The sequence below is a fragment of the Silurus aristotelis genome, assembly GCF_946808225.1.
Source record: "Silurus aristotelis genome assembly, chromosome: 13".
Classification (NCBI taxonomy): Eukaryota; Metazoa; Chordata; class Actinopteri; order Siluriformes; family Siluridae; genus Silurus; species Silurus aristotelis.
In genome coordinates, this window is record NC_139586.1 from 24,159,072 (window position 1) to 24,280,967 (window position 121,896).

The 121,896-nt window shown below is 38.0% G+C and overlaps 7 protein-coding genes across 16 annotated transcripts in view; 4 read left to right on the forward strand and 3 right to left on the reverse strand.

Moving 5' to 3' along the window:
- The window catches only part of osbpl1a (oxysterol binding protein-like 1A), a 32,891-nt gene extending 4,695 nt beyond the window's left edge, over positions 1 to 28,196 (reverse strand). For all 3 annotated transcript variants that reach the window (XM_083559080.1, XM_083559079.1, XM_083559078.1), the window contains exons 1-22: positions 27,986 to 28,196; positions 23,331 to 23,456; positions 22,989 to 23,074; positions 22,836 to 22,910; positions 22,235 to 22,346; positions 21,027 to 21,112; positions 20,201 to 20,345; positions 19,314 to 19,381; positions 19,081 to 19,125; positions 18,295 to 18,368; positions 17,162 to 17,225; positions 13,814 to 13,909; positions 13,549 to 13,671; positions 12,478 to 12,559; positions 11,527 to 11,633; positions 8,686 to 8,851; positions 7,928 to 8,120; positions 4,398 to 4,473; positions 3,909 to 4,043; positions 2,631 to 2,728; positions 1,971 to 2,153; positions 768 to 875 (exon numbers count right to left, since the gene is read on the reverse strand). In XM_083559080.1, coding sequence (XP_083415206.1) covers positions 768 to 875; positions 1,971 to 2,153; positions 2,631 to 2,728; positions 3,909 to 4,043; positions 4,398 to 4,473; positions 7,928 to 8,120; positions 8,686 to 8,851; positions 11,527 to 11,633; positions 12,478 to 12,559; positions 13,549 to 13,671; positions 13,814 to 13,909; positions 17,162 to 17,225; positions 18,295 to 18,368; positions 19,081 to 19,125; positions 19,314 to 19,381; positions 20,201 to 20,345; positions 21,027 to 21,112; positions 22,235 to 22,346; positions 22,836 to 22,910; positions 22,989 to 23,074; positions 23,331 to 23,454 — 2,246 coding nt within the window. In that variant the 5' untranslated portion in view covers positions 23,455 to 23,456; positions 27,986 to 28,196. The remainder of the gene's footprint in view (positions 1 to 767; positions 876 to 1,970; positions 2,154 to 2,630; positions 2,729 to 3,908; positions 4,044 to 4,397; positions 4,474 to 7,927; positions 8,121 to 8,685; positions 8,852 to 11,526; positions 11,634 to 12,477; positions 12,560 to 13,548; positions 13,672 to 13,813; positions 13,910 to 17,161; positions 17,226 to 18,294; positions 18,369 to 19,080; positions 19,126 to 19,313; positions 19,382 to 20,200; positions 20,346 to 21,026; positions 21,113 to 22,234; positions 22,347 to 22,835; positions 22,911 to 22,988; positions 23,075 to 23,330; positions 23,457 to 27,985) is intronic.
- Positions 28,197 to 28,726: 530 nt separating this feature from the next.
- trmt13 (tRNA methyltransferase 13 homolog) lies at positions 28,727 to 34,828 on the forward strand. Its single transcript, XM_083557910.1, has 11 exons — positions 28,727 to 28,890; positions 29,049 to 29,098; positions 29,204 to 29,270; positions 30,245 to 30,307; positions 30,584 to 30,653; positions 30,873 to 30,979; positions 31,062 to 31,229; positions 32,101 to 32,173; positions 32,272 to 32,346; positions 32,425 to 32,830; positions 33,999 to 34,828. Exons 1-11 carry the CDS (start codon positions 28,753 to 28,755, stop codon positions 34,165 to 34,167), a joined length of 1,386 nt encoding a protein of 461 aa, XP_083414036.1. The 5' UTR covers positions 28,727 to 28,752; the 3' UTR covers positions 34,168 to 34,828.
- On the reverse strand, positions 34,341 to 38,312 carry lrrc39 (leucine rich repeat containing 39). Its single transcript, XM_083557911.1, has 9 exons — positions 38,174 to 38,312; positions 37,844 to 38,033; positions 36,960 to 37,065; positions 36,729 to 36,885; positions 36,442 to 36,578; positions 35,871 to 36,016; positions 35,543 to 35,695; positions 34,603 to 34,745; positions 34,341 to 34,468 (listed from the first exon to the last, which is right to left on the reverse strand). Exons 2-9 carry the CDS (start codon positions 37,969 to 37,971, stop codon positions 34,404 to 34,406), a joined length of 1,035 nt encoding a protein of 344 aa, XP_083414037.1. The 5' UTR covers positions 37,972 to 38,033; positions 38,174 to 38,312; the 3' UTR covers positions 34,341 to 34,403.
- Positions 38,313 to 39,296: 984 nt separating this feature from the next.
- Positions 39,297 to 42,965, forward strand: LOC310736211 (dynein light chain Tctex-type 5). Of its 2 annotated transcripts, XM_083559577.1 has the most exons (3): positions 39,297 to 40,469; positions 40,678 to 40,779; positions 42,496 to 42,965. In XM_083559577.1, exons 1-3 carry the CDS (start codon positions 40,464 to 40,466, stop codon positions 42,856 to 42,858), a joined length of 471 nt encoding a protein of 156 aa, XP_083415703.1. In that variant the 5' UTR covers positions 39,297 to 40,463; the 3' UTR covers positions 42,859 to 42,965. The 2 variants fall into 2 exon arrangements, with proteins under 2 accessions (XP_083415703.1, XP_083415702.1); XM_083559576.1 differs by lacking the exon at positions 39,297 to 40,469 and having other exon boundaries at positions 40,630 to 40,779.
- A 1,606-nt stretch (positions 42,966 to 44,571) lies between these two features.
- Positions 44,572 to 57,169, reverse strand: dbt (dihydrolipoamide branched chain transacylase E2). Its single transcript, XM_083558071.1, has 11 exons — positions 57,085 to 57,169; positions 51,730 to 51,853; positions 50,661 to 50,736; positions 50,357 to 50,538; positions 50,076 to 50,203; positions 48,098 to 48,341; positions 47,166 to 47,332; positions 46,998 to 47,075; positions 46,717 to 46,908; positions 45,567 to 45,638; positions 44,572 to 45,448 (listed from the first exon to the last, which is right to left on the reverse strand). The coding sequence occupies exons 1-11, from the start codon at positions 57,133 to 57,135 to the stop codon at positions 45,281 to 45,283; spliced, it is 1,482 nt and encodes a 493-aa protein (XP_083414197.1). The 5' UTR covers positions 57,136 to 57,169; the 3' UTR covers positions 44,572 to 45,280.
- A 2,646-nt stretch (positions 57,170 to 59,815) lies between these two features.
- rtca (RNA 3'-terminal phosphate cyclase) lies at positions 59,816 to 67,038 on the forward strand. The gene is made up of 11 exons (XM_083557970.1): positions 59,816 to 60,319; positions 60,473 to 60,573; positions 62,151 to 62,294; positions 62,666 to 62,789; positions 63,179 to 63,237; positions 63,376 to 63,517; positions 64,130 to 64,251; positions 64,343 to 64,401; positions 64,597 to 64,691; positions 65,251 to 65,355; positions 66,029 to 67,038. The coding sequence occupies exons 1-11, from the start codon at positions 60,275 to 60,277 to the stop codon at positions 66,125 to 66,127; spliced, it is 1,095 nt and encodes a 364-aa protein (XP_083414096.1). The 5' UTR covers positions 59,816 to 60,274; the 3' UTR covers positions 66,128 to 67,038.
- Positions 67,039 to 72,117: 5,079 nt separating this feature from the next.
- Positions 72,118 to 121,327, forward strand: cdc14ab (cell division cycle 14Ab). 7 transcript variants are annotated; one of them, XM_083559200.1, is made up of 17 exons: positions 72,118 to 72,334; positions 72,523 to 72,746; positions 73,052 to 73,142; positions 74,376 to 74,451; positions 76,529 to 76,576; positions 79,833 to 79,925; positions 86,987 to 87,066; positions 94,575 to 94,641; positions 96,907 to 96,969; positions 97,154 to 97,241; positions 98,473 to 98,703; positions 100,080 to 100,218; positions 102,709 to 102,862; positions 104,188 to 104,291; positions 112,806 to 112,952; positions 113,679 to 114,042; positions 121,079 to 121,327. In XM_083559200.1, the coding sequence occupies exons 2-17, from the start codon at positions 72,677 to 72,679 to the stop codon at positions 121,106 to 121,108; spliced, it is 1,845 nt and encodes a 614-aa protein (XP_083415326.1). In that variant the 5' UTR covers positions 72,118 to 72,334; positions 72,523 to 72,676; the 3' UTR covers positions 121,109 to 121,327. The 7 variants fall into 7 exon arrangements, with proteins under 7 accessions (XP_083415326.1, XP_083415325.1, XP_083415327.1 ...); XM_083559199.1 differs by lacking the exon at positions 72,118 to 72,334 and having other exon boundaries at positions 72,512 to 72,746; XM_083559201.1 differs by lacking the exon at positions 72,118 to 72,334 and having other exon boundaries at positions 72,512 to 72,746; positions 113,697 to 114,042.
- Positions 121,328 to 121,896: the final 569 nt, after the last annotated feature.

Sequence of the window (121,896 nt, forward strand, 5' to 3'; positions counted from 1 at the left end):
TAAAGCAGTTTTGTTTTTTTTTGCATTGTTAATGATTTAGCTTAAACCTACACAATGCCATCTCGGGGAAAAACTCCCCGAGATGGCATAAGGAAGAAACCTTGAGAGGAACCAGACTCAAGAGGGAACCCATCCTCATCTGGTTAATGATCATTGATACGCCACAAACTATGCTACAATTGATTTAGAGACAGTGGCATTGAGTAAAAGACAGGAGGCGGAGCTGGAGGTAGCAAAACTGAAGATGTTGAGATTTTCGTTGGGAGTGACGACGATGGACAGGATTAGAAACGAGTTTATTAGAGAGACAGCGCATGTAGGACATTTTGGTGACAAGGTGAGAGAGGCGAGATTGAGATGGTTTGGACATGTGCAGAGGAGGGACATGAGGTATATTGGTAGAAGAATGCTGAGGATGGAGCCACCAGGTAGGAGGAAAAGAGGAAGGCCAAGGAGGAGGTTCATGGATGTGGTGAGGGAAGACATGCAGGTAGTTGGTGTGAAAGAGGCAGATGTAGAGGACAGGGGGGTATGGAGACGGATGATCTGCTGTGGTGACCCCTAATGGGAGCAGCCGAAAGAAAAAAAAGAAGAAGAAGAGGGAGAAGAAGAAGAGGAGAAGAAGAAGAAACTATGCTACAACTGACTTTCACATTCACTCCCAAGTATTAATGTTGACCTAAAAGGAGTAGGTTTTTATTTTGAGTACTCTGAGAGTGATTAAACTCCACCTGCAAGAAAAAAAAGCCTTTGCCAAACTCACTCACTTGTGGTTGACCACCTCCACATTTCCATACTGTTCAATCCAAAGCTGCCCCACAATGATGTTGTGGACGCAGCATGTCGGGTTTGTCCACGTGTACGCCTCATTATACCTGGAAAGAGAAAATTATCAGGATCAGGATAAATGACGGCAAACACATTTACGAGAAATCTTAAGGTCCGATTCAGAATTATTGGCACCCTCATTAAAAGTATATTAGTGCAGCATATGAACAACCGAATGGATTCCACATATGAAATTCGGTACAAATCCGAGAATAATTTAAACTAACATTCCTTTAAGGATTATAATTTGTGTTCTACAGTACATGCATACTCTTTGCCTCTTGTGCTTAAGATGACATGATGTGTCACATTTCGGAGAAACGACAAAAGGTTTGGAATATATTCTTGTGAACATAATTTTGTCTTGTCATTTTGAATGTAACTTATGTAAGTAATTTCTATGACTGGGCCTAAACGTGTACCATTTTTATCCTTGTTTTTAAATACACTCTATTAAATGGTGCCAACATTTATGGCATTGCCTTATCAGGACCGCTCAAAATGTATACCCGTGTTCAATATTAGATATCAATAAAAGCGTACAAGTGGTTAAAACAAAGCACTGAAGGATTCTGAGCTCTGATCTCTCAGAAGGTGATGAACAATTTTCTTTAACAGCTGATCTGACAGGTGTAAATCACAGGGGTGTATTAATGCACTCATTTGTTATCATTTCTATATTAACCACTCATGGAAATCTAAGTAAACCGATTTTTATTTTTTAATGTGTGTAATTATTGATGTGAAGTTTTCTGTGTTTATTAAATATTTATAGGAGTCTCAAATGATGGGAACAGTCAGAGGTAAAGCTGTAACCAGGTTTTCTGAAATCCTAAAGACAAAGGCAGTACAATGAGAAAAAAATAGATGAAATCTTCAAAATAGATGAAATGGGTAATTATAAATAACAATAAATGAACAAAAGGTATTTTAAAATGCAGTAGGGAAGAAAAAGACTATGGATTGTGCTGTTGTGGGACAACAATCATCCAGGGCCAGTGAGGGCAGGTAGAACATCATACCACCGTGTCTCACCATCATTCTTCCAAACTGCACAGCTCGTCATGGTTTCGCAATAATAACCAATAATTATTTTATAACGTATATGACACACTAGGTTAATGACGTGTGTTTGGTCTTACTTAGGCAGCTCCAGAGTCATGATGCCTTTCGGCTCGGCCTCCACACTTTTTCCCCAGAACTTCAACTTGGGGTAGATTGAGCCGTGAAAAACAAAATCCTTCTGCAGACCCTCGGCATGAAAAGCACTGACTGGAGGATGGTGGCTCACCTGCTCCGAGACTACTCGGAAACCCAAATCCTCTCTGAGAAAAAAAAAGAATAGCAAAAAAATTAATTGAGGGACATTTTATAAAAATAAACCTGTGTTCCTACGGTCTGTATATGTTAACTACAATGGGGTCAGTACGGAAGTCCTTAGAGGCCGGGTATTCCAATATTTCTTCTTGTAATCCCGACAGGACAAAAGTTGTTTCTTTGTCTCGTCCACGTGTATGAATATACAGAAACATTCAGTACCGATCACAAGGAAACAATGTTTATGATAAAATCATGAGAAAACTAATTAATAATCGCGAGAAAACCACTTATGTCGAGATCATGAGAAAGACGAGAAAGAAGAAAATATTCTAATGTCTGGCCTCTTAGCACTTCTGTAGTTCAGAAAGTATTTCAGACCTTTCTAGTTTTTGCACAATGTAATGCTATAAGATGTTTTCGAGAAATAGTGTAATGTATTTAATGTTGTCGATACTTGAACACCCTCATCAGTCAGCACTTACCTGACGAGCTCATATGTCTCCCCCAGCAGGGGGTTAAAGGGTTTCCCAGTCCTTTCCCACTGAGACGCCACTGCAGACACTGCAAATGCTGCTACACACTGACACACAGAACAATCTGTTATTTTATATCACAGCCACTTTCCAGTACTTGGGTATTACACATTCATACTGTACATGTTGGATTTGAAAACACAGTAAAAGTGTCATGAAGAGTGATGGCAATTCAAACACAGCCCACATGGGTTAACATTTGTTTCTCTTATGATCTTATTCATAAAACAAGCGTTAAAACAAACATAGTTGTTTGTTTTCCAAATTATTATCAGAATTATAGCTTCAGCAATCTATAAATGGTCTTCTGTGCACTTGCATAATAAATGAGAAACAGTCTATTGCTATTGTTGTAGCTTTTTACTGTCCGACACTAGCATAAGAATTTAGCAACAATAAGAGACATTTACCCTCAGTTCATTCCTGTCTCTCTTACAATATCGCTGCTATAAACTCTTTTTTTCTCTCTCAACCTACACACTTTGGAAGTTGATACTATTGAAGCAATAATGTATAGAAAATAGGTCTGTTTAAACACTTAGGAAAATGCTTTGAATAAGTGAAACACAATCAAGGAGTTTTTCACTTTTTATATATTTTTTAATGATATATTTTAGATATATTATTTAGTGTTTTCACACATTATTCTGCCCTCGCATAAAAATTCAGCAACCGAAACAGAAATTTCTTTTTGTTTGCCTCTGCATTTAAGATTTGCAACAATTACACCAAATATTTGTGCAAACTGCGCATTTATTCAATAAATTACGAGTACTTATTGTATATTAGCACCATATTCTACATAAATCTGCAACAATGATGTTACTTTAATAGTAGTTTGATAAAATGTATAGAAATTCCTTGGATGACTTATTTCTAAATCTTCAATGAAAACCTTTCAGTTGAAAACTATTCATTTTTATTATTTTTTTTTTTACAAAATAGAACTCTTTTAGTCTTCAGTGTCAGCTTGTTATCACTGATGAAATTTTAATAACTTAACAATGGTGCCGTAACGATTATACAGTCACTTTCTCCGTCTTCTCTACGGTGGTTCCTGGTATCTGGTAAGGTGGTGGACAACAAATAAGAACCAAGCTTCTGCTTTGGATTCTATTTTAGCTCGTTCTTGCTTTTTCAGGGTGCCATAACAATAAAATAAAAAAACACCTTGTTTTTGTCAGTATTATGTTGTGTTTCGATTCCCATTGGATTTTTACGGTTTACCTTCATTCTCTCGATGGAGTCGGTGGAGTCGTTAGCCTGCTGGATGAGATAAGTGTGCTCCATGTACTCTGTGAGTCTCTGTAAAAAGCTGAGCGGCTCGTTAAATATGACTGGCATTGTGATCTTAGAGAGCTCCTAAAAGGACAGAGACAATGTTCAGGTTTGGGGTGAGAAGATAAAGTACTGCATTTGTATTTCACATTACAAACCCTAACCTGTAACTCCAACTTGTAAAACTACACAGGATTTGATATCTAAAACTGATTAAAGTCTTAATTTTGGCAACAAAAATACTAACAGAAATGCTTGTTCAGAACCAGGTTTGGAATTTCTTTTTTTTTTTAAGCTGAACATGTTACATATTCTGGATTGCGATGCTGTAACTATTCACTATTTACCAAAATCACTCTGTAAAGAGCCAAATCAAATCAATACTGTCAGCATTTGTTGTGTTTGAAATACAATGATCACTCATTTAGTTCGCTTTACCAATCCAATGCACTTTCTCAGTATGCTCCATATGCTGAAGTTGTTCCTGGAAAACATCGGTGCCGGCAAACTTGTCCTGAGAAAAAGAGACAAAAGAAAAACGTATAACAGAATGTTCTCTAAATAGATATTTATTTTCATACATAGATTTCATTATATGAAACAAATGACCCAAAGAAAGCAGACTGATATATCTGCAGAGTTTATTTTTTTGATTATTTAGAATGCTGACTGTATGAAAACAACTATATTTTTGAAATACTTTTTTTTTTTATATAAGCTAACATTATAAGCATCATAATTAAGTTAAGCTGATGTGTTAAATGCTGAACCACAACCACAAATCTGTGTATAAAAAAAATATTTTGACAAACCTTTAAATGGATGCCAGGACAGTATTTATTTATAAATCTATCTATATAATATATAGACTCTTATTCTGAATCAGTACCCTGAGCACAAGAGTATAAATATTTGCTGATACTTAACTTTCTTTTGGCTTCTCCTATTAGGGGTCGCCACAGCTGATCATCTGCATGTTTGATTTGGCACGTTTTTACGCTGTATGCCCTTCCTAACGCAACCCTCCCCATTTATCCCGGGCTTGGGACCGGCAATAAGAGTGGCTGGGGTTGGTTCCCTGACCGGGGATCGAACCCGGGCCGCAGCGGTGAAAGCGCCGCATCCTAACCACTAGACCACCAGGGGACCAGTATGAATATTTGCTGATAACTAAACAAAACCATTTTCACTACACAATACTCAAGAATTAAAAGTTAGTGATTCGTTAAATCGCTTAATAATTACTTTATGAAAACATTGCTTATTTTGCATTATAGTGTACTCATCATCTTCATTTCCCATCATACACTGCAGCATTCAAACACAGCCCACTGGTCTCCAACTCCCATCACACACACTTAATTTTTCACAATCGCCCTTGTGTTGATTAGTTACACCTGTTTCCAATTACACACTCACTCACAGCCACAGTTTTGAAGGACTATCATCCAGCTAACAACAGAGTATACGCTCAGCTAATTTAATCTCTGCTCTTGTTTTTCTTTTTGTTTTTGAAATTAGTTGTTTGTGTGACAATTTACCACATGACAGTCCAACTTTATTAATTATGATACGTTTGTCAGCTTACAAGAAAAAAATTAATCTTTCAAGCTGTTATACAGTCAGCATTCTAAACTATTTCTGTCATCACCTCTTTCTTTTCTCAGCAAAAATAAAAGGCAACCAAAATATGTAAAGAGTAAAACCAATTTATTTCTATTAAAAAGAAAAACAAAACTGGTATGTAAACTGGGTTAACTTGACCAACCATGAGTCTAAAACAAAGAATGTCTAAACAGGAAGTGCCAGTCGCACGATAAACGATTTATATCTTATTCAACCGGCATCTTGAGTTTCACTTGTGTGGCTTAAGGAAAGTTTATTATGTATTCAAGAGGAAAGTAAAAAAAGGCTTTACTAGGCAAGTAGATTCAAACTGGACCCAAAACAGTCCAAATGCTTACATGGAAGATGCAGAGGTGCCCAAACAATTACCTATAAAAGGGGAAATCTAACTTAATAAGTGCAGGGGATTAAAAGTAAATGTTCCATTACACCGAACTGTATTATATTAAAATATATATTATAATATTATAGTACTGTGAAACTATAGACATAATCATATTTATAGTACAATACCTAGTACAGCTATTTTTTTTTAGCTATGAGCAATACAGCCATGTTGTTATATCAACTTTAAAAAATTTTTTTTTTTATAGTTTTCCCAAATTGGGCTACAGCTGACTTGCTGAAAAAAATCAGAATATAATAGGTGAGTGTTAGGCGGTTTGCTTTTTAAGTTTACGCTTGTGGGTAGTGGTAACATAGTGGTTAAATCATTGGACCAAGCTGCCGTTCCTGGGCCCCTCAGCCAAGCCCATAATCCCATAGCTGCTCAGGTGTATGAATGTGATACATGTAAGTCACTCTGGATAAGAGTGCCTGCTAAATAGTGTAAATGTAAGTTAATCAGACCGGAAGCATGCTCACAGTGGTAGGTACTGCCAAGATTTTTGCAGCTTGATAATAATAAGAATTTTTTTAGTTATAAATGTCAAATTGGAAATGAAGAGCTGTATCAATGGAATTCCCCCTCTATTTACACATATGTATTACTAGATATACAATATCTTACTACTGCACCTTCTTTACATTGATCATTCTCACCTCTAACCCATACCCTCATTTAAAATATTGCTACTTATTGTAAATAAGCCACTTTATGTACTTCTGGTTGGATGCTAACTGCATTTCAATAGCTCTCTACATGTATTTTGCACAATGACAAATATAATATAAATATAATCGATTCGAATCAAATCTTATATGATATGGCTGGGTAAACTTTGGCCCAAGGGTCCTTGTATGGGCATCTCTGATTTACTGGATGCTTACTGTTTCACAAATTGGAGGTTGAATGAGGGGTTTTGCAAAATTCTTGATTAATACATTAAACCTTTTACCATAGCGTTAGAAGTGTTTTCAGATTCACATTAATTTCCAGTATTATTGAGCTAATTCATATTCAGATCAAATCGACTCATAGAGCCGATCCAGACTCAATTCAGACACTAAAGATCGGATGTAAATATGGCGGAAAAACCTCCTAATGTAGACATAACATCCTTTAATAATCAACAATAGGAGTCTGAGGTTCGAAAATAAATACTGCATGATTTCAAACTGTATTATATAAAAATTATTTTATAATTTCATAATATTAAGAAATAAATAAATACATAGAAAACAATACTCTGTAATCTACCGCATGTGTTCACTAATGAACTCTAGTTCAATTAAACTTATTGTACAATAATACTATAGAAATTTGGATCCGACTTGGGATCCGCGAGTTCAAATCGCTGCCACTTCTGGGCCCCTGAGCAAGGCCCTTAACCCTATAGCTGTTTAGTTGTATGAATTAGATAAATGTAAGTCGCTCTATATAAAGGCGTCTGCCAAATGCCATAAATAGAAAATGTAAAAGTAGAAAAAATCCCATTTCTCATTAAGTATATATATGTTTTTCTCCTTATTAGATTTGTTTTTTGCTCATTCTCCTAAAAGGTGGCAATAATTTTCGACTCAGGGGCAAAGAACTTCTTAGTAAACACAAACAAAGACATCTTGTCCTTGTAGCAGGGACTCTGTTAACGGCTTTATTGGTTTTCACAGATTAAGTGAAAAGTTCAAATTACGAGCCTGCTACGTTTGGCTGCTTCATCAATCTTTTACAGTTGTAAGCTCCTCCTCCTTCTCCTCTGGTGCACAGCAACTAAATTATTGATTTCAATACATGACCAAAACAAAACACAACACAGGGGAGACGATGGCAATAAAAAAAGCCACAGGTTTACAAGACTATAATAATAGTTACTGTAGGAATTGATCAGGAATTTCGGAGCAACTTGATTTTTGTCAATAAAATGGACACATTATGGACTTTGTTCACCATGTTGATCATTTACCTGTATCTTTTAGCGCCACTCGATTTGGCTCCTTTATCATCCTCCTCTTCATCACCACGCCAATCCTCCTGGGACATCCTCCCAGCGTTGAGACAACTCGGCACGTTGTTATAGAGCTCTGACCTGCCCTCGTCCTCTTCCTTGAACGACCCACTCAAGTCTAGGTAGCTCTGCGAATTCTCTGAGGTGGAAACTATAACACACACACACACACACACACGCACATATGCACGCACACATATGGGTCAAACGAAGGAAAGAAGCTGCCATCAAGCTACCTGATGAAACCAGAGTAGGGGATCGGGTGGCTTTTAAAGGAGCCGAAACACACCAGACATGCAAAACTATACGAAAATTATATTTATTCACTGCAAATATAAAAAAAGATATTTGGATCAAATCTATTGCTTTAATTCATAGTCAATTCATCATTGTTAAAACCAGAAACAATGGTGGTTGGGTCCTGAAAGTATTGATGCAGTATTTTAAGTATGTAATCACATCTGTAACACAAATGTTTCTTTTTACACTCAAGGTTCTATACGTTTCCTCAAGATGATAACTTGAAGCTATTTTAGACATATAAATCCTTATACTTGCATTGCACAGAGACTTTCAAGAATAACAAACATATGGTGTTCCCACCTCCATTCTGACCAGGATCTTCCTGAAGATTTTTTCAATATTCTCTCAAATAATTCTGACAGTATAGCACTTATCGGTAAATTAGTGCTTTAAGAAAAAGATGGTGTACTAACAGGAAAGGGCATCATAGAAGTCATCCTCGCTGAGAATGGCGCTGCGAGGAGACGAGCCTCGAACCACAGACTGCTCCAGCTCATGATGCTCTGTAGCTAAAATCTGGAGAGCCTCTGACAGAATTTTGCTCTTCTCAACTTCCTGTTCCAGCTTCAGACTGCATGCCTGCACACATATGTATACACATACTTTCAAATACTTCAAATTAAACATTTTCTACTATACATGAATCTGAAAAGGACAGCCTTTCCAAACCTACATTGTATGGAGAAAAGTATGTGGACAACTGACCATGCGCTTTGTGAACATCCTATAACACATTTCATCCCCATTTGCTGTTATAATAACCTCCACTGTTCTGGAAAAAAAAATTAAAGGCTGCATGACATTTGGATTAACACACATGGTATAATGATGCTAGTGCTTTAGTAGCTAATTTTTTTCTTTTTAAAGCACGTTTTGCACACTGTTTATGATATAAAGATATGATCCCCGAATTATCTGATAGAACAGAAGCGGACTGTCATGTTCCAGTGCACTCAATCGTGAAACACAATCCGTCGCGTATCGTGTAACTGGTCGGCCCTTTGCAAAAACATGCACTGACAGACCTGATGGAGTGCCATCACTGCTGGTGTCTCTTACACACAGGGTAAAACAGGGACAAAGATCCAAACATCAGTCACCTCCAGCACACACCCATTTTTTCAGTTTCAGTAAAATACTTTTTATAGTTTCATGTGAAGTTTCATGTGTTGGATTGTATAGGCCTGGTTATATATTGATCTGCTGAATTTATTGCTGAAACGATTTCTCAAGTAACTCGAGTGATTCGAATACAAAAATGCATTAAGACAAATTGTATTTTCTTCACTTCTCTAACACACTCTCCATTACTTTTGCACGATTGACCCCAGATACCTAAACTCTTCCAACTTCACCACCTCTTCTTCCTGTAACCGCATCACTCCACTGCCCTCCCTCTCATTCACACACATGTACTCTGTCTTACTCCTACTGACTTTCATTCCCCTTCTCTCCAGTGCATACCTCCACCTCTCCAGGCTCTTCTCAACCTGCTCCCTACTCTCACCACAAACAGCTATAATCATCCACAAACATCATAGTCCACGGAGACTCCTGTCTGACCTCGTCCGTCAACCTGTCCATCACCACTGCAAACAGGAAAGGGCTTAGAGCTGATCCTTGATGCAGTCCAACCTCCACCTTGAACCAGTCTGTTGTTCCTACTGCACACTTCATTGTTGTCACACTGTCCTGACTTCCTCATACAATACCACAACTCCTCTCTCAGCACCCTGTCGGGCGCTTTCTCTAAATATACTAACACACAATGCAACTTCTTTTGACCTTCTCTTTACTTCTCCATCAACATCCTCGAAGCAAATATTGCGTCCGTAGTGCTCTTCCTCGGCATGAAACCATACTCTTGCTCATAGATGGTCAACTTATCCCTCAGCATGGCTTCCACTACTCTTTCCCATAACTTCATGGTGTCACTGGTCAACTGGTCACTTGTCCCCTGAGGTTACTGCAGGTCTGCACATCTCCCTTATTCCTAAAAACCAGTACATCACACTCCTCCTCCTAAAAATGGATAAAAATTATGACTATGTCTTTAGTTAAAGAAAAATTCAAGGGGAGGTAAAACTTACATTCAGTGAGATATTGTCACCGATTATTATAGAATATTTTACACCCATAGAGTGTAATATATAGATTTCATTTTACATGCCTTTTTAGATTCAATGTAAAAAGTATATAAATAAATAAATAAATAAAAATAAAATAAAAAATAACCTAGAACCTACATGCCTTCTTAGATTCAATGTAAAACAACAAATAAATCAAATACATACATATTTTGTTAAACTGTCCAAAAAAAAAGCTCACTATTTAATGTTTTAATAATAAATAGTGACAAGAATTGTAACTACATTCATTTGTAGTAAATTAATTGTAATTTAAATTGTAATTATTTAATATTTGAATATCAAATAGTGACAAGAATTCTCACTACATTCATTTCTATTAAATTAATCATCAATGAATATTATATTTAAAAAATCTTCAAATTAGCTAGATATTGATTTAAACATTTACAAAACTGTAATACATCTGAAATTAAATCATGCAAGTTATAAATTTTTTTAATATTTAAAATAGTTGTATAAATATACAGTATTCATAAAATAAAGATCACAAATACATATCTTTAAGAGCAAAAAGAAAGATAGAAAATAAATAAACATTTAAAATAAAAAGCTAAATAAATGTACATTTGTATTATTAATGATATGAAATAATTCAATATGTTTAAGGTATTGTAAGCTAGATAAGCCAGATACTATCTAGATATGTTTTTATTTTATTGTTTATTAAGTTTTAATACAATTTTAATAAAATGTTTTAAACAGTTTTGTAATTATATAAAATATCATTCTAACCCTAATTCCTCTCTGGATATTATGTGCTACTTGATGTAGATTGATTAATAATCTGGTACTGTACAAACTGTGGAGACGTTCAAGGGAGGTGAAATGTTTTATTCTTTTAGCATAAAAACAAAGGAATGTCAGAAATCAGAATATAAAAAATAAATCTTAAATCTAGACCTCTTTTATGAATTAAGGCTTTATTTGGAAGGGTTGACATGTTCGCTTTACCAGGTCTTTACTATGAATGTCATTAGTTCTGAATCTATTAAGTTTCTAATTGTGCACAATTAAAACAGACATTAGTATTATAATAAACTGCCACTTTCTGATCAAGTCTTCTCTGCATTTTTTAGTGAATTAATTACAGTAATTGCTTCATACCCCTTCCTGTTTCGAGAACAAGTCGAGACACTGACGTAGAGTTGAACAGGTCTCGCTGGATGCCTCGCACACCTCTCTGAGCTTCTGCTGCACAGCCACCGAAATTCCTGGACCAATAGAACACAGACACACAGACAGAACAGACAGACACGGACAAACACGTACAGACACAGACAGACACACACAGACACACACAGACACACAGACAGAACAGACAGACACGGACAAACAGGGACAGACACACACAGACAGCACAGGGCTGAGAAATGTATTAACAGGGCTGAGCTTTTGGTACCAGAACTTTTTTCCCCATCCACTTTAATTTAAGCAAAACAAAAAAAGAAAGACAATGACATTTTTTAATAAAAAAAGAAAAACAATATACATTTTTACATCAAAAAACTCTATATAGTCAAATGTATCTATTAAAAGAATTAAATAAAGCAAATGTAAGATTATTACATTTTTACACACTTCAATTAAAATCTTATATTTGGTTACGATAGAAAATAATGATATAAATATTAAGAATTACGTCAGTAATTCCAGATAAATACTGGACTATATTTAAAATATTTTCAGTTGCTGTATATCATAATTTGAAATGCACACCAGGCTATTGACTCCAAACTCTCACACATCTTCAATCTGCAGTTACAGCAGAGGTCTGAGAAACAATATGATTCATTTGGGCATTGAATCCTTAGGTCGAGACTCAGCTCTAGGCATGCCGCTGTCTGCAAATAATCCAAACAGGACACCGCTAGGACAAGGTGAATATTTATTTTAACCCGTAAGTGGATACCTTTGTGGTAGGAGAGGAATAAATAAATAAGTAACGGAGGAAAGGTTTTGTTCCATTCTGAAACTTCCTGTCCTGACATAAGAGCCTTCTGTGCTTCCTGTATAATTAATAATAATAAGAGCAAATATGAATGAAACAGTTCTTACCTTTACTGAGTGCATCCTCTTTCACCATGGAGAAGAGTGAAAGCACCTCAGACTCTAACTTTCCATGACACGTCTCAGCTCGCTGAAAAAGCAATCAAAACATTTTGGACAAAAAGACTAAAATTTCAAAAACAATTTGGAGACTCTATAACTGTACACACAACCTAGACTGTAAACACAACCTAGTAGCATGGTGTGAGGACAATAACCTGGAACTCAACACCGAGAAGACGAAAGAGATCATTGTGGATTATAGACGAGCCGGCAATCACACTCACGCTCCCATTTACATCAATGGAGCTGCTGTTGAGTGTGTACCCAGCTTTAAGTTCCTTTGAGTTCCTCCACATTTTGGAGGATCTCACCTGGTCTCTGAACTCCTATATCCTGATCATGGAGGCACAACAGCGGCTGTTTTTTCTGAGGAGACTTAAAAAGTCCTGTCTGTGCTACAGGATACTGAAGAACCTTTACTGCTGTACTGCTTCAACGAATCATAGGCACTCAGCCTCCCACCTGGGAGGACATTTACAATAAACGCTGTCTTCAAAGGGCGAGGTGAATCATCTAAGATACTTCTCACCCCAACCATGGACTATTCACTCTTTTCCCATCGGGCAGATGCTACAGGTGTCTCAGAGCCGCACAAACAGACTAAAGAATAACTTTTTTTTCCTGTCGCTGTTACTGCTCTGAACAGCTGATTCTATACTGCACTGTTACTTCCTGTGTATTTTGCACTGCTTATCCACTACACATTTTTTTTGCACCATCCATAACTCACATTTGCACTACTGTATCAGACACACAGACTGATCACCTCCATGCCATGCTGAATTGAGGCAGTAATTAAATCAAAAGAAGCCGCCAGTAAATTAAGTACATATACAGTAAATGAACATACTTTCGCTTTAATCGAATTTATAACCTAACTGCATTCCTTAAAATAAGCAATGGTCCAATCAATGCTTCTACAATAAAAACATTTAGCTTTGAAGGGATGATACCTTTATTGTAATACATTTGTGAATTGTGAATGTCAGAATAAATAACAAACAATTTCCTTCCCACCAGTAGAGACTCCGTCAGCTCTCCCAGTGATATCACCTCATCCTCATCTTCCTCACTGCCCTGATCCTGTGAGCAGTAGTGAGTGCTGAATGCTGAGTGCGCCTCGATAGCTTCCAACCATTTCTGCATTACACACAAAACACACACTCTAAATATTTATACAATGAGCCTTAATGCAGAATTGAAACAATCCAGATTTGTTTTTTGTTTTTTTTATTAAAAAAAAAATAAGGCATATATAATAATAACCAAAACTTGTTCTCACTTTTCTGGTAGCTTCTGGGTTGCCTTTTGGTGAGACTTTAAAATAATGGACACTGTCATCGAAGCACTTGACTGTAAAATAGCAGCTGTCTTTAGTCTGTTAGAGCAGAACCACATATTACAATACTGACCACATTTAAAAAGAATGAGTGGATCTAATGATATAAAAATATATCATTAGTGATTGATCTTACACTAACCCAGCCATTAGGGGGGCACAAGCCAGTGTACTCTTAGTGCCGGTCCCAAGCCCGGGTAAATGGGGAGGGTTGCGTTAGGAAGGGCATCCAGCGTAAAACATGTGCCAAATCAAATATGCGGATCACAAATGAGAATTTCATACCGGATCGGTCGAGGCCCGGGTTAACAACGACCGCCACAGGTATCGTTAGCCGACAGGGTACCGGTGGAAATTGGGCTACTGTTGGCCGAAGGAGGAGAAGGAGAGGAGGAAGGCGTCTACAGAGACGGCAGGAAAAGGAGCAATGTAGGAGAGTAGAGATTCGGGTTGGTACTTTAAATGTTGGAACTATGACGGGTAAAGGGAGAGAGATAGCTGATATGATGGAGAGCAGAAAGGTAGATGTGTTGTGTGTTCAGGAGACCAAGTGGAAAGGGAGTAAGGCCAGGAACATTGGAGGTGGGTTTAAACTGTTTTATCATGGTGTGGATGGGAAGAGAAATGGTGTAGGGGTGATTCTGAAAGAAGAGTACAGTAAGAGTGTAGTGGAGGTGAAGAGAGTTTCTGATAGGGTGATGATCGTGAAGGTGGAAGTTGAAGGGATGATGATATATGTCATCAGTGCCTATGCTCCACAAGTTGGCTGTGAGATGGAGGAGAAAGAAAGATTCTGGAGTGAATTAGATGAAGTGGTAGATGTTGTGTACCTAGAAAAGAACGATTGGTGATTGGGGCAGACTTTAATGGGCATGTAGGTGAAGGGAACAGAGGTGATGAGGAGGTGATGGGTAGGTATGGTTTTAAGGAGAGGAATGTGGAAGGGCAGATGGTGGTAGATTTTGCTAAAAGAATGGAAATGGCAGTGGTGAACACGTATTTTAAGAAGAAGGAGGATCATAGGGTGACGTATAAGAGTGGAGGAAGGTGCACACAGGTGGATTATCTTCTGTGTAGGAGATGCAACCTGAAGGAGATTGGAGACTGTAAGGTGTTGGCGGGGGACAGTGTAGCTAGACAGCATCGGATGGTGGTCTGTAGGATGGTTTTGGAGGCGAAGAAGAAGAGGAGGAAAGTAAGGTTTGAAAGAAGAATAAGATGGTGGAAACTGAAGGAGGAAGAGTGTAGTGGGAGGTTCAGGGAAGAGGTCAGACAGGGGCTTGGTGGTGGTGAAGAGGTGCCGGATGATTGGGCAACTACTGCAGGAGTGATGAGGGAGGCAGCTAGAAAAGTACTTGGTGTGACATCTGGAAATAGAAAGCAAGACAAGGAGACGTGGTGGTGGAATGAGGATGTGCAGGAGAGCATTAGGGGAAAGAGATTGGCAAAACAGAAGTGGGATCGACAGAGTGATGAGAAAAGTAGGCAGGAGTACAAGGAGATGCGGCAGCAGGTTAAAAGGGATGTGGCGAAAGCCAAGGAAAAGGCATATGAGGAACTGTATAAGAGGTTGGACACTAAGGAAGGAGAAAAGGATTTATACCGATTGGCCAAGCAGAGGGACCGAGCTGGGAAGAATGTACTGCAAGTTAGAGCAATAAAGGATGGAGAGGGAAATGTGTTGACTAGTGAGGAGAGTGTGTTGAGAAGATGGAGGGAGTATTTTGAGCAGCTGATGAATGAGGAAAATCAGAGAGAGAGAAGGTTGGAGGAGGTGGAGTTGGTGAAGCAGGATGTAGATAGGATTAGTAAGGAGGAAGTGAGAGCAGCGATTAAGAGGATGAAGAATGGAAAGTCGGTTGGACCAGATGACATACCGGTAGAAGCGTGGAGATGTTTAGGAGAGATGGCAGTGGAGTTTTTAACCAGATTGTTTAACAGGATTCTGGAAGGGGAGAGGATGCCTGAGGAATGGAGAAGGAGTGTGCTGGTTCCGATCTTTAAGCATAAGGGAGATGTGCAGACCTGCAGTAACTACAGGGGAATTAAGTTGATCAGTCACACCATGAAGTTATGGGAAAGAGTAGTGGAAGCCAGGCTGAGAGAAGAGGTGACCATCTGTGAGCAACAGTATGGTTTCATGCCGAGGAAGAGCACCACAGATGCCTTATTTGCTTTGAGGATGTTGATGGAGAAGTATAGAGAAGGACAGAAGGAGCTGCATTGTGTATTTGTGGATTTAGAGAAAGCGTACGATAGGGTGCCGAGAGAGGAGTTGTGGTATTGTATGAGTAAGTCAGGTGTGTCAGAGAAGTATGTGAGGGTGGTGCAGGACATGTATGAGGACAGTGTGACGGCAGTAAAGTGTGCAGTAGGTACGACAGACTGGTTCAGGGTGAAGGTTGGACTGCATCAAGGATCGGCCCTGAGCCCTTTCCTGTTTGCAGTGGTGATGGACAGGTTGACGGACGAGGTCAGACAGGAGTCTCCCTGGACTATGATGTTTGCAGATGATATTGTGATTTGTGGTGAGAGTAGAGAGCAGGTTGAGAAGAGCCTGGAGAGGTGGAGATATGCGCTGGAGAGAAGGGGAATGAAAGTCAGTAGGAGTAAGACAGAGTACATGTGTGTGAATGAGAGGGAGGGCAGTGGAGTGATGCGGTTGCAGGGAGAAGAGGTGGAGGAGTTCAGGTACCTGGGGTCAACAGTGCAAAGTAATGGAGAGTGTGTTAGGGAAGTAAAGAAAAGAGTGCAGGCAGGGTGGAGTGGGTGGAGAAGAGTGACAGGAGTGATTTGTGATAGAAGAGTATCTGCAAGAATGAAAGGGAAAGTTTATAGGACTGTGGTGAGACCTGCGATGTTGTATGGATTAGAGACAGTGGCATTGAGTAAAAGACAGGAGGTGGAGCTGGAGGTAGCAGAGCTGAAGATGTTGAGGTTTTCGTTGGGAGTGACGAGGATGGACAAGATTAGAAATGAGTTTATTAGAGGGACAGCACATGTAGGATGTTTTGGTGACAAGGTGAGGGAGGCGAGATTGAGATGGTTTGGACATGTGCAGAGAAGGGACATGAATTATATTGGTAAAAAAATGCTGAAGATGGAGCCACCAGGTAGGAGGAAAAGAGGAAGGCCAAGGAGGAGGTTCATGGATGTGGTGAGGGAAGACATGCAGGTAGTTGGTGTAAAAGAGGCAGATATAGAGGACAGGGTGGTATGGAGACGGATGATCCGCTGTGGCGACCCCTAATGGGAGCAGCCGAAAGAAGAAGAAGAAGTGATTGATCTTACACTACACTGGGCCTGGGTCAGGGCTTTGCAGCCTTTACCCTGAATGTTGGATGCAGCATCAGACCTAAAACGAAGAAAAAATTGATTAAAGAAAAATCAATTAGAAATAAAAAAAATGATATGAATATACAATACCAAATCAAAATCACATACTAATATATATATATATATATATATATATATATATATATATATATATATATATATATAGAGAGAGAGAGAGAGAGAGAGAGAGAGAGAGAGAGAGAGAGAGAGAGAGAGAGAGAGAGAGAGAGAGAGAGAGAGAGAGAGATATCTGTGTGGAGGAGTGGGCCAAAATCCCTCCTACAAAACTACAGGAAATGTTTGACCTCTGTAATTGCAAACAAAGGCTACTGTACCAAATATTAACATTGACTTTCTCAGGTGTTCAAATACCTATTTGCAGCTGTATCATACAAATAAATAGTTAAAAAATCATACATTGTGATTTCTGGATTGTTTTTTTTAGATTATGTCTCTCACAGTGGACATGCACCTACGATGACAATTTCAGACCCCTCCATGATTTCTAAGTGGGAGAACTTGCAAAATAGCAGGGTGTTCAAATACTTATTTTCCTCACTGTATATATCTTTGTGCTGATGCTGATCAAATCTTTGTCACATATTTTTAAATTTTTTAATACATATTAAACCCTGCGGACAAATCTTTGTTTGGTGCAGGCCGGTGTGTGCTGGAGTTTGTCCACTTTTATATAAGAGGGTTCATGGAATATCCTGCCAGGCTAGTTTATGTAAATCTTACTGCCTAGTATATCCAGCTTAAAAACACACCCACTTATGGAACTCCAGACACACCAACTAACACTGAGGTGGTAACTCAGTGGTTAAGATGTTGGACTTTGGAGCCGAAGGTCATGAGTTCAAATTCCAGCCATACCAAGCTGCAACTCTTGGGCCCCTGAGCAAGGCCCCCAACCTAACAACTGCTCGGGTGTATGAATGAGATAGTTGCAAGTCACTCTGGATAAGGGCGTCTGCCAAATGTCAATGTCAATTATTATAATGTCTCTTTCTTTAGCTCTAAACTGACACATTTTTAAATCCAGCATGTCTGTACATGTGAAGCAGCAAACTTTTAAAACCACTCACTGTTTCGAATACCATGACAAAACTCCATCTTGAAGAACAACCCAGCAGGAACGCCAGCCAAAGAACCTGGTGCTCTGGAGGGACAGAAATCATTAGAGACATAGTTTATAAAGACAAGAGTGACTCAATCAAAAACTATTCATAAATGTGTTTGTTTTGCAGGTACACATTGTATTTATGTTTTTTAAAACACATGAATGTTCTGTTTGTTTATATGGAACAAATCAGGTAAAGGGAAAAACAGACATAAATTGAACCCTGACTAATTGGATGAAAATTCTGTGGACAGAGGAGTCCAAATTGGAAATTTTTTTCTCTAACAGAAGAACATATGGAAGACCGAGAACAGGATAGAGGATGTTAGCAGACTGCTTTAACCAACATGGCCGCCATTCCATACTTCAACACCAAGCAATTCCGTCTGGACTGCGGCTCGTTGGAACCGACTTTACCATACAACAAGACAATTAGCCGAAGCATACGTCCAAACTCTGTAAGTGCAAGTACAAGGAGTTTTTTATGTCCTGCCCAGTCACTGCACCTAATTTTTTTCAACTGCTCTGGAATAAACTGGTTTACAAGGTCAGAAACTAGTGAAGAACACTTTTGGGTATTTTTTTTTTTTTTTTACCATAAGCATGTATACAGCTAAATATTTGGAGAAAGGAACTGCCCGGATGCCAAGAGTGTGTAAAGCTGTTATTCATGCTTGCTTCAAAAACCACACTATGCACTATGTACATACTACATACAGAGGCAGAAAAGAAGAGCATATCTCTAAAATACCTTCCAAAGAGGACCATCAAACATCTGAACATAACGCCTCGGACCCTGTGAAGAAAAAACATTTGATGAATATGTGAAGCATTCACTGTACAAGTCCCAGTGAATGAGCAGTTACCATAAAGACAAAAGAAACTTAAAGCCAGCATATTAATATAAACCTGTAAAAAATTATCCCAAATGTAAAACAATTCTACAGTGTTTTTTTTTTTATTGCATCTGTGTGCTAAGCTTACTTTCATCAAACTGCCCTCCAGGATCTGCCTCATCTCTGTGTCCTTTGCAAGATCAAACACGGTCTGACCTGAAAACAGCCCATGGAGAAAATTAATCACAGCACCTTCATTTACAACAGGACAAACACGCTATTGTTATTACTACTAGTATTCAGTATTACTACTATTTCTGAGTCATAAAACTGGGTGGCGAAACGGTTTTACTTCCTTTCGAAATGGTATAAAACTCTGGTCTTAAAAATGATAAATTTACACAAATTACAGTTACAGAGTTACACCCCGTAACCTGAAAAATCTATATAATAGGCTACCTGTACTTCCAGCTCAACTCTGTTCATGTGAAAATTTATCTATTTTACTCATAATATTAATAAAATAATAGCTGAAATTTTGGATGGTCCATGCATTTATTTGTTTTTATTCAATACTGCAAGCACAAAAAGGGTTAAAAAGGCTAGTGTTTCTGAGCACACAGAGAATACGTATATAACTTGTATATTAATGTTCTGTATTAATTTAATCACACAAAGTGTAGTAACCAAAATCTCGCAACACCAAATATGATTAATGCCCTAAAGTACACAATATTTCCAATCAAACATTCTAACCTAGAAGTGCAAATGAACTGAATGTCAATGGCGGTCATTTCCATATATGTAAATGATAAATAATATTATTAATTAGAGCAAAATATTTAGAGATCGCAGACAATCTATTGGAACGTGTGGCGATGGGGGGTGTTGTTCAGGAATGTTCAGCAATGCATGTTTGTGCGGCACATAACACTGGAGAACTTTGGATGAAACCAGTGATGAATTATGCACTTTGATGGCATGCTTCGTTTTTAGTGTTTTGATAATAACTGATGGTTTTCAATTCTTTGTTACCGTTCCTATTCTTGATGTTGGGACTGGCTCTGTTCTGCAGCAGTTTGATTGCACACTGTTTCTGGCCTCTGTATGCAGCACAGTGTAATGGCGTGTTACCCAGCAGGTCCGTGCAGTTGATGTTTGGAGGTTTCTTCCTGTTCAGCTATGTTTCGAGAGAATGAACATGTAACACAGACTTGGCTGAACATTCATTAGATATTAACCAGATTGACTAGACCAGCACTTCTCAAATTCAGTCTAGTTTTAGGTTACTAGAACTAATTTCTTTACTTTATTACACCAGTGAATAAAACTATTTATACTTAGGAGGTGCAGCCTTATTTTCTATAACAGCAGCTTTGACAATAGTGTGTCTGGTTTATATTTAATGTGATTGTTCAATTCTTTAGACTGCAAGCTGTGGGGTCTTTTTTTTTCTTATTAACATAAAGAGGATGTTAAAAGAATCGAATTAGCCATATATTGATCAAAAAGTAATTTTATTTTCTATTTAACTGCATTCTATGGTATATCTTTTTGAATTTTATTATATTGTTTACTTTTAGGAAAATAAATCAGTCTGGGGTGCCTAAGGTTGCGAGCTTGTGGGGCCAAGTTCAAGTATTTCCAAACAGTAAATGAGGCCACATGAATGTATAGCAGGAGGACACAAAGGAAGTGGAAGGAGATTAACCACAAAAACAGCTTAAAGAGGCACTGGAATTATAATAACGTAACCTTCTCTCTGAATTTCAAAACTTCTCAGAGCAAAATGTTGTTCAACATGTTTATAACGCTGGTCATCACACATGATCATGCAGGTGATAAGATGTGGTGCTGGTACCAGTTTTAACAGGGTAGTTGTGGCTCCTTCTCGAGCTGCTTCTAACACCTGCTCCTCCAACTTCCTCTCCTCGGTTCGCTCAGCCGCTGACCGAACAAAAAATCAGAGAGAAAAAAAAACAGAAATCAGCATAAAAAAAAACAAACAAAGTCAGGATGCAAAGTCATGCTACTTTCAGTAAAAAATGTAAGCATACATTTCCTGTCATGCATCAAATCCATGTGAGGAATCACAGCTTTGTGATGTAAAACATTTCTTTTTGGAAATTACTTAACTTTAGTAGTAGTATAAAAAAATGTGCAAATCTTTAATGTTTTATATATATATATATATATATATATATATATATATATATATATATATATATATATATATATATATATATATATATATATACACACACATGCATACATACACAGCTTTTTTTTTAAACAGTTTTTTCTAATAATATGGGGCTGCTTTCACACAACCCATTATCCTCAATTACCAGGTTAACATGAAATCACAAATTCTAATCTAAATCTAAATTTCCAGCCTTCTGACCTGACTTACAAAAAAAAGCTGCAAACAATGAAAAAACCCTAAATTTTTCATTATTCTTCTTAGTTAATGTGCAGAAAACAAATGCACTCATGTGCATAGTTTTCTGTAATACACCTTTTAATGGTTGCTTGGTATGACCATGTCCACTCCACAATCTCAAATATACCCTCTTCACTTACACTTTCTTCACCCTAGCCCTTTTTAAAAAATATTGTGAGGAAAAACAATCAGAATTTCAGTTTAGATTATGTGCGGAGGGAGGTCTCAGGAGTAAGGGGGGTCTTTAGGATGTAACTAAACCACTAATGTGAGAGTGAATGAGGTGTGACTTTTCTTGTGGATGTGTGAAGAGATCTTTTTGGTGCTGGATGAATGACGTGTTTAAGACCTCCACCTTTGTTGAGAGAAGGATTTCCCACCTGGACATAGATTTTCATTCCTCTCTCAAACCATCTGTCTTCTCTGTCCAAGATACATATGTACCTTTTCATCCTCAAAACGATGTGTCCTTTGTATTTTAGAGGCAGATACATGCCTGACTACGATCCTGAAGTGTTGTTTCTTCTGTAAACCAAAACTAACTACTCCCAATCTCCCCCCGACAAATCCGACAAACTCCACTCCACCCTTCACCCCAGTTTTAAGTCACATAATAGAGAGTGTACCTTCCAGCATGCTCCTGATCTCCTCATCGTGCGTGACGTCTTTGGGAATCTGAGCCGAGCCGTTTATGACTGAAGGACAAGCATCGTACTGAAGCAGCAGCATCACCACCTCCTACACAGAGACACAGAACAGGAAAAATCTAAACATACGAAGATAATCCAAAATAATTACACACATGCTAAATAACAGCTGAGGAGATTTTTTTACTTGTATACTTTCATGCAAACTACAAAGAAAATATACCTAATATAGCACCTATTACTATACCATTGCTCTTTTCTGAGTGTCTCTGGTGTATCTTTCAGAAATTCCTACGCAAAATTTACTTTAAAGGTTAGATTTAAATATGGGAATCATTTATTTATATCATTTTACTTTTCAAACATAGAAAAGTGTAAATTCGTAGGACATTTTAAGGCCACAAAAAAACTAAATCCAGGTATGTTTTTTAAATGTCAAATTTCTCTGTATAATTTATTATATTTAACCTAAAATCAAAAATAACTGTTACCATGTTTACAGGTATGTGCACAAGTTTGCACTCGAAAATAAAAAATTAAATCCTTACTCATATAAAAAGCTAACATTAATATGATGTACCTTTCGTCCTGTGAATGCTGCTTTATGGAGTGGTGTGTCTCCTACGTTGTTGGTCAGATTGGCATCTACTCCGGCCTGAACAAGGGATTCAAGAAACCTATAGCCGTTTTGTTGTTTAATTAATGAAGAAAGTTTTTGCAAATTATATTTTACCTTTAGCAATTCCTCCACCACATCCCTGTGTCCAAAGTAGCAGGACAGATGAAGAGAAGTCCATCCAAAATTTGACCGGCTCTTTCCTGAGAGCAATAAATATTGTTACAGTCAGCATCAAAAATATATAAAAGAAACTAGAAAAAAGCACCACAGGGGGGAAAAAGGGTTGCTCTTTAAATGGGGAAAATTGAAGAAATGCCCTAAATGATGTTGCTATATGCAGGAAAACATGATGCCCTTTTTATAAGTGGTGCAGCACCCTACAAGACTGTTACAGGTTTTTAGATAAATCCAAGTCTTATGCAAAAAACAGTGAAAATCAAATTAAAATCACCATACCTTTACAGTCGATGTCAAATTTTGCCTCTTCTTTTATTTTAGACAGCAAAAGCCTTTGAATTCCTGGGAGGTTCCCATTTCTGGCATACCGAAGAAACTGCTCCTCTGTATCCAAGTCCTCCATTACTTAAAATGAAAACACACAATTTTTAGCAGCCCCAATACTAATCCCTGAGGAACACCAAATACTTTTTTTTAACAGAACTACAAGAAATCCATGTTTTTGAGACCATTGACCTACTAAGTGGACATATAGCAATGTGTACAAACTGAGTTAATAAACAGCAATCATTTTTGTTACATGTTGCAAAAACTATTTTTTTCTTTCTTTCTTTCTTTCTTTCTTTCTTTCTTTCTTTCTTTCTTTCTTTCTTTCTTTTTTTCTTTCTTTCTTTCTTTCTGACTGCAGTTCTGACTTACTGACTAACCAACTTAGTTACTGTAAGACTTACTAACTGCATTACTGACTTACTAACTGACTGACTTACTGAATGCATTTATGATAACTGACTGACTTATTCGTTGACTGCCTGACTTACTTATATTCTGACTGCAATAATGACTTACTAACTGACTGACTTACATACTCACTGACTGCATCACTAATAACTGACTTAATTACTGACTGCATTACTGATTTACTAACTGACTCACTTATGTACTGACTGACTTATTGATTAATTAACTTACATGCTGACTGACTTACTGACCAAATTACACACTTACTGACTAACTGACTGCATTACTGACTTAGTACGCACTCATATACTGACTATATTACTGACTTACTCATCGACTTATATATTGACTTATTTACTGGCTGCCTTACAGACTCACTTATGTACTGCCTTAGTGACTGCAATACTATTTTTGTGATTCTTATAGTGTTAAAACAAAACAATCTTACAGTATTTCAATTACATCAACAGCAACTGTATCAGGTTAACTTTGACATTTAATTAGAACTCCAGGGATTTCCTTACTGAGACATTTTGAAAGACTTCTTAATGCATATACTCTGAGTAAAGGTTTAGTAAACAACTCTCACCATACTTTAATCAAGACGGCTACCAAGCTGAACTACTAAACTGTAAGATTTCTTTCTTGTTATTAAACAACTTTTCTACACAACAGTTGCTTACATTGTGAATATAAAATATGAGGCATAAATCAACTCTAACAAACAAAAAAACCTGTCACTTTATACATTAAGATTTCCTATTTCTAAAATATATTCATTGTCTATATCCAATTTCAATCTGTGCACTTTGTTCTGGGATCTGATATCAATCCACCTTTCGTTTTCTTTCTTGCAGATTTCTGCCCAATTCCAATTCTGGGTAAAAGCAATACTACGACTGGTGTGATCTTTCTAACTCTTCAGTAAAATATTATAGTTAATTAATACCATATTATTTTCCCCTTTTGTTTGAACTTGTCTCTGGCATTCCATGGCCACTAAACTCACACTTACAAATCTCAATAAAATTAAAATGATTTTTATATATGTAAAATGCTACAATTCCTTTTTTAAAAAAAAAGGAAACACCGACACTGCAATGTTTATGGTATTTCCTAGTCCTTTTCCTTTCCTTATAGTGACAGCAAACTCATGCAAGAAGCAGAGAAACCACAGTCTTGTGACTTCTTTTCCCTGAACAGGAAATAAAAAGGCTGCTGCGAGCACATGATGCGGAGTTGATTTCACAAAAATGTTAAAAGGAGCTTATCTGAGTACAATGATTCCTTATAAAAAGAAAAGAGCTCTGAAATCCTACGACATGTCTGACTGTAATTATTGCAGTCAGTGACTGCAGCGTGCATTTTACTCCACTTACATTTTACTCCACCGCATTTACAATTAGCAATTTTATTAATAAACATATAAATACATATTACAAATTATGTGCAATATTTGCCTGAATCTTTTGCAATATTTGCCTGAATCTTTCCCTGTATCAAATCTGCACACAACAAAATAAAAAAAAAATAAACAATATACATATATACATACATACATAAACATACACACACACACACATATATATATATATATATATATATATATATATATATATATATATATATATATATATATATATATATATATAGACACTATAGTGACAAAAGTATTTGGACACCTGACTTTTCCAACTATTTGTGGTTCTTCCACAAACTGTTACCACAAAGTTGGAGGCACAAAATTGTATTGATGTTTATAAATGCAGTAGCATTAACTGTTCCCTTCACTTGAACTAGGAAACCCAAACCTGCTCCAGCATGATAATGCACCCGTGCTCAAAGCCATGAGTTTAAATAGACTGCAAGATCTTAGAGGATCTTGAGCAGCTTGCTGTAGCACTCTAACCTCAACCCTACAGAACACCTTTGGGATAAACACCTTTGGGATGAACACCTTTGGGATGACCCTTGTGGCTGATTGAGCACTAATCTCAATCTACAATCTAGTGAAACAACTTTCCAGAAATGTGGAGGGTATTATAAGAGCATATTTGACCAAATGTGGATGCTTAAAAAAGCTCATACAAATCTTATAATCAGGTGTCCACAAAGTTTTGTCCATATATAAACGTTTTGTGTACTTGTTTGGAGAAAGTTAGTTCCAGTTATCAAGTTTTGTTAAAGCAGCTATTCACAGATTCTTCTTCTCACCCCATCATAAAAATTTCTAATAGAAAATCACAAAGTACAAAAAACTGCTCTATCATTCCTGTAGCAAAACGACTGACTGACCGTTACACACCACAGCACACACAATACGGCTCTTAAATCTCTCAAACATTTCAGCCTTTCTTGCACATAGAGTTTGGTCAGATGAGAGCTTCAATGATGTGTAACTGCCCTGACAGATATGCACTGTGAAGTTACATGTATTGCTGTTACAATTTGGAACATGATTTGACTTGAGTAGAAATGCGGTACATGCAACGCAAGATTTTAGACTTGTTGTCCCTCTTCAGAACAGAAAACAAAAAATCTCAATTCTTAATACGAATCTTTTATTTTCTATAACAGCAGATCTGACAGCTGTTTCAGAACAAAAGTATTGTAACCGATAGTATTTGGTTGCATAGCCCTTGCTTCAATAACTGCACAAAGCGGACGACACAATTGTTTTTGTTTTTGTTTTCAGGTTCCTTCACCAACGACCATGCTAACGTTAAGATTATAGAGATCACAATTTCCCTGTTTTGATGTTGATGTCAAAATTAACTATTATGAATGTACCGTAAACAATGCAGTGGACAGTCACGAAGTAAATGTAATTCGTTACTGTGCTTAAGTGTTTGTTTCAAGTACCTGTACTTTTACTGAAAAATTTCAATTTCATTCTCACTTTCATTTAACTACATTTCAAAGTCAAATATTTGACTTTTTACTCAACTACATTTCGCAAAATCGGTCGTTCCTTTTTATTTATGAGCGGATAAAAAACTTAACTGGTCAATCACGCTGCAATCCACCAATCAGGGTCGAGCGCTCGCTCTGTTTTAAACTTGTTTTGATCGGCACTTGATGGTATCTACTCATCACCAACATACAGTACAGTTGTATATAAATATATATATAATTATAGATATATAATCTTCCCGTGGGCTCACCACCTGCAGGAGGGACCGTAAGAGACGGTGCTGTGAGGATTGGGCAGCAGTCGAAGGCGGGGGCCTGCTTAGACTGCTGCCCCCGCAACCCGAATTACAGATAAGCGGGAGAAAATGAATGAATGAATGAATAGATATATAATAGAGTATTATATCTTATACAATAATATATGAGAATAAAAAAAAATTCTTCCTTTTTTAAAGATGTCTTAATATACTCCATCGTTAAATAAAGGAGAACTATACCTGTATTACATTCCTGGAAATACAACAATTTGGACTGTAAGTCATATAAACAGTCTGCTACTGTGGTTTAGGATTATGTTTAGCTTGACCAGGTTCACAATCGAGTCTCCACATCAGTGAATCTCAGCAATGATGGAACAATAATGAATGAAAAGGGTGTAGGTCAGTGGTTAAGATGTTAAACTTCTAAGCAGAAGGTTGTGAGTTCAAATCCTGCTGCCACTGCTGGCCCTTGAGGAGGGGCCCTTAACCTGCAACTGCTCAGATGTGACAATAAGATCATTGTCAGTCGCCCTGGATAAGATGCATAAATACAAAACCTTCTCGGGGATTTTTATCTTGTTACTGTCTCCACCATTGACTCACTCATTAATAGTCAAATTATAGGAACCTGATTATGACGTCATACTCTGTATGAATAATTAGTCATTTCTGTACAGCTGCTTTGGGACAAAGTCTAATGTTAAAAAGGCTTTAGAAATAAAATGAAACTGGATTTAACAATAAAGTGTGAGTAAATATACATATTAATGAATATAAAATGAAATATTATTATATATAACATTTTTGCTCAAACGCATTATTAAATATAAATGTGATTATTATAAAATAAGTGCTAAAACCTTTTCATGTAATAGGTGTAGATACTGTACATTTAATTACAATCTACAGACTTTAGAGATTTTTATGATAATAATTATGATGATTGAAGTTATTGTGATATTATTATTATTATAGAGCTAAATTATATCAATGATTTCTAATTGGTGGCTGAACAGTACTCACCGCAGTATGAGGACTAACACATGGATTTACTTTCCGACCCAAACTGATGCATCATTATGAAGAATTAATAATAGTTATAATAAATAAATAAACTCTCCCAAAGTTTCTGGACCTCCACAGGAGCTGTTTTAAATTTCTTTCATCACTACATAAAATACACGGCATACAAACACTATTACAACTAGCACTTCAACAGCTGATCGCGGGATACATACCAAATCCATACTTACTCCATATAAAGTGTTCTATATAGGGTGTATAATATATTGTTTTGTACCCTAGATGGTGCGCTTACGTAGGAAGCAAACACTATTTTCGGCATGGCAGTAAAGGTTAATTTAAACTTCCGGGGTTTATGTGTAAACTTTAAAATAAAAGCAACAAACGCAGGTATTATAATATAAATTAATATAAAATATATATAGGAAATAAAATACACTTATAAATGTTAATTGAATTTGAATGAAATGTTTTTCTATTTTCTAAAATAATATTAACATTGGTAATGATTAGGCAGCTTGCAGAAATCGGTGTTTAAATTACACTTTTGAATATTTGTTTTAAAAAATTATCTAAATATTGCGATATTTTATTTTGCAATGTTTTATAATCGTTTTTGAGTCGTTTATGTTCGCCTTTTCTCGCATTTAATTCTTTTATTTTGACAATCGTTACTTCTCCTGCGGTGAAGTATGTAGTGCACATCGGTAGTGTGTCTTTTGTGCACTTCATAGGGCACTTGCTGCGTTAATTTGAATTCGGCCAAAATGGCGGCGGTGGTGCTACCGGATGGAGTTGCGGCTCCTCTACCTGGACGGTGCGCTTTTTACGTGGCGAAAAAGAAACGTTACTGCAAAATGGTGGTCGGAAAAGGGAAAAGATTTTGCGGCGAACATGGAAATGTGGTACGTTTCGTTATTTAAACATTAATTCTGGTCTGTTTTCCAGATTTCCGCTGAGTCTGCTAGCTGCATGCGCGTGCACAGAAGTGAAGGGACGAGGTATTGCATGAATCCTGTCACGTGCATCTTGTTTATTTGTTTGTTTGGGTGTTTGTTTGTAGGATTCAGACAGTGATAGAAAGCGGATCCCCTGCCCGCTGGACCCCAAACAGTAAGTATGAAGCACGTTTACACTCACTGTCAAGATTGTATTTTAACAAATTTTAATAATTTTATATTTATATCGACAATATGATCTACTTTTTTCTTTTGACAGCACTGTGTATGAGGACATCTTGAAAAAACACCTGGAAAAGTGCAATTCCAAGCAGAAGCCCAAACCTGTAAGCATTTCATCTCAAAGAGACTTTATTTCCTTTATAAATACTTCTTTCCTACTTGTATCACAATAAAGGTATTACATAATTCTTAGCCTGACTGTAGAAATAAAGCAGATTTCTATTGTAAAGCTTTCAGTGTTTTACAGAATTAAACTCCATGTTAATGCCTTGATCCTGCCTCATAATCGTAATAAAGACTAGGTCTTAGTTATAGCATCAATTCATAGGATACCTAAGATTATCTTCTATATATCTATAAATCATCTGTATATACACTGCATAATACACTAATAATACACTGTAATAATACACTAATAATACACTGCATATTGCATTTATGTATATGTTGAATTTCACAAATTGACAGTCCAGATACCAAGTAAACTTAATCAATCACTAACAACAGTAATAATATGTACTAAAGTAACAATAGGTTTTTATATTCCTCATTTGTGAAACATTTGTGTTAATAATTCTGACAGTCATCAACTGAGTTTTGAAACTGGATCGTTAATAAAAAAAAAAACAAAAAAAAAAACATGTAAAATAGTACTGAACTTTATTACCAAAAAAAAGGTCTGACTCATGAAAATGTGCTAAATGAAACAAATATGAATATATTAATTATATAAATAAATATTGAGGGACAAAAGACATGCATTTAAACCAAAAGGAAAAGTAACACCCCAAATATATAAAGAGTTGCATCCAAAAAGAAGAATAAAAAAAAGCCAATTCAAATAAGCAGCACGTAATGTCAGCGATTCTCCTCTAGAGGCCGCTCTCGTACTGTATAACGCATATATAAACTGTATAACAGAAAAACAGTACCAGCCAACAGACTTATTAAACACATGAATAATGAATGAATCATTTACTACAAAGTGCTTACTGTGGTTCTGAGTTGTGCATCTTATCTGAATTTTTTTTTTTTTTTTTTTTTTTTTTTTTTTTTTTTTTTTTTTTTTTTTATAAAGGTGTACTATGTGCAAGACATCAACGCTGGTCCTGGAACTGAAGATGATGATGCTGTCGATGAGGTGAAATCAATTATCACTCATTAACTCATAATTTAAAAATGCTCTTTAAACATTATCTTATCAGATGGTTAGACATAGTAATGTTTCCCTCTGTTTTTTTATTGATGAATAACAATTTTTGTTACTAAATTCTTAGAATTAATTAGTAGATAATTATTAAATAAAGATATACCTTTCATGAATCCCTCAGAAACCTTGCAGGGGGGATGAAAATGTTTGCATTCGTCAGTAATATTTGTAAAAAAAAAAAATTCTGAATGCTGATAATTGTTGTAGGTGTCCCTTGCTGAGAGATCGAAAGAGGAGCTGGATAGTCTAATTCAGAAACTGAAGACTGCAGTAAAAGGTGTGTGTGTGTGTGTGTGTGTGTGTGTGTGTGTGTGTGTGTGTGTGTATTTTTGTAAATTGAGACTTTAGCTATCTGATCTATATAGTATTTGTTTCGAATGGTTTGATTAAATGTTTATTTTACATTCAATTTTTTTCCTTTGTGAGAATTAAATGCAGGGCGTTTGTAGCTTTTTTTTTTACCCATCATCTATCATTCCATTTCCACACATTTTAGGATTAAACACAGAACCTGATGCCAGCCTTCTCTCTCATCCAGCTTTAAATGAAGCCCTCAATGATCCCAAGAATGGGAATTTTGCTTTTAAACATCTCAAGCAGCAGGTAATTATTCATCACCACTCGTTTCAAATAAAAATAAAAGTACATTTGTACTCTGCATGAACACGTGTTGTGTGTTTAACAGGCCTCGATTCTGGGGAATATGGAGGCTTTGGAGCTGCTCGGGCCTGAGAGATGTTATGTGGAGTTTGGTGCTGGAAAGGGTAAACTCTCCCACTGGATTCACGTCGCCCTCCAGGAAGCTGAGAATGTCCACTTCCTGTTAGTGGAGCGGTCTAGTACTCGCTTTAAGGTATGCATTTTCCAGCATTACTCTAAAACGCATGCATAAGACCATGCCCCTTTTCAAGAACAGTCACAGAGGAGACACCTCCCTCCTGAACAGTCACATAGCCCACGCCTCTCTCTTGAACTGTCACATAGACCACGCCTCCCCCTCAAACTGTCACATAGACCACGCCTCCCCCTCAAATTGTCACATAGACATGCCTCCTTCTAGTTAACAGTCACATCGACCACGCCTCCTTCTTGTTAACAGTCACAGATCACGCCTCCTCATTAAGTCACATAGACCACGCCTCCTCATTAAGTCACATAGACCACGCCTCCTTCTTGTTAAGTCACATAGACCACGCCTCCTACTTGTTAAGTCACATAGATCACGCCTCTTTCTCGTTAACAGTCACATAGATCACGCCTCTTTCTCGTTAACGGTCACATAGACCATGCCTCCTTCTCGTTAAGTCACATAGATCACGCCTCTTTCTCGTTAACAGTCACATAGACCACACCTTCTGTATAATGGTCACACAGACCATGCCTTCACCTCGAACTGTCACATTGACCACGGCTCCTACCCATTTATGGTCACATAGACCACACCTCCTTCTATATCGGTCTCACTTTCACTGCAGTATAAAAGTAATAAAGCATGTTATAGTGTTTGGTTATAATAATTAATTTTGTAGTGGTAGCACTGTGCTATGTCGCATCATTCAGTCATTTATTATTAAAATAGCTCAATGGTCTTAGTTTTAAACCTGATTCGTGAAAGAAATTCATGCACTGGTCGTGTTACATTAAATATCCACTCTTGTTTCTTTTTATTGTTTTAGTTTTTTTTGGTCTTTCTTTTCTAAAATGTGTTTATTTTATTTGTTAAGGTAGACGGTAAACACAAAAACACAGACTCGGCATTCGACAGGCTACAGGTTGACATTCAGCACCTCGACTTGAGTAAGTGGTGATTTTTTTTTTTTTTTACCTAAACTGGGAAATTAAGATCAAGATATTACATGTATAATAATTTTTTCACCACATTTGATGTCCTGTAGGCAGAGTGCCGTTTTTACAAGAAAAGCAGCTTCCTGTAATTGCAGTGGGCAAACATCTGTGTGGTGCAGCAACAGGTGAGTAAACTGCCTAATTAATTCACGTTTTTTATAATTATTGATTATAACCATTTTCTTCTGGCATGTTCTTCACAGATTTGGCTCTGAGGTGTTTATTTGAGTGTAGTGCAAAAGACAAAGACAGCGAACCTCCCAATAAACGGATAAAACTGCAAGATGATGTAGAAAGAGCCGCTGAGGTGATGCGTTCTTCTGAAAGCAGCGAAGAGGTCGCCGTGTCGGGGCTCGCCATCGCCCTCTGCTGCCATCATCGCTGTGAATGGAGGCATTATGTAGGAAAGGACTTTTTCCGAGAGCGAGGTCTCGGGGCAACTGAGTTTTCAGCTTTCCAGCGCATGTCCAGCTGGGCTACGTGTGGAATGAGAAGAGTTAAATCCATCTTAAATCCTGAGAAATCCTCACCGGAGAACGACAAAGATGACGAAGGACAAGAGGGTGAACATGAAGGGAGTCCTGATGACATTCCTGATCATCTTAATACGTGAGTGCCGGAGTGTTCTGTTTCAGTAGAAGAGATGGGCAGAGAGAGAAATGGCATAGAAAAGTTGTAGATAGTGGGAGAGAGAAAGAGAAAGAGAGAGATGTAGGAAAAGCTTGGGTAGATAGAGGAAGAAGGAAGATGGACAGAGAGAAATATGGATAAAGTGACAGTGGACATACAGACAGAGTGACATGGACAGAATTGAGAGATGCAAGAAGAGACAAGAAGAGATTGAAAGACTGCAAAACGGAGAGATTATGGATAGAAAGAAAGGGGAGATAGAGACAGATGGAGACGACTTTGACATAGGAAAGTTATATATAGTATTGGGGGGGGGCTGAGCATTAGGGAGATGGAAGCAGCACAAGAAGGGAGTGAGACACTGCAAATTTGAGAGATGGATGAAAAGAAATGTGGATGGAGAGAGTGGAAAAACCGACTGAGCTATAGAGAGACATGGAGACGCATGGTGAGACACAACAAACGAAAATTGTGTGGGAGAGGAAGGAAGAGACTTTGGAGATACAGACTGGGATATAAAGACATGGACGGAAAGAGAGACACGGCATAGAAAAGTTAGCGATAATGTGTGTGTGTGTGTGTGGGGGGGGGGGGTCATTGGGGAAATGGTGGAAAAGAGATGAGCAGATAAAAATATGGATAGAGAGATATAGAGAGACAATGTAGAAAAATTAAAGATTGTGTGTGTTAGATGGAGGAAAAGCCTGAGCTTTGGGGAGATGGAAGCAACACAACAAGGGGGTTAAAGTCTGCAAAAGGGAGAGAGGTGTGGTCAGATAGAAAGTTGGATGGAGAGACAGTGGAGATATAGACTGAGAAACAGAGAGAGAGCGCGACACTGCGTATCGAAGATCGAGATAGTGGCGATACAAAATGAGAGAGATGGACAGAGAGAAATAGGAAGATTTGAAAGAAAATGTAAGAGGAAATGGGGTGAGGGAAGAGAGATATAGAGAGACACAGGTGAGAGAAAGATGGAGAGAGTGCCTTTACTAGCTGCTGGTTTATTTCTCTTATTTCCCGAGTCAGCACTGATATTTCTTTGGCTCAGGAGAAAACTTTAACACCGTTTTGTGGATTGTTTCTACTGAATCAAGTGTTGTGCTCTTAGTGATGTGTGTGTGTGTGTGTGTTCTGTTACACATAGCGCTGTGTCAGCAGAAGAACGCGAGCATGTTGGACGCCTGTGCAAGATGCTGATTGATCACGGCAGGCTGCATTACCTCCAACAAAGAGGCTTCAAACCCAGTCTCAGAATCTACACAAGCCCAGATGTTTCTTTAGAGAACGTGCTTCTGACTGCACTTTCCAGCTAAACACACACACACACTCTCTTCCTGATTGAGACATACAGCAACAATGAACGATAAGCTCATTTTTAGTTGGTTTTTTTTTAGGTTCAGTTTTGTACACAGTGGCAGCAGCAAAAGAGAACAACACAGCCCTCAGTAGTCCTAGACTATAGAGACACAGGACAGACAGACAGACAGACAGGACAGGACGGGATCATCAGGACGGAAAGCACCAGTATCAGCCAGCATGCAGGAACGTGTCACGCCACTTCGTCTATCGAACCGTCCAGCGTCACATTTAGCACTGACATGTAAGTCTGTGATCCTGAAACACATTTTTAATGGACAGCAGGTCAATCACAGGTTTACAGGTTTCTTTTTATTTATATATCATTTTATTGAAAAAAAAAAAAATCTCTCAGCATTTGTAAGCACAGTGCATATTGAGTATGGCGTAACCTCTTTTGCGGGCTTCGTGGATATAATGGTGCATGAATTCTCGGCCGAACATCTCCCTATCGTTCTCCTCTTCGGCCATGTCCTCTTTAAGGTCAGGAAGAGTCACGTCGTATGTCAGAGGGTTGTCTCGGAAATTTACAAACCTGAAAAAAGAACCAGAAATATTATTAAAGGCTCTATCAATTATCAAATAAAAGGTAAAAAATTTACTATTTTTAGACATGAATGCTTGTATGTGGCACGTGTGTGTGTGTGTGTGTGTGTGTGTGTGTGTGTGTGTGTGTGTGTGTGTGTGTGTGTGTGTGTGTGTGTGTGTGTGTGTGTGTGTTGGGACACCTGATCTTTCCTGCTATATGTGGTTCTTTTCCAAACTGTTACCACAAATCTGGAGGCACTCAATTGTACAGGACGTCTTTGGATGCAGTATAATAAAATTTTGCATTCACTTGTACTTGGAAACCCAAACCTGTTCCAGCATGGCGATGCCCCTGTGCACAAAGTGACGACCTTGAAGATCTGGTTTACATGCTTTGGAGAGGAAGATGAATTGGAATGTTGACTGCACTCCAGGTCTCCTCACTTACATAAGTACCTTCCTTTCTTTATACCCTTGTGGCTGGTGACCATAAATATCCATAACCACACTCCAAAATCTAGTGGAACATCTTCCCATAAGAGTGGAGGGAATTATAAGAGCAAATTGGGATTAAATGTGGACTAAGATCTTCCTCTCCAACCTATGTAAAGCTTATCTTCATGCTTTGTGCCCAGGGGAAGTTTAAGCGAAGTAAAATTGAATGCTACCACATACAGAGACGTCCTGTACAATTGTGTAGTTTGTGGAAGAAACGCACATGACTGGAAAATCATGTAAATACTTTTGTCCATATAGAGTGTGTTCAAGATTTCTGTTTTATTTTATTATTTAAAAACTGTACACCTGAGGTTGGACATGCCCTCCATCAGTGGAGGAATGTCTCTGAGCTTGTTCTTGCTGAGCACCAGCGTGTCCAGGTTGTGCATGAGGCTGATGTTGTCTGGCAGATACTCCAAATCGTTTCTTTGGAGCCACAGTGTGTGCAGCTTCTCCATCCTTGAATTAAAAAGAGAATAGTGGATTTGTAGGGCATTTAAAATAATAATATTACATCAGTGACACCTTACAGCTTGAGCATAGCGAAGATGTTCACAGAGAGCTGCTCCATGATGAAATGACTGATAAACGATGCAGAAATAAGGACAAAAACAAGTGACGAGAGTTTGCGTACTTGTGAATATCATCTGGTAAGTGCTCCATTTGATTCCCGCCCATGTCCAACCACTCGAGAGCCGGAAGATTCATTACACACTCGGGAATTGTGCTGAACCGATTCATTGAGAGGTCCAGGTGGTGTAGTTTCTTCAAATTGCTGAACTGAGGAACCAGAAATGGAATTCTGTCATAACAGCTGATCTGAGAGCATCTGAGCTCTAAATAAACCTTCATATGAAAGACACATTCTGGATTCTGGTAACAGCATGGATTTTTGTTGATGGTAGCTGATGAACTGCTTTGTTATTCGGTTAAACATAAAGAAAAATGCAGGATGTAACACGCAATATTTTAAGCCACTTGTTACTACGACTTGTTCATTTTAAGAGACCCGTCTTATTTTCTTTTGTATTTTTGGTATTGCTCTTCAATAAAAAAAAAGAAAGTACTTCTTATTCGATTACTCGATTAATGGATGCAATAATTGGTAGAATAATTGATTACTAAAATAATCGATATTGAACTTATTATTAAACAGAGACCCTAACCTTATCTTGTATTAAAGCCACCAATCAAAATCCCACTACCTGTTGTGGAAGCTCATCCAAATCCCGGTTCATTGCCAGTTCCAGTCTCTCCAAACACTCGCAGCTGCACAACTCCTCCGGGACGACGTTCAGTCTGTTGTAACTTACAAGTAGCTCTCGTAGCCGGATTAGTTTACCTAATGAGAAGAGCATTATGGGAGCATATAAAGTCTGGAGAACCTTGCACGTTTTCTAGACATTTCCCTGGTTAAAATAATTAGAAAATGTTAAATCAGCAAAATACACAAAGCTCAGTTACTCCAAACCCAGAATTGGCTTCTACTGACCAATTTCTTTAGGAATTTCTGTGATTGCGTTGCGTGAAAGGTCCAGAACAATAAGACTCTGAAAGCTGGAGATAAAGCGAGGGACCTTCTGAAGCCCTGTTCGGTGAAGCTGCCATTCCTGAAGCTGAGAGAGCTGGACCAGAGCTGCAGGAAGAGTCTACAGATCCATATCTGTGAAACCATATGGTGAGGTAAAGAAAAAAGAATTTATTGCAGTGTTTCTAAAGGTACCTTCCACTCCTCGTTTTCGATGCGTAGGATGATCCTCCCATCCTCGGTCACAATTTTTTCTTTTAACTTAGCCAAGGTGATCCGATCCTCCCATGTCCCAGTCAATCTGCAGAACAGTAGGGTGGCCGAGAAGTGCAAAAGGCCATTAACAAATCAGAAAACAAATAACCAAACTAGTAAACACTTACAAATCCGAAAACAAAATAACAAATCCGAAAACACAACGACAATTCAAAACCGGGTTTATATTATATGAACCCAAATACAGTACATGAAATGCTGCATACACAGGATTAGGCCTACATAGTTATTCCTTAAATTGTACACATTTCATAAAAAACAAAATTAAATGCACTTGATATCAATAAATGCATCATGTAACCAAAATTGTGTGTTTTATGCATTTATTATGTCAAGCCATTCAAATTTAAGTTCACATACATGAATGTTTTTAACAACTGCTCTGACATAAAATGACATTAAAATGTAATCAAAAGTGAAAGTTTTTATTAAAATTCTAAGATAAATAGAACAGAAGGATAAAGTAGAATTTACAATATAATAAAATAGTATTTGCAACAAAAATATATATATATATGTATGTGTATATATGTGTATGTGTGTGTGTGTGTGTGTGTGTGTGTGTGTATATATATGTAGAGAGAGAGAGAGAGAGAGAGAGAGAGAGAGAGAGAGAGAGAGAGAAATGGACTATGGGGTATAAACATCATGTGGAGCAGCAATTTTTAGTCACGCACTTCCACAACAAACTTTGACTTTTGATTCTTTGTCAAAAAGAGAAGTGAGGGGTTTAACCGTTTCAATTCACATGAATTCATCCTACTAGTGTTTGCATTCATTTCCAAACAACAGTTTTCACCCACCTTCCCACAGTTGCTCTGTCCCTCTGCTCTTTATCTCTGTTCAACTCCTCCTTGTTCTTCTTTATCCTAGTTTCCCATAAAGCTTTGACTGAGTTCACCGTCCCAAAACACACAGTCACACCGGTCATGATGACCCTGTCTTATAACCTGTATGTCTCAGTGACTCTAACGGTGGGGGGAAAACACTTTCCTGTGGAACGGCAAATCAAAAAGAAGCCAGAAGATATAGCACAAGAAAAGGATCTAATCATTTCTACACAGTGTGATCTCATATATAACAGTGTGATACCACAATTTGGCTAGAAACCAATGAAAATAGATTGCACTTACCGCACTTAGCCATTAGAATTTTCTTTTTTCGCCCAATTCCCATGTGCTTAATAACACATTATCCTGATTGCATTTGTCACTGGCTTTCTCTCATGAAGTGTAAACTCTGGGAAGGAGCTAAAATTAGTCACAGAGCTGAGAACAGAAACGTCACATGGCAGAGTACAAGGGCAGCTGCCTGCTGACACTCATACGTGACCCTCAAACACTGTTCTCTACAATGAGGAGCAAAAGATCAGAATATAAAACCTACAAAAAGGAGACATTTTATACTACAATCAGTCTGTACACCTAAAAGGTTGCTGAATTAATGATCTTTCACATGCAGCTGTTCAGCTCTGTTTCTGTTCATTTCTTTCTCTGCACATGTGCATACAACTGATGGATATTTCAATGATTTAATGACGTAAATGATGTGACATAAAAAAAATGACAATATCGAATATGTACAATGTATGTACAAATGTTATACACAGTGCATATACAGATAATATACAGTATAGATATAAAGATCCCATTGCACATTTAGTTCCTATCTGCTGGTTTATTCGTCAAGTCAAGTTTATTTCTATAGCTCTTTTCACAACAGACATTGTCTCAAAGCAGCTTTACAGAAATCAACAGTGAAGGTGAATGGTGTGTATTTATCCCTGATGAGCAGCCATGGTGACTGTGGCAAGGAAAAACTCCCTTAGATGTTACAAGGAAGAAACCTTGAGAGGAACCGGACTCAAAAGGGGAACCCATCCTCATTTGGGTGACATCAAGAGTGTGATCATAAATCTTTCAACAATACAGAACACTGGAGAGTGAGAACTAACATGAGTACTGGAGTGTGTGATAAGTAATGTTCTTTCTACAGTCTTATACAGTCTTTATGGTTATAAAACTAGGAGCTACTGAGCAACTCATAAAATAGCTCAACATTTGTGATCATCACAGATCCAACACCAGCTTCTCCATGCCACAGCTTTTAAACACTCCAGGAGATCCAATGTCAAAACTTCACAATGAAGTGGGATCCAATTGGCACTAGTACGTCTCTAGATGGTACGGGACGTTTGCGAGTTCGGCATCTACTTCTTTAAAGGTCCGTAATCTTCATTAGGTGGAAGGATGAGGTGGGACGTTCAGCCTCAAGAGTGTGAGTAAAGTCAGGTACAGATGTAGATGAGGTGAGGAGACCTGGAGTGCAGTCAGTATTCCAATTCATCCCAAAGATGTCAGAGCTCTCAGGACACCTCTCAGGACACTCAAGATCTTTCACTCTAACCCATATAAAGCATATCTTCATGGAGTTTGCTTTGTGAAAAGGCGAATTGTCATGCTAGGACAGTTTGGCGTATCGAAGTTCAAGTGCTAATCTTATATAATTGTAAGAACCACACATGGAAGAACCGTTATTGCTTTTTAATAAAGAATTATTTTCCCAAACCGTTAAAAGTTGTGCCAGCGTCATTTGGATTCAACTTCATAAAGATTCCGGACATTTTTCTTTGAGGACAAAGTTTCTCCATCATTTAACATTTAAAGGCTTTGCGATGGAAGAGTTGGTGTTGAAGGTATAATGATCTCAGATGTTGAGAGAATTTATTGCTCAGTAGCTTCTGGTTCTCCAGTAACTCCAACTGACTGAATAAGACTATAGAAAGGACATTACTCATAATCACACACTCCGGTGCTCATGATATTTCTCACTCTACAGTGTTTTAATGATTTATAATCACACTCTTGGTGTCACTCTGATGAGGATGGGTTCCCTTTTGAGTCTGATTTCTCTTAAGGTTTCTTCCCATACCATCTGAGGGACATTTTACTTGCCACAGTCGTCCCAGACTTCCTCTTCAGGGTTAAGTACACACCAATAAAAATATAAGTGAACTTTGTTCTATAATTTTTTCATTCTGTTAAGCTGTTTTGAGACTTTGTCCACTGTCAAAGGCTCTATAGAAATGAAATTTAATTTAATAATTTTCACTTGACGACGACTTCATCATCTGTGACTTGGTTACTTTCACAGATTGTGTCAGAAAATTTGCCACGACAACTCCTGAGTCACCAATCGAATTAAACAAAACCAATATGTTTCACATTCCTGCTCCATTTTATTCCAGAGGGTTCAAGAATGCACCCGGCTTGTTAAAAAAAAGTCATGTGATCAGCTTGAACCAAGATTTTGTGCCCCGAATGTTTACACCCCTTTGTGCGGTGTCTGAGGAACGAGGTGGAGTTTACAACACTGCTTCTGTCTCATTGTGTGCAGAGGAACACATCTTTCACCTCAAAGAACATGATGGTAGGAGTTTCTTTGTTGCACTGTTGCAATACATGTAGGATTTGTATTTGATATATATATATATATATATATATATATATATATATAGTAGAATAGCATCTGCATTTATATTATTTTTTCATTCTTAAAGCATATAAGATGCAATTATTACACTTGGAAGGTAATGTGGGAAGGCGGTCTAACCTTTTTACTGACACTGTTTTATAAGCGAGAGATTTGTAAGCCGGGTGCGTCCACAAAAAAGCGCACCTCCAAACGAGCAGTGAAGAAAGAGGCATCATCGCTCAGCATAAGACCTCAACGGGAAGAGGTATGAGATGATGTTATGATTATATCTATATAATTCATCCAATTTATGCATTGAAATTTGTGTTAAGTGTTGGTTATGGTTCTTTATGACGATACTGATAAGTGCAGTTAAACAAATTGTAATTGGAACAACCTGCAATTAAACAAATTGCGGGTTGGTCAAAATTCAGCTGATGGGATTCTGACAAAGATCAGTTCTTGTGATATTTCTCCAGTTTCTGAGTCAATGCATTGACACACTTAGAATGTGGATTAATTTTATGCTGACCTATAACAATACAACTTTTAAGTGACTACACTCCAAGGTGTGATCTCTGCTGCTCTGATTCTGATCTTTTAGTTGTTCCCCACACCCGTTTACGTTCTATGAGTGATCTGGGTGAACCGCACCAAAACTGTGGAATTCTCTCCCCATTGAGATTAGACAGGCTAAATGTTTTAGGGTTTTAAAATCTACTCTTAATACCTACTTTGTCAGGATAGCTTTCAGGTGATTTTTTATTATTGATTTTCTTTATTATTTTATTTTTAGTTCCTATTTTTATGCTTGGAAAGCACTTTAAGATGTAACTTTTAAAAGGGCTAAATTAAAATAGATTATTATTATAATAATTATTATTATGGTTATGTGTTGTACCCAATAACGATCATGGTGGGCTCAGTTTTTTTATCATTTGTATTCCTACAGCCTATGATAAATTACTGCATGTTAAATACCGTTCTTTTACATTACGTCAATGTACTTTCATTTTGTCAGCACTTTCAGTCAGAAACACAAGCAGTTACTCTGTAAATGTATGAGAATAAAAGCAGAGGTGCTGATGATGGATCAGTGTAATACTACACTGACCAGGCACAACATTATGAGATTAAAACATTATGAAAGGTGAAGTGAATAACTGATTATCTCTAAATCATGACACCTGTTAGTGTGTGGGATTTATTAGGCAGCAAGTGAACATTTTGTCCTCAAAGCTGATGACAAGGACCAAATTGTGACGTCTAGACGACTGGGTCTGAGCATCTCCAAAACTGCAGCTCTTGTGGGATGTTCCTGATCTGCAGTAGTCAGTATCTATCAAAAGTGCTCCAATGAAGGAACAGTGGTGAACCTGCGACAGGGTCGTGGGCGGCCGAGGCCCAGTGATGCACGTGGGGAGTGAAGGCTGGTCCATGTGGTCCGATCCAGCAAATGAACTCCTGTAGCTCAAACTGCTGAAGGAGTTCATGCTGTTGATGCTCAACAGATCAGGACTGTTTTGGCAGCAAAAGGGGGACCAACACAATATTAGGCAGGTGGTCATAATGTTATGCCTGCTTGATACATCTGTGATAGAGCAATATAACAAATGTTTATTTATTTAATGAAAATTATAATGGCTATAAATTAAAATGGTGGTATAGATGGAATTATACACCTTAAAAGGATGTGCAGTAGGAACATATTCTGCTTCAGGGTGAAAAACCATAACTTTATTATTTACATTTACTCCTCGGATTATTAAAACATGGATTATTTTCCATAATAGCTGTACCTGAATTTCTAAATTATTATACCCATAGTTCAATTTACACTTTTTTATTACATAAATACTTTATAACAAGCCTTTTAATTAACCAATGTTTTTCAGAAATGCATTGATTTGACATGGTGCTTAATAATTTTTTCCCGTAAGCATGACTATTCCTCAGGTAACTGAATTTAACTTTTTTTAAGGACCATGTGAAAGAGCACCTTGTGCTTCACCAGTTTGTTCCACACCACCACTTCCCCAATGGTCTCCTTCTCTCCCTGATGAAGCGCCTGATGGATGAGAGACTCGGTGCCATGGAGTACAGCCCGGCATGTTCGTCTGTCGCCACTGAGCTGTCTGAATCCATTAAAGAGGCAGCGAAAGGCCTCTCCAATGGACGCTATAAACTCATCTGCTGCGTTGCCATAGGGCAGCTCCGCAACTCTGCCGTCTCCTCCTCGAGCCGAGGTGTCTGGAGTCCAGACACAGACACCTTCACAGAGTACCTGTTCAAAAACCAGCATCTGTTCTCCCTGTGCGTTCTCTTCGCCGTGTACCAGGAGTAGGATAAATGTCAATTGGTGAATTACTGAATTTAACACAGACATAATGTACAAATGTTCACATTTCTGTTCTAACATCTGATGAAAATTGCTTATACAATAATAATAAAAAAAATCTCTCGTTAGATTTATTTTTACAATTTCTAACATATTTTAACCCCATAAACCTGTTTGCCTTGGCACTCATACCTTTATCGAGTATCTCTTCAAATCCCAGCATCTGTCTTGTGCATTTCCTTCACTATATACATAGAGAAGGTGTGTACATTCTGCATTGAGAGTTCAAATCAGATAGCTGTTTAAACGCCTTTTTAAGCACTCAATTCAACTACATTTGCCACAGGGGCACTTCAGAAAAACTTAAAAATAAAAATAAAAGTAAACAAGATGCACCTGAGCTTCTTTCACAGTGCTTTATAGCATAATTCATATCTGTGTTTAGATAGAAATCCTTTGCCTATAAGTCCATTAACAATGGACATTGTTCCACAGCAGCTTTACAGAAATGACTGGTTTATGAATACACTGATAAGCAACAGAAATGATTCAGTTAAAGTTAAAAGGGGGTTTAATGCTATTTCATGCATTCTGAAATATTTACACTGTTAAAGAGTTGGATTCTTATAGATGTTTGCAGATGATGTTATTTGTGGTGAGAGTAGTGAGCAGGTTGAGAAGAGCCTGGAGAGGTGAAGGGACACGCTGGAGAAATAAGGGAATGAAAGTCAGTAGGAGTAAGACAGAGTACATGTGTGTGAATGAGAGTGAGGGCAGTGGAGTGGTGCGGTGCGGTTGCAGGAAGAAGAGGTGGAGAAGGTGGAGGAGTTCAGGTACCTGGGATCAACAGTGCAAAGTAATGGAGTGTGTGTTAGAGAAGTGAAGAAAAGAGTGCAGGCAGGGTGGAGTGGGTGGAGAAGAGTGACAGGAGTGATTTGTGATAGAAGGGTATCTGCTGGAGTGAAAGGGAAAGTTTATAGGACTGTGGTGAGACCTGCGATGTTGTATGGATTAAAGACAGTGGCATTGAGTAAAAGACAGGAGGCGGAGCTGGAGGTAGCAGAGCTGAAGATGTTGAGGTTTTCGTTGGGAGTGACGACGATGGACAGGATTGGAAATGAGTTTATTTGAGGGACAGCGCATGTAGGACGTTTTGGAGACAAGGGGAGAGAGAAATGGTTTAGACATGTGCAGAGGAGAGACATGGGGTACATCGGTAGGAGAATGCTGAGGATGGAGGAAAAGAGGAAGACCAAGAAGGAGGTTTATGGATGTTGTAAGGGAAAACATGCAGGTAGTTGGTTTGAAAGAGGCAGATGTAGAGGACAGAGTAGTATGGAGATGGATGACCCACTGTGGCGACCCCTAATGGAAGAAGCCGAAAGAAGAAGTGTAAGAAGACTGTTCACTGAATGACACAGGATTAAATCTGTTCATAGTAACTGCAGCCAGAAAGCTCTTTATATTATTTACAGTCCAAATCCATCTTCATGATTCTTGACTTTAACCTTTTCACAGCAATCTCATGGATCTTTGAAAGTCTTTACGCTTTAAGGGTCATTACGGATCATTTTGTGTAGTTTAAAGGCCAAAAAGGCAATTTAACCCAATTCAAATTAAATCAAACAATGTAATGTGCAAAAAGTAAAGCGGTCGGAATATTTTCTAAACCCACTGTAATATTACTACAGATATAATTAAATGATCGGCCAATTGCCATTTCAGAATGACATCATTTATTAAAACTTTTTCCTCCCTCACACAAAATTCACACAAAACAAACGGAAAAACCCTGTGCCTGCTTAGGTAACATCCATAAATGACCTGTTCTCCAACTACATACACCAATCAGAAAAATTTGTATATATATATATATTATATATATATATATATATAGTCAGTAAAATTCAAATGATTTTCTTCACCACCAAACATCCCATAATCAGAGCCAGGATGTAAGTATGTGTGTGTGTACACGCTCAACACTTATTTGTGCAATAATGCTTGTGTTTGGGGGTAAAAATATCTGCATTTATAGGTTTGGGGAAGTGTTAATAGTGTTTATGACAATCATAAGAGAATCAAAAGGAACTGCCATTTATATTTTTCACTGAGGCAGCAAAAGGATGACACACACACACACACACACACTAGATTACACGCAACACAACAGTCTGTAGGTTCTGTCTTGGGTGTGTGTATTTTAAAGGACAAAAACAATTGACACACACCATTGACGTAGCAGCTGTACATTTAACTCACATGTCTGAAATATTGTGAATGGACTTTACATGTGCAACTGCCCATGTTAGGAGAGAAAAGAGAGCGATCGTGGAAAGGGGGGGGGGGGGGGTTCAGAGTAGCTTAATACAGTAACTTAATCAGGTGTTCAAACACTAGTCCAGATATCTTCTAAAGGCAGGATGATCTACTTCAGATCCAGCACCATGGAGGATGGGTTCTCCAGATAAGACCTCCACAGGTTGGAGAAGCGACACATAGTGGCGCCGTCAATGATCCTGTGATCTGCAGACCAGCTCACGTACATGATGTGCGCTTTCACAACCTCGTCCTTGGCATTGAAGCGGGGCAAAACCTGCACGGAGCAGCGAGAGAAGCAAATTGAAAGAAAGCCGCGGTTCGTCATCTCCGTATTACGTTTTAAATGCGCAGGGATCGGAATGGACATTTACAAGTTTCAAAATATCACTGACCTGGATTTTCCCGAGAGCGCCGATCGCAACCTCGGGTGGCAGAATCACTGGCTTTGCATAAGTGCCTCCGATCTAAAACATTAACAGATTGTTGTGTGTAAAGAGTGGACCATGGGTTACCAATTAATAAAAAAAAAAAGAGCTGCTGTGTAAAGTGTAAAGGTGTAAACATGTATTCGTACTGAAATGTTTCTTAATAGGGCTTTTGGTTCGATGTACACGTGTACCGAATGCAATCCTTTTCACGTGTGGAACAGAGTTCAAATCGGAGTTCCCTCAGGAACATATTAAGTGGCGGACCGCAAGTATATTTAGTCTCGTCCTCGCACTGTCACCTTTTATTTTTTATTATTGCTTACTTAAAAACATACACAACAATGTCAGTTATAAAAAAGAAACTAGAGTTAGCGCAGTGTCACTGTGGCTACTCACTCTATACTCGAAATCCGATTTGTAGTGCGTTGTAAAATTTCGTTTTGTGCATGCGCAAAATTGTCACCACTTCCTGTCTGACTGTTTTTAACGACAGTCTAGCGCTACGGATTTTTTAGCGTTTCATGTCCTCTTGAAAGGAGAAGATCCTTACAATTCCGCATTTCAAAGGAGTGAATAAATGAAGACGTTTGTTACAGGATGCTAAAATAATTAGAACAGTTAAGTAGAAAATATTTTTGGAAAATTAAATATTAAATTTTAAAACACACACACACACACACACACACACACACACACACACACACACACACACACACACACACACATCTGTATTACGCAAATGGGGTCTAATAAAAATATATATATTTTTTTTATTTTTTTATTTAATCGGTATAATTTGTGCTAATTTAATTGAAAACTCAATTTAAATCAATACAAGTGTATTGCGTTAATTTTTTTGTACTATTTTTTTTTTTATATATTATTTAGCCAAAATGTTTTTTTATTTAAAATTGTTGACATTTTTTACATTTTGATCTTTACAAATGTTAATAATAATTAACTGCATTGATCAAAAATGACAAGCAATTTTATGGTTTGCAGTTCTTTCCCGCTAATTGAACTGAAACTGAACCGAACAGTGATTTAAAAAAACCGACGCACCGTGAATTGTGTGTACCGTTACACCCCTAGTGCTGTGGTATAAATCACTCACTGAGCCTATGTTGGAGATTGTGAACGTTCCTCCGGTTAGATCCGGCGTGCCAAGTTGCCCGGATACTCCCAAAGCCTGCAGTCGATTGAGCTCCATGGCGATTTCATACACACTGAGCATCTGTACATTCTTTACATTGGGCACCAGTAAGCCCTGAGGTGTATCCATGGCCAGACCGATGTTGTGTGAAGCCTGCGATCAAAATTCAAGGCGACGTATACAAACGCTTTATTCCCAGTCACCATTGAAACATCATTTATTAAAAAAAATTTTTATCTGACCTTATAGGTAATATTTTGGCACGCTTCGTCCAGGGAGGAGTTCAGGATCGGGTAATGGTGGAGAGCAAGTGAGGCTGCCTATAAACAATCCGAAACCAAACAATCCTCATTCAATTCATTTGTAATGCATTTCACTCGGATTAGTGCTCAGGGAACCAGTGGTGTTACCTTGATGAAGAACGGCATATAGCTAAGCTTTACTCCTCGAGACTCGGCCACGTTTCTCAGCTCGGAGCGCAGACGCACCAGCTGGCTCAGGTCCACTTCGTCCTTATAGCCGAAGTGTGGGATCTTCAGAGCTGCGGTCATCGTCTTCACCATGGCCTTGTGGAAACCTGGGTTAAAGTGATAGAACAGCATTTTATAATAATACTGATTCAAGCGACCTTCAACTAAGCAGTGGAGGGGCCTTCATAAGATGTGGATTAAGAAAAAAAAACGCCCTTCTATTACCTGTTGGCTATGTTTCATGTCTCTGTGACTCACAGTTTGATTGATTTAAAATTAGAAAAATAATCCCAACAGTTACAATAGGATTCCAGCACCTTTGATATATATAACATCTGCACTTTACTGAAGTATTTCCATTTGGAGAGCATTTACTTTAACTTTGTTTCATGGTCAAATATTTTAACTTTATACTCAACTACATTTAGTAAAATCAGTTGTTCCTTTTTATTTATTAGCAGATAAAAACTTAACTGGTCAATCACACAGGAATCCACCGATCAGTCTTGTGCCAAAACTTATAATAGAAGCATTATAGCCATAATAAATAATAGTACTTTGAATACAGTTAAAGGCAAATACTTTTGTACTTTTACTAAAGTAAAATTTTAAAGGGAGCACTTTCACTTTTATTGGAGTCATATTTTACCGAGTGTAACTCAAGTACATCGTTTGTGTACTTTGTCCACCACTGAAAACAAAAAAATCGATACAGATCAGTTCGAGTCAAAGATCATATTAGACCAAAAAGTGTTTAAGTGTGAGTTAAGGTTATATTATTATAATGTTAAAATTTTCTTAAACAGCACTGTGCTGATAGTAGTGCCAGCTACAGAGTAGATCACAGGTTCATGTACTACCTAGAAACATACCCTTAAGCGGCTCGGTGCGGTCTTTGCCTGTGAACACCGGCCTTGGGATGGCAGGTATCGGAGAGCTAAGAGGCTTCATCTCTTTAGGCTTGGCAGCTGGAGGAGGTGTTGGAGGAGGAGGCTGAATCTCATGGAAGGGGGTCGGGGGTAGAATGGCTCCTGTCTGCTTGGCTATGAAGTTCAGGATGTCCTCTTTGAGAATGCGCCCGTCCTTTCCGGTCCCGACTACTTCGACGAGCTTGATCTACCAGGATATGAGATTTTATAAAAATGAGATCAAATTCCAGGCTGATCTCAAATCTTTCAGTTCTCCCACCCACCACAAGTACAACAAAAGGTAACCATGGAAAGAAACCCCACTCCAGTGAACTATGCAAAGTTGTCAGGTTTAAAGGGATGCCTGGCTCTGGAACTGACAGAAACCCCCCACAAAGCAAACACTGTAACAAACGGTCATCACTCATGTCCCTGTTTTATTGTCTTTTATTGCAGCCGTTCAGTCCACCAGCTTTAGGACTTGGAGCACAGGCAGCATGCACACTAACACAATTCTCTCTTTACACTATGCTTGATTTGTAGCAAAAATCTTTGCTAAAGCTGACAATAATAATAATTTGTATTACCGATGTGTTAACCTGGAATAATTCCAAATTTAGATTACGCAAGCTCTTCAGGAAACACAGCCTATACATGACCCAGTCACAGCACTTACACACACCAAGCTGATCAACAACTTCATACTGCAGCAAGTTAATATTTGATATTTTATTTCCCTGTTTCCTAATGTGATATTATATTTCATACTTTTGTTATACAGTACTTGTCAGGCAATACAATGTCATGTTGGCACCGCTTTCATGCTTTTACACTGCAATGTTTTATTTTATTTTTTTTTTTTTATCAAAATGGACTCCCCCATCGGCTTTGTTAATTAATCGGCATTTATAGTAAATTGCTGAAACTATTGGCAAAAATCCAGACAAATTTTTGCTGATTTTCCGGCTTCTGGTCTGCTGTCATTACGAGAGCGGCCTCTAGAGGCGAATCACTGACACCACACGCTGTTAGTTTTTAGGAGTGAGACTGCGCACTGCACGGAGAGCGCTGCATTATATTTCTTATTTCTAATTTAAATATATAATTGTATTTATTAATTAATATATTCATATTTATTTCATTTAGCAAATTTTCATGATTCAGGAAGGGGTTTTTTTTGTATTGTTTTTTTACTTTTTTGTAATAAAGTTCAGCACTATTTTACACGGAGTGTTGTATTTGTTAGTATTTTTAACCAGTATCCATTTGAAAAACTTTCGGGTGATTAATAGGTTATTGGCAAGTACGATCCAACCTATCTATCGACATCAGTAAAATCCACTCTCGGTCGACCTCTACATCTAATACTGAATTTGTATTTGAATCAGATTTGGCGTAATTGTAGTCAATAAGATCAATCTGAAAGGACGGAAGGCAACAGCTGCTCATTTTTGGTTTAATGAGATGAGTGCATTCACTTTGTCTGGAAAAAGAAAATTTTGCGATGTCCAAGTCTAAGCAAAAATGTTAATAAAACTATTGGCAACCCAAAAGGTCCCACAGATATCACAGGCCTACAACATTACAATTGCGCTAAATATTAAATATATTAGATATATTACTATGATTTTTTTTAAACTTGCTTTTGACAGTTATACAAGGCTCAAATAAAAACTTTTAAAATAGTTAATTAATGTTGCCCTAAAATACATTTATATATTAGAATCCTACACTTATAAAGCATGTTAAAATCAAATGGAGATTATAAAGAAAAATGATTCACAAATAAATTATAAAAAAATATAAAAACTGTAGCATCACCATGCCATACACAGATCTGTGTAAATTAATTGGGGTGCAAATACTTTTATAGAGAGAAAAAAAAAACCAAAAACAATGATTCCTAGCCAAATATCTTGTAACCTGAATATTATTAACTCACATTGTTTTCCATGGCTATGCGTCTCACTGCAGGTGTGGCCTGTGTCTTGTGGCCTTTAATGTCCTGGTGAGTGTGTTCTTCCTGCGACACTGCTGGCGTTTCCATCACATCCTCCTCCGGAGCAACAGCTACAGGAGAAAAAGATGCTAAACTGACTGACATGAGAAGAGGATACATTTCAACACTGTGAATTTAAAATCAGATACACAATTAATTTAGTTTAGTGCTCATTAAATGCAAACACACCTTAAGGTGTGGTTTTTTTGTTGTTGGACTCTTACCATGTCCTCCGTCGGTTTCGATATCAACAAGAGGCGTGCCTACGATTGCAGTAGAATCGACATCATAATAAAGTTTGCGGACGACTCCGTCGTATCGGCTGGTGATGGTAACTGATGCTTTGTCGCTCTGCACCTCACAGATACTGTCAAACTGAGACACTCTGTCACCTTCCTTCACATACCTTACACAGAAGAAAAATAAAAAGATAAAAAAAAAAAAAAAAAAAAAAGATGACGATTTTATCATTGAGAATGCTGCCCCCTGTTGGTGGGTGTAGGTTTGACAGACATCAGCAAAACTTACCATTCTTTTACAGTCACCTCCATAATTCCTTCCCCAATATCCGAAAGCTTGAACGGTACAATTGGTCTTGCTGCAGCTAAATTAGGAAACAGAAATGCAGGTTAAAAAAAAAAATGCGACACGTGGAAAGTATTGACCAGAAACATGGAAAAAAAAAAAATTGCGAATTATGTCCTGTCAGTTTTTTCTCAGTTGCTTTGGAGCGTTTTTCAGATCAGAAATGAAATTCTCAAAACTACTTGTTCAGCCACATCATGGAGTCGCTTCTCATTGCAAATTGCAAATGCTTTGGTTCATTCATTTAATTTGATTGGGTATAATTTTCTGCTGTTTCCAAAGTTATCTATTGTCTGTCATGTCGATCAGAATATATCAAACTGAATAATCTTTTTGAAATTAATAAATCTTGAATTTCTTTAATGAAGGTGTGTGTGTGGCATCAAGATCAATCAACTAGTTCTCTAAAATGGGTCAAATGTAAATCACGCAATCAGAAACATGGATTTACAATTTCTGAAAATGGATGAATAAACAGGAAACGAACATACAGTAAAAGTGTGAATCCAGAAATCAATATCCCACATACAGTAATGTGTACATTTGTGCTGTTGAAAAAATTATAGATGTCATACAGAAGAAATTCAGCCTTGTAAATCCAAACCGTAGTTTACCTCAGGAAACACTGAAACCGTGCGCCATCATACTGACAAACCGACTGAACATTTTCACGATCTTGTTTGTGAACAATGACTCGTCATTCTGATGGGAATGATCTGTTCATTGACACAAATACTTACTTTTGAGAGATGAACTAAGGGTTTGAAGAAAAGTACAGACTTTTGCAAGAAATCTAATGTCATGCTGTTTGTACAAATTGTTTTGACAAATGCACTTACTGATCTACAAATATTAAAGGTGATTCGAGAAATTCTCCAAAGCAACTGAGAAAAACTAAGTGCTCTGGTAAATCTGTTCATCAGAACATGCAGGATTTTGGGGTAAAAAAAAAAAAACAAACAAAAAAAATACATATGTTATTTGGCTTAGAAGATTGAACTCTGAAACTTACCACAGCTGGTGCGGAAAAATCTGTGCTGATGCATAGTTTTGCTGGAGTACACATGGTGTGTGTGTGGTACAGAAAGTGCTTGGAGTCGTGAGTAACAGCACTTGTGCAGATGCTGGACAGTGACCTGAAACAGAAGAAACAGAAATATATATATACACTGTGTACTTGTACTAACTGCTGTGTATTTGCACTGGATATACAGTACAGACCAAAAGTTTGGACACACCTTCTCATTCAAAGAGTTTTCTTTATTTTCATGACTATGAAAATTGTAGAGTCACACTGAAGGCATCAAAACTATGAATCAACATGTGGAATTATATATGGAATTATATACATAACAGAAAAGTGTGAAACAACTGAAAATATGTCATATTGTAGGTTCTTCAAAGTAGCTACCTTTTGCTTTGATTACTGCTTTGCACATTCTCTTGATGAGCTTCGAAAGGTAGGAGCTTCACTTCACAGGTGTGCACTGTCAGGTTTAATAAGTGTGATTTCTTGCCTTATAAATGGGGTTGGAACCATCAGTTGTGTTGTGCAGAAGTCAGGTGGATACACAGCCGATAGTCCTACTGAATAGACTGTTAGAATTTGTATTATGGCAAGAAAAAAGCAGCTAAGTACAGAAAAACGAGTGGCCATCATTACTTTAAGAAATGAAGGTCGTCAGTCCGAAAAATTGGGAAAACTTTTAAAGTGTCCCCAAGTGCAGTCACAAAAACCATCAAGCGCTACAAAGAAACTGGCTTACATGCGGACTGCCCCAGGAAAGGAAGACCAAGAGTCACCTCTGCTGCGGAGGATAAGTTCATCCGAGTCACCAGCCTCAGAAATCGCAGGTTAACAGCAGCTCAGATTAGAGACCAGGTCAATGGCACACAGAGTTCTAGCAGCAGACACATCTCTACAACAACTGTTAAGAGGAGACTGTGTGAATCAGGCCTTCATGGTAGAATATCTGCTAGAAAACCACTGCTAAAGAAAGGCAACAAGCAGAAGAGACTTGTTTGGGCTAAAGAACACAAGGAATGGACATTAGACCAGTGAAAATCTGTGCTTTGGTCTGATGAGTCCAAATTTGAGATCTTTGGTTCCAACCACCGTGTCTTTGTGCGACACAGAAAAGGTGAACGGATGGACTCTACATGCCTGGTTCCCACCGTGAAGCATAGAGGAGGAGGTGTGATGGTGTGGGGGTCCTTTGCTGGTGACACTGTTGGGGATTTATTCAAAATTGAAGGCATACTGAACCAGCATGGCTACCACAGCATCTTGCAGCGGCAAGCTATTCCATCCGGTTTGCGTTTATTTGGACCATCATTTATTTTTCAACAGGACAATGACCCCAAACACACCTCCAGGCTGTGTAAGGGCTATTTGACCAAGAAGGAGAGTGATGGGGTGCTGCGCCAGATGACCTGGCCTCCACAGTCACCGGACCTGAACCCAATCGAGATGGTTTAGGGGTGAGCTGGCCAGCAGAGTAAAGGCAAAAGGGCCTTCACTCTGACCATTTCAGGTGACTACCTCTTGAAGTTCATCAAGAGAATGCCAAGAGTGTGCAAAGCAGTAATCAAAGCAAAAGGTAGCTACTTTGAAGAACCTACAATATGACATTTTTTCAGTTGTTTCACACTTTTTTGTCATGTATATAATTCCATATATAATTCCACGTGTTAATTCATAGTTTTGATGCCTTCAGTGTGACTCTACAATTTTCATAGTCATGAAAATAAAGAAACCTCTTTGAATGAGAAGGTGTGTCCAAACTTTTGGTCTGTACTGTATATGTATTGTGCTGCTGCACTGTTGTGTAGCACAAAGTTCCTGAAGAAACTGCAGATCATTCCACGCACCCAAGTAACAGGACAATGACCCCGGACACATCACTAGGTTAGAGGGATGGAGTGCTGCATCAGATGACCGAGCCTCCATGATCACCCAATCCAAATCCAGTTAAAATGGTTTGGAATGAGGTCAAGTCAAGTCAAGAGGCCTTTATTGTCATTTCTACTATACACAGTGGTACACAGTACACTGTGAAAATGAGACAACTTTCCTCCAGAACCCTGGTGCTACACTAAACAACATAGAGCTACAACACAACACAAAGCTACATAAAGTGCGTCGAATGCAACCCAGTGCAGACAAAAAACAGTACAGACAGACAACACAAGACAAGACAAAAAACCCATAAAGCGCTGACCAGTAAACCTAAAAACTATACCAGGGAGTGAATATAACCAGAACAATGTAGTGCAAAAAACAGCAGCAGTCAAGAGGTGCAAAAGACAGCATGTAAACAGTATAATAAAGTGAAAGGTGCAAAAAACAGCAGTAAGAGAGTGGTACAGTCAAGTATGAATAATAATAAATAAATAAATAAATAAATGGTGGTGGAATGGATTGAGATGGGTAATGAGTGTGTGTTAAGTGTTTAGTCCAGGTTGTACAGTTCGGTAACACACATTTGAGTGAGTGAGTGAGTGAGTGAGTGAGTGAGTGAGTGAGTGAGTGAGTGAGTGAGTGAGTGAGTGAGTGTGTGCGTGAGTGTGTGCGCGTGTGCGTGAGTGAGTGAGTGAGTGTGTGTGTGAGTGAGTGAGTGAGTGAGTTCCGTTTCAGTTCTGTGTGTTGAGAAGCCTGATGGCTTGAGGAAAGAAACTGTTGCACAGTCTTGATGTGGTGGCCCAAATGCTTCGGAACTCCTTCAGAACTTTTCCTGATGGCAGGAGAGTAAAAAGTGTGTGTGATTGGGGTGTGTGGTCGTCCACAATGCTGTTTGCTTTCCGGATGCAGCGTGTGGTGTAAATGTCCATGATAGAGGGGAGAGAGACTCCGATGATCTGGACTGGAGAATGGAAAAAAAAAAAGCAGCCAACAAGCACTCAACACCTCTGGGAACTACTTATGTAATTATGTAAAACTTAATCACACATTTGTTTTACATAATTATGTTATATTATTATATCATATAATATTAACTTAATGTAATTAATTATGGTGTATAAAAACACCTTAAATAATTACATTAAATTATTATTACATAAATCATCAGGACAACAAACGTAACTTTTGCTATGTTTTCACACGGACGGTTTTAATTGCTGGATGTGCACATCATGGCGGATCTTGGTGCTTGTTTTGTGACTTGTTTTTTTTTTTTTTTCCTTATTTTATTCTAGGGATGCACCGAATATTCGGCCACAGAAAATTTTCGGAAAGACTTTGATCACTGAAACAGTTTGTTGTGATGACGCAAACAGAACCCGTGGCCTGCACGTGCTTGTCTAAAGCAACATGTCTGCGGTGTGGACGTATTTCAGTATATCTGAGAAAGACCTACGGATAGCGATTTGCAAAACATGTAATGCCGAAATTTCGAAATGAGGTGCGTCTGCAAAGACTTTCTCCACGTCGGGTTTAATTTATCACCTGAAATCCAAACATCCCGATCGCTATGCTGAATATGAGAGGAACGCAAACGCACAGAAAAGCAAAACTCCGAGCACGCGCACTCCGTCTGTGGCGGACGTTTTTGAAAAGGCAGGAAGTTTCCCAGTGATATTGTTGTATTGTATCTTTAAGCAGTTGCACTTGTTCTGAATGCACTTTGTTTTTATGAAAGAACATATTTAATTTTACAACCTTTCAGCAGGCCCGAGGGCCTGTACATTATTATTTAATGTACACATGAGTGCATTTAAGTTAAACATTTAAGTTTAAATTTTAATTTAGTTTATTCTGTGCATTGTTGCAATGTGCTATAAATAAATATTTTCATAATTTGTGAATGATTTATTCTTTGAAACTTTAATATTGATTTATGCAATTGAAATGCCTTGATTTTAGTAAGGTTAGTACACGGTCATAGCCATAAATGCAATGGTAATAATAATTGGCACAATTTCTTTCGGTGTTTCGGTTTTCGGCCTTGCTTTTCTCTTTTTCGGTTTCGGCTAATAATTTTCATTTCGGTGCATCCCTATTTTATTCCTGTGTTTATGCTCTATGTGAAATACGTTTTCACTCATTATAAACATACATTTGCATAAAGCATCCATATTTGTCCATGCGCATGTTGATTACAGTATTAAAAACTTGAAAAAAGAACAGATAAAAATGTGTGATTAAGTTGCGATTGATCACAATAAAATATTTTAATCAATCGACAGCCCTAAATACTAAAAAAAGAGGAGCATGATATTTCTTCACAAACCTTCCATCATTTGGCCTATTTGATGTATTTCTTCACCATTGCACTGACTCAGTTGATTAGGTAAACAATGTTTGATAGCAACAGTTTTTCTCTGTCCGAGTTACCCAATAAATCTGACATATGCAACCAGTTAACAGATCTAATATACACATACATTTCCCTGTGAATCTCCCAGATGAAGGTCAGTTTTAAAGCATCCAAGAGTTTAATGTTTAACATTAAACTTAGCATTAAAAAATCTGACAATGACAAACAAGTCATTTATCACGGCGACAACTGATGGTACCTGTTTTCATAACAACTAGTTTCTAACTAATTAATCAGTTAATCATAAATATAATAATAATGTGTCAGGCAGCCATTCATGCAGTGGTATGCAAAAATCATGATCCTACTAAACAGCTACTTCAATTAGGGAACAATATTCGGCAATCAAATATTTATTTATCAATCACTGGACACGTTTCTTACTTTCACCACCTTCTTCCATATGGATCAATTTTCTGTTCGACAAGTCTGAGCAAACTACTGAGTAGACACCGCGCATTTTTATGATGTCATCATGTAGGTTTCTTACAAAGTATTTGACAGTATTTGAAAAACTACAACAAAACAAAAGACTGAAAAAAATTTAATACAACATATGATGCAATTTTCATCAACCCTCTCAAATACAAATGACAAAATCCTATTTTATAATTGACATACATGCATAAATACTACCCACCTCTGGGTAATACGTAAAGACAACTGACTTTATAGGATCCAGCCACCTTGGGGGTGTACATATACAAAGAACGCATATGACCTGCATTTACCTGTTTTTATAGAGTTAAGTTTGACAAAGTTTTCTAGCTAACTTCTTCACCTTACTAATGAAATGTATGCAAACTGTGCGCATTGCATTACATTACATTACAAGCCAAGCCACCTGAGCCTCCAGTCCACCTCCACTAGTACCGGCTAGTTACTAGCAGACTTAGCATTTGGTCCTTGACTTACCTATTTGTTTGTTTCCTTCCTTTTCTGATCAAACTCTCTTTTATTAATCACATGCTTATCCTTACTTCTCTTAAACCTGTGCCTGTGCATGCATTATCAAGATTATCAAGATTATCACATATAAATTCACCCACCAGGCGTCTCATAAACGCGAATGAGCTCCTGACTGTAATGAAGGCCGCCATTTTTCCTCCTACATAGACGTGGAATTCCGGATGTGACGCAGTCACACACCCCAGTTAACGGACCAATCAGAACGATTCATATGCGGCTATTGAGAAAACGTTATAAAGTAAATTAGAAAACGGATATAGTCGGTTTTATTTCTATATATATCTAAAACGTTTTAGTGATGAATTGGGAGAAATATTTATTTGGGTGTAGATTGTTTTGTATGTGACGAATCCAATGTCCTAACTAGATCAACACCATTGATGCTATTTTTTTTATTATTGTTTAGTTTTTATTATTTATCTTGAAAAACTGCAAAATGCCAGGGTTACAAACTAAAGTTAAATATTACAAAATTGTACAATATCAAACAGTGAAACAGATTTAAGGGCTTTGGAGTTGCTGATGAGAACTTATAAAAAAAAATATTGTCTTTTTCGGTTTATGTCAAAGTCAAAGTTTATGTCAAAGTCAAATCAACCAAACAGAACCTCTGACAAAGAGAAACTCTGTGTGAGAATACACAAATAAAGATGAAAAAAAATCCTTCCAAAACAAAGCTGTATGTGCACAACCCCAGAAGGTACCTGGGGTCAACAGTCTAAAGTAATGGAGAGTGTGTTAGAGAAGTGAAGAAAAGAGTGCAGGCTGTGTGGAGTGGGTGGAGAAGAGTGATAGCAGAAGTAATTTGTGATAGAAGGGTATCTGTGAGAGTAAAAGGGAAAAGGGAAGACATGCAGGTGGTTGGGTTGAAAGAGGTAGATGTAGAGGACAGGGGGGTATGGAGATGGATGATCCGCTGTGGCGACCCCAATGGGAGAAGACGAAAGAAAAAGAAGTAGAAGAAGAAAAGGATAGAAGAGATTAAGTATTTCATTAAAGATACATCCTTAACCTTGTTGGTAATTAAATATTTAAAAGAGAGAGTCAAAATGTTTTCCTTGAAATGTTATCAAAGAGGCCGTTCTAATAGGACGCAACATATGGTGAAGAAACAATCTCGTTTTGAAACAGATGTCTGATTTGTCTATTTTGGCCAGAAGGAGTGGCCAAAATTCAGACAGTTCCAATACTAGTTTCAAAAGGATGATCGGTAGACAGAGAGACCTGCAATCTAGCTGAGTTATTAAGAAGCAACATAACCCCATAAAGAATGGCGTCCATTACAACAACAAACTCACGTGGTGTAACAGGTATTTTATATGTAGAAAGATACTGAGAGTAAGAGAACAGGTGACCATTAGAACTGATTAATTGAGATACCAACCTACTATTATTATTTAATCAATCTGGAAAAAACATCTACTTATTTTTGTAAAGAATGTCTTGGTTGTTCCAGATATAGTAGCATTATAGGATAGGATAGGATAGGATAGGATAGGATAGAATAGGTTAAAAATCTCTTTCTGTCCTATAACCACTTCTTTCTTATTCCTTCTTTGTTTTGCTAAATTGCTGCCAAAAAGCCTAACACACTTTCCCACTTCATGTTTGAGTAACTCCCAGTTTGAGCCAAATTGCTTTACACTTGGAGCTTTCACCCAGTGGTCCTGAATCAGGAAGCAAATTATCCTTTTTTACGTCATGCGTAAGCAGAAAAGAGTTGATTTTCCAATAAGAGGTTCTAGCAGCTGCATTTAACTGTCCTGTGAAAAGCGGAGTATGTAGAAGAATGGCATGGTGATCTGTTAACGTGGAAGGAAGAATACTTAATGAAACATTATAGTGTGGAACAAGCCAGTAATCTAATTGACAACGTCTGGCCCCCATGTATATGATTTAGTGTTTGGAAACTTCTCCCTTCAAATATAAATTAAATTAAACTTTTCTATGAACATTTCCAATTTGGTTTTAAGAGATGCAGGCTGACTAAGGGGAAATCTATCCAGGTTATTATCTGGAACAATATTAAAATCTCCACCAATAAAAATGAGAGCATCTGGATTTGTGTTAAGTCATAAGAGGATGTTTTCTCTAATCTCTTCCAGCAGCATGTCATTTTCTGGAGAGGTGTTGCAACCGTGAATATTTACCAATATCACAAAAATGGTATTAAAACCAATAAAAGAAAGTGCCGCGTAGAATCAGTGTAATTGTGTAAAACAGGCCCAGCAAACTGTTTTTTCATTATCATTACCCCAGCTGAGTGCTCTGAACCATGAGCCATCCAAACATCATTGCCCCACTGGTGTTTCCAGAAACTGATATTGTTACTAATGGAGTGAGACTTCTGAAAAAAAAAAAAAAAAAAAAAAGGCAGTCAGTCTACCATGTTACTATTCCTTTGTTGTAAATTTTGTTTTTACAATTTACAGAAGCTATTATTTTTCTATCGGATTTGCACTCTGATTATGTTAATTTTGATTCTACTGTTTTGTTACTTTGTCTCCTGCTTTTGTATTTTGTATTGTTAAATTCTTGTTTGTAATAAAAACAAACAAACAAACAAACAAAGAGTGTCCAGATGGGATTGAACACAGAGAATTAGTATCTTTGTACATTTGCTTAAGGAAAAATGCACCTTGAAAAATAAATAGGTTCACCAAAAAATTAATTGTCCTTTTGGTTTTCAGCAAAGAATGGCAATTGAACGCATGCGCACTTAGCGTCCTCGCAATTTTTGCGCACGCGCAGTAGGGTCCAAGTCGTGCGCGCGATATTGGCAGTTAAACGCATGCGCCCTATCTTCCTTGCGGATCCTCCTCGAGCCTGCCAGTTATACGCATGCGCAGTCTCTTTCTATCAGTTTGCGTGTGAGAGGGGACTAGTTGCGGGCAGTTAGCGAGTCAGCTAATCTACATCCGTATCAGCGGAACTCAAGGAAGATTTTATTACAAATAAGTTTGCTTTTGGTTTACTTCAAAGTAAGCATTAGTTAGTAGAGTTTAACCGACTACTGCTTACTTATAGGTCCTGGGTTTCCTTGAGCGCAGTGGAGTGTCGGGAAGTTTGGCGGTTTTAGCCCCCGCATTGTTTGGGAACCGGTATATATTAGCTTGCAAGCTAACTTTGGCCATTGAGTTGAGTGGAGCTCGGTTTTCTAGCGGTTCACAGAGGTTTGCGCATCTTCTGCTCTCAGGAGGTTTGTGTTATCATACCCCAAAGTCTGTGAAAGAAAATAATATTCGTAGTATTCGTTGGATTTTTTCAAAAATGGCCGCAAAGGCGTTCGAGATGGACGGAAGTGTAATGGAAGGGGTGAGTAAACTAGACCACCACCACCACCACTACTACAGCTGCTTCATTTAGGGATTTTATTCATCAATTATTTATTGTCTAAAACAAATACGATGATTGAGTCTGAAAATTTTATAATATCGTCCTATTTTTGTGTCTCTTTTTTCCACTTAGGGCGGACAGATCCTCAGGGTTTCAGCTGCACTCAGTTGTATCCAAGGCTCTTCTCTGAAAATCAACAAAATCCGGGCAGGAAGGAGCACTCCTGGTTTAAGGTCTGAATTACATTTTTTTTAGATAAATAACTAAATATGTTTGGTTTTACCATATTGAATGCGTCTATCTATTTTCCGAGTCTCTCTTGGGAAACCCTCATCCCCCTCCCTACCTCCTGAATCCTGAAACAAAGCCAAGTTTGCTTGTTGGAGTCAGACCTCTATCCAAGAGCCTAGGTTGACCCTCGGGCTGAAACGTTATTATGACCTGGTGGTACATTTATTAGTTTACAACATCTCAGGACACCTTTTGAAGCTGTAAGGTGTCTGTATTCATCTCTGAACTGTAGTGCTGAAAGGAGGCCTTTGTTAGATCTCCACACTAGCACATGGCCACATGAGCTCGAAGACTTTCCTCACATCGGAATGAAGTTTGTTTGTTTACATGAACGACCAAGAAGGATGCCGGCTTTGAAAAACTTTTATCAACTATAACCAAATACATCACTCTATTGAATTAGTTTTTGGCCTGTTCAGATATGACCAGAATGTCCTGAGATACATTTGGGGTCTGAGCAAAAAAAAAAAAAAAAACACAGATGTAATTATGGTACGAAACATATCTCCTGAAAGCATTTTTGTAGCTATTAAAATTTCAATGTGTTGAAAGATAATCCTGTAATTCTATAATACATCTGGTTTTATTGTATTTATTGTCCTATCTACTCAAACTTCCCCAGATTTTTACTCGTCTCCACTAATTATCTCGTATCGCAATGTTTTTGATTTCTTATATTTCTCCAGCACATTGGAAAACAACATTTGGGTATCCTGTATACTTCTGTATATTTGCGATTTTTGTTTTAACAAGAATAGGACACGTATCTCCTCAATTTCTGAAAGGACCTGAATGGCTGACACACGTTCCTGTTGGTTTTGTGGTTTGTTAATACTAAATAAATGTCATTATTTACATATTTAGATCCAAGAGATAGAAAACCTGAAGCAAATTTCTAGTGCAATTAGATATCGCTATAAATATTTTTAAACTATAGCTTTTATATCTGGCTTGATTGGAGTTGCGTTTATCTCCTCGTCTTCTTTGGTTCCATGTAGAGGTGGGTGATGTGCCAAATGTTGTATGGTAATATGATACATCATATGCATTATGATATATACATATATAAAAAAAAGCAGTTATGCCTTTTTAAAAATTGGACCAATAAGTAAAAGGTACATTTTGCAATTTGACAAAGTTCAAGATGCACAAATTTTGTACTAATCAACAGGCCACAATTTACAACGTAAAGCCACTCGTCAATCGTTTTTATTATTGTTTTCCTACACACCTGCTTTGATTGTAATTGTAAATACCTTCGAGAGTAACCACCAACTGTCCCCGATCAATTCAGTGTCATTTTAACTTCTTTTTTGTAAGAGTTTTATGACTTTTAGAAAATCTTGATCATAGTTTCAGTATTGTCATATGGCACAGGTCTAAGTCCTTTCGTATATAAATGCGTAGGTCTGTTGTGAACACTTACATGATGTGTACAGTTCGATACAGACAGCAACAGCAGGGAATATGAAAAGTCGTTGCCATTGTTCACCGTGTCTTCCCCCACACCCCTCACTAGGCCTCAGCATCTGTCAGGCTTGGAGCTGTTGAGGGACATGTGTGATGGGAATCTGGAGGGAGCCACTGTGGGATCCTCAGAGATCACACTGACTCCCGGGAAGCTCAAGTGCGGCAGTTACATCGCTGATCCGCAGACTGCTGGGTAGGAATGGGTTTTTTTTTTTGGGGGGGGGGGGGGGTTCTCTCATAGCATCTCAAATAAAATTAGTTTGTCCACAGGAAAAACTAAAGCCAGGAACTCCACCCTTTTTATTATCAAAGTAGATCTATAAATCTAGTAATTATTTTTAAAGAACAATAAGGCCACTTTTTTGCTTTAAAAAAATGTATTTGAATTTTCAGTCTTATTTAAAAAATACTTTCTATAAAAATAAAATTTCTTTCCATTTGTTTATTTTTTCAATTGCTTTCTTTCCCTCTGTTCCTTGTCCCCCATCTCATTAATATTATAATACATTATATTGATTATTATTGAAAATTTTTTAGACTACAGTCAGATGCTGTGTTTTGTAGGAGTGTCGGACTTCTGCTGCAGATCTCGTTGCCTTGTGCGCTGTTCACTGGGGGACCTTCAGAGCTCTGCTTAAAAGGAGGAACCAACGCTGAGATGGCTCCACAGATCGATTACACACTGAAGGTCTTAGGGAATTTATTTTTATCTGCTACTTAATTTTTTTTCCCCTAACACTTCTTGGACATCTATTCCTTACCACCTTCTTCATTTGTTACTTATTGTTTTTTTTTCCTTAGTACTTAATCATCTGTTTCTTTCCCATCTTTATCTACCTTTCTACATTGCCTTTTATTTGCTGTTCATGCGACGTTTGTTTGGAATCAGATGATATTGATGATAGCATTTCAAACTTTTTGACCATGTATTGTAATGTTTTTTAATTTGATGATTTATTTAAATTTCCTCAAATATAGTTTCCATTCAGTAGATAAAATATTGTAAAATGAAAATGTTCTTTTTTTTTTTTTTTTTTTTTTGTACATGTTCTTTATATTTTATATTTCCGTTATTAGGTATTTAAACCCATCTTGGAGAGATTTGGAGTTCAGTTCGACTGTGACTTAAGGATGAGGTAAAAAAAAAAAATACTTGTTATTAACAGCTCACAGTTTATATTTATGTACCTTGTATCCAGTTTTCAATATTTTGGTTTTTAATTACCTTTTCACTTTATTTTGTACTGTAACTCAGTTTGATTTTGCGTTTGCAGAGGTTATTACCCCAAGGGTGGTGGAGAAGTGGTGGTAAAGGTGAACCCTGTGAAAGAGCTGAGCCCCATCAACATGACAGATAGAGGTACCATCACAAAGATCTACGGTCGGGCCTTCGTGGCTGGAGTGCTGCCTTTCAAGGTAAAATACATGTTTGTGTTTATTATTTAATATAATGTTAAGTTAGACACTACAGCACTACTTTTTTTACTTTCAGAAAATATTCTTCCAAGGAATCGTTTGACTTTTTCAAAAATGTACATTTACATACTAGGCTTTGTGGAGTTAAATAGGAATACAGTTTACAAACTAAAAGTGTAGTCTTTCAGCAATGTGGAAAGACACCTGTAATGATTAAAAGTAACAAAGTGCACTGAGGTGGGTGGTGGCCAATTCACGACACTTAATAAATATCAGATGGTAGTAAAATCCTGCAATAACTTGAATAACTTTTCTCACCATGGAAATTTGGTTTTCACCTTGTGGGTTGTGCCCTCTATCGTTCAAACTGTGCAATTACATCTGATGATCTAATTAATAGAAGAAAAAGTGTGTATAAATGTTTTCTTAAACAACATTAAATTTGTAATAGTATTAAGAAATTTTGTTGCGACAGTTAAAGTTTTGGTTTCGCATTAAATTAACCCCAATGAACGTGAATATATTTTTTACACTTTTGCATGATAGAACTTGGTTCGTGTCTCCTGTATATTTTGATGTGTAAAGTCTGGTTTGATCGGTTCTTGTCCTTAGCTGGCGAAGGACATGTCCGCTGCAGCCGTGCGCACCATCCGGAAAGAGATCAAAGATCTTTACATCAACATACAGTCTCTGCAAGAGAAGGACAAGGCCTGTGGAAACGGAAATGGCATCATGTAATTGTTTTTTAAAAGGAAAGAATTATATTTCCTCATCATTTTACACTTATGCTTATGGGATGTGATTTGTGTCTCTTCCTCCACCCAGAATCATTGCAGAGTCCTCTACCGGCTGTATTTTTGCTGGTTCATCTCTTGGAAAGAAAGGTGAGCACTTTTTTGCAGTAAAGCTGGAACAGTTGTTGTTTATTTTTATTTGGTAATTCATCAATTTTTCTTTGTGCCCAGTTAGCAGGTTATTTTCTCAAAGAAGTAATGAAAAACTAACAACAGCAAAATTCTATAAATGTCTAAATCATAGGAGAGTCTGATGTATTTGTTTTTTTTTTTTTTGTCCCTCAGGTGTTTATGCAGATAAAGTTGGGATTGAGGCAGCTGAGATGCTCCTGAGGAACATCAGGCACAACGGCTGTGTGGATGAGTTTTTGCAAGACCAGGTCAGGATTTCACAGACACACACACACACACACACACACACACACACACACACACACACCTTGTTAGTCCAAGCTAATTTACATTTAGATTTACGGCATTTGGCAGATGCCACTTAGTTTTCAGTTATACTGCTAGGAAGTTGTGTTGTGGGCCTTGCTCATGTGCCCAATGCTCAATGTCTGCTTGGTGTTGCTGGGATTTGAACTCATGACCTTCTGATCAGAAGTCTACTGGCCTACTGGCAAACTGCTCGCTTTTCTAACATAGTTTGATTAATGATGCTAATTCTAGTAGATGCACTGTGAAAAATCTAAAAAGGAGAGACTACAGCATCTTCCAACATGAGTGACATAAAACTTAGCACTAAGAGATGATCGGGTAGAAACAAACTTGGATTGTTTCCGATTGATTCATATTAAAATAAAAATCTGTCTGTGTTGATATCGATGAGGACTGCTACTAAAAATGTCTGTACAATAATGATGCAAATTTTACTCACCCCTATTTTTAAAACGTGCCCTATATTCATTTCTGTTTTCTTAACCACTGTTTTTACAGCTGATTGTCTTCATGGCCTTGGCTAACGGAACGTCCCGGATGCGCACAGGACCGATCACTTTACACACACAGACTGCCATCCATGTAGCAGAGCAGCTCACTAAGGTAATGATGTCCCTGTGATGAAGAAAAAAGACAGATTTTCATATTTTTTAGGAAGCCCCGCTCAGTTTTCTTTATCTTACAACAACAATGTTGCAGCTGGTGGTGTCTCGTCTCTTCGTCGAAGTAGATATTTTTGACGTAATTATTTATTAATTTGATCTTAGATGTCAATTTATGGTTGAAATTTGTTACCTATATTTATTAAGTCATGGTAGAGAACATTTTGACAGGGAGATGAAGTGTCAAATGTACTACTTTTAAAAATGCGTTTATATTTAAATGCTTATTAGAAATCGATCAAACACGTTTTTTTTCCTCCAGCTCTGGTCTGCGCAGATGTTGAAACAACCTTTGATTTAGCGTGTAAGCAGGGTTTTAGAGCAACCAACAGGTTGTGGAGAATGTGGAGGATTGAGCCGCAAGGCAGGAGGAAAAGCAGGTGTATGTGGTTTATGGATGTGGTGAGCGATGACATGCAAGTGGTTTGTTTGAAAGAGGCAGATGAGAAGGACAGTAATATGGAGATGGTTGATCCTCTGTAGCAACAAAAACAGGTGTTTGGTTTCTCCATTGAGTTAAGCTGTAGGCACTAGAAACGGCATTCATGCACCCTTCCTTCATATATTAGGTCGAAGCCACACTAAAAGTGTGAATGCATTGTCTCTAATTCCAGGCCAAGTTTGCCATACACAGAGCAGACGACGAACACGCCAACAACGACACCTACATCGTCGAGTGCCAGGGCGTGGGCGCCACCAACTCCAACCTGTGAGCTCGCTTTCGGCGCGCCGACGGAGGTCATGTAGCAGAAACACACTACTGTAACCGACCGGACGGCGCGAATGCCGTTCTCGTCCCGGCGTTTCTCTTCGTGCTTCCACACGGAACAGCCGCTTCATTAGTCTTTGAGCCGACCCAGAGTCGGTCCGCTTTGGTTCATGCTTTTTATAATAATCTCCCGTTTCTCAAATGACTTTTGTTGCTCAGGGTATTGCCTTACACTGTAACCGAGCGTCGTGTGTCCTAGGAGCTCTTTCGCATTAAAGATTAGTTGGTTAGAATCTTCAGTATTTAACCAGACACTACTATTTTCTTTTTCAATCCACTTCACTCTTTGGTGTGCTGGACAAGAGCCTTAAAGAAACGGTAATTCCACAATCTCAATCAGAACAAGGTTCAAATCCTGATCATGTGCATGGAGCTAGGAATATGTATGTCACCAGTAATTATAGTGCACTGTGTGTACATGGAGCTAAACGAAATGGTTTGCTGTTCCTGAACAAAACAAAAATTGATGTAGCTGCTTTGCCTTTTTGTTTATTTTTATATTTTTTTGTAAATTATTTAAGTTGATGAAAGACACCAGGAGTGGTGTTTTGTTTTGTTTTTTTTCCCCGTTTTTTTAAGCTCTCTCTTTAGCTTTATTTGATTTGTAATGTGGTGGTCTGGGCAGAGTCCTTGAAAATGGTCAATTATGTATTTTTTTTCCCCTTGTTTGTTTTTTCTTATATTTTTGTAGTGCTTACTACTTTATTTATGAGAAGGGATTATACCTGGTGATGTTTGTTTGCCACTTTTTTCTTTTTTTTTTTTTTTTTGCTTCACTGTAGGTGACGATGACCTCTATTTACTTTAAGATATTTTTGAAAGAGAAAAGATCACAATAAAATGGTTGAGAATATAGTTGTTTAAATGTTTTCTGTGTGTGTTCTATAACGTCTGATAACACTATGGGCTGTAATAGAAACATAAGTAACGGTGAAATTCTCCAGTGGTCATTTATTTGCTAAATCGTATCGTTTATCAATTTGTATGTTGTGGAATATATGAGAAACAATTTACTTCCTGTCTTGACTTATGTTGTAGTAGCTATAAAGTCATTATCTCACTAGCTTCTCTTTTTTGCCTCTCAGCTGATGCTAATAAGAAACAATAACACAGTTTGTTATGTAACCCAGAAACTGCTAAACATCTCTCTAATTGAGCAGTTTCTATACATGACGATGTATTGAGGCGAGTGCATGAATGTCAGAGCTGCCGTTATTAAAATCCGACCAATCAGAAGTCGACAGTGCTGTGGTAACTAGTTTTAGGCGACAGCCTTGAAGGCTGTTGCTCTTACCACGGGCCTCTTTGTGTTTTAAAGGGGTTGATAGTGCAGTTACCCCAAGCAGATGGAAGAACAATGGTGTGAACAGAAGAAAGGAACGAATTTGCATAGAGCCCTTGGGTCTGGGAAGGCCGCATCAATGAATGAGTGAGAAGATGTTCAGTGGGGGTGGGAGAGAGTCGCCTCTACGCTATCTTCACCATCCAGTTGAATCAGATCTGCTCTCTATCCCTGGGAAGAGCTGAACAGCAGTGTGGGGGGTAAATAACTTTACAGCCAATAAAAGTCTAAAAAGAAATGCATGAGAGTAACCTGAGTTACAGGAACTTTAGGTGTAAAGTTTGTTTATTAAACAATTTGTGTGATTAAATTTTTTGCTTCTTTTTTTTACTAGATACATTTTACAACACTGATATATTTATTTTTATGTGGTAGATTGGCAGAAAATATTTTCATGTTATTTTTTGAAAAGGGAATTATGTGTTTTGCTACACAAGAGTTTTCCCTCATGGTTAATTATTTTTTTTTTATTTCTTTTACATTTAGGGCATTCGATTTGATCACATTTTTACATCATGCATTTACCTGAATTTTTATCTGCAATTATGTAATGACGTAGTGAAATTCATCCATGCATGTTAAAATAAATAATCTAGTCTAACGGGGGGGGGGGGGGGGGTCTCAGTCTGTAACAGAAAATTACATGAGCCGGAATTTATACATTTATTAAGCAGACAAATAAGCATTACTTTTCAAGAGATATCTAGGATATTAAAGGACCATTATTACCATCATAATGACATGTTTTTTCATATTCATTGCTATTGAAATCAAACTATGTACTTGCATATTTATATGGTGGTGGTGGGGGGGTCTAACAAATAATTAGGCTATGTTAATAACTACAGGTCAACCGATAGTGGATTTGACCGATACTGAGAGATAATTTGTCGATAACTGGTTAATCAACCAATAATCTTTTGAATAGATGCTGGATACTAAAACGAACATAACACTCTATGTAAAATAGTATTGAACTTTAATACGAAGAACACCTACTGAATCATTAAAATGTGCCAAATAAAATAAATATAAATATCTATTCACTAATACATTTATTATAGCGTTCACTGTCCAACATGTAAAAGAACAAAATAAATAAATAAATAACCATGGCGTCAGTGAGTCACCTCTAGGGGCCGCTCTCGTATCTATCTATCTATCTATCTATCTATCTATCTATCTATCTATCTATCTATCTATCTATCTATCTGTCTATCTGTCTATCTGTCTATCTGTCTGTCTGTCTGTCTGTCTGTCTGTCTGTCTGTGCATCCTTAGACCTGTCTAGACAGGACAAGAACAAGGGAAAGTACAGTTTTGTTCTGAGAGTGTAGATTGAGTGATTGGAGTTTACTGGTGGTTTACTTATTCGCTGGATTCAGAGTGAATATCACTCACTGAACACCACACACTTTGGCTCGTCTATGGGTTTTCCATGATGTCAGAGCCAAAGTATCGAATCATCTATAAAGCACACAAGCAAGCATTGAGAAAAAGAGCTGCACATGGCAATAAAGGTTTTCTGGAGCTCAACACCTGAACAAAACTACATGACAAGCATCTGAACACACCAGCATTAAACTGTGGTCTTACTTTGAATCTTAGATAGACAGATCATTTAGTCCAGATGCCAGACAAAGCCTGAAATTCACACCTCTGCACCTGAACATGCGTAACCGGAGCCTCATGTGAGGAAACCTGAGCGGGTCACGTGACCCAAATCTCCACTATTCTGTTCCACTGGTGCACACTATGTCCCCACAGACCCAGTGTACCACAATCTTTTTTGTGTATCAGCCCATCCAAGTTTCCAGAAGCTGGACAGAGCATAGAGCATTGCAGAGAGTCCAGAGTCCCACAATCCTTTTTGTTTTTTGCTGACGTTCAAAGGCATGTCAGACGCTGCATCCTGGAGAGCCCAGGAGAACAGTGAGTGCAGTGAGGCAGCATCCACTGTGCAAAAGCTCTGGATTTCCTTAATATCAGGTAAGACCAATCCTGTTATTTTATTCTGTGCATAATTGTGAATGTGTGACTTGCTTTGGGGTGATCACGTCCTCACCCCTTTACAAACACACCCCCATTCAGTCTAGGGTACAGTGGGGTGTATTATCGTCACACACATCACCAAGAGTTCTTTATTCATTTTAGAGAAGTGAAATAACTGGTTTTGAATATCGATATAGTCAAACAAACAAACAAACAGACCGGTAAGCAGGCGGGCGGGTGTGAGGGAGGGTGGGCGGATGGACGGACAGACAGACAAATAGAGGGATATATATATATATATATATATATATATATATATATATATATATATATATATATATATATATATATATATATAGGCAGACAGAGAGACAGACAGACACAGAGAGACAGACACAGATAGATAGATAGATAGATAGATAGATAGATAGATAGATAGATAGATAGATAGATAGATAGATAGATAGATAGATAGATAGATAGATAGATAGATAGATAGATAGATAATAGCCACACAAACCAACAAAAGCAAATATATAAATACATGAGCGACAGACAGACAGACAGACAGACAGATAGATAGATAGATAGATAGATAGATAGATAGATAGATAGATAGATAGATAGATAGATAGATAGATAGATAGATAGATAGATAGATAGATAGATAGATAGATAGACAAGCAACAGTGTTAAGTAAAGACATTTTTATTTAAATGTGTATTATAAATAAAATAAAACTAAAAACACATAAAACACTAATGAAACAAACAAAAATAATCACACAAGCAAACAAACCATATGTAGGTTCATGGCGTGTGAATTAAAAGCTCTGAAAAGAGTGACGAAAAACGTCCAGTGTCTCACTGGCACTCAACCACCAGTCATTTGACATCACCACAGTAGATGTCAGCACAGAGCACACAACATCATCAAGGACTCTTCACAGCCCAATCACTAACTGTTGTTCTTCCAACCATGAGGATATACAGAAAAATCAGACAGGAACCAGCAGGTTCAGAGGCAACCTTCCCCCCTAATTATCACTCTACACTTCACTGTTAGAACATTGATGTTTTACTGATGTTTTAATGAAGTACTGATGTGTTTTGAATCATCCTTAATATATGCAAACCAGTAAGTGCATTTCTCAAAACAATTTGTATAAACAGCACAACACATTGGATTTCTTGCAAAAGCCTGTACTTTTCTTAAAATCCTTAGTTCATCGAGTCTTTTTGTTACTGTTCACCAACAAGATCGTCTAAATGTTCAGTCATGTTGTCAGTACAACGTTTCAGTATTTCCTGATGTAAACTATGGGCTTTATTACAGTGACTAAGAATGTACAAGGCTGATTTTGCATTTATGCGTTTCAACAGCACAATTAGAGGGACAGCGCATGTAGGACGTTTTGGAGACAAGGTGAGGAAGGCGAGATTGAGATGGTTTGGACATGTTCAGAGGAGGGACATGGGGTATATCAGTAGGAGAATGCTGAGGATGGAGCCACCAGGGAGGAGGAAAAGAGGAAGGCCAAAGAGGAGGTTTATGGATGTGGTGAGGGAAGACATGCAGGTAGTTGGGGTGAAAGAGGCAGATATAGAGGACAGGGGGGTGTGGAGATAGCTAATCCACTGTGGTGACCCCGAATGGGAAAAGCTGAAAGGAGAAGAAGAACAGCACCTTTTTTTTTTTTTTTTTTTTTTTTTTTTATTACATATTTGATTTATTTTTGCCTGCAAACGACCAGGCAGGATTCACACTTTTTGTAATAGTGTCTGTTCATTTCCTGGTTGTTCATCAGAAAATGTAATTCTGTGTTTTGCTCTGTCTGTATCTGCTCACCAATTGAAGGTTAACGAGATTCATCTGACCGTCATCTGACCGTCGTAATTAGCATTTTACTGCATGTCGTACCCTGAATGTATGTGTATGTGACAAATAAAATTTGATTTGATTTGACATATTTTAGAGAACTAGTTAGTTATTGGTTTATCTAATGCAGTACACATCCCTCTATTACTGAAATTCCAGATTCATCTGCACAATTCATCAATTCAAGTCCAAAAAGTTGATTGGAAATTTTAGATGACAGATTGGTTTAACCATTTTGCATTTTATTAATTATGCAATGAGCTGATGCCTAACTGTTTTGGGGTTTAGACTATTCAGGTAGTACAATGTTATAAAATGTATTACTTCAAAAGCACAAAAGCATTCACAATTTGACCAAAGCAATAAAAATGGCTTTTTATGATGTGCACTACAGGATGAAGTGACTACAGGATGTGGAGGCTGAGCAAAAGTAGTTTTGAGAAAATCTGTAATGTCCAATGTCAATGCATTATAGTTCCATCGTCATTAATGTGAACTGTTCATGCTAAATGAAGTCCCAAACCATTGTAGCAGATGTTTATATTGATTCGAATATAAATGCATCCTTATAGTTCTTGAGCTGCTCAGTAGCTTCATGGATCTTCACGGATGGTTCACGTTGCTGCGTTGCTTTCCTGGGTTTTTGTTTAGCAGGCTGAGTGCTGCCTGTGTTCTGATTGGACAGGAGGGGGACACGTGACGCCCCTTTAACGGTAGTGCGAGGATTTTTTTTTCTCACTCTTACGAGGGAGGGACGAGAGAGAGAGAGATTTCAGAAGAGCTCGGCTTAGTTTAGACTGCTGAAGAAACTCGGGTTTTTGCTTTCAGGGGACGGATTTGGTTGAGTTTTATAGAGTTTTACACACGATTATGGAGTCGAAAGTGGCCGCCGCGCGCGCTCCATTCATTGCCGTTTGTCGTTAGCGTGTTAGCATCGCGGTGCGTAAGTTGTGTGCAGATGAACGCGAATTAATGTCAAAAATAACCGTGGATTCATTTCAGAAGTGTTTGTGATTTGTTTTCATCAATTGTAATGTTATTTATTCTAAACAATTAATTATATATATATATATATATATATATATATATATATATATATATATATATATATATATATATATATATAGCGATAAGTTTGCGTGCACGAGGAGGAGGGAGGGGGTGCGCGAGCGCGGGTGCGCGCGAACGCGAAAGCTGCAGGAGCTCGAGACTTCGGGGGGAAAAAAAACAAAACAACCCAAACAAACAAAATCCCATATGACCTGAGAGCACCTGGAGCGCATGGACGTGATCTTGTCTTCAGAAATGGCTGATGATCATGATTTAATAGGAGCTTCGGAGTTTATTAAAGGTACCTTCTTGAATATTAATTCACCTTTGATTATTAAATTAGATTTTCCTTTGCATGCGGTAAGTTTTTTTTTTATTATATATGCTAATGGAGGGCAGGCAACCCCTAAAACACCCATGCGGCTTTACCACTCCATGTTTTATTAGGTTCTGATGTAATATAGTATTATTTACACTTTAACAGCGCCTGCTTCAGCTGAGAGCAACTGCGTAGAGCTAATCGCAGTTCTACCTGTCCAAATAAACATCCATATGAACCCAAATACTTTAGACATGTCATTCTTTTGCTGTCTTTCCCCTCCCCAGATCGCCTCTATTTCGCCACACTGAGAAGCAAACCAAAGAGTACAGCGAACACGCATTATTTCTGCACAGATGATGAGTTTGTGTATGAAAAGTAAGTGGAACCCAACATTCACACCTTGCGCTGCCTCCGCCCATTTTTTTTTTTTTACACAAACAATTGAAAGAGCTACTTGATTTTCCACAATTAGTCACTTTAATGACTTTGTGCACATGGAAATGTTTGTGTCATAACATCAACTTCGCACTACACACTCTTGATATGTTTGGCAAATAATGTAGCTTGTGTACTAATAAATTCCCACAAAGCTCCTGCAGATCGTTGATGCTTTGGGGCTCGTGTGATGTACGTGCTTGAAGTTAGGCAACGGTCCTTAACACGAAATCCGTACATTATACGGAGAAACGTTTGTGGACGATCGATCGGTACATGCTTCTTTTTAAACATCCCATTCCACATTTCGTCTCAATTTAATAATATCTCCTCTCTTCTGGGAAGATGTTACACTAGATTATGGAGTGTAGTCGACAAGATTTGTGATCATTTAGCCACAAGGGTATTAGTAAAGCTGGTTCTGATGTAGTGAGGAAGCCAGGAGTGCATTCAGCGTTCGGATTCATCCCAAAGGTGTTCAATATGTTTGACATGTAAAGCATATCTTTTGTGCACAGAAGCATTATTATGCTGGATCAGGTTAAATAAAGGGAAAATTCAAAGCTGTTGTCCAATTATACAATTGTGTGCCTCCAATCCCATGTGGGTGGAAAGTTAGGTGTACTTTACATACTTTTGTCCATATTGTGTATATGCTATAGGATTCTTTTTTTTTTTGCTTGAATTGATGCATCAGTGGTCTCGCTTTCTGTCGGATTTTTTAAAGTTTTTGCAGGTGTGGGAAAGTTTTTGGTTAAAAATAACGATAGCAGACCAACACTATTCCACCAAGTACCATCTTTTTTATAACCCAAAACCTGGTTGCTTCTGCCAAGTAGTTACAACCGATTTCATATTCACGTTAAATATTTGCAAACTTTTCTGTGTAATTATGCACCAATAAAATTAATATTGATGTTTATCATTACTGATTTTACTACTGATTGTACTTTTATCAGTCCATAGTATACAGCATTGTTATAATGCATTCATAACCACAAGACAGCTGTAATACAATATAAAACAAGCTGATATACATATGGAATTAATACTTTGAGTATTTCATAAAACAATTTCTGGAAATATTGTAATTAATGACTTACTGTAGTTACCAGATAAATCGGAAAGTAATTAATTGAATGTTCTGTGTGCGTTATTTGTGTTCTGTTTCAGCTTTTATGCAGATTTCGGACCACTCAACCTCGCCATGCTGTATAGGTACTGCTGTAAACTCAACAAAAAGTTAAAGGTGAGGGACTTGCTTGTTTTATTTGCTTTCTTACAATCCTCCTACTAGAAGAATGTACAGTATGCACCAGTGACAATGAAGCCACTGTGGGTGTCCCACTCACACCCACTGCGACATTGTTGGCATGCATGTGTTGCGCATCGTAATGTTGCAAGCATAGGTCAGTACAAGGTGTAATATGTTTTTAATTCTGAGATTCTGTTTCAGAAGCTAAATTAGGTCAGACAAACAATTGTAGGGCTGCTTTAGAACGCATTCCCTCTCTGTAAACTGAACACACTGAACGCAGTTTCTGTTTTTAGCGCCTGACTCACCTGTCTTAAAGCTGCGCTGGCTTTTTTTGTTTGTTTTTTATTTAGACAAAAATCCTGTCCTCAGAGACTGTGGGATACGCTTGTCTGAACGTCTCTCCGTTACTCAGCAAATTGTGTAGCCTCAAGCCGAGCACAGCAACCACAATTTGCACAAAAAACAGAGAGTCTGCAGTGTCAGGACCTCAGCTTGTAACTCAGGGTTATGATTTAAATCATGATCATCACAAGGTCTCAGGATTTACAGTGAGGTCAAAAAGGTTGAGGTCGCTATTAACAAAGGATTGTGTTCTCCAATGTTTTCTATTTAAAGCCATTTTTCCATTACAAATTATATGATTAGACGACCAACTTCAGACCTATAGTACAGATCACCATGTCATCATATAACAATATTCAATTTTCCTGAAAGTAGTGTTTTGCTTATTCAAACATTGTTTATTCTCGCTGTTTAAATATACTTAAACTTTGTTTATTCAATAAAAAATGTCAGTCATTTTAGATTTTCGGGAGATAGTGTGATGTTTGGTAGAAGTATGTTTCCTAGAAGTTTCTTCTGTGTTCTGTGGGTTATATTTTCATTTACAGCATTTGGCAGATGCCCTTTTTCCAGAGCGACTTATTTCCTTTTACATTTGAGCATTTGAGGGTTATGAGCTTTGCTAAAGGGCCCACCAGTGGAAGCTTGGTGGTGCAGGGGTTTGAACTCGCATCCTTCCGATAAGAAATCCAGCAACTTGATCAGTGAGCTTCCTGCTTTCCTGCCAAAACATTCTGGTATAGGGACTGGCTATACTGAATCGCCCCTAGGTGTAAATACGTTTGTGTGTGTGTGTGTGTGTGTGTGTGTGTGCACGCGTATATATTAAAATATGTAGTGCTAGATACATTGTTTTTCTTTGTTGTTTAATGGTAAGATTTTCACATGCTTGCTAAATAGGTAACAGTATTTGAGTCTCTTGGCAAGCCTGTATTATTTTTTTTTTATATATACCACCACAGATAGTCCCCATTTGTTGTTTTCTGTGAGTATGTTTTTGACCAGTCCATAATTAGTGTTATTTAATCTTCAGGGCTCTGCTGAAATGCTCAATTTGAGGTTTTCTAATCGGTCAGAGTCACAGTTTCTAATGAAAGAAGTCAACAAGCCGAGCAAAACCCAAAGCAGATGTGAGCCAGGGGTGGAAAATCCTTGAGTAATTGTAGTTCTTACAGTATGACGAAAATGACAGTTTATTTTGGACTTGAGTGTTCTTGAAATTGAAAAATATATTTAATTGAATATTATAATTTGATAAAAATTTCAATTATTTGCGCTAATTAACATTCGTATTAGAATTTATAATAATAGACATATAGTTGATATAAATATATATACCTATAAGAAATCACTATTTAAACGAATTGTTGGTCAAATTATCCAATAATTCACATCAGCATAAAATGAAACTGATTTCCATTAATGCTACGACTTATTAATTACCGATTGTCATTTAATATTGCATGCTATGTTTTATTAATTAAAAAAATTGCAATTATGTTTAAATATAAATTTTTAATTCAAAAATCTTTTTTTATAGACATTTCTTTATTTATTTTTTATAGCTTTCAATTGAGCGAGCTTTCAACACCCCATTTCACTCCTGATGTCAACTCCCAATCTGCCAACTGCCTGTTTTCACCGTCATCTACCATGTCGTAAAAAAGCAGGGGTTAAAATAATAATAATCCCTGTTGTGTCTGTGTGTTTTGTTCTGTTTCTGAAGCTGGCCAGGTGTAGTTACCTCATGTGTTCATGTTTTGGAATGTTGAAGGTAAAGTGCTCTGGTAGACGCATGAAGTTCCTTTCATTCCACCCCCCCCCCCCCCTTCATTTTTATTCTCACACTGCACCCCACCCACCTGACACGTGTGCTAGACCCTGCCTCATGTTTGTACCATTTACTCTGTCACTATGGGGACAGCATTCTCGGTGAACGGCATGTAAAATAAAAAGACGAACAGAAGGGGTGGAAGTGGTATAGTGAGGGACTTGGAAGGAAATGTACATTTGGTGGAATTTCTATCAGGTCCACATACCGTGTAGGTCACTTTGTCGGTGTACAGTTACCATTGATATGCAGCATTGACGATTGATGCGCTGTTATTTCCTAAATACAGAGTGATTTATATGGTACCTGTACTTGTGTGTAAGAAAGGGTGGATGTGAAACAGTTTCCTGATTATAAGGAAGATCTCTCAGTAAGTCTCCATCGTTGTAGTTGCCAGTGGTTTTTAGAAAAAAAAATTATTCGTGATAAAAATAAATAGTTTAATTGCAACATTAATAATATGAACTCTGAAGATGAATAATGTGTAAATAGTGTGATGTGTGGTGTGATGAAGTGCTGTCATCACCCTGAAGTTCATTAAAGCTTTCTTGAAATGTTTTATTCCCTTATATACCACAGCAAATGTCCTGCACTATCAATGTGTATTAGTTAATAAATAAAACATTATGACGTTATATATATATATATATATATATATATATATATATATATATATATATATATATATATATATATATATATATATATATAATATGTAAAATAGTATAAATAGTTCTTGTTCTCACTTATACTATAGCAGCTGTAAACAGTTGTTCTCTCACCAGCCTCTTTTTTTTTCTCCCTCTTTCTCTTGATTTGAAAGAAAAAAAAATGCAGCTTGTCATGTGACCAAGAAACCCACAAAGCAAAAAAAAAAACTCCTATCTAAGATGTAGGACACTGGAGACATCTTCAGTTAAATAAATGTTACATGAATTATCTCATAGTAATGAATATTTAAATGAAAAGGTCCTATCATATGTGAGCTGTTAATGACAATTGAAGGGAAATTCACAATTAGAAGGACGTTGTTCATGGTAATATTCATATGATTTTATTATCATTTTTAAGATATATTTGCAGCATTTGGTAAACAATCGTTTGTAGGGGTAGGAGAGGTGCTGGGTAGGTAAGAGTTAAGGAGCTTGGTCAATGGCCCATCAGTTGCATCTTCACGGTGCTCGGATTTGAACCCCTCAGTAGTCTGATGCTTATAAATACCATGTATTAAATGGAGTATCAAAAGATCTTCAGTGCTACACTTTAGGTTAGCATTCAGATTATTTCCATTTATTTCCATTCTTCGTCTTTGATCCCTCTCGCTGTAGTTTATTGGCGTCGCACCCTTTTTGCGCATGCTCTCGGACATGTTTTTGTTGTAAATTCTCAACCCGGGCCAATCTTTAACCTGAACAGAAGATAAGAAGTGCCAGCTATGCACTTAAACGTTGGGGTTTTATGGAAAAGAATGCCACGTTTTTGTATATTGTTATACACAAGCACATTTTAACTGAATTGTGAAATCAGATTGGCCCAAAGGTGTCGATTAATTAGCTGTAGTGCTGCTGATTTGTTCCAATGCTTTTGTTTCACTAGTAACAGCTCATCTACAAAACTTTGTAACAGCCAGTAACTTTAGGTCTGTAGCTGATTTTACTATAAAATGCATTTTATTGTAACAGTAAAAGTTGGAAGGTGAGGCAGCACAAGGATGTAGCATTGATTTAAATGTGATGCAAAATTAAATAAATCATCTTGTGTGCCCAATATTTGTGGTATAAGAGGAATAAAACACTTGGGGATATGCTTTTATAGGAAAATAATAAATTTTAAGGTGAAATCTTTTTAATTTCCGTCTGTTTTATTCCGTACACGTGATGTCACAATTAAATTTTTATTAAAGTCATTAAAAGGAAATGCTGTCCATGTTATATTGTTGTTGAGGCAATAGCGATATCTCTGAGAATATATATTTATCCTGCCCCAGCTTTCTTTCTTTCCCCATCTTGCATATTTGTCTGGCACATACGCTACAGTGCAGAAACAGATGCTCAGAGGGCATTTCAGTCTAAGCGCTTCAGATTATTCCAATGCATTCGCCCCTGGCCTGTTTGGTCCTTGCATGATCTGGCTTCTTTTTTGGCATCAGAATGCAAAGCTGTGTGTCTGGCTCTTGCTCACCTGCAGCTCACCTGCTCGGCCACACCCCCAAACTTGTCCCTTTACCCCCCCAGGCGAGAGGTTAACAACAACAGCAACAGCAGGGGGCAGGTGCTCGAGTATCTGTCTTATTTCTGTGCATATGCTACAGGCTGCACAGATGCTCAGCTAATCTGCAACCTATCTGTGGGAGTTTTCAGAGCAGTAATATGTGACAGGAAATAAATTCTCAGGATGCACCATAAACATTTTGGTCATCAGTGGAAATATTTATTCATATTTATATTATTAAAGACCAACCAGAAAGAATTAATAGAAAAAGAAATAAAAGCTGAAAAAAGTCATTGAGTTCATGCATTTAGGTCTGTTTGCAATATTCCCAATTGAAATTAAAATACGAGATGCACAGGATTGTATTGAGTCTAATGAAATTCAGGGACAGATTTTAGTGTTCATTGCCTGATCCATTGCAACTGCTGCCGCCTCTGAAAAGGTACCCGAGAAGAGGGGTTGCCAAATGAACCACGCAAAGTTAGCATTCTGTTAGCAAAGTCTCTTCAAAGTTTATTGTGACCGAAAAGGGTGTTTATTCATTTCTGAGTAGGGCCTGCCATGTAAAGTAAATCCATACATCAAACAAATACACAAACAAACTCGCAGGACATTTATGGACAAGGGCCATGTGTGTAACAACAGATCGGGGAGCACGTACATCACGTTTTAGAGTCAAGACTGAATCAGGAAGACCTTTCGAGAGATTATTATATTTTCAGATATCGAATGTTTTGCATGTTTTTCTGTTACACCTAATGTACCCCAACAATAATAATAATAATAATAATAATAATAATAATAATAATAATAATAATACCTGTTTGCAGTGAGAATTACTTTTGATATATTAACCTTAGTGTTTAATCAAATACCAAATATACTTTTGTTTTTTCCAGTTTTGTTTAAATGCATTTTTTTGTGGTCTTTAATATTGTAAATATTTTAAATATAATTGATTGTCTTTATTCCCCTTGTTGCGCTTCAGTCTTTTACACTGGCCAGAAAAAGGATTGTGCACTACACCAGCTTTGACCAGCGTAAAAGGGCAAATGCTGCTGTCCTCATCGGTGCCTACTCGGTGAGTATCCGCTATCTCTCCATGCCGCATGTAATCGAGCTGCTTCTCTCTAGATCTCTTCTCCTTCCCCTTTCTTCCTTACACACTTTCACTTTTCTCTTGTCTTGTTGTGCTTTCTAAAAACTGAAAAATGATTAACCAGATTTTTTTTTTGTTGAGTAGGCATACAATCAAGTGTCAGATCATGTTACAAATAGTTTAAATGCTGATAATTAGAAAGCAATTGTCAGCATTGGTTCAAAAATTTGTGCTTTCAGGCACTTGGTGGGGATAAAGTTGTCACTTGTCGGCTGAAAAGGTTTACATGCAAGCCTTTTTTTCTTTAACAAATTGCAGTAAATGACAACTTTTAACTCCTAATAGGAGGAAGGAAAAGATCATTCAGACTTCATTAGAAATGACGTTTACATGGTTATTCGCATACATGAATAGATTTCTATTAATTATTTGAATTTGGTTTAGACCCTAATTTTTTGAATTTTACATAATTATTGTCATAGGGGTTATTCATTCATTAAAGGGGATTGTTTATTCTCATTATGCTGTCCAATCGTCCTGTAAGGTAACGAATGTGTCACTGCGACCTCACAGTCCTAATCCCAGTTCCTCGCAGTGAGACACTTAAACAGTGGAGGATTGAAATGGCTTTCCACTGAAGACACGCCATTCACAGACGTTTGTGTGCGACTGCTATTTGGCAAGTAGGGAGGCCTTTATGGATGCCGTGCAACGGGACACGTTGGCGTGCCAACGCCGTGGAGGCCACAGTTATTGTGTGTGCACAATGTGGGGGACTATCCGCCTGTCAGAAGTCGGGTTTCATCAGTGCGGGACAGTGCTGTGGGTGGAAACTGGAACACAGCCGAGACAGTGTCTTACACACACTGATGTGTGTAACAGATGTCAAAGAATAGACAAAAGGGCAGTATAGCCATGTGCTGCAGTAATGCATTATGAATCATTGAGTTTAGCAACATGGTCAAGTCAAGTCAAGTCAAGTTTATTTGTATAGCGCTTTTCACAACAGACATTGTCTCAAAGCAGCTTTACAGAAAACAACAGTGAAGGTGAATGGTGTGCGTTTGTCCCTGATGAGCAGCCGTGGCGACAGTGGCAAGGAAAAACTCCCTTAGATGATATGAGGAAGAAACCTTGAGAGGAACCAGACTCAAAGGGGAACCCATCCTCATATGGGTGACATCAAGAGTTTGGTCATAAATCTTTCAACAATACAGAACAATTTGTGATCATCATAGATCCAGCATCAGCTTCTCCATGCCAGGGCCTTTAAACACTCGGCATCTACTTCTCCATGATCATCCATAGGTCCATAATCTTCACGAGGTGGGACGTGACTGGAGCTGGCCAAACCTCAGGATGCCTCGGGATGGGGAGAGAAAGAGAAGCAGTGGAGAGGAATTAGCATAGCTGCTGTTCATGATATTAACAGCACAAGTTGATAATGTGCATGTAATCATATATTCTGGAGCACAAGGTTGTGATGTGATGTGTGTGATGTGTGTTATGTGTAGGCTTTGCTAAAAAGATATGTTTTTAATCTACACTTAAACTGGGAGAGTGTATCTGAACCCCGAACACTGTCAGGAAGACTATTCCAGAGTTTAGGAGCTAAATGTGAAAATGCTCTACCGCCTTTAGTGGACTTTGCTATTCTAGGAACTACTAGAAGCCCAGAGTTTTGAGATCTCAGGGAGCGTGACGGATTGTAGCGTGTTAAAAGACTGGATAGATACATGGGAGCCAAACCATTTAGTGCTTTATAAGTGAGTAGCAGTAGTTTGTAGTCTATTCGAAACTTAATAGGAAGCCAATGTAGGGACGATAAGATTGGGGTTATATGATCGTATTTTCTTGACCTAGTAAGAACTCTTGCTGCGGCATTCTGAACTAACTGAAGCTTGTTTATTAATGATGCAGGACATCCACCTAGTAATGCATTACAGTAGTCTATTCTAGAGGTCATAAACGCATGGACGAGCTTCTCTGCATCAGATATAGATAACATATTTCTTAGCTTAGAAATATTTCTAAGGTGAAAGAAGGCTGTTTTTGTAACTTGATTGATGTGATTTTTAAAAGATAAGTTGCTGTCTAAAATAACTCCCAGGTCTTTTATCGTTGAACTAGTAGTTACAGAACAACCGTCTAAATGCAGGCTGAGATGCTGGAGCTTCTGTGTACTATTTTTTGGGCCGATGAGCAAAATCTCCGTTTTATCAGAATTTAATAGCAGAAAGTTATGGGTCATCCAATCTCTTATTTCTTCAACACACTCAGTTATGCGAGCTAATTGAGCTGTATCGCCTGGTTTGGATGAAATATATAGCTGGGTATCATCAGCATAACAATGGAAGCTAATTCCATGCCTTCTAATAATATTTCCTAATGGAAGCATGTATATTGTAAAAAGCAGGGGTCCTAGAACTGACATGGTGATTTGCTTGGCATGTTTCCTGCTAAAGTCCATGGCAAACTTGCAAAAGCTTCCTGTTTCAGCTGTGAGAGTGATTTCAAGACATTCTTCTTTTATCAAATGCATTTTTAAAAGCTAAAAAAATTTCTAATATAAAACCTGGAAGACATTTCCCAATAAGGTGTTAATTTCCCTTCTGTATGGATTATGTATTTATTTAGGACACTATATAGTATATATATACATATATAGTATATATATATATCGCCAGCGTTTTCACTTTTTAGTGTTTCGGCAGCGCACAGCTGAGTGTGTGTTTCTTGTGGCTCCGTATAGTAGCCAAAATAATGTTTCAGCCCAAAACGCATGGCTACACATGAGTCGATTCTGGGTTTTCTTCCCAACTCACGAGTGGCCGGGACCCACACGTCTAAACGCCTAAATGCTTCTTGGATGATCTGTGACTCTATTGAATAAATGTCCCTTAGAGGTGCCGAGGTGGTGGATGAGAGTTGGACTGTTCAATGAATAGTTTACTCTCCTCGCTTTATGAATGCTGTGTGTAGGAGTGTGAAGTGCACAGTGTAAATATAGAGTATAATGACAACAGGGACACAGACTGCCTGTCCTCACACTGTCCATGACCTTTTAGTCTGGTGTTTGTCAGCGTAACTTAACAAAGGTACAGCATGGCTGCCTGTCAAGAACGAATGCCCTTCTATTTCTTTTGCTGAAATTGCACACGAATATCTGTGAAAACTAAACAGCACATTTAGTGCATTTAATAGCCATATTACATCAAAATACAAATACAGTGCATTTAAAAAATCTCTCTGCAGTGGCTGTGTAGAGCAGGTTATGAGAAAAAATTTGTTTATTGAAATAATTACTTTCACTCGTGTATTTATTTATTAAATCTCACACAGTATGGTGATGTGATTTTCTTGTCTCAGGATGTTTATCGCCGGCTTTAAAAAAGAGGCTCCACTACCTGCTCTACACGGCCACTGCCAGGGACGTTTTGACCGCACTGTATCTAAATAAAAAAAGAAAAAATTATTTTAAATGACGGTAGTCGCACTGTACGGGGTCTTCTTTATGTTCAAGCGTGAAATGATCCCAAATTTTGGAAACTTTCTGCCGTTTTCTTTGGACTGAATCTTCTCATCGCCCCTTACTGTTTTCTCTCCGTTCCTTCATTTTTTATTCTGCAGCGTCTTCTGTGTCCCCCGTCCAGAGCGCTAAAGAGTTTAGCGGGTGGGTACGTCAGTTATAATGGTCCGTGGGAAACGCAGCGCTCCGTTTGTAATTAAATGGACTAAAATAAAAAAAAAATGCCTTAATGAATTTTTGTAATCACATTACTTGGGGAATCATTTCAGCCATATACTGTGTGTGTGTGTGTGTGTGTGTGTGTGTGTGTGTGTGTGTGTGTGTGTGTGTGTGTGTGTGTGTGTGTGTGTGTATATATATATATATATATATATATATAAAATATTATACACCAACCAGGCACAACATTATGAGCGGTGAAGTGAATACAGTGATTATCTCTGTGTGGTCCGATACAACAGACGAGCTCCTGTAGCTGAAATTGCTTAAGAAGTTAAAGCTGTTGATGCCATAAAGTTATGCCTGGTCAGTGTATAAATCCATACTATAACATAAGTGACAAACTTGTCGAAAATGTCAATAAGGAAATGTGCGAGTGTTGCACCACTCTGTCCAGAATTTCTTTTCCCATCACAGCAAGTTCACAAGTGTTTTATTCCTTGCATAATGCTCCAGTGATCCTAGAATTTGATCTCAGTGGCCTTATGGTGAGTGACATCATCTACAATAAGTAAAAATAATAAAAAATTTGCTCATGCTCCGTTTTGTAATCATGTACCATACGGATGATGGGCAAACCTGGAAATGGAAATCTGCTTAGCGTAGGCGTTTTTATAAAGACCTCTACATTGCTGTACGTGTTTAAACTAATCATCCATTACACAGTGTCACATTAAAGGAGCTCCCTCAGGGATATGCACACGCTGCTTTGTCAGGCTAAATGTAGCCTGAACTCTGAACCAGAGCTCGAATTAGCGTTTTTTTTTTTTTTTTTAAACAGATTTTAACCTGAAGAGCGGTTTAAAGACAGCGGTTTAAATTACAGAGCTCTGTGTGGATCTTTTGTCTGTCACCTCAACACTGATAAAAGCAGACAGGGTACAGGGTTGCTTTTGTCTTTTTTGTTACCAGTTTCCTGTGTCCTTTAAGGGGCATGTGCTACTGATTTTTATAGATTCAGGCATTTGTGGTCTGGGTTTCCTCAGCCAACACAAGATGTTCTTTGGCCTTTAATACAAGTGACGGAGATTATGAAGGTTGGTGAGCCGCTGCTTATAAAAGGAGTGTGACTTGTAGTATGGTGCTGGTTATAAGATGAAAAATCCTTTCCTTTTTTTTTTTTGAGAGGATCTTGATGTTACCTTCTGCTGTTTTAACTCAGGCACCCTCCTGGTTCTCAATGTTTGCTACACTCTTAGTTGGTTTTCTGCTCATTGCAGTTGAAAACAGTGGTTGCTGGTAGGTAAAACCAGTCTGGCGGTTTTCCTCTGACCCTTTTCATGAACACCACATGAGAACTGGTTGACAGGTTTGCTGATATTTCACAATTGACAGAGGTGGAAAGAGAGAATTAAATGTTACTTGGATTCAATTGAATTTACCGCCCAAAATATCTACTCAAGGGATTTGCTTTACTGGTAAATGTTTTCAGCTTTAGTCCTCCACTGCATGCTCATGCTCCCTCTGAAGAATTTGTTGGTCCTACCCATTCTTAATTGCAGGTCACGTCAAAGAAGTTAAACAAAGGCGCTTTATACTTATCACATGTACTGTATAGCAATTCAAATGGCAAGTTATGAAGCTGGGTTCAGAGCAGAGGGTCAGCCATGTTACAGCCCATGACCTTGTGATCATTAACCCAGAGCTACCACACAGAGTTTAATCTGTCTTTGGATTTTGATGTTCATCTGCTCTATATTTTATCAGTGCAGGAATAACAAACCAAGCTCAGCTCATCTACACACATGCACACTTTTACATGGGTCAGTGAGTTCGCCACTTAATACTTCGTGGTCTCTGAGGATATGTTGCACGTTTACTGCTCTAATGAACCTGACACAGACGTGTTGGAATCGGTTGCTGTATTCTGGCATGAGTCTCCTGACCTGCTGTTTGACTTGAACCCACACAATCTGATAAGCTCTGATCCCAGAAAGCTCTAAAAGGGGTCTGTCCCCTGTCAAAATCCTGCAGGCGAATTATTATTATTATTATTATTATTATTTGTGAGGATTTAAAGCTTTGGAAACAAACATCTTGTCGAAAAGTCTTTCTAACGAAGCAGACGTTATGCAGACAAGTCATGTCTGAATTTAGCGTTAGCCTGCTGAGCTCCTTCACAGAACGGAAATCTCATTATGGGCTTATCTCTCCTTCTCCGGTCTCTGTCTCTTTTTGTTTTTCTTATAACTTGCTCGGTCTTTCTGTCTGTCTTTCTTCTTGGTCTGTCTGTCTGTCTTTCTTCTTGGTCTGTCTGTCTGTCTTTCTTCTTGGTCTTTCTGTCCGACTTGCCAGTCTTCCTCTCACTTCATTCTCTCTGTCTCCATCTGTGTCTCGCTTGGTTGGTCTCTTTCAAACTCGCTCTCTTCATAACACCCTTTTCTTTTCCGCCTTTTTAAAAATGTTATTTAGTTTGTCTTTTCTTCTTTTCTACTGATGGCCAGTGTTTGTGTGTGTGTACATGTGACATCAGAGTAACGTAATTGAGGTCCAGGTTTAAGAAGAAGCCCCTCTCTTTGCTAAATCACAGTTCTTTGACACATTCCTTCCCCACAGCACCCTCCATTTAATTAGTACAACAGTGAAAGTTTATGCTCTCTCTCTCTCTCTCTCTCTCTCTCTCTCTCTCTCTCTCTCTCTCTCTCTCTCTCTCTCTCTCTCTGTGAGAGAGAGAGAGAGATTGTATGGAAATGTCATGAATTGTGCATTTGTGTGGCTGTAGTCTGAGTTCTTTCTTTCTTTCTTTCTTTCTTTCTTTCTTTCTTTCTTTCTTTCTTTCTTTCTTTCTTTCTTTCTTTCTAGTCATATGATAAACTATATTCTTTCTTTCTTTCTTTCTTTCTTTCTTTCTTTCTTTCTTTCTTTCTTTCTTTCTTTCTTTCTTTCTTTCTTTCTTTCTTTCTAGTCATATGATAAACTATATTCTTTCTTTCTTTCTTTCTTTCTTTCTTTCTTTCTTTCTTTCTTTCTTTCTTTCTTTCTTTCTTTCTTTCTTTCTTTCTTTCTTTCTTTCTTTCTAGTCATATGATAAACTATATTCTTTCTTTCTTTCTTTCTTTCTTTCTTTCTTTCTTTCTTTCTTTCTTTCTTTCTTTCTTTCTTTCTTTCTTTCTAGTCATATGATAAACTATATTCTTTCTTTCTTTCTTTCTTTCTTTCTTTCTTTCTTTCTTTCTTTCTTTCTTTCTTTCTTTCTTTCTTTCTTTCTTTCTTATTTGTTTATTACTTTGCTTAAACAACACATTTTCTGCTTTTCAGGAAAGTGTATTCTAATATTGTTTTTTTTTTGTGTCAGGTGATTTACCTGAAGAAAACCCCGGAAGAAGCGTACAGAGCATTAATCTCTGGCTCGAATGCCTCTTACCTGCCGTTCAGGTAAGAAACAATTTCAAAGCCACGTCTCCCATGCTTAAACACAATCAAGAAACATGTTCAGCTGCTCTTTAGCACACTTGCATAGCTGTAGGCAACTGTGGGTGTGTGTTTTGATTGATTGTGCTTGTGTGTGTGTGTGTGTGTTTTGCGGCACATGAGATAATGTGTAACATTTTCAAACAAAGCTGGAATTATTATTATTCATTCAATTTTTTCTTTTTCTTTCTCTCTTAAAACCTCAAAAGAAATCCTAGAAATGTTGTAGTGTATTGTGACATGATTTCCCTCTGTATTATATTTATAGTCTCGTTGCCCCGCTGTTCCAGGATCTTTTTGTGTAGAAATGATCACAGTTTTTTGCTCCTCTGATTCATTCGAACAAGAGCCAGATTCGCCGCTGTTTGACCTGCACCATGTTCCTATTATAAAACTTTTTCCAAGCTTTCCTCTCATTTCACGCTCCAATTAAAAGTTGTTTGTGTTTTTCTTTCCAAACATATTTTATTTGAAATGCTCTTGACCTTGATCTCTAGCTGTACAGTCCATATGCTCCGGGTTCTCATTAGGGTGTCTGCTGCTTGCTTTCGCACTGCGTGGGTGTTTTTTTTCTTTTTCATTTTCCCTTTCTCTACCAAGGCTCTTGCCAATCTTTATCACCCTGCCTGAAGATTAGCTTCAGATTTCAGCCGTGTTTGAGTTACAGTATTGAATTCAATCATATTCAATTCTCCAGGCTTGTCTGGGCTTGCAGGGGAGCAAATATTTATCTTGCCTTTAGGGTTGTTCGCTGCCACACCACTCAGCACCGTAATCATATTTTATTATATTTATGCGAGCCTTGCTGTAAACCTGTACGCTTTTTAATGCCCCATTCTGCACGCTTTATTGTTTACCTTGACATGTCTGATTTGTTTAATATTAATGATCATAACTCTTCCTATAACTTGGAGTGTAAATTAAATGAAGCCTGTTTGCATTGTAGATTTGATTCGGCAGGTTTGATAGCCGCTTCATGTGTTTGTTATTTTTTTCCTCTTCCCCTCCTTGTTTTTTCTGCTGTTCTTTGCTCTTGATTGGCCCCTTATTTAATCACAAAGACGTGCTTGTTACAGACTATATGGCTGTTCTGGTGATGAAAAGAGCTTTGTTCACGCGTTCTCTGGTAGCCATGGCACTTCCAGAGAAATCCGGTTATGTAATGTCCTGTAGTAAGCTAACAGAGGAAGTAAATATCTTATTATAGCATTGATGCTGTGCTACTTTACCTCGTGTGGATAAAAGTGTTGAATCAGTTTTTAAATTTGCCAAACACCAAAGGGACGTGCGAGATAGATGAGTCATGTGCTAACAGGTTTCGGGTGAATGGAGCCGTACAATGAATTAACGTGCTCACAGTAATAATTGTCTCCAGCCTTCTTATATGCTTAAACACACAACCTTTACTTTTAGGCAAAACAGCAGTCTTGGGTTAAGGGCCTTGCTCAGTACTGTTGTGTTCTGTTTCGTCTTAATCTTCATCTCTGTGTTCCAGTTCTAAACGTTTTTTCCAACTCAACTTTCATTGCCATCTCCACTGCTGTATTCTAGTTCCTCCTTCATGACATAATTTCCATGTTCCAGTTCCAAATCCAGCAGCATTTAGATTTCCTACTCGAGTATTAAATCTAATTCCATTTTTGGTTCGAGGCTCAAGTTCGCTTCCCACATGCAGCAAGAACTTGCATGTATTGAAATGCCAGAGAAACGTCGGTGTTGGATTTTGATGTCTTTGTACACTGAACACTGCATTTACACTGGAAGTGGAATTGGAACTGGAAAAGGAACAGTAACATGACAATGGAGGAAGAACTGGAATACAGCAGTGTAGTTGGGAAAACAGTTAAAACTGGAACACACAGGTGGAGTTGGATCCAGAACACAACAATGGTGTTAGCTCAGTAAAACTTGTGATCAGAAGGTTTAGAGTTCAAATCCCAGCACCCAGGCCTGAATCCACCTCCAGTACTGCAGTGCAGCAAGAATATACAAGTAATGAAATGCCAGCTAAACATCAGTGTTGCTGTGTGAAATAGTTTTTTTTCACTTTATATAGTGTATAACAGACCTGGGCAAACTACGGCCCGCGGGCCACATCCGGCCCTTTGTATGTCCCTGTCCGGCCTGCGTGAGGCCAATCATAAATTACAGGGATGCACCGAAAATTTCGGCCGAAATACCTAAATCACCGAAACAACACGGCAGAAACACAATTGTAATGACGCAATAAAAAAGCGCAGCAGCACACGGTTATCTGGATAAGAGCAACATGTCTGCGGTGTGCGGAGAGCGATTTGCAAAACATGCAATGCTGAAATTTCAAGAGGGGGTGTATCTGGGAGTTTCTCCAAGTCGGGTTTAATTTATCACCTGGAATCCAAACATCCCGATTGCCTTCTAAATATGAGAAGAACGCGGCGCAGAAAAGTAAAGTCAATCCGAGCATGCGCACTCCGTCTGTAGAGGACGTTTTTGAAAAGGCAGGAAAGTTTTTCAGTGATGGTGCCAAGGCAAAAGGCATAACACAAAAAATTATGGATTTCATAGCCTTTTGAATTGAATTTTCATTTCGGTGCATCCCTAAAATATTATCGTTGGTGTGGCCCTCTGACACAATTCAGGTTTCTCATGTGGCCCCTTGTAAAAATTAATTGCCCACCCCTGGTGTATAAACTGTAATATACAGATATATATTACATTATATATATTATATTGGGGCACCTGACCTTTTCTGCTATATGTGGTTCTTCTCCTTTACCACAAAGCTGGAGGCACTAAATTGTACAGGACGTCTTTGGATGCGGTATAATAAAATTTTGCGTTTACTTGGACTTGGAAACACAAACCTGTTCCAGAATGGCGTTTCCCCTGTGCACAAAGCATGCTCCATAAAGATATGGCATACATGCATTGGAGAGGAAGATCTCCTGCTATAGTGCTCTGACATTAACCCTACTGAACACCTTTAAGATGAATTAAAACACTGACTACGTCTCAGGTCACCTACATCAGTACCTGACCTTACAAACACCCTTGTGTCTGATGAACACAAATGTCCACAAGCATGCAACAAAATCTAGTGGAACATCTAAAAGAATGGAGGCAATTATAAATGCAAATTGGGACTGAATGTGGAATGCGATGCTCAAAAAGCACATAACATACTTATGACCAGGTATTTATTGTTTAAACATTGAAGTGGTTTAAATGTTGTAAATGTCAACCTGGAGCTTAATCAACCCTTATATCCAGTTTATTTACATGTTTGGTTTGTTTAAAAAAACAAAAAAATAAACAGCAAAACCTCAAAATCCCCAAAGCCTTTTTTCTGACGTGTTATTAGTTACTATCAATAGTTTGCCCCCACTATCGCTCATGTGTGTCTTTGCATTTGATCTCTTCTGAGATGCTGAAGACACTTTTACCCAGTTAAGAAATGAAGGAGAACAGAAAAGGGAGTGCCTGTAAGACCTGTTGTCTTTTAGGCGTATATTTTTAGACTAGCTGCTGAAGCATGTTAACCTTCAAGTTCTGGTTTCTCTCGACAGACTTTTCCACGAGTTCAAGACATTCTGATGTACTTGTATGGTGTGTTCTTGTGGCCCAGTGAGGGGGCAGCTGTGCAAGGCTTGGCAGGATGCAGATAATATCGAGATTAGAGGAAATGGCATTCAGATTCGTCTATTATCGGGCATATCATAAAAGAAAAAGTGGTGCTGGTCCAACATGGCGAGGGGCTCGTGCAGATTAATAACGAGGTTCTTCATGCCGAGCCTGAACGCTTCTCACACCGGGTACCAGGCAATTAAACCCGATTTTGCCCTTTGGTTTAAATTAAACTTTTCCACACTCACTGTGAGATGCAGGGTGGGTTTTCTCTTTTGTGGTTTCGTTTGTGCTTGAACAAACAGCACGGTTCACAAATACAGCTCAGTCTATTATTCACCATTTCCTCAAAACCCTTGATCTACTTCTGTATATGTGATAAGGTGCAGAAGGGCGTTTTCACCCATTGGAGTCCTCATCAAGGGCCGAATCTGATGTGCTGGTTTTCATATAGAAGAATTCCTGCTGAGATATGGATTGATTGTTGAATGACGTCTCTTTATTATTATTTTATTTTTGCATTAAGGTTTGCAAATGTGTAGGCACTTGGTTGATTTTTTTATTTACTTTTTACATTATTTATTCTTTGGAGATCAAGTAATAAAAATGGTGCTTTATTGATGCACAGAATGTCCGAGGTGCTTAACGAGAAATACACAAACGGAGACAAAAAAAACAACAACAGAGAAACCTCGGGAGATCATGGCTCAAAAATACATGTATGCATGTATTTCGCAAGGACATTTTGTGCCACCTGGATGTGGACAGGTTCCTTCTTGAGTCCTCTCAGAGTTTCTTCCTTATGCCGTCTCAGGGACTTTTCCTTGCCAAAATCGCCACTGGCTCACTCATTATGGACGAACCTTTATAACCACTTTATCTCTTTAAAGCTGCTTTAAGACAATGTCCATTGTTAGGGGTGGAGACCAGGCTTCAATCATATCAATCAAAACATAAAGCATGGAATTTGCGGCAGTATAAAAATCTAAATGTATAATAAAATACATCCGCATGGTTTTATGTTTCCTCTGCTGCCATTGCAATCCTCTCTCCTCCATCATAAAACCATGACAGGGAAGTAAAGTTATACGTGGAACCAGTCACGTTTATCTGGGATGTGGTGCTGAGAAACGGAGAGCTTCCACAGTTTGGTGGTCATGAACCCGGGGCCACTATCCAGACATTAGTGTACAGAGCACTTAAAGCTTGTACATGCTTAGGTGTATAGATTGTACAAGATTGTGATGTGTATCTAAAGCTTTTACACCAACTGTAGATCAGAGCATCACTGAATCTCCTCTATGATCAGGCATGTTTTTCTGTAGAGCCTTGCAGCTGCTGGTTTGGCAGATCAGTGCCTGATTCTTTCCAGCTGAGTTTGTTTTACACACCTTGTGGTTTACACCCTGATTGTACACTCTGACAGATAAGCATTTGGCTTTAAAATGATTTTGTAGACACTTGAGTCAGAGCTTTTCCGCATGATGTACAAAATCATTTTCAGACGAATTGTAACCGGACAGGACACATAAAAAAACTCAATAGACAAGGGAACCTTTTGAACCTTTTTTTTTTCGAATTGCCATTTATTACATTAACGGCATTCGGCAGACTCTTCTACACAGAGCGACTTGCAATTTTCTAATTCATACAACAGATGAGGGATAAGGGTCTTGCCAAAGGGCCCTGTAGTGGTGCTGGGATTTAAACTAAAAACCTTCTGATCAGGAATCCAACTATTTATTATTTTTGATAGTGATTTTTCATGCACAAAGCTAAAAACTTGTGTCAAATGTAGATTTTAAAAGATTTTGCATCACATTCTTTAGGTCATATAATAGAAGGTAAAATATGGCATAATTATATCTGGTGTGTGCACACAATCTGTGAAAACAAAATGACCGACCAAGAAGGGGCATCCCTAGAAATAATGTGATCGTAATCACATAACCATAATTCTTCCGGTAAAACTAATTCAGTCCGAATAAGGCTAACAACTTTTTTCGCAACTTTGATATCAATCATGAGTCAGACTACAGATCCTTTGGTGTATATGATTTATTTTTTTGGGGGTATACGTTTATACATTTTTGCTCTGTTGAGCTGTACTATTGGACTGTGTAAAGCCTGGGGCTGATCACTGTGAAGCATGAATGAGATTTAGAGGCTATTCAGAAGTGCTTCTGCCAGCATCAAGTCATGATGCTAGTCAAGGAATAAAATCATCATTAATCAGCCCTGAATGGCCGTCATTTAAAATTTAAATGAAAGATTTTCCTGAGTTGCTTTCATAATGAGATTTCTTGAAACAAGTACACAGATGCCTTTTGGCATCCGAAGCGTAAAAATTAGCAGGAGGTGTGGGGGCGAGTGCAGGGATCCCAGCAGAACATTTAATCAATCTGCCCTGTTGCCCATTAGAAAGGATCTAACACACACACACACACACACACACACACACACACACACACACACACACACACACATTAACTACACTAAAATCCAATCTCAGCTTCAGTAAACTTTTGTTATTTTGAGTTATTTGTCATGAGCAGCTACTGTCCTCACACTACGTTAAAACATCCTAAAAATGAATTGATCTATTCATCCTCTTGCGTACAGCTTAATTTTTTGACACACAGTATATATAAGTTGAAGGTCACCCTTTTTTCCACTCAAATACCAGCACCTCTTTTGTCTTGCAATGCTTTTTCCTAGTGTTCCTTTTGGTAACATTTGTCTTGAGTAGTAACGTGTGAGATTGCACACAAGGAACCGTGAGTCACTTCCTTCCGTTTCTGTTGTTTCTCGTCAGAGTGTTGCTTTGCTTTCATTATGTTTCATTACCCATCTGGGTCAAGCGCTTAAAGGGCCCCCTGAATCCAGATCCATTGTTATTATCCTTGATGCCCATGAGGTCAGGCTTTTCTGTTCTACTCTGAGTTTAGGGCTGAGAGGAGTAATGAGACTCCTCAAGAGACTAGTGGGAATTAAACAGAGTGCATGTTGTGCTTGACGCGATATTGGCTTCTCAATTCGACATGTCCATGGCCTGAGAGTCTGTTTTACTGGGCAAAGTGGTTATTTAAATATGTATACGATATTTATGATGTAATGACCCACACTCTAGATCAGTTTGTTCCTGTTACCACCCTGCAGTTATAATTTTTCCCATTACAGCATTTCTGTTTAACCAGATATTAGCAAGAATAATAATTCTTTATTTATTATTGTACATTTTATACTTACATTCGACAAACTTTTCATGTGCATTATAGCAGCTATAAACAGTCACTCTCTCTTATTTATAATCATTAATATCAATCTGGGATTTATGTTAAAGAAAATTAATCGAATCGCCTTCTGAAGTGTTTTATTTCTTTTATACTACACAGATTTGCCAGCAATTACAGTTTAATTTTTATTATGTCTTTTTTAATGGACAAAGTTAATTGCCGGTCACAGTTGCGGCGGTTGTTTTGATGTCCCCGACCGAGATTATTCAAATGTTTGTAAATATTTTGACGTTGTTAGAGCTGTGCAAACAAAATATTTACTTACATTTTTTTTTTTAATAAATAATATGTGTGTTTGTGTGTGTGTGTGTGTGTGTGTGTGTGTGTGTGTGTGTGTGTGTGTGTGTGTTTGTGTTTGTTTGTGTGTGTGTGTGTGTGTGTGTGTGTGTGTGTGTGTGTGTGTGTGTGTGTATATGAATGTGTATATAATTTAAATTGAATTTTTCAGTTATATTTAATTTAAAATTTAAATTGTGGAAAGCCATCAAAGACCTGACATTTTATGCACATTTATTATATCTGTTGTATATCTCACTCTGTTGTGTGCTTTCTTTTTATTATTTTTTTCAGGGATGCGTCGTTTGGAAATTGCACATACAGCCTGACCGTTCTTGACTGTTTGAATGGAATCAGGAAGGTAATAAGTGTAAAGAGTTTAAAATCTTCAAATCGAAGTGATTGAGGTCAACAGACAGACAGAAAGAGACACAACACACACAGTAGACATTTTTGGTGCCGATTCCAGACACGGTACAGTGAACGGTAGGGATTTTACACGTGTGTCATGTCTGTATTGTTGTACACAACTCACGTGCGCTGTCTGAATGGCGTTGTTTGAGTACAGCAGTTGAAGGTTTGACCCAACATGTGACAATGGTGCATTTTAAGTAGCCACACCCAAAACCCTGGAGCAAGCAGCAATGTATACAGACTGGTTTTAAGTGTAAAGTTATGCAGAAAGTGTGTGAGAGTGAGATGCTTCTTAAAGTGTCCACGCAGCTCTTTGTTTTCTCGTAATTACATGACGAGTGTTAATATCAAGGTTGTTGGAGGATTTCGCATCTCTGTGGCGTATGCAAGTTTTCCCATTTGGAATTAATTTCACCATGGTGTGATGGAGCTGTAGAGATGGAATACGATGGAGGGCGAGCGAAGGTGTGAGAGATGGCGCTATGAAGCAATAAATATTTCAAGTAATGTGCAAAAATACAATTAAAGGACAACGTATATGCATGTATAGCATACAGAGACCTCGCTTGAGAGACAGCCATAGAGATGGAGTGATAAATTAAGAGAGATGGATCAATAGAGATGGAGTGTAGGTCAAGAGTGAATTATAGAGACAAGGGGAAAGATGGAGTGAGAGGAAAAGAGAGATGGATGGAACAAGAGATATTGAGTAAAAAAGTAAAGGCTTTTTTTTCTCGCATTGCTTTTCTTTTTCATTTTAACTTCTTATCAAAGAAAAAGAAACGGTACATTTCCATCAGATGTATGTCAGGCATTATACACAGACTGAATACACTCATTTACACACAGACATACGTCACATCTACATCCACTCACGCATATTAGTATGTAGAATATACATATTAGTATATGGCCATAAAAACGTGAACTGTGCAGCTCAGTTCTGCAGTCAGCTCTAACCACAAATCCGACCTCCACCCTCCCAGTCTGAGCTCAGTGCAGGAAGCTTCATGCGAGCTCATCTCACAGCACAGGAAGTACTCGGTCAGCGTTTGGCAGAAAGAAGGAAAAAAAAACACCCCGAGACATTCTTTCACAGATTTTTCCGTCTCGTAGAGTCTCCCAGCATATCGTCACTCCCCTGGGAAAATCAAGTTTGAGCCCTTAAAGACAAACAAACCCAGCATTTTATTTCTCCTCTCCTGTCTCAAATATTTTCCTCCTCCTCCTGTTTGCCTTTACGAAAACATGCCACACTTATTAATATCAGAGGATGTGCCCGATGAAGGGCTCGCTTCTAACGTGGCTCAGACGATTGTAATGTGTTTGTGTTAGATTTAATTAGCAGGCAGTTAATCAGCCTGTTCTTGTTTTTGTTTTTTAACCGAGCTGGGTGTAGTGGCATCTTATGCATCATCGAATGCTTTTTCCACGGCTCTGATTCTACTTTACCGCTTACTACTTTAGCTAGGGACATAGAGAAGTGAATCGATTGATGGATAAACAGATGAATGGACATATAAGATGAATAAATGGATTGCTTCACAGACATAATGATAGAGATGTTGAATAAAAAGACATGACGTGACGATGTTTTGCTACAGTCATTCTGAGCTAATATGGTTCAGAGTAATCTCTATCATTAGCTCCTCTGTGTGTGTGTGTGTGTGTGTGTGTGTGTGTGTGTGTGTCTGTGTGTGTGTGTGTGTCTGTGTGTGTGTGTGTGTCTGTGTGTGTGTGTGTGTCTGTCTGTGTGTGTGTTTATCTGTCTGCCATGTATGCACTAATCAATGCCATTAGCTTAAGAGCCTATTATAACCTGTGACTCATCCCCCAGCAGGGCAAAGAGGGATTTTCTGTAATGCCGCAGCTCAGGACTATCATTAGTGTCTCATGGAATTTAAATTAATTCTCTGTTCTGATTGGGCAGAGGGTGTTTGTTTTTTTATACCAGTAGCTTTTCACAGTTCTGGAGTTACAAATCACAGGTTTTATATTAATATGCTTTTGAATTTTTTTCGAATACACATTTTTCTATAGTAATCACACGTTCAGAGGGTCTTGTATGACTAATGTGGCAGGTGAACAAATTAAAAACTGCGTAATGGTTAAATTAAGTCACATTTTTGCATCTTTAGTTGCAAAAAAGCTGATCACATGATCAGCGGAAAAAAATCTAATAAACAATATTTTGTGTGTGTGTGTTTTTAAGGCCCGGCATCACGGCTTCTTGGACTTTGAGACGTTTGATGTGACCGAGTATGAGCACTACGAGGTAACTGGGAAGTGTTATAAAGTTACACTTCACTTTAAAGGGTGCCATACATGTATTTTGTGCTTTGTAGCAGCTTTAATTATAAGCTTTTTAGCCTTTCTGTACTGTCGTATCCTGCTTATGCAACAGGATTATTTCTTAACCTCCTGTGTTTCTCTCTTCGCCCGTTTCCTTTCGTCTCTAGCGTGTAGAGAATGGAGACTTCAACTGGATTGTCCCTGGCAAATTCTTGGCCTTCAGCGGGCCGCACCCAAAGAGTAAATTAGAAAACGGTGAGCTGAAGATCTTCCCAAGCTCCATAATCACAGCTTTGCCTTTCTCTGTACTCCCTGCACAATGGTATCCAAGAGAACCGATGTATGTTGTGTGTCACACCAGAGAACTAGCAGCCAAGCAAATCTGATTTATTTCCTTATCACTCTGTGTTTCCAAACCACAAAGTTAGAGTCACACGACTGTAAAGGTTGTATTTGGATGTGGTAGCATGGCTTTTTTTCCTTCACTTGAACTAGGAGACCCAAAGTGGTTTACATGGTTTACTGTAGATCTCTGACCCTGTTGAACACCTGAACCCTATTGAACACCTTTAGGATGAATTGGAACACTAACTGCACCCCAGGCCTCCTCACCTCACCTATATCAGTACCTGACTTTAATTACACCCTTGTGGCAAATCTCCACAAGCATACACCAAAATCTAATGGAACACCTTCCCCAAAATATTGGAGATTAATATAACAGCAAATGGGGAGTAAATGTGGAAAGAGACGTTTAAGAAGCACATGCGAATTTAATGCTTTGGTGTCCACAAACTTTTGTCCATAATATGTGCATGTTTGTTATTGCTAGCTAATAAAAACATTCGTTATAATATTTCTAGACACTTCAAATGTATGCTTTTTCTAGAATACATGAAAATAAAGTGCAAAAATACTTAAATTAATCAATCTCTCTCTCTCTCTCTCTCTCTCTCTCTCTCTCTCACTCTCTCTCTCTCTCTCTCTCTCTCTCTCTCTCTCTCTCTCTCTCTCTCTCTCTCTCTCTATATATATATATATATATATATATATATATATATATATATATATATATATATAATATAAAATTTGAGAATATTCAGGAATCCACATTTGTTTATTTCAGATTTTTCCCTTTTTTTTTTTTTTTTTTTTTTTTATATTTAGACTGCCTATAAATGTTCCTGCCCATTCAGTAAATAAATATTAAACTGGATTTCAGATGCATGTCAGATTGTAGCAGGGCAAACTGCTGGCTTGAGCCTCTTGGTGCAATAAATCAGCTTTTGTCAGTGTGTCTGGATTCTGAATCCCCATTCTCATAAATTTCTGCCTACACTTTAATAATTTTACAAATCATATGCTTTTAAAGATCAATAAAAAACTGTATAATAAAAATAAGCGTATAGTAGATGATAAAAGCAAATTGAAACACATTTTCTAGAAATAATTTATTTCAATGTATTTCATTTTTTGGTTAATTTAGGCTATCCTCTCCATGCCCCCGAAGCTTACTTCTCATACTTTCGCAAGCACAACGTCACCACCATCATCCGCCTCAACAAGAAGAACTATGAAGCCAAGCGCTTTACAGATGCCGGCTTTGACCATTACGACCTGTTCTTTGTGGACGGCAGCACGCCCAGCGACGTCATCACGCGCCGCTTCTTGCATATCTCTGAGAGCTCGGATGGTGCCATTGCTGTGCACTGCAAAGGTGAGTGGATTCCTAAAGGCCCTGGAATTTAGTCTGGTCTGTTTTTTTTATTTTATATTATTTTTGTTTTATTTTGGTCAGTGGCATTAAATGGCCACATGGTGGCACTGCTGGATCAAAAACATGAACAGCTGATCTAGTGATGGTGCTCAGTTCTTGTAATGACTGCATTATGAATGAATGTACATGAAAATGATGTGGACAGTTATACATTTACATTAGTTATGTAACCAGATATAAATGTTATTCAGAATGAGCAAATAATATAGGAGATACTCAGTATGCTTTTAAATGTAGAGCTGTACATTGATTATATAGACTAATTGCTTTTGTTATTAAATAAAAATATCTCCATTAAAAAAATTACGATGAAAAAGGGATATAATAATAATAATAATAATAATAATAATAATAATCTCCATTATAATATTATTATAACTTCCTCTTCTGGGAAGATGGTCCACCAGATTGTGGAGTGTGCTTGTGGAGATTTGTGCTCATTCAGCCACAAGGGCTTTAGTGAGTCAGGTACTTCTAATTCACCCCAGTTCATTCAAAAGATGTTCAGTAGGGGTGAGGTCAAAGCTCTTTAGCAGTCCAGTCAAGATCTTTCACACCAGCCCATGTAAACGATATCTTTGTGAAACTGGCTTTGTGCACAGGGGGGTTGTCTACTAGAACAGGTTTGGGTCTCCTAGTTCATTTGAAAGGTAAATGTCCTATAAGGTTGTGTGCCTCCAGCTTTGTAGTAACTGTATGGCTGGGAAAGTGGGGTGTCCCAATACATTTGTCCATATAGTGTAGCTTTTATTCATAGTATATTTACTTTTTAACAATAGATTTTTCTGTTTTCGATTATAGACTTAGATGTATAAGGGAAAAGTCCATGCTGGAAAGCACTGGAACTTAAAAGTGGTACAATAAAAAATTATAGTACACTGCGTTTTTAATTACTCTGTCTTTCCTCCTATGAATGAAGGGCATGTTGTTGAATAAATTTAATTTTTAGATGCAACATTTAGGTTCAAACAGTTATTTTTTTCTCTCGCTGTTGCTTGGTGACTTTAATTTTCAGACATTGCAACATTCACACTCTTATTTTTAGTCTTTGGGGCATTTTGTGCCAATGTTGTTGCACTTCAGTTAAATCTGCTGGTCTCTTTCCACTGAGATGGAGAACATCATTATGCGAGTTTGTATGTGGGCTGCTTATGCTGTGTAACCTATTATACTAAATTCTCCTGAAATATATCAAACTCCCTGTGACCCATTGACATATGATTCACAAACTCATTCTGGAACTTTGTTTAAAATTATTTCACTCTTTAGTCAGTTACATTACATTACTCGTCTTTTTACTTTCGTTTGCTTCCCAGCCGGTTTGGGCCGGACCGGCACGCTGATCGGCTGCTATCTGATGAAACACTACCGTTTCACTGCGGCCGAAACCATCGCCTGGATCCGTATCTGTAGGCCTGGCTCCATCATCGGACCTCAGCAGCACTTTTTAGAGGAGTAAGTACTATGAAAGGATTACTCATGAATCTTGTGCAAGTCTGCTCCCAAGAATCAGAGTTATCACTTTTTGTGCAATCCAAAGGCCCGTTTTGTGCACATGCATAAATAACGGTAACTTAGGTGACATTTCATTTAAAAGCCTGCATTCAAAGGCAACATCCACAAGATAGGACATCATAATTCATACAAACGTGAAACCGCATAACGATTCAGGTTCAGGCTTATGATCATAGTTGTGTGCTGCATTTAATTCTAAAGGTTGCAACCGAGTTTTTCTAGAAAATGTAAAAGCTCCCAAGAAGACCAAGGTTGGGGTTTTACATAATATTTACAGACTTGTGTATCAACTATGCCACCTACATTGCAGCTATTTATCTTGAATGCATTTTGGCTTTCAGTAATACAAATATAATGCAATAATTAAATCGGATCATTTTAGTGACGTTTCTTTGAATCTCGTTCATCAAAATGAATAAATCAGTAAAGTTTATTTCGTACCTTTAATCTTAAATCAAATAAAAGGTTACATTTTTAATAAGCAGCTCCCCCACCACAAACTTTGAATATAGTTTCAATAATTTATATATTTGTGTAACCGCATAACTTATATGGGAGTCAAGTGATAAAAGAACGAAAGACTCTAGAGACTAAGAGGGCGATTCGGTTTCCTGTACCATACCAATGGAGATTTTGCGAGTCACTTTTTGAGACGAGAGAGTCACATTAAAAACTTGTTCGAAACTCTTCACTAGTGCAGACACAGTGTCTTAATGCAGTAGCCCCCCCACACGTACTGGTCATTTTTGAGGGCGTGCCCATGCAGTGCTTCAAACGACTGCAGTAATGTGCAACAAGTATAATCATACTTTATTGCAGCCTATTTTTGCATTCCAGTGCACTTTTCCATGTGTTATCTTGTATCTTAACTTCAAATAAAACTTTTATCTTAGTGGATTATGAACCAGGACAATTTCCTTTCTTGCAATTTCTTATCACAAAGAGGAAAAAAAATGTTCTTAGCAAAAAGCTTCGCCAGCCAATTATGATTAAATTTATTGTATATTTGTCTCAAAACAGCAAACTGTTCAGCCAGTGTGGGTTTTTTTTCTTGTCTTTCCTAGTCAAAGTGTAGAAATCACAACATTTGGTGAAATTCAGCTGCAAATGAAGGTGAATCAAACTGAAGAGAAAATAATTCATTTGTGGTATCGTTTCTCAGGGCCATTTGGATGACGAAGGTTATATTCATAAATATCCAGTTAGTTGCAAATACATTTGTATCGCATGCATCGTGTTTGTGTGTGTGTGTGTGTGTGTGTGTGTGTGTGTGTGTGTGTGTGTGTGTGTGTGTGTGTGTGTGTGTGTATGTGTGTGTGTATATGTGTGTGTGTGTGTGTGTGTGTGTATGTGTGTGTGTGTGTGTGTGTGTGTGTGTGTGTATATATATATATATATATATATATATATATGCAGGATACTCAGTTATGTAAAATTTGGCTTCAAATGATTTATGATGATTACATTTAAATGTAGAAATAGCACCCCATTAACCACACTATTAATCTAGCACTTTAGGCACGCTCGTGAGCATGCGTAGGGAATGTTTTTTTCCTTTCCAGAAAAACATGATGGAAGATAATAGAATAAAAATAAATTAAGTTCCAGATCTACAGTATTCACCTCTTAGTTTAAACATGGATGTAAGCTGTTCTTCGGAAGCTTAATGGCCAACACAGCAGCATGCAAGAGCATGAAGACGCTCTGTCTTACCAGAAAGCAACAACACTCCTATTTTGCATCATGTGTTCCCTTGAAATTTGGGTCCTTCTGATAAGAATAGAGATTGGCTTCTTGGCTTTGGTTTTGCTGCTGCCCAGAAGGGCTCTTGAGCAAGTATGTAGGAAAATAGACCCTTTATGAAAGAGAGGAAAGAGCAACAGATATAGCACGCATTGTGCTGTCAGATGGATGTGAAATCTCGGTGAGAACGAGTTCTTAATCAGTACTTTGCTATGCATGCTGGGGCCTGGATCCGGCTTGCGAAAAAGATACGATCGTGTGTTTGGCTTGGTCATACTGTCACACACAGCCATATACACGCATGGTCAAGTCAGGGTCTGGCTCTGTCAGTGCTGAGTTAAAGCAGTCCCCCTTTTACTGAAGAGATGCTTGAACAAGTATTGGGAGATTGTAGAGTGTTCTATAGTGGTGGAGAGGTGATTGTCAACTACTTAGCATACACTCCTGCTGAGGCCACTGTGTGACGTGCAAGATCGTTCTTAAGGTGATTCATTTAGGTAATTGATTTTCTTTAAAAGCTGCTCTGACTATAGTGCAGCTGCAAATCCCAGGTTTATTTTAACATGCTTGTTCAGAGCGACTGAAAAATGAGTGATGTCCTCCATTTCTGTCTTTTCTCTGTTCTTCTTCCATCTTTCTTAACGTTCTTTTGTTCTATCCGTGTCTCTTTGTTCTGCTGTTGTGTAGGAAGCAGACGAATCTGTGGGCTCAGGGAGACTCGCTTCGCTCGAAGCAGCAAAAAACACGGGCGTATGAAGAAAGCAGCGTTCCACGACTTATCTCTAGCATGGATGAGCTGACCATGAGCAGCGGCTTCTTCAGATCCAGCAGCATTGAAGAGGTGAGAGGAAGTGGTACAGACTTTCCCATCAATCTTCTACACTCTTAATGCGGCATATTTATCATATCACTCGGATGCTTTCTCAATTCACAAGCTTAAAGTGATGATCAGAGCTCTCCAAACCACATCAAATATATCTAAAAATATATCCTCAACAACAATCAGGTCTGAATTCACACTTTATCATGTGGTTTTTGTATCTCAGCACTGAAACCTAATAGAAAAACTGGTACTGTAATGATACTGTGATGGGAAACCAAATCTTGGATGTTTGAGTTATAAAAAACACAAAAGTCCTATTTGGATCGGATTAGTTTATCAGAACTTTCCAGTCCAAATTCTATAAAGTTGCATTTTCTGTGGATGTTTGTGTCCCAACAAATAATAAATTATCCCTCTTATTTCAGTTCGACAGGAACCAAAGTTCTAATACATTCATAATCAAGTATTCAAGAATTAAATGCAAACTATTAGACTAAAATCAGGGAAATGTGTATCCAGACTAATACTGCTGCATTTGGGGCAATTACAGGCCAAACTGCCCACGTTTTTCTACTAGAGGAGGTGAAGAAAACACTCAGGACCCTGAATGTGACTCTTATCCAGAGATCAATGAAATATATGGCAAATAATAAGTGCAACATTTTCACAACAGTGCTGGGACATTGTGTATAATTCTACCTCTCAACTGCTCAGTTGTATAAATTAGATACTTGTAAGTAGCTGTGAATACGGGGTGTCTACCAAATCCTGTAAATGTCGAAGTTTTTGTCTAGAGCTATTAACTCAATTTTGTTAGAATTTACCCTTAGAGCCATCTGACATGTTTTCCAGCTAACTCTTTTAGCTATGAATACTCACCAGAAACACTGACTATCTCTGCTAGCTAATTTTGAGCTTTATTCTGTAAATTTTCAAATAAATAATAAAAAATAAAATTTGACGACAGCACAACAGATTTTTTTGTTTTGCACCAGGCAGTAAATATTGACATGTGGGAACAGTACACATAGAATATTACATAAATGGATTGAATAATGCAGTGTATTGATTATCACATTTGCTTTTCCTTGTCTTGACTTTTATACCGAATAGCTTCTGGTGATCTGGTCATTTTTACAAGTCATTAATTTGTGCATTTGTTATCGAGTGCATGAATTTATGTGTCATGCTGATAGAGTTCTTTTACTCTGCCAGGACAAACTGCAATCCCTGTATGCTCCAGATATCTAGGCAATAATTAGAGAGCATGTTGAAGTCAAAGCAGCTTGTTAGGTCAAGGTGCTTTACATGAATGTGACTATACTGTGTGCCTTGCTTTACAGAATAGTGAATACAGTGAAAATGGTCTCAGCATGACTCAAGGAGACAAACTACGTGCCTTAAAGGGCCGGAGGCAGCCCAGGTCATCCACCTCCACAACTCTGACGTAAGTCTAGCCTATAATTCAAAGTACAGTAGCAGATTCGATCAATATATGTAAAAAAAAAAAAAAAAAGCATACTTTAGGGCTGTGTCCATTTACATGCATTTATGTAATTTATTTAGCTAAAGGACACTTTTTAGTAGAGGTAGACAGATAGTAGACAGATTTTACTGATAGTGCCAATAAGCAATCAATCAACCAATAGCTTTAAATTTGGATACTAGATGAATCAACATAACATTCAACGTAAAATATTGCTGAAGTTTATTACAAAAATAAAAAAAACAGTACCGAATCATGAAAATGTGCTAAATGGAAAAAATAAATAAATAAATATATTTGTTATTATTATTAATTATTAATAATTTCTCAGGTAAATAAAATACATGCATTTATAATGAAACAAAAAATAACACTCCAAAGTGGATGCTCTCATATTGTTAAACGCAACCCGGAAAAACTATCTGTATGGATTTTTGCAGAAAGTTCCAGCAATCAACTATTAATGCCGATTAATTGGCAAAACCGATTAATAGGTCAACCTCTACTTTTTTGATGAGAGACCAGAGGTGGGAAGTAACAGAGTACAAATACTTCGTTACTGTACTTAAGTAGATTTTTCAGGTATCAGTACTTTACTCCACTATTTATTTTTTAGACAACTTTTTACTTTTACTCATTACATTTTTACACATATATCTGTACTTTTTACTTCTTACATTTTCAAAACCGGCTTGTTACTTTAGTTTTAATCCACTGATTTGGTGAAATATATTTTTTTTATTTTCACTGCGTGCTGATTTCAGCTGAACAACCGATTTCCTGTTACTGCGCGTCTTTTTCAATCCGCTGGTGTATAAAGTCCTGACTCTCACTCACCACAGATGTAGACTAGTTTACGAAGATAAGAATGAGCAGGCAGAAGGCAGTAAGAAGTTTGGGGTTAATGTGGATGAGACAGAGGGAGTCAGTGATGTAAACATGACTGAGAACAGACACATTCATGATGATGATCATCTTTTCTCTGCTTGTGTTCTATATGTGGATGTTCCGCCTGGATACATTTATTCGGTAACATTTTAAATTTGTTTTGTATTAATATATATATATATATATATATTTGGCTGTCAAAATTAAAATTATTGTACACGGCACTAAATGTTATTAACGCGCCATCAATTCAGCATTTCTGTTTTTACCATTTTTATAAAAAAATGTAAATACATAAATAAATTTCTAAATATAAAAGAGGCGAAATTAAAACCTTCGGGAAAAAATACAATTATCTACGACCTCCTTTCTTTACTTAGATGTAAAATAAATTATTAAACTCCAGATAAAAATATTTTTAATCAGTAAACTTTTGTTTTATTTATGCGCCAAGTCTCAAATCAACAGAAAATCCGCCATTTTTTACACAATTAACCCTCTAGGTGGCGGTTTGTGGGTTTTTCCCTCATAATGGTGACACAAACAACTTTTTACTTAAGTACATGTCAGAGCCAAGACTTCTTTACTTTCACTTGAGTAAAAAAGTTGAATCAGTACTTAAACTTTTACCCGAGTATTTTAAAACATGAGTATCTGTACTTCTACTTAAGTAAAGGATGTGTGTACTTTTGCCACCTCTGTGAGAGACTAAGCTACTGGGAGAGCTAGACAGATTAGACAGGGAAAGTTTGACTATTTTCAATTAAAGGCCCCTGAAAGGCACACCAGCAAAATATTGTCCAGAGATCATCCAGGCCAGCACTAAAATTGGCCCTGCACTCTTAGGAGCAAAAACGGGAATACTCTTGCTCCCCTGTCAATCAAAGTGGCACTAACCAATCAGCTGAAGGACATTTAGCCCTCACCCTCTTAGTCACTGTATAATGATAGTGGAGAGCTGGCTAATGGTGTTATGTAGCAGGAAAAACGTCAGATATGTAGCAATAGACAGTAGTATTTTTTTATCATGCCCGAAAGGAAAATTAAATCTTGGAAAAGTTTAGGAAAGATCTCTGATGCTCTCTAAATGGATTTAGAGTCTCAAGGGACTACCTTCTCTTCAATCTTCTCAAGGGACAATACTATAGAAATAAAACTTGGATAAATTAGTCAATGTACAGTTTGTATAGCAGTATAAATTTACTGTTCCCTGAAAATAACTCAACATACAGCTATTATTGTCAAAACAGCTGGCAACAAAAGTTTGTACACGCGAAGTGATAACTGTAACCAGGCAAGGCCACACGTCCTATTCATCATGTTTATGTTTTTGTCTGCTTGACACGACCATACAAATTTGTGTATCTTGTATTAGAGCAGTTCAAATTTGGTGCTTTGAGTACAATTCAACATGACACCTCATGGCAAAGAATAATTCTTCTTTCGAAGAGGATTCGAGAATTGTTGCTCTTCACAAGATGCTTAGGCAATAAGAAAATCGGTAACACCCTGAAACTGAGTTACAATACAGTGGCCAGGGTCATACAGAGGTTTTCCAAGATGGGTTCTACTCAGAACAGGCCTCACAAGAGTCGATCAAAGAAGTTACCGGTAAGTGCCCGTGCTGTGCATCAAGTGCAGAAGCTGCTTAAAAAAACAGACACATGAGTGCTGCCAGCATTGTGTTAGAGGTTGCGAAAGTGAAAGGTCCTCCTGTCAGTGCTCAGACCATACGCCGCACACTGCAACGAGTCGGTTTGCATGGCCGTCATCCCAGGAGACAAGAAAACCTGCAAACAGTTTTCTGAAGACAACCTTTTCAAGAGCATGAATTACTGGAACCATGTCCTATGGTCTGATGAGACTAAGATAAAATTTTTTGGCTCAGATGTTGTCCAGCATGTGAGGCAACGCCCTGGTGAGGGGGACCAAGAAAATGTTGTGTGGCCTACAGTCAAGCATGCTGGTGGTGGCATCATGGTTTGGGGCTGCATGAGTGCTGCTAGTATTGGGGCGCTGCAGTTCATTGAGGAAATCTTAGATTCCAACACGTATTGTGACATTCTAAAGCAGAACATGATGCTCTCCATTTGGAAACTTGGCCGAACGGCAGATTTCCAACATGAAAACGGCCCCAAACACACCAATATGACAACTGCCTTGGTGAGGAAGCTGAAGGTGATTGAGTGGCCAATTATGTCTCCAGACCTGAACCCTATTGAGCACCTGCAGGACATCCTCAAGTGGAAGGTGAAGAAGTGCCATGTGTCTTAAGATCCAGCAGCTCCATGATGTCATTATGGAAGAGTGAATTTCATGCCCAGGAGGATTAAGGCAGTGCTGGATAACAGTATTGCTCACACAAAATATTGACATTTTGGACAAAGTTTTGACATGTTCGCTTAGGGTGTACTCACTTTTTTTTTTTTGCCAGCTGTTTTGACAATAATGGCTGTATGTTGAGTTATTTTCAGAGAATAGTAAATATATACTTCTATACAAGCTGCATGTTTACTACTCTAAAATATAATCTAAGTTTCATTTCTTTAGTATTGTCCCTTGTGTAGAAATACTAGAATGGTTGCTAAAATGTGAGGGGTGTACTCACTTTTGTTAATTTTATTATTATTGTTTTTGTTAAGTTAGTCAGACAGGAAATCATGTATACTGCATAAGCCACATACTCGCATTGTATAGGCGTTACAGAAATTACACTGATATCAGAGCATGATGTGACGAGAACCAAGCATAGTCCTCTTATATTATCAGGGAGAACTCCAGTGAACGTTTAGTTGTTAAAGATGAGATCATTCTTACTCTGTCAGTACTGCCGGAACAGTCTGATTACGGCCTGCATCAATACAAGCTTTATTAATAGTGTTCCTTTATGGTTCAGTTTTAATTTTTTTTGGGGGGGGGAATCACATCTCCTACAAGTTGCAATTGTGTTCATTTTATAAGTGTTGAAAAGGCGTCTCAAGAAAAGAAAGCACAGTATGTTGTATGGGTCTATGTTTGTTAGTTTTGGCTCGTTTGTTACATCAGACATGATTGTGGGGTTTGGGTGTGGTGTTTCTTGTTGTACCGGTAGTAGTGCTGCTTCCCTCGGTACTTAATTTGCTAATGCATTTCCCAGAGGTTCCTCATCTCCTGCATGTTCTTTAAAATGGACTCTGGCCACTTTGGCCGGGAGTTGAACTGCATTTTTCATAGGTTGCCTAACGATTATTTTGGTTAATCTAACAATTTATTATTATTAATTAATCAAATTTTATTTTATTAAATTTTTTTATTTATATTTAGTTTTTGGATGTTTTGCTTATTATAACTACATAAAACACTAATTGAGGGTATTTATGTATAAAAGTGTAGTTAAAAAATTGCAAAAGCCACATTTTTTAACAAGCTTTAATTTGGACATTTTATAAAGCTTATAGTAGTTGCTTGTTGAGTTTATGGGGCAAATTGAAAAAATTCACTCATGCTGGGTTGTTTCTTTCTGTAAAAAAATAATTGGAAGAAAAAAAAACCCAGCATTTGAGTATGCAAGGTTTGAGTACGCAATTTGTGCAAATCAACGTTTGTACTGTTTTTAATGGTAATTGCAGATTGCAATGTTTGTGGATTTAGAGAAAGCGTACGACAGGGTGCCGAGAGAGCTGATGTGGTATTGTATGAGGAAGTCAGGTGAGAAGTATGTGAGGGTGGTGCAGGACATGTATGATGACAGTGTGACAGCAGTGAAGTGTGCAGTAGCAACGACAGACTGGTTCAAGGTGGAGGTTGGACTGCAACAAGGATCCGCTCTAAGCCCTTTTCTGTTTGCAGTGGTGATGAACAGGTTGACGGACGAGGTCAGACAGGAGTCTCCATGGACTAAGATGTTTTCGGATGATATTTACTTTTTTGTGGTGAGAGTAGGGAGCAGGTTGAGAAGAGCCTGGATAGTACATGTGTGTGAAATGAGAGGGAGGGCAGTGGAGGGGTGCGGTTGCAGGGAGAAGAGGTGGTGAAGGTGGAGGAGTTCAGGTACCTGGGGTCAACAGTGCAAGGTAATGGAAAATGTGTTAGGGAAGTGAAGAAAAGAGTGCAGACAGGGTGGAGTGGGTGGAGAAGAGTGATGGCAGGAGTGATTTGTGATAGAGGAGTATCTGCAAGAGTGAAAGGGAAAGTTTATAGGACTGTGGTGAGACCTGCAATGTTGTATGGTAAACATACAAGAAATTGTAGACATTATAGAATGTCTGCAATTCCGTTTAGAGTTAAACACTGAAAATCAAGAAAGAACAGCCGTAATAGATCAGAAATGTATATTTTATCACAGCATCAAGCTCGAAATATCGTATCGCCTGGCACCATCTGAGCCAATTTGGCGGTTTGGCAGCTCTAGACTAATGTTCCTGTGCCTCTCTAACAAAAGATGTGGAGCTAAAGTAATTACACAGGAGCTGGGTGCCGAGTGTGAGGTTGCCATAGTAACTTGCGGTGTTACTTGCCTCTCGTAGATGTTGTCTTTGTTCCTTAACACAGGTAGATACTAAAGCATCATTCCCTTTAATGATGTTCCGTCTTTATGAGCTGTCCGTGTTTTATCTGGTTGATAAAAGCGCTAAGGAAGCACCGATCCCTTTTTTTTTTTTATTTTATTGAATACTGATAACTCTTCCGATTTAATGCTGCAGTTTAATAGTTGTAGAAGCCACTTATCCCAGAGAGCCTCTCGTTCAATTATGGATGAGATTGAGATCAGAAAAAAAAAATCATCCACCCTAAACAATCTTACGTATATCTTTTATAATTGATGTGATTGTCAGTAATATCCAAGATTTATTTTGTAATAATATATTGAGTAGAAGCATGCTTTGCAGTCTGATTTCATTCTCTCTACATGCTGATAGTGGTGAAGCGATGTATACCCCAACTTCTTCTCTTGGCGCTGTAATCCTTCTGTCTATCGTTCTTTCACCTCCTGGTCTGTACATTCGGCTTTAACAGTCCAGCTTCCAATTAGTTCATGCTAATGTGGTCATGAAAGTAATGTCTCATACGTCGCTCAGTCATTGGTGGGAGCACTTTTAAGAAGAAAAAGCAGAGTAAAATTGTTTCTTCACATATCCCACTAGGGTTTGAACCCCCCAACTTCCGATCGGTTCACGATTTGTTGATTTATCAAAAAAATCCCTCCAAGTTTGGAAGTTCCGACAAGATTCCTATCACACTTTTTGCAATGATACACTTCAAAAGAGAGCACACTAAATTCAAACATCCTTTTTTGATTATGCAACATGAAGACTAACCGTCCTGTTTTCTTCTGTTTACCCCCCTAAAATTCCCGTTAACCAATATTTGTGACACGACGACAAATAGCGTTGAATAATGAGCCCCCACACCCCCCTACCTTCAAACACACATTATGCATCATGGGGCACTTATCAACCTTCTCAAGACCCTTTGCTCACAAAACTCACAAAGCGTCCGCCAGGAGATTAAAACAATCACATGTAGATATCGGCGATGCCCACGACGAAGCGCTTGGCTTGCTTTTTAGCACTTTGTGCGAAATTCAATAAGGGCCGAATACTCGTTCAAAAGGAGGTCATTGAATTTACATCATTGCTTCAGGAGTGGTGAGAGAAGAGGCCTCTCGCACTAAAATGTTCCTCCTACTCATTCTACCGCGCTGAGCCAGAGAGACAAAGTTGCACGGTTTAGAACTGATGGATTATTGAAGGAGATCTACACAGATGGCCCCTTAGCTCGAAAAGACAGAAAAAAGTGAGGAACGACTAAGTTTGAGTGAAAGAGATGGATAAGGTGGAATGAGCACATTGCAGCTGCCTTTTTATAAACCCTATTCATCTGTTTTTTTTCTTGCGTGAGAGTGAGAGAGGGGGAACTCTTTATGATGAAGAGCTGCTGAAGAATGAGTAGTAGCAGAACAATGCGCTTTCTCTGTTTCTCGTGCACCTTGACCCTGTGCTTATTACCAGCGCCTCCTTATTGTTCCTCCCAGGCTATTTCTGGCTCTTTCATAACCCCTTTCTGAGCCAAAGTAGGTCTTTGAGAAATCAATTTTGTAATCATCTTAACCCTTAAGTAGTTCATATCTAAAATAATAATAAAAAGAAAAAAACGAAATAGCGAATTTACTATTTTAGAGTTTGGTTCGTGTAGCTTTTAAAAAGAACTCTGCATCAGCTTTACATTCGTGGAACTCGGCGCTCAATTTCTGCTCACCCAAGTGGAAAATTCCAGAACGCACTTCACTGATCATTTTGCAAATGAATGACTGCTTCTACATGGTGAACAGCATGTGAACATTTACATTTATGGCTTTGGGTAGACTCCTTTATCAAGTGCATCCTGGAAAATCTTTTGACTTTTCAGTCAATAAATACATTTTAATGCTGGTTCATTAGGACACAGACTAAGAATTTAATCAGTCTGAATCTCTGTTAGGAGAGAAATTAGTTAGAAAGAGCTGCTGTTTTTGGCTTCATAGACGAGCATCAGTGTTTTAAATCTGACGTGGGTATTTACGGAAAACCAGTGGCGAAAGCATAGCAGTGAGGTGGTGAAAAGTCATACTGATGCATTTTGGATCAGTTACAGAGGTGAAATGTCTTAAGATAGCGAGGGAACGAGCAAGCACCAGTGAGTGGCTTATCTGGACAGAAGCGGATACATTCTCCTGATGTTGTAATAAAGAAATTTAACATGAGCATGTTAGTTTAGACGTGAGAAGAAAAGGATAGTTGTACATAGAGATTACAAGATCTCGACAACTTGGAATTGGAATTAAGCTCGATGAGCTGCCATCAATGATAAAATGCAGAACCAAGTTTCTATAGGGGGAAGGACAGGATCAGTTGAGTGTTATCTACATAGCAGACATTGTGTGAACACAGTGTGGACAGAATAGTACATTTTATGTCATCGTTGATATATTATTTCACATTTACAACGTGTCTTTGATTATTTTTTTACCAAGTGATTTATACATTAATGCCATGATTCATCAAAATTAATCCGGATCAATAGGATGACTCCGAAAAAGACTAGAAACCATTTAGTTGCATTTGAGGCTCATTGATGTGGTCTGATCCAACAGTCGAACTCCTGTAGTTTAAACTGCTGAAGAAATTAATGCTGTTGATGCTCGACAGATCAGGACAAAGGGGACCAACACAATATTAGGCAGGTGGTCATAATGTTCCTGCCTGAAGAAACATTAAATGCATTATTTATTGAATTAAAAAAAAAGGCTTTTGATGAAATTGACTCAATTGTTACTTTAAATGGTCTTATTGTCTACATTTTGTTTAATAAATAAATAAATAAACTTTCTTTCGGCTTCTCCCATTATGGGTCGCCACAGCGGATCATCCGCATGTTTGATTTGGCACATGTTTTTTACGCTGGATGCTCTTCCTAACGCAACCCTTTCCATTTATCCGGGCAAATAAATAAATAAACTGCTTCATTTTGATCTAATAAGACCAGAAAAAAAAAAATGTTTGATAAACTGTTGTTTTTAGCTAGTTGCATTGTTTTCCATTAATTTTCTAATTTGTATTTGTTTTACAGTAGACTGACTGGCTCCAGTACTCATGTCCCAGTTTCACCTCTCAAACCTTCCAAATTGCCGTCCTCTTCCTCCATTCCCACTGCTACCTCTGCTTCAGCCAAGAGAATCAGCCGAATCTCTTCTTCCTCCTCAGCCAACCTGAAGAGGTGAGTCTTCCTTTGTGCATTCCTTTATCTCCCCTTCATTCACACTCTGTCTTTCTCACAATGTTTAGGCTGAAGTATTCCACTTTCACTCCCAGATTTTCCCATCTTTGCTACATCAGTTAGTTAACTATGTGAATGCTTCCTTGCTTTGATCTGAGCTTGTCTGATGTATAAACCCTTCCTGTTTACCGTTCTTTCTCTTTGTCTTTTTCCTTCTTATCTTGCATTTCCCCCCTTCAGCCCCCTGGTGGTGTTTTTCCCTTTCTGTGACTACTCTATATGCTGATAAGGAGAAACAGCCAGTAGTTGGGTTGCTTAATTCAGTGGGTGACTCATCGAGAAAAAATGCTGATATTAGCCCATGATACACTCTTTTACTCCAATTCATGCTTACTCATACTTACACCCTTTCTTCCTATCACTCTCTCTGTAAACTCATATTAAGGAAGTTCAAATTTTTTTTTATATCCTTTTTTTTTTTTTTTTTTTTTATACTGAGTACTTGACATATCACTATGACCGCATGGCACATTTTTAAGAGGTCAGCATCACATAAACACAAAGAAAAAGCCACTTTTTTCTGCTCGTTCTGTATCTTCTGCCTGTCATGATATTGTGTAGGACGGTATGTAGTATGTGTTGAGTGTGTCGCAGTGATCCGTCCACCATCCCGTCCCCAATCTGTGTCCGTGTTCCTTTCTTCACTCCCCCCTATCCACCCTTCAGCTTCTGTCTTAACTCCAGATTAACCACCTCATTGGGCAACCTATGCGTCGTCGCCGGAGACTCTGGGAATCACTCGCGGCCCTTGTTTGCGTCCTCGTCTCCGTCCTACCCTGTCCCGCGTGCCACATTTGCTAACATCTCAGCTATGGCTGCACCAAATGTTCATGACGAAGTCAACAACAACGGTGATCATTATAGTGCATCCAATGCCAATTCCAAGATCTCCGCATTCAGCAACCACAACCACAAAAGCCTGGGTGGAGCCTCCAATACCAGAAGGTTTGGCTTGGAGGAGCCGGGTCAGAATCCGGTCACTGCAGGTCTCAGTCGGCCCTCGGCACGATACCTCAGCCGCTCCATTCCCGTAAGTGAGCACATCCTTCTACTTGCACATCCCTGCACACGCAACAGCAGCATTTCTTCTCACAACTCCTTTCTCACATTCCCTTATTCTCTGTCATTCCTATTGATCAGGTGCAATCCTTCTAATCCTACTCATGCCCCTTACTTTTGGTTTTGCACTACAGATATTAATGTAATGTAGTTTGTGAGTAATGGAAGTCTGTGCCACCCAAAATCCCAGACATTGTTAAATATTTAAATACCTGCCGCCAAGATACTCCTGTATCGATCACAGATCATGGAAAGTAAGACTTAAATCTGTCACATGGATGTTTGGAAAATGTTTATTCTTAGCTTCTTCTTTGTTACGTTTTTATTTACAGTATTAAAAAAAGCCCAGTAATTCTATGTGAAATCAGACATCGGGCACCCGTGTATAAACAAAATGGCATGATCCTCGTTTTTATAACCTCTGCAAAGATTCGAATCTTCAACTATTTGGGGTCACCCCTAGTTTGCTACTTTCGTTTTGTACTGTATCTATGAAAGGTCAAATGTACACTATATTGCCAAAACTATTGGATCACCTGACCTTTCCTGCTATATGTGGTTCTTTTCCAAACTGTTACCACAAATCTGGAGGCATTTTATTGTACAGGACGTCTTTGGATGCGCTTTAATAAAAAAATTGTATTCACTTGAACTTGGAAACCCAAATCTGTTTCAGCATGGCGATGCTTCTGTGCACAAATTGAGCTCCTTGAAGATCTGGTTTACATGCTTTGGAGAGGAAAATCTTGAGTGGCCTGATCTCATCCCTACACCTTTGGGATGAATTGGAACATGAACTGCACCCCAGGCCTCTTCACTTACATCAATACCTTTCGTAACACCCTTGTGGCTGATGAACACAAATATCCATAAACACACTCCTAAATCTAGTGGAACATCTTCCCAGAAGAGTGGAGGGAATTATAAGGACAAATTGGGTGTAAATGTGGAATGCAATGCTCAAAAATCACATACCACACTTATGATAAGGTGACGCAATACTTTTGGAAATATGTTTTGGCATTAAGGATGTATTTGGATGCCTGACCATGACCCCAGTTTGTGGGCCTTCTACAAACCCTAGCCACAAAAGGGCAAATGATGATGCAAGTTTTTGCATGCTTTTGGATTCCCTTCCCTGGTACTAAGATGCCTCAAACCTGGTGCCAGCATGAGAGCGGCCTATTGCAAAATCAACCACAGTTTAGAAGACATGCTTTGCCACGTAGAATGGAAGTACCCAAGTGGGTTGCACTGATCCCCGATCTCAAATCAACCTTTGGGATAAATTGGAAGATTCACTAATCCTATTGTGTCTGAATAAGCACAAATCCCCATAGAAACGCTGTAAAACCTGGTGAACACCTTCTCAGAAGTGTGAAGGCAGCAAAGCATTTAGATTTTGGGTGACGAAGACTTCAATTTAATTTGTCTTGTACAGAAAATATGCCTTGGCTGAGGTGCTATAATTAGCATAAAGGGAAGTGCAAATTATAATTTTCTCCAAACCATTTCTTTAAATCTACTGTACATAACAATAACTTATTCATTAAGAATTTTCAATAACAGAAATAGATCTAACATTGCATTATTTTATCTAATTATCTAAATGCTTTTGTCTTTTGGTTTGTGTGTAAGAGAAAAGAGAAAGAGAGAACAAGAGAAAGAACCATATTGCACATCTCACAAGCTCCGTACAAATACTTTTGATTATCTTCAGGGTGTTTTACTCGGTGTTTGTTTTTTTAACATTCCGATAATGAAGCTCTTATTATGACCTTTAAAAAAAAAAAATCCCACTTTCTGTCATCTAGTGGGCTTTTAATTAATTGTGCTGAAACTAATTTTCCAGCAGCACTCATATACACTGCCTTCTAACTCCTGCTTTATTCTGAATGCATCCCACTCTTAGTTATTAAACCATTTATTTAAAAAAAGAAAAAACCCTCTCTATTGCACCGAATGCATCTATTCACCTGTCACAAAAGTTCTGGGTGCTTTCCACACATGTTTAACTCTAATGTTCCCTTCAGCACTAACACATATTTGACTAGTTCCATGCTGCTGTTCGAATGCACTGGGATTGTTCTAGCCTGGACAAAGTGCTTACTCAAGCACCGTGACCACAATCATCCCTATTATCACACGTTTGCCAATGTACAATCCTTTCTTCAAAGAACACCTGCTATCCTGGAAGACAACCCCCTTAATGGGAAATAGTTCTGGCTGCAAACATTTATATTAATGCTCTCATTTTAATATGGTGTTGTTCCACAGAAGCTTCCCATTCACACGGACTTGTATTGTAGAAGCTCCACATGATTAAATACTATTAATAAACAGATTTAAAATGTTATTATTTAATAAGGAAATACTACTAACCTTAATTTTTTGCTCGTGTAACAAAGCAAAAAAATCATTAATGCACTCGTAGGTCAAGGTGCCACTGTACTTGTGAAAGGAAGGAGGAAGACCGTGAACAATGACTTACTTGGTTGGCTACTGTTTAGATACAAGCCGTTGTAACGCGTTGAGTCTGGGTGAAGGGAGAGCTCGCTAACTCCAGTTGCAACAGAAATCATATAAGCACAGACAGGTTTCCAAAACTCTTGCTTTTTTATTTTTCTTGGCAACAGCGTTACGGGTTAGTCGAAGAAACTTAGAAATGAGCATCAGAAAATAAAAAGGACATAATCATCAGTCCCACACACACGCAGTAATATCGGAGGAATGCAGTGACATGCTATTCCCAAAATATATATATATGTATATGTATGTATATGTATATATATATATCTATATATTTAGTAATATGGCAGAAGGTGCAGCCTTATTTTCCTTCATTTGGTATGGCAGCACAGTTTGTTGTGCTGCTCGTTCCACACCAATTTGCTGGAATGGAATAACTACTATGTTAAATTTGCCATGTAATATGTAACAAATGTTAGCGTTTCAGAATTGGATTTAAAGTCGTGAAAAGTTTGAGAGAAGAGTTGGCTTCTGTTCTGACCCACATTATAGCCGGGATAAACAGTAATTCTTTACCCGCCTACCTCTCTCACACACCTACACAGAGCCTGTCAGGATACCAAGAAAGCAGAGAAAAAGGATTGCAGAGAGACAGAAAGTGCTTACAAGTGAGACTTCTTCCAAGCATGTTAAATAAAGCAACAGAGATTAGCAGAATTACTTGCTCAACAACACACTATTTTTAAATCTGTTTATTATTAGTCTTAGAATATGTGAAGTGCCCACTGAACAAATCCCTGAGTATGAGCTGTTTACTATAGTAAAAAAAACAGAATGAGCCCATTTATTGTAACTTTTTCTCTTCAGGTTTTAGAATTCAACAGCGTTTTTTTTAAGTCATTGAGAGCGACTGCACCGCTCAAGCAAATCTTTGGCCTGTCAAATGTTTGGAAGCATCTATTTTTAAGAGATGTATGCATGTGCCTTTTGTTTATATGCAACGACCCGGGTAATTGAATGGTTTTAATTTTCATCAGTCCCTCACCTCCGGCCAGCAGTCCCAAACATTTTTTGCACTTTCAGACAACACAATTTTTCCATTGAGGGTTGGTGGGTGTCACGTGCAATAACATGCATATTATATTACTTTTATATGTATTATAGGATTTGATTATTCCACATATATTGAAAATGTACCTAGACTCACCTAATCCGTGCAAGTGCCGAATCAGTGCGAGCTTAATTTATCAATGCGTAGAAAAAAGTGCGACTGATTCGACCCTATCAACTGTGAAAGTCAATAAAATGGAATAAAGTAATGTAAATGTTTTTATTATTCCCGGTACTAAGTGATCCCTGGTGTTCAGGGACTCCAGTCTTCAACAAATAACTGTAGGTTTTTGGACGAAATACATGTAGCTATGTCATGTTCCATGTCACAAGTTTCTGTTTATATTTGGAGGACATGTTTACATTATATATAAATGTAGATTAAATGGTGGCTACAATTGCTTACTTCCTAATTTAAACCAACTATAAAAGAAGACAATGAGTATAATGGCCTGCCCAGTCACCGCACTCAAATGCTATTTGAATGCTCTGGGAGGAACTGGATTACAAATTCAGAAAGAAATATCTGACTAGTGAAGAGCACATTTGGCAAGTTTTACCAGAAACATTTCAAAGTATGAAGCCGAATCTTTGGAGAAACGAACTGTCAGGATGCCAAGATTGTGTAAAACTGTTATTCATGGTAAGGGAGGATTTTTTAAAAATGAGAATAAAGTTGAACATCTGTGCAGTTATATATTTATTTGGTCAAAGTAAATCTTCATACTGTTAAGTTACCTAGTTTGCTGCATAGAAACAACCGGAACATGTTTCTCAAAAACCATAAAGGAGGTGTTTCCAAACTTTTAAAAGACACTGTAGCTGTGCATAATCAATATCAACCTTCTCCAAACTCGAACAATCAAGCAAAAGATTCCAGAGGTGTAGTGGAAAGCACCGAAGTGAATTTTCTTATATTGGCTTGTATCTTTTTCCTGTGTTTGTCCTTAAGCTCAATTAAATGACCTATTGTGACTAGAGCAGCAGGATGTGGAATAGCGCTACTTCTGCTTTAAAACGGATGGCTTTTAAACCAGTTTACGCCTACACGCTCACAGCTTGAGCATGCAACCTAAGGTACAATTTCCTGAAAGCTTCGATTTGGCATTATAGAAGTATTCTTGCCGACAGGGTTTTAGGTTCCACCGGGGCGCAAATACTTTTCTCATAAATCTAGATTGTTTTTTTCCTCCCTTGCCATCAGCTATCGATGACTGATTGATACCAAATGACTCGAGTCGTGAGCGAACCAGCAGGAAGCAGCCGAGTTATTCCCCTAACTTTCCTCGACAGCTCTCATTCACACTCTGTGTGAAATGATTGCTTTAGAGCCAGTTCTCACCCACGTGTTCCCATACGAAGTAAAACCTCCATCCGGAGGTACAGGTGCATAGCTAGTGCAGTCTTTGTTTGCTATAATGGAAACATTTCCACAGCTAAACATCACGGCTTATGAGACATCAAATGGCCATGAGGAGTGTGAGCTGGTTGTGCACAGCGTTGCTGTGTGATCGAGATCAAAACACCCACATGCTTCAGGGTTGGAAAGAAAAAATAATAATCACAGCGCGTCTTGTTTAGCACGTCTGTGTTCTTTTGCTTTTTCATCCCTTCAGTCATCATTCTTTTAGTAGAGACATTTCAGGGTTTTCTTCTTTTTTTTTGTTTTGTTTTTTATGTTTTTTTTGGGGGTTTTTTGCAAAATTAAAAAAAAGATAATGTCTACTAAACATAAGGTACATAATATTTTAACATTTATGCAACAAATGCTGACGTACATTTTGAACATTCTGCAAGGTTGTGAATCCAAATACCAGCACCAAGCTTCCACAGCTGGGCCCTTGAGCAAGGCCCTTAACAAGGCACCCCAGGCCTCCTCACCTCAACTCCCCTACATCAGTACCTTATTTTACTAAGACCCTTGTCTTCACGATCTTCCAAGCACACTACAAAATCCAGTAAACATTTTCCCAGACCAGTGTAGGTTATTATTAGGACTGCTGCTATCGATTATTTTAGTAATTGAGTATTCTAACGATTATTCCATAAATTAACAGAGTAATTGGATTAAAAGTACTTTTTTTTTGTTAAAGAGCAAAACTAAAGAGAGAAAATAAATTTTATAATCTGAAAATTATAAAAATGTACATTTATATTGCTAAAATTGCATACAAGAATATCTGTGAAAACATAACACATTTAGAGCATTTATTTATATTACATCAAAATACAAATACAGTGCATTCAAAAACCCCCGCAGTTCCCATAACCTGCTCCACACGGACTGAATCTTCTCGCTGTTTTTTTCCCGTTCCTCCATTTTTCATTCTGCAGCGTCTTCTGTGTTCCAGGCTGCTAAAGAGTTCAGCGGGTGGTGCGTTAGTAATAATGGTCTGTGGGGAAACACAGTGCTCCGTGCAAAAGCTAAATGAACAAAATGAAGCATAGAGGCGAATAATTTGCCAAGGTAAATGTTTGTAATCGAATTACTCGAGGAATCGTTTCAGCCCCTAGTTATCATAACAGCAAATGTGGGATAAATGTAGAATGGGATATTCTTAAAAGCACACAAATCTTATGGCTAGGTGTCCACATACTTTTGCCTATACAATTTACCTTGAGGTGGGCTAGCAGAAGTTTATGACGCACAACCCAAGCTCCTGATGATAAGGGTGCTAGGGCTAGAGTTTGGTCTTTTGTGGTCATTTTTTTTTTTTAATTGTATAGGCAAATTATTTAGGAATTTTTTTTTTTTTTTTTTTTTTTGTGGAACAGAGTGCAACAGCACAATCAGTAAGAAGCCACCTAATAAAAAAAACACATGATGTAAGAATTTATTGTTTAGTGATTAATGTCCTTTTGTGCCCCCCTTCCCAAAATCCCCATTTTACTGGTGTCCATCTCTCAAACCTCCAAAAAAATTATCCTTCTCTAATATGGTAAGATCTTTTTTATTATCCGTGTGACGCATTTCGTCTGAGCAATATGCACAAATAGGCATTCGATTATACCTGGGGCACATCTATATTCAGCAACTTTTTCTATTACTTAGCCTAAATGTTGTTTCCTGTCTATTAGAGTGGAGAGCGAGTGTAATTTTCACATATCTAATGCAAATTTAATTTCCTTGTCCACATCGAGATGACTTCCCCTCTCCCTTTTCTCCCCTTTTCTCATCTGTGTGCTTATAATAATAAGCCTCAAAGTCCAGCTGTTTAGTCTAACATTTATCTGTGCTGTGATGCGTCATTTTCTGTTATGTTCAGAGCTGTAATGGCTTTGTCTCTCCCCCCTCTCTCTCTCTCTCTCTCTCTCTCTCTCTCCTCTCTCTCTCTCTCTCTCTCTCTCTCTCTCTCTCTCTCTCTCTCTCTCTCTCTCTCTCTCTCTCTCTCTCTCTCTCTCTCTCTTTCTCTCTCCCTCTCCCACAGTCCCTTCAGTCGGAGTGTGTTCGGTATTAAAGCAGCAACTCTGCATTGAACCTGTCCTCCTAGCCTGACGTTCTTTCACCACTTGCTGACATCCAGCCTGCTATGTGAGCACAAAAGGAACTGTATAAAGGCAGAGGTGCTGGAACTGGATCTGTAGATCCAGTGTTAAAATGCTCTGAAGGACCCTCAGAATTATGATTTTTCTGTATGTGTATGCGTGTGTGTGTATATGCGTGTGTGTATATGCGCACGTGTGTGTGTGTGTGTGTGTGTGTGTGTGTGTGTGTGTGTGTGTGTGTGTGTGTATGTATGTGTATGTATATATATATATATATATATATATATATATTAGGGCTGTCAGTCGTTGAAAATATTTTATCGCGATTCTCACTTTTTTATCTGTTCTAAATACACCTTCAATTAATACTTTTCAAGTTTTAAATATTCTAATCAACATGCGCATGCACAAATATGGATGGTTTATGCAAATATGTTTATTATTAGTTCAATCATCCTCAATACACAGCATAAAGACAAGATATTTTTGGAAATGTTTTCAAGTAATTATGGTGTTTTAAATTACATAAATCATCAGGACACCAAAATGAACCTTTGCTATGTTTCCACACGGACGGTTTTAATTGCCGGATGCGCGCATCATGGCGGATTTTGGTAGTCGATTTGAGACTTTGCGCATCAGTAAAACATATGTTTGGTGATTAAAAATGATTATTATTGTTTTTATCTGAGTAAAGAAAGAACGTCGTAAATAAATGTGTTGCGTTATAGGTTTTAATTTCGCCTAAATATTTATTTAT

Coding starts and splice junctions, on each gene's coding strand:
- trmt13 (XM_083557910.1), top strand. CDS start 28,753: ATGGCGGCGGTGGTGCTACCGGATGGAGTTGCGGCTCCTCTACCTGGA. Junction 28,891..29,048: donor GCGGCGAACATGGAAATGTG/GTACGTTTCGTT, acceptor GTTTGTTTGTAG/GATTCAGACAGTGATAGAAA. Junction 32,831..33,998: donor ATTCCTGATCATCTTAATAC/GTGAGTGCCGGA, acceptor TGTTACACATAG/CGCTGTGTCAGCAGAAGAAC.
- lrrc39 (XM_083557911.1), bottom strand. CDS start 37,971: ATGACCGGTGTGACTGTGTGTTTTGGGACGGTGAACTCAGTCAAAGCT. Junction 36,886..36,959: donor TCGAAAACGAGGAGTGGAAG/GTACCTTTAGAA, acceptor ATGGATCTGTAG/ACTCTTCCTGCAGCTCTGGT. Junction 36,017..36,441: donor TGGATGAGCTTCCACAACAG/GTAGTGGGATTT, acceptor CTGGTTCCTCAG/TTCAGCAATTTGAAGAAACT.
- LOC310736211 (XM_083559576.1), top strand. CDS start 40,633: ATGTGGGAAGGCGGTCTAACCTTTTTACTGACACTGTTTTATAAGCGA. Junction 40,780..42,495: donor TAAGACCTCAACGGGAAGAG/GTATGAGATGAT, acceptor ACTTTTTTTAAG/GACCATGTGAAAGAGCACCT.
- dbt (XM_083558071.1), bottom strand. CDS start 57,135: ATGGCGGCCTTCATTACAGTCAGGAGCTCATTCGCGTTTATGAGACGC. Junction 47,333..48,097: donor CCGCACCGAGCCGCTTAAGG/GTATGTTTCTAG, acceptor ACTTTAACCCAG/GTTTCCACAAGGCCATGGTG. Junction 45,449..45,566: donor GCGCTCTCGGGAAAATCCAG/GTCAGTGATATT, acceptor TGCTCCGTGCAG/GTTTTGCCCCGCTTCAATGC.
- rtca (XM_083557970.1), top strand. CDS start 60,275: ATGGCCGCAAAGGCGTTCGAGATGGACGGAAGTGTAATGGAAGGG. Junction 63,518..64,129: donor CTGGAGTGCTGCCTTTCAAG/GTAAAATACATG, acceptor TCTTGTCCTTAG/CTGGCGAAGGACATGTCCGC. Junction 65,356..66,028: donor TAGCAGAGCAGCTCACTAAG/GTAATGATGTCC, acceptor CTCTAATTCCAG/GCCAAGTTTGCCATACACAG.
- cdc14ab (XM_083559200.1), top strand. CDS start 72,677: ATGGACGTGATCTTGTCTTCAGAAATGGCTGATGATCATGATTTAATA. Junction 87,067..94,574: donor GCCTCTTACCTGCCGTTCAG/GTAAGAAACAAT, acceptor TATTTTTTTCAG/GGATGCGTCGTTTGGAAATT. Junction 112,953..113,678: donor TCCTCAGCCAACCTGAAGAG/GTGAGTCTTCCT, acceptor TCCACCCTTCAG/CTTCTGTCTTAACTCCAGAT.